This window comes from Asterias amurensis, chromosome 14 (genome assembly GCF_032118995.1).
Source record: "Asterias amurensis chromosome 14, ASM3211899v1".
NCBI classification, from domain to species: domain Eukaryota; kingdom Metazoa; phylum Echinodermata; class Asteroidea; order Forcipulatida; family Asteriidae; genus Asterias; species Asterias amurensis.
The window spans coordinates 9,634,517-9,777,315 of record NC_092661.1 but is presented as its reverse complement, the minus strand read 5'-3'; the positions used below and the strand labels follow the sequence as shown (position 1 = coordinate 9,777,315).

Genomic DNA, 142,799 nt, shown 5'->3' with positions numbered 1-142,799 from the left:
AAAAACCACGATGAAAACTCCGTCAATATTAAAGTACATAAATGTACACTACTAAATTTATGCACAACTTAAAGCAGAGATTTAATGAGTTATTACACGAGACATTGCCCTGTATGTTCAGCTGAAAGAAATGCGACTTGTTTATCTAAAGATTGCGTTAAACTGTTGTAGAAAGCTCACAAAAATGTTCCCTATTTGTTATAAAAATTCATTTGATTTGATTTAAAGCCATGATGCAATTATGTAACTTCTTTAATAACCAGGTTGAGAGATTTCAGAGTTGGCGTTGAAGGCGTTTCTCGACATGAATAATTCCGAGAATGGTGGATAGACTACATCCGACTCTATGGTTAAGTTAACTGATTATTAAAGTTCATTAGATCCTTCCCTGTTTTGGTCAACACAGGGCGCCTTGGCCACACAGACTTAGTCTTGGGACTTGCTGAACACATTGCTGTAAGCCACTCACTGGTTGGTGTTGATTAGAGGGCACTCACTGACTAAGTCTGCTGACACCTGTGGGCGGGGAACACTTGTGTGAGCATCAGGGGGGGCTTGCATTCACTGGGGTGCTTTTTTATTTTTTTTAAAAGGTCAAAGTTCAAAGGTCAAATTTAAATTTTAATATGAATATTCATGAACACATGTGAATAAATAACAAGAGACATGAACTCTGTTGTATACTTAGTCTTTATTTCAGACTCTGTTGCCCTCTATGTGGCACTGCCCTCTATGTCCTTACCCTCCCCATATATAAAGTCCCTAGCCCCCCCCCCCCCCCCCCCCCCCCGCATCTGCTTTCTATTTCAATACAAGTTGCAGCACTATTTTATATGTGAACTTAAAGGGAAGGTACTATTTTCAAGGAGTTTAAGTTGTCTAACAAACTTCATAGAAGTTGTAACAGTTTATTTGTCGCCTTTTTATACATCTCTTTTAGAGATAAAAAAAACAAGGTTTTTATTGCATTAAAATGCTCAAACAGTGACTTTTTGGTCAAAATTGTGCGACTCTTTGTTTAGACAACTTTTAGAAATAATAAAACACAAGTTTTTCTTGTGTTTAAATGCTTAAACAGCACCACAAATTTAGTTGAAATTGTTAGACAACTTTAAGAGATGAAAACGCAAGTTTTTCCTGCGTTTAACTGCTCAAACAGCATAACAAATTTGGTTGAAATTGTTAGACACCTTTTAGAGATGATAACGCAAGTTTTTCCTGCGTTTAAATGCTCAAACAGCACCACAAATTTGGTTGAAATTGTTAGACAACTTTTAGAGATGAAAACGCAAGTTTTTCCTGCGTTTAAATGCTTAAAAAGCATTACAATAATGATCAAATTGTAAGACACCTTTTTCAGGTGATAAACTTCACTCGTTTTGATTTTTCCAAGAAGTTCTTTTAAACTTTCAAAAGAAACGTGCCTCCTTGAACTTTCACCATTTTGTGAGAAAACACACATGCTGGTTTCATGTGTTACAATAAGATGTTTTCCAACAACTCATTGTAGTTTTAGCAGAGAATTGTTTCCATTTGTTAAGGTTATTGAACCGTATGACTTTTTGGTCGTAGTTTGATAACATTGTACCTTCCCTTGCACTCACCGTTCACATATTATACAAGAAGTGTTTCGGACCTTTATCACGCCATCTTGTTGGGCAAAGCAACTTGTTTTGGTAATTTGGTTAAAAAAACAGTTTCTATTGCATAATAACAAATGACGCTAAAACTTGGCACTTTTTTCTATGCTCAGGTGATCTTATTTGCAGTTTCATCATCTGAGTACAAATAGATGACACTGGTGAATGGTAAAACTCTCTTTCGAGTGTGTGTTGTTCCAATGGAACCTGTGTACTCAATGTTTCGGAGAGTATGCTGTGTCCATTGTACGGACACTGGTGATGCCTCGTAATTGAAACAACTATCTGACTGACATTGCTTCATTAATGATCTGATGTTGACCTTTCAGGTCATTGCTCTGGTGACTTGATTTGGCATTGTTTCATTGTCTGTACACACAGATTGAATGCTTCAATGATGCCTTCTGTTTAAAAACTAACTTATCTTTTTGACGTTGCTTTGCCCTTAAAAAAGAACCTTATTATGATATGGTATTGAACTTTTTGTTCAATGCTCAGCTGATCTGATGTAGCAATGTTTCATCATCTGTGCACAATTACATTACACTGTTCGAATGTGCCTTGTGTTTGAAATAACAACTTGGCCTCAGGACAGTCAACTTTAACAACGGCAAGAACAGTCCCTACAATCATGCAAGGGGCAATGCTGCTCTGTCCATCAAGTAATTTGTAATTATAGAAATGGCTAATCATTTTGATCGGCCATGGTTGCAAGTTTTGAGCGCAATGCTATCAAATGGCTTTCTTTGTTGACTGAAAAAAAAAAAGCAATACTAAAAACAAGATGGCGTTTGCGTGATAAAGGTCCAGTGCTGCAAAAAGATTGAAATAGAAAGCAGATGCTTCCCAACACATAACAGACAACAAAATAAACACAACAACAGATTCTGTTTTATTATTGCATAAACACTATGTACACTGGCACATCATATTCCTTAGCACTACAGGTACACACACCACCATTGGTTCCTTAATGACTATAGAACTGAAAAGTGAGTTGATTTTTTCAAGATGTACTAATGCTATACTCAAGTCTTGGTACCAGACTGATCTGCATCAGTTCTGTTTCAAATATAGAGGTTTTTTTATTGCAATACAAATCATTACATTGACATAAACATTTTTTTTCCCTCTCACAAAGTGTTTTCTACAAATAACCAATAGGAAGTGTGTGCACCGTGTATTGATAAAATTCCCATATTTAGGAAAAAGTTGTCAGCTCACTTAACTCAATGCTTGATACACGACAGCAGGAGGAGGGAGTATTAGAGCAAAGTATAATTGCAGTCAATGCAGGTTTGCAGTATTTGCATTATTTTTAAAATAACAGAAATCAGATTTGTGTTGATTCTGTAATATTTCAATCAGATGCTTCTTGAGAATAATTCTCTTTAGGTTAGAGCGATCAATATCAGTGCTTTACGATAGATGCTGTAAGCAGTTAGCTAAGCACAAGTCTTGCTTGGGGTTTGACTCTGGTTCAGTGTTTTGGGTGTGTAATAAAAAACACCATGACACTTTGCCATTCTTTGCTAAGCTTTTGCACTGTCAGTGTTCATTGCACCATTGTAGCGCTTTGCACTCAAACGCTAACTATTGCGTTGTGCGTGGGATGAATTCACAAACTCAAGTTCTCGACTGCTTGTGATTTTACACAAGTTTTTATGCTATCTTGATATTTATAAACAGCACTACACTGCTAGTGATTTATGCATGACTTTTAGAATTCAAGCATAAATTGCAGTGCTCTGTCCGAGGTTCACGCTTAGGATTCAAGAATATACTACAGTATTCTGTCTGAAGTTCATGGTGATCCATGACATCTAGCGACTCACATTATTTAGTTGCTCTATTACCCGACTGCATCTGTATAAAATCTAAATGTTGACCAGTTTGTATAGATTAACAGTAGGAATATGATGTGCCAGTGTACATTTCCATAATATACAAATACTTATATTCAATTCAATATACCATAGTTCAATATTCAATCACCAACTACTATTCATAGAACATGATAGATAAAAATATATACATCAAAATTCCCTTCATACATTATTTAAAGCCAAAGCACAGCATCCTTGTCAGACTAATCGATGTAAAGTATTAACCATGACCAACAATGAGGTGGTGAACCGACAGTGTCAAACTTCATGTATTCTTGTCTTGAGTTGAGAAAGTACTCTTCAAGTTCAATGAAACACTTCAATCAGAAGGTACTGTTATATAATGAGATGACAAGTAGCTCCAAATGATTGGTTGGAATAATGAGCCAACATGAATGTCAAATTTTGATCATTCCTAAATATCTGTCGAACCAATGAGGGTTTCTACAATCTACATTCAATTTTATAGATCATGATACTGCATTGTGTTTTTCTCTAAGTTTAAAGACTAGTTTAGTAGGGGCACTTGCAAACTCATTGGAGTTTTCTGGGCATGTAGTGTACCTGACTCAAGTTCTGATGGGACTGATTTAGTTTGAGTCTGATTTTGGCACAGGTGTCTTTAAGCAAAACACTCATCGATAACGTTTCATCCTTTGGATTGGATGTAAGGTCGTAGGCTCCATGTGATGTAAACTAAGGAACCAAATACACTTTATCATTCAGAGAAGGGATTTGCCCCAGTGTTTCTGGCAAGGTTGACAGCAGACTGTACTGCACCACCTTAAATCTTAACAAGGTGCTATATTAATGGGTCTCATGAATCAAACTAAGCTCTTAATACCTGAAGTGATTTGAGACGCCTTTCTGAGGTAGTAAAAGAACTACATTTATAAGACCTGTGTATTCTATCTGTTTTCCAAAAATTAATTGGATGCTGTGCTTTGACTTTGTAACCAGGCACATGGAGAAAATGTTTGAAGCCTTTTCCACCAAATTACCCAAATGCTTGTCTTGTAATTATGAGTTCAAAAAGAGGAATAACGATTGTAGTTGTTGAGATGCATTTTCCTGGCTCTATACACACGGAGACACATTCTGCAATGTCTGTTTGGCCAGAACAGACATTACAAAAATATTGTGGTAAATTTCAATGGAGTTGCTGCAATTTGTTTCAAACAGTGATTACTTTCAATTCATTTCCAAAAGGTTTTCAAGTGTCAAATTGCTGTTCCAAGTTTGCTGAATCTCAGCATTTGTTTGAACAACAAGTTTAGCATGTTTAGGCATAACTTAGAAAAATATTCCACTCTCAGCTTGATTCAAAAAGTAAATACACATTTCTAGCTGGTAAAGGCCTTTTCTACCATGTGCCTGGTTTTTAAGCTTATAACCTTATAATCTTTCCACTACCATAGATTTGCTCTTCCATTATAACACACAGCATAACCTGTTCCCATTGCCTTGTTGTGATTTACTGAGGAGGCTGTTGCAGACCTCACTGAAGATCCAGACAAATGAGATGAGACATCAATCATCAAGAATTGTTCCATCCACAACTGAACCATCTCCTCTACACCAAAAGCTCACTGCAAGCAAAATGTAATAAATGCATTAGATTTTCAAGATTATGAAGTCTTTGAAAGACAGGGTACAGGATTACGGCGAGACTTTTGTTTGGTTCAACATTTGACCTCAATCTTAGCTGATAACTCTTTGTGAACTGGAGTTTGCTCATTTGAAAAGTTATTCCAACAAGTTTAACATTTATTATTGTTTTTACTGAGCAACTATCAGGCATTTGCCAAGTTTTGGCTGTTTTACAATGTATTAGACTTGATGAAAACAAAGGATCAAATTCCTTAAATATGAGACTGAGGTGTTTTTCAAAGTTGGATTCATTATCATTACTTTCAAATTGTTCACTCAGCAATCGGACAAGCGTGATGCATACTACATCCATAAACAATATCTTGGTTCTGAATATCTAAACATCCTGTACCCTGCCTTGGCCCTATAGGGCGATTCAAATCCACCTTACCATGTAATTTCTAAACAATATGCATTTTCTGAAGTTAAGTTTCCAAATAGCATCAAGCATACAATGACCATATAACTCTAGACCTAATAAATGACCCAGTTGAGGCATGTAATCTTCTAAACCCTCCCACCTGAAGTACCAGGAGATTATATACAATAGGTTCATTTCAATTGATGTTCATTTCTGAGATCCAAACATTATCTTGAGCCCAAAGCTCCCTTGACAATAAAAATGAGTGTGTCTACTCAAATCAACTTTACATTATTATTATGTACTTTACTTCCAAATTGTTCATCCAGCAATCAGATAAGGCTGAAGTCAACCTATAGTACATGCATGACAATAATTTGGTTGTGTGTGAATATCTAGAAATCATGGTGTACCCTGTCTTGGTTGAATCAAATCCATCCATTTAAATTTAAAAATAATTCAAGCTTATCATTTGTTGGTTGCAGCAGTTCATTATAATTCATAAATCACCTTGCCTATGAGGTGGACTGGAATTGAGGATGGATGGCACTGTCTCGACAGTCAATGTACTCAACTAAGGTTCATTTATTGATGTTCATCTTTGTGACTTAAACATTATCTTGAGTTCAAAGCTCCATTTTGGCAAAAAATAGTGTGTTTTTTTCTAAGTAAACTTAACATGTACTTTACTTCAAAATTTTTCATTCAGCAATAAGACAAGTGTAAAGTCAACCTTGGACAGTATCTTGGTTGCTTGTGAATATCTAGAAATCATGTACACTGTCTTGGCTGAATCAAATCCATCCATTAATATTTTAAAATAGTTCAAGGGTATGATTTATTGGTTGCAGCAGTTCATTATGGTTCATAAATCACCTTGCCTATGAGGTGGTACCAGGAGACAATGGACTGGAATTGAGGACAGAAGGCACTGTCTGGACAGTTAATGTGCTCAACTTAGGTTCATTAATTGATGTTCATTTTGGTGATCCAAATATAATTAACCTGGACTTCAAACCTCATTTATGACAACCAAATTTTGAAAAAAACTTGAGAGACCTGAGACCAGAGAAGAGAACTAGGTTTTGATATAAAGAGATGAATGACACAGCGTGGAAAAGCACACTGTGTGATTTGGAAATGTAAGATTTGGAAATCCGATCCATGTCTTAATAAGGGTCCTTAAGAGATGAAAGACAAAATGGACATCATAAAACAAATGAATAGTAGTTTAACTTAGTCTCAGTATTGCTTATTTTTGTGATCCATAATGCTCAAAAAAAAAATGGAAGTTCTTCAACACCTGAGTGCAAGTTCATTGCAACTTTACTTTAAATGCCATTTTGTCCTAATTAGTATGCACATTTTTGGTCCCAAGATCTTATTTAAGCATACTGGGTTTTCTTCCTGGGTAGAGATGAAAGGCAAGATGTCCCAAAGTAACTGAAACTCTGAATTTCAACTTAGTTTCATTGTACATGTTCCTTGTTTGTGATCTATGCTTAATCCAAAGATGAAAGCTCTTCAATATGAAATTCACCTGAGTGCAATTTCATTTCAACTTGGCTCTCAATCCCATTATGTCCTAATTGGTATGCACATTATTGGTTCCAAGGTCCTTGAATTTGAGAAGTGGAAATCGCTCTACTTGAAAAGAGCGAGGAGAGAGGTCAAGAAGAAGGTGAAGATGGAACTGACAATCAAATTATCGTCCCAAGTTTTATCAATAAGAATCAAGTGGGAAAATAACAACCATGTTCTTCTTACCATCTGACACTAACGCACAATAAAGGTCAAAGTTCATTGATTTTGAGAAAAAGGAAAAGCTGTACTTGAAAAGAGCAAGGAAAGAAAAGGAAAAAGGGGAACAAGGAATTAGAAAGCCAAGTTCACCAGCCCAAATCGTTATCAATGAAAAACACAAGTGAATTCAAAAGAGATGTATTCTGTTTTGACATGTCGATGTTGGTAAAATAAAGAAAGTTCTCGAGTTTGCAGAGTCCTTGTAAATCAAAATCAAATGAGTGATAAATATATGTTCTTCTATGCCTCACATGTATGTCTAATTGGACATGTTAACTTTGGTGTATACAATTAGGTCAAAGTTCATAACATTTGAGAAGAGGAAAGTTCGAAGAGAGAGAAGAAGAAAAACCAAATTACTTGCAAAGAGATTGGAAATCCAACCAATGTTTGTTTGAGATTTCACAGTGGGTTATCAGCCTCAAGAAATAAAAAGCAAATAACTCCAAAGTGGGTGAAGAAATAAAAAATTGTTTTTGAAACTAAATTGCAACTATATATTAGCGCCAATGAACCTTTCTGCGACATATGGGAAAAAGTTGAATAGAATTCATGGGTGTGTTTGGTTTTTATGATCTGTTTTCTTGTACAAAACAATTTCTACTTTTAGAACAAAGTGCATGGATGAACGACATCTTGGATGAGCAACATTAAGAATAAGAATTGGACTGGACAGGGTATGGCAGCTGCATCAAGCTCAGCAGCAGATCGAGATGGAGCGTAGATCTGTCATGAAAAGGATAATGAAGATCATGATGCATTCAGTTTCCTTTTTGTATTCATTTTTGTTGTCACATACAATTTTCAGCAGAAGCAAACAATTTGAAAAATGTTAACAAAAAATCTACTACTGGATTAGTTCTGGACAAAAAAATAATCCTGATGGATTACTACAAAGAAATCTTTGGTTTACCCACGTTGCCAGGTTATTCAGTCTACCTGTAAATCCAAGTAATAATAACTTTAATGCTCATTTAAAAGGGAGTGCACATATATCGGTTGCTAATTTTATACTGGTAGTCCATTGGTGGTTTTTGGAAGGATTTTCAAATTGCCATTATTTTAAAAATGCTTTTAAAACATCTTTTGAATAAAAATAAAAACAGTTGAACACAAAATATAAAATAAAAAATACTTAAATTTGATTTGAACACATGTCTTTTCCCTTTTTAATGAAAAACAAATGAAAACTTGCATAACAAATTTTCAAATGTTTAAAATCCTACTAAAATTTAGAGTACATCTTTACAAATACAGCTATCCTAGCCACATGCATTAGTTAATATTACAATAGTTACATGTAGTTGGAATCAGCAGATGGAATGAAATGCTTGCTGTCTGGTATGAGAAGCTGAGTGCAGTGAGTTCATCTTCATTCCACTCTATTGATAATAGTTCTCTTGTTGCTGAATGTGATTCCATTCCTTGACACCAGTGTTTGCAATCAGTCGTTTTGAAGTGTCTCCAGTGGTTATTGACAACAGTTAGTTGATGTTGAATGTGATTCCTTGAAATCAACAAACTGTATTCAATCATTTTGAAGGGTCTCCAGTGGTTATTGATAACAGGTTAGTTGATGTTGAATGTGATTCCATTCCTTGGCATCATCAAACTATATTCAATCATTTTGAAGGCTCTCCAGTGGTTATTGATAACAGGTTAGTTGATGTTGATGAATGTGATTCCATTCCTTGAAATCATCAAACTGTATTAAATCATTTTGATGGGTCTCCAGTGGTTATTGACAACAGTCAAGTTGATGTTGAATGTGATTCCATTCCTTGAAATCATCAAACTGTATTCAATCATTTTGAAGCAGTGGTTATCGATAACAGGTTAGTTGATGTTGTTGAATGTGATTCCATTCCTTGAAATCAATAAACTGTATTCAATCATTTTGAATGGTCTTTAGTGGTTATCGATAACAGGTTAGTTAATGTTGTTGAAAGTGATTCCATTCCTTGAAATCAATCAACTGTATTCAATCATTTTGAAGGGTCTCCAGTGGTTATCGATAACAGGTTAGTTGATGTTGTTGAATGTGATTCCATTCCTTGAAATCAATCAACTGTACTCAATCATTTTGAAGGGTCTCCAGTGGTTATTGATTACAGGTTAGTTGATGTTGAATGTGATTCCATTCCTTGAAATCATCAAACTGTATTCAATCATTTTGAAGGGTCTCCAGTGGTTATTGATAACAGGTTAGTTGACGTTGAATGTGATTCCATTCCTTGGCATCATCAAACTGTATTCAATAACAGGCTAGTTGATGTTCAATTTGATTCCATTCCTTTAAATCAGAGTGTCTGCATTGGGAGCAGGATTGATGAACAGGTCGTAAGGATCTTGATGTCATCAATACACTATTAGCAATGGATACATTAATCCTCCATTGGTTTCAAGCGTCTTGTAATGACTGGGTCCTGGGTGTCAGTATGTCCTCAATACTGTAACACTCTATGTTGGAAGTCTTCTCTGGGTTTGTCAATCTCTTCCTTTAGTTAAACCGAACAATTCTTCCTCAGAACCTCACTTGTTCTGAAGGCAATGTTCGCTTTCTCATTTGAATGCATATCTCTTGGGGTAGTTGAAGCAGACAGTGGTAACTTTGTTCTAGGTCTTCATGTCTCTGAATATCTCATTTGAAGGATGGTCCATTATACATCATTCCAAAAGCTAAATGTTTTCTCTGCTCAGTTCTTATTGTTGTTACCGCAAACGACCCGTAACCCCGGGTAGGGCCCAACCAGGTGGAACCACCGAGGGAAAGTGGACCTGTAACATTGCGTGGGCAGGAGTGTCAATCCTGAAGTAGCTCCTGCTACCCGCTACCCTTACAAAGTCCCTAAAGCAGCATGTGACCAGGATAGCACTAAAATAATGGTTTAAGAATCAGCTGTGGGTTTCACTGTTCATTCACACAAATTATCTTTTTCATCTCAGTTGATTGTTGGAACTACAGAGTAGGTGATTAAATTTAAGTGTTTACAATAATTTGTTTTTCTCCTTTGTAGTTCTAACAACTGAAAAGATGCTAAGAATGTTAACCCCACAGCTGCTCATAAACAAATTATTTGAAAAAATTAAATTAATTTTTTTTTACATTGACTGCTGTTATCAAGAGAACTCATATGGTTTTACTAATGTATGATACTTTGTTTAACTTGCAAGATTTGTTCTTGCCCCATAAAAAAATTGTTTTTGTTTTACTTTTAAATTTGATTCATAATTATTACTATTTAGCATTTCATGGCATGTACTGTAAGGTGGAAACTTCTTCAAAATACCATTTCATATTATTTTGTTCACATACATGGATTGAACTAGTACCTGACCTCCCCCGCCCTACCCCGCCCCACCATAGGACAAATTTGACATTGTGTGCAATAAGTCTTCTTAAAAGTCTTCACTGAAACTACTCTTTCAACCTTCATTTTCCAAGAAACTTTTAATGTTCTTTATGGATCTTTAAGAAACAATCTTTCACAGATCCACTCTAATGATACCAGGAACAGACAAAAGCCAGTTCTGACAGAGTTATTAATTTATTATTTTAGTTGGAGAGAAGTGATCATGGCAATGGTAAATATGACTTTGTGCTCAAGGCATCCTTTCATGTCGATTACAGCAGTCAGGATTTGAACTCACTACTCTTACGGCCATCGCCATAAGAATCCAAGTCCAGTCCGAACCATTTTCAATAATGATCTCCTTTTTGATGTTTTCTAATTGCAGTCATAAGTCGGACTCACTAATCTCACGACCACCGTCGCAAGAATCTAAGTCCAGTTATTGACAGCTCTTAATATCTTACTTTAGTCAACTCACTCTTACTGGGTTTTGTTTCTGTTCCCTTATGATTTTAACTATTTCACATGATTCAAAGGAGCACTCTGACCTTTAAGAAAGTTGCCTCAAAATAAAAGTCCATTTTATACCATGCCATTTGTTGAGTGATGGTACATGACTATTTACAATCAATGAGTCACAACCCTGTTAAAGAAATAATATACTCTGTTCATGATTGATATATACTGCAAATACACATCAGGTACATTGAAGATTCTTAAGCTGCTTATTGCACATCTACAAACGTTTCAGCTCATGACAATTTATGGTTTCTATATCTCTTGAAAAAACTTCTCAATAGTAAAACTCATTTCATAACTGCAGTAAAAAATGGTCCTTTGAACCAAACCACAGCTGATCAAACTCAACACTGAATCGTTTGTAGAGTAGTCGGAAACTAAAACGTTATTTTTTCAATCGTTGTACATTTTCCCCCATACACAATACTGAACATGCCATGAAGAAGCATTAAACGGAAAACATACACTTTTGGTTAATATATGTTAAATTGTTATAGAACATGACTGAGATCAAGGTTGATGTATTTCACAATCATCAATAAAGTTCACCATTCTACTTATCCTAAACATTGAAGTTGACTCCAACTCCAACTTTTAGAATAATTTATTTGATTGCAGTGATCTGATGTTTATTTGAACATGTCTATGACCACTAGGTCAATAAAGAAGCACTGACAGAAGCATTGTGTAATGATTGATACTACTATAAAATATCAAAATTGTAATAGAACATGATTGATGCATTTGATGCATTTAGCAATCATGGAGAATGTTCACCATTCTGTTTATCCTAAACATTGAAGTTGACTCCAACTCCAACTTTTAGAATAATTCACTTGATTGCATTAAAACATGTCTATTTTACCATAAAGAAGCACTGACATGAAGATGTGTTATACTTAATATTGCAACCTATGGTGGTCTCACTTCAACAACTTTAATTTAATTAACCTTTCAAGACTTAAGTTAACCAAAAGTGTAGTTTTCTTTTAGCAAATATTAAGAAGGTCATCTTATTTGTGTTTTATTTGCACAGTTTGATGAACAAGTTGTGAAGAAATAAATACAGGAATATTTCCCAGAGGAGATGAAGAAAATACAGCCTGAGCAACACAGTAAACTAATGATCTATGTCATTATTTTATACTGTACATGGGAAATGAAGAGGAATAATATAACACAAAGCTCATCTATTAATTTCAATTTACTACATTAATTGGTTCGGCTTCGTCCGAAGACAATACTATTTCATTTTAGTCTAAATTGATTCTATTTTGTATGGACATTCAGGAATATTCATCGTTCATTTATTCAAATTTTAAGTTTTTTGGTAAACTTATTCATCTCAAATAAAAGAGTGAATGTTTTTAGTGTTTTTTCCTTAACTTTTCAATTTGCAGTCTGGTTTCAGACTTATTATTCTCACGATCCTCACCACAAGAATTCAAGTCCAATCTGACTTCTGAGTTTGGTTCAAACATAATGTACATACCTAGAGAACAGGCTTTTGTCCCATCCACCCGACCCCACCCCAAAAACTTAACAAAATTAAAGGGATGGTAAATCTTTGGATTGTGCTTACTCCAATCCTCTAATTTTTGTAAAAATAAATCCTACACGTAAACAGGTAAGCCAAATGAGTGTTTTTACATACTTTTTGTACATATTTTTTAATTCCAGTTCCTTTTTCTTGCCAAAAAGTGAAAAGGACCAGTGAAACATTTTTCAGTTTTTCAAACAGCATTTCATTCCATAATATTTGGACGATGTTTTTCTCTTTGATGATCTCCTAAACATTACCAAGCCTTTAATTATCTCACAATGAATTCAAAATCAATACAGGAACACAGCTAGACTGAATAACCACGGATTGATCAGGGCCCAATTTCATAAAGCCTGTAAGTACAAAAACAATTGCTTAACATGTAATTGCTTGCTTGTTAACAACAGAATTACCAACCAATTTTTCATTTGTTGCACATTGCTTGCTACTGGTATTCAGCTGTTGTTTGCTTATCCTGAAAATCATGTGGAAATTTGGTTGGTAATCCTGTTTTTATCAAGGAAGAAATTTCATGCTAAGCAATGTTTTTGTGCTTACAGGCTTTATGAAATTGGGCCCAGACAACAAGATGTTTACACAATGAGAGTGTACATGTGAGAAATAATTATGAAGAAACAAATCCGTCTGCCGAATAATTGTTTTTGTCACTGATGGGGATAGAACAGAGGCAACTCTGCAGCAAATTGTAATATAAGTCTTAGTCTAAGAGCAAGATCTAAATCTTGTCCAAAATCCATGAAAGAAACTCAAAGTCAAACTGACACTACTTAGAAACTCCAGACAACTCAGTTTGAATCGTGGAATCAATTGTTTAATAAAAAAAGGGAAATAAGATCTGGGGTTTGCACATATTTTTGCAAACATCTTGTAATTTTGTAGATAATTTTTTAAGATGAAGAAAGTTTTATGTACGCTAGAGTACCACTTTTAATATATATTATTTACAGGCATAGTTTTGAATTAATTGTCTTATGTTTGTTTTTTGCTGTAAACCTTTTTTTGGCGACAAAAAGCCACAAATCACAAACAACTATAGTTATGTCAACTCTAAGTATGGGTGGTTATGAGGTGGAAATTATACATGATGTTGGAATGTGTTGCTAATTTTTAGACAATGAATCATAATTTAGTTAAGCAGAGAATTTCAGTTGGTGTTGTGAGTTAAATGAAGAGCAGTGCCTGAACATTCTACCACATTTATAAGGAAGAAAGTATTGAAACAAAGGAGCTGTTGGTGGTTGAATGAAGAGTAGTGCCTCAACATTCTAACTGAGTTATAAGGAAGAAAGTATAGAAACAAAGGAGCTGTTTGAGGTTGAATGAAGAGTAGTGCCTCAACATTCTATCAGATTTATAAGAAAGAAAGTATAGAAACAAAGGAGCTGTTTGAGGTTGTTTGAAGAGTAGTGCCTCAACATTCTATCAGATTTTTACGAAGGAAAGCTAGAAACAAAGGAGCTGTTGTAGGTTGAAGGTAAGAGTTTTAACCAAAGCACTGTCATTGCCATGGTAACAACTGGAATCAACCATCCATGAGTGGAAAGTAATCAGTATTTTGGCAATTAGTGTTGAAATTGCGTGCACACTAGTGCTGGGCGAATAGTGAAATTTTGTTATTCGGATACCGCTGGCCAACAATCCGAAATTAACCGGATATTTGAATAGTTTTTTCGCCGCTAGAGGGCGCTATAAAAAAAAATATTTAAAAAAATATTTTTTTTTTTCGCTAGAGGGCGCTGTTCGTTTGTGAATGAGATCTTCTGGGCGGATTGATATTAGTTTTAGACAGTGTCACTCGGTTCATTCATAAAAATGACCGGATCTAATTGCTTTTTCTTTTGATCGTGGATGACTCTACGTGAAGGAAAACTTTTGTAATCTTTGAACAAATTACGTCAGAAATGTCATTGTTTTAACTCTTCACGGAGGTGAGCATAGTTAAATACTTAATTTATGCTGTATTATGCTGTCTTAATAGAAGTTTCATTAGGATTCAGACAAAACATTCATGTCAGTTGTCGCCCGACGTCCGCGGATATTCGGATATTAAAGAATATCCGGTTACTTGGTTGTAATTACAAAACTATCCGGTTTATAAATAGCTATTCGCGCCCTATGCGGATATCTGGTTAAGAAAAAAAAGGCATTCGTGGTTACGGATAGGAAAACCTATTCGCCATTAACCGGATATTCGAATAATTCGCCCAGGCATAGTGCACACCAAAAAAGACAAAATGCAAACTGGTAAATCTAGTGCTAATTAGAACCATTACAGGTTTGGTTCCTCAACTTGCTTGACATCAATCAATTTCTTAAAGAATGTTCAATACTTTTTATAGTACTTTGGATGGCTTCGCCACCTCGTAAAAATACTGATGTTCCCACTTGACAAATTCATTCTGACAAAGTTCCACAGATGAGATTAATCCAACTGAAGGTTCTAACAGAAGGTGTTAATGTGAAATAATTGTATCGAATAGGGAGGAGAGTGCCAAAACCTAATAACCATTATGAGCTTCATTTAGTTTATGTCCTTGTCATTTAGTTTATAACATTGCTCATTTAATGTTTGACATAATTTGGACCAAGAAGACCAAGTTGTAATTGTACTTCTTGTGAAGTAGAATCAATGAATGAGAGAAAACCAAGACCTAATAACAGATAAAAATGAGCTTCATTTAGTTTATCATAGTTCATGACCTTGCTCATAAATGTTTGACATTTGGACCACGAAGACCATGGTGTAATTATACTTCTTGTAAGGTAGAATAAATAGATGAAAGACAGAGACTGCCACGACCAAATAGCCAATAAGACTTCTATAAGAGCTCCATTTGTCAGTCTACAATGTACGTATGTCTCATGACATATTAATGTTTGTACCAAAGAAGACCATGGTGTAATTATACTTCTTGTAAGGTAGATCAAATAGATGAAAGACAGAGACTGCAAAGACAAAATAACCAATAAGACTATAAGACTGTCAGTCTACAATGTATATCTCATGACATATTAATGTTTGGACCAAAGAAGACCATGGTGTAACTATACTTCTTGCAAGGTAGAATATAAATCGATTAAAGAGAGCTAGAGCCAATGAGCTTCATTTTCCAGTGTACATGTCTCATGACCTTGCTCATAAATGTTTGACATGTTTTGACCAAGACCAAGGCATAATTATACTTCTTGTAAAGTAGAACAGTTAGATGAAAAAGAGGATGCCAAGACCTACTATTAACCAATGAGCTTCTTTTTCCACTGTATGTCTCATGACCTTGCTCATAAATGTTTGACAAATTTGGACCAAGAAGTCAGAGGTGTCATACTTCTTGTTAAGTAGAATTAACAAATGAACGAGAAAAAATGATAATTAGACCTTATAGCAGAGCTGCTGACACTTGCAATTGGAAACTAATTAGAATTACATTCAACATAACAGGGAACACATTTCATAATAAGGGGGACTTCATAATGAGGGGGACTTGTAATGAGGGGGACAAAGTTAATTTTGACGATGAGTTTCATTTGTCAGTCTAAGACTGGAGAAAGACATGGCGTATAAATGTAGGAAAATACTGTTGTTGATCAGTATAATTCACTTAAATTATGTTCGGAACATAAACTGTGAGAACAAAATGTGAACCCATCCTTAATTCAAGTAGTACCTCAAGATACTAATCAAGTTACCTACTAATGTTATTAGAATGCTACATGTACATAAAAGTTCTGTTCTTGTGATGAACTGTGATTGTTGGGGTGAAACAAATTAATTTGCATTACCAACCTCAACTTGGGTCACCTACACTGTGATAATGGAAGTTTGTTATTCTTTTTACAAGCATAACAACAGTTGATGTGGTTAATGTTACTCTTGAACTGAACCAAGTAAAACTCCATCAAAACATATTATTTAAACATGATTATTTCCTCTATCAGACTACATCTTAAACTCACCCCTTACTGAGATGGCAGAAAGCTGGCTGTAAGGTATAAACAGGTTATTGGACAACAATTGTACAAACATTATAATATGGAGCAAATCTTCTTCCCTCCATTCAAAGAGTGGACACAACATCACTACATCGCACTGTTTGCTTATCTTTTGTAACCTAACTGTTACACTTATATTTTGGGAAGAAAATTGCTCTCAGGTCCTCTGATTCTAATATAAAAAAAATGCAACCTCGACAAAGTTTCTTGGTTTCAGAGCAAGTCTTGTCAGTGTTAAACCTGTCTATGTAGTTTACTATGGATGGAATAACTTGTATTTTACTCGCTGGCAAAGATCTTTGGAAACTTGACAGCTCTCAATAATTTCATCAAACACCAACGCAGGCTTGTATCTTTGCTTTTGAAAGGACAAGGGCACCAAGGCATTTTCTCCTTGGTAAAGGGCACTCTATGCTGAAATTGTTCATTTCTACTGTAGCATTTCAAGGGCACCAAGGCAATGACCAGGGGGCAAGGAGGCAATTGATGTTGCCTCAGTGAAGTATCGGGCCTGCCAACGTTCATAAACCTGAGCTTGAATTTTTTATTGGAAAAGGAGATTTTTCATTTGAAAATCCTGTTGACATTAACGAATGACATTCCTTCATGGTTAAAGATCGGTTCATTTGGTATTTTATGGATAGTGTTTCCATTGGTACGTCCATCAGAGGTACTGTTTTAAAACCACAAATGCACATTAGATTCTTAACTCACCTGTTAAGATTCATGTTGAAGATTGATGTCATATTAGGAGAGTCTTTGGTGACATTTACACAGTACGACTTTCATCTGGATGAAAGCTCAGGTAACACTTGGTGATGTCTCAGATCCAACAGGACAATTAGAATGGTGAGGCCAGTGTGACATCCATGTGTGGTGAAGTTGCCATCTCACACTCTCTGATATAGGCTCGTCGAGATCACTGCAAGCGAATGAAATGGATAATGATTAAAGACACCGGACACTATTGGTAATTGTCAAAGACCAGTTTTCTCACTTGGTGTATCTCAACATAATTATGCACAAAATAACAAACCTGTGAAAATTTGAACTCAATTGGCATGGTTGTCGAAGTTATGAGATAATAAAGGAAGACAAAAAAAAACTTGTCACCAAAGTTTTGTACTTTCAGATGCTTGACTTCGAGACCTCAAATTCTAATTCTGAGGTCTCGAAATCAAATTTGTGGAAACTTACTTCTTTCTCGAAAACTATGTTACTTCAGAGGGCTAGGGAGTCGTTTCCCCCAATGTTTTATACTATCAACCTCTCCCAATTACTTGACACCAAGTAAGGTTTTATGGTAATAATTATTTTGAGTAATTACCAAAAGTGTCCATACACTGCCTTTAAGAAATAAATGAGATCTTCCGAGGAAGCTAATCTAATGGGAGAAATTGTGACTGGATTTTGAAGTAATCAAAAACATTTTATGTGACAAGCTAGACTCATCAGTAGTCCTTGATAAGGTTTATCGCGATTAGCAAAATATCAAGAGAGGGCGCTGTTGAACCCACACAATAGTATAGGCGTTGCGTGCGCGAGTCGTAGAAACTGCATAGAAACCGCCCCATATTCCTTCCCACAATGCATTGCGTTTCTGAATCGCGATAAACCTTATTGAATGACAAAGAAATCAACAATATTTAAAAGGGGAGTACAGCACCCCAATTGGTGACTTGGTACGTATTCAACTGAGTCTACTTTAGCCCCACTTGTGTAGCCTTGGCCACACATGCAAGTGGGGCCAACACCGCCAAGTCTACTTTGGCACTATCCATCGAAATCGAATCCCCCAAGAACTTTCCAAGTTGTGTAGCTCCTCCCTCCCCATATAATTAATATAAACCAAAGAAAAAGATCAACACTGACGGAAACCTTTAGGCCTAAAGCATGCTAAGCCCGACCATTGTTCATAATTACTATAGGCTTCCGTTTATTATATTGTTTATAAAATGAGTACGGGGCTAGGTGTTTACCACGTAAGGCTACATGTATGCCGCATGTGCCATTTATCCACACAAAAAAGCAAAGCCTCCAGGGGAAGGTGCAACAAATGTTGAAATTATTTGGCTTTTGAAGCCAACTTACCGGGAAAACTGAGCTTAGGTTTGGGTAGGACACTAGGTTTAATTTCCACGGGTTTCCAGGTCGTATGGGTCAGATTAATGTGACTTTTGTGTCAAAATATTTCCTCCTTACCTTTTGGTTGAACTGCAAAATCGCCATTTTGTATCCCGAAAGGGCGTGTTTTGTGACGACACATCTGAGCTGTCAGTCATTTCTGCTATTTGCATATCTTGACACAAAATAATACCGTCTGCATGTAGATTTATTGAAAATGATCTCATTTCCCGTTATCCTTATAATTTTAAAAGGTGTCGCCTTGATGAATATTGGAAATTCACAGTAGTTTTCATATGTGTAGTTTTAAAGTTTGACAAATTTTCATATTTTGGTGAAGAAGTATGGGGCGCCGTCTGTCAACTATTGTTTGACATGTTTTTACCATGGTTTATAGCAATTAGATAAAAACCATAGAAAGTGTTGCCAAATCTTTTTTTTATGGTTTACATACCAGTAGTATTTGTTGTGTGTAAGTTTATGGTTTACAAACCATGAACATGCAATAAACATTACAAATCATAGTTCATAAACCATGAAAATTTACGCATCTTAAAAACATGGTTTATAAACCGTGGTATTGTTTACTTTCGTTATTCTCTTGCAAATTTGACAGCCATTGAGCCAAAATTTTTACAGGTATGTTATGCATACATTTTTGAACACAGAATACTGGCCTTTGACAATACCAGACGTGTCCAGAGCCTAAGAAGCAGGCGTCATTGAGCAGACTACAAACTCGTGCCACAAAAACAATCACCTTTGAACTCTGTGCATGAATACTCGGCGGGCAAACAACTCCCGTTTAAAAATAGAACAGGGCGCGTGGTAAATGAAACGCTCATTAGTATGCAGCTAGTAGTAGAGATGTAGGGTAAAAATGCACTGTCTGGCACGAATATTGTTTCAACAAGTGTAGTTGGGGGCATAGTGACTATAAGCAAAGACGATCTATTAGGCCTCACCTTTTAAACAGTTCAAGGGGACATTAAACAACAAACGAGTCATCAGATGCAAAACAAACGAATAGGTCTACACTTGCTCAGTTGTAACTGTTGGGTCATTAGTTATTGCTTTGAGACAACTAGATTTTTTTTAAATTAAGCATGTCTGACACGTAGGCCTATATGAACTTTCTGGTTTGAAGGAACGAACTCTGAATATCAAGTTCTCGTTTCGGGTCTGATCCAGAAGAGTTTTATCCAACCAATGTAGTTGATTATTTCAAGTTTGAGGTGACATGGTTAAAATCGAGGCCATTTCGAACTTTTCACAATTTAATAGTGTTGTAACAGAGCATCAAGTCTGCTAAAAGCCCCGTTCAAATTGGCGAGTATCACTATCACATGAATAATTGAGTAAATGTCTGACGGTTTAGGGTCGGGTGGTTTGGGGTGGTGTATGCAGTGAGTAATAAATGGGTGGGTGGTTTAGGGCGGTTAGTGGGTAAAAATGGTCGGGTGGTTTAGGGCGGCACAGTGAGTAGTATAATGGTCGGGTGGTTTAGGGCGGCACAGTGAGTAGTATAATGGTCGGGTGGTTTAGGGCGGCGTAGCGAGTAAAAATGGTTGGGTGGTTTAGGGTGGCACAGTGAGTAAAATGGTTGGGTGGTTTTTGACCAGTGCAGTGACCATAGGGCATTTTAGATACCATAAATATACATCATGATTATCATTTTCACCACCTGAGACAATAACGGCCACATGTGGCTTGAATATATTGGGCTAAACGATCGACTTTTAAAAATCATAAAATCAGGAAACCAAGAGAAATCAGATCTTTTTCAGACTTTTTGTCTTCATAACTGTCTTGTGAAAGTTGCCCGGAGTAAACAAACTTTTACAGTCAACAAATTCTGTGTTGAGTTTTGTTGTTGGATGCGTACATTTAAATAATTGAACAGAAGTTTTCAATATTTTAAGAAGTTTTCATAGATTAGCAGATTTCCAAGAAATAGGCAATTCTTGTCATCATAGAAATGAAAGACTTGGCTAGTGTCTTGACCTAAGCCTATAATAATGTTTGAAATGATGCAGTGAATCTGTAAATCTGTAAGACAGCAACATCCTAATGCCCTGCTCTTGGCCTTGGTGCCCTTCAAAACCTTCTTATAAACTCTCCAATGAAATACCCTTTACAAAATGAAAATAGCCTTGCCCTTACAATAAAATGCCAGGCCTGTCCCTAACAATAGTGGGTGGAATTTGGCCGGCAGAGAATAACAAATTTCTCTCAGAGAGTTTTGTTTAGTAAACTTTCAACTGTAAACAAATTCCATTGAGATATATGACTAACATTTTAGAAGAAATTACATTACCTAAACACTTCATTAAATAAATTGACAAAACTTACATATTTTTTTTTAAATCTCATCAAGTAATTTATTCACAAGGACTTTAAAATATTACTTTACAATTATTCAAGTAAATAATCAGACAGGCGAAATGTGGTTCTTTTATACATTGAAAACATGGTCAGTCCAATTAGGGAGGAATGGAAAGTAAAACCAGGGGCTGGTTTCACAACGATAGTCTTAATAAGGACTAGTCCTATGAGTTAAAGGCAGTGGACACTTTTGGTAATTACTCAAAATAATTTTTAGCATAAAAACTTACTTGGTAACGATTACTGGATAGATGTCGATAGTATAAAACATTGTGAGAAACAAATCTCTCTGAAGTAACGTAATTTTCGAGAAAGAAGTAATTTTCCACGAATTTGATTTTGAGACCTCAGATTTAAAATTTGAGTTCTCAAAATCAAACATCTGAAGCACACAACTTCTTGTGACAAGGGTATTTTTTTCTTTCATTGTTATTTCGCAACTTCGACAACCGATTGAGCTCAAATTTTCACAGGTTTGTTATTTAAAATGTATATGTTGAGATACACCAAGTGAAAAGACTGGTCTTTGACAACTACCAATAGTGTCCAGTGTCTTCAACTCTTTGAGCAGTCCACCCCAGGTGGGAACTCCTGGTAACCTCAATGACTTATAAGGTTTTCCAGGTTTGTCCCACTCAAGCTTGGTCCCACTGGTTTAACCTAGAGTTGACACGAGTTACCGTGTGTGTTGTTAGGTTCTGGTGCATTAGTAAGAAGAAAAAATGGCGAGGAGAGATCACTGGGCAGGTGGCTGATGGATTTGTGTGTATCTTTATGATTACAACCTTGCTCATAAAATGAAGATTTGCTGTACTTTATTGAAACTTCATTTCTTTGTAAAATTTAAATATAAACTTAATTCACACACTTGGCAATAAAATTGAAATTAAACACGTTGCTATATAAAATAAGAAATGCCAATTTTAATTTATACAGAAACAGTAAGATCTTGGTGGCAAAAGTACCAAAAGGGCATTAAAATACTGATAAGACTGGTACCTAGACTTCATTTATTAGCACATAAAGCACTGAATACATACATCCAGACTATGAATTCTGATAATCACAAATAATGCACGATAAACCACTTTTACAAACCACTTTTCACTTTTGTGAAAAGCTCAATTAAATAACAATTAATTCAGGTAGAACAAAGAACAATTAATCATCACAGTGGGATTTGAACCTCCAATGCCGTGGTCATGCCCAGTTCTACCAACTGAGCATGTCTAGCTCTAATAATGGAGGTCTTCCTATTTTGTAAAAATATTTGTTTCGGGGGAGGGGGGAGGGGGCAGTCAAAAGCCATACAACCTGTAACTGCCAAGTAGGCAGGGATTACACCCACGTTGATGGTCCTAGCTGGGAAGCAGCAGTTGAAGATTACTCAAAGGGATATATTTTTTGTTTAAAATATCAAGTCATAAACCACAAGGGAAACTGACTGGAAATATTTACCTACTCAATTTCCCTTGGGGTTTATTACTTGGAATTATGATAACTGTTAAGCAAATAATGTTACACAGGATGAACAGAGGCAATGTTGTAGCAAAGGACTCATTCTGCTACCATAGCTATTAATTTAAATAAATCAGCAGCTGCAAGGTACTTAGATTTTCCTTTGTTTTACACCCTGTCAAGAAAGGTTCGAGGATCGCCCTCGTTGTCCAATATCAAGTAGCTCCGGTGGGTTGATTTTCAAGTAATGACTTTGGGCTGAATACAACTGTTCTGTCGTCCCATCCACAATCAGCAAGCTGAAAAATGCATAAAACACAACAGTTGCATACTCATCAACAAACACTTGAAGACCAGTATTCTCAGTATTCTCACTTGATGTATCCCAACATATGCATAAAATAACAAATCTGTGAACATTTTGACTCAATTGATCCTCAAAGTTGCAAGAAGTAATGAAAGGGGAAAAAACACCCTTGTTGCACTATTTTGTGTGTTTCAGATGCATAATAAAAGACTTCAGGCCTGAAGACTTTTAATATTTGAGTGAGAAATTACCTCTTATCAAAACCTATGTTACTTCAGAAGGCGCCATTTCTCACAATGTTTTATATTATCAACATCTCTCCATTGCTTGTTAACAAGTAAGTTTTATGCAAACAATATTTTGAGTAATTACCAATAGTGTCCCCTGCCTAAAAAGCAACATCATCTGACTAAAAAAATTCAAAGAAAACATTCTAAAAAGATTTTTTTCTGTATAAATCGGGTCTCCCAATTTCAAACTAGAGCAAGCAAATTTATAGTCAAAGCCATCTCTCTTTTAAGTTTTTTTAGAACTTGGTGTAAATGTCTGTCAACTTCTTCCTGAAAATACTAACCTGGCCTGGTATGTGGAGATTGAAATCTAAGCCACAGACGAACTCTGTATGATGTTCGATGGTTTCTAGTGGTGTGGTTTGCTGAGCAAAGTCCCAGGTCCGCACCGTGAAGTCATATGAACAGGAAGCAAGAACAGTTTTCTTGTGCGGAGAACACTGTCCAAAAAAGAAAATGTCAAAAACTGTTAGACTGACATGACTAAGGTCTATATGATTTTAGCCATTGCATGGTGAGGTATCAATATATATTTGGTTTGCGGTAACACCATGTGTGTATCTACTTGCCAGGTAGAGTTTGTTCTTAGAGAATCTCTCAGACTTCTCAGTTCTGAAAAGAACTGTCCTGCTTTGTAACTACTACCCGGGCGGAAGGTATAGAAAATTGGCTGGGACTGCTACTTTAGCTTATAGGATTGTAATTAACTGTACTACTGAATTGGTCTCAACGTTTCGACTAGCTTGCTCTAGTCATCGTCAGGAGACTGCAATTATGTAATTTGATAATGACACAAGTATTCTGCTCAAAGTCTGAATGCCAAGTTCAAACAAACTAAGCATAACAAATTGATTTTAAAAGCAAGCAGACATTGGGAATTGTCAAAAACCATTATCAACACTTAACAAATAAATACTATGAAAGTGATATTTTAACCCTTACAGTAGTAATCGGAGTCACACAAAAATAAATGAAAAAAACGTCTGATTTTTTCTCTGTTTTCATTGTGGATAAATCAAATCACTTTGTATTTACCCTGAAAAAGATGTGTAAGAAGTACCGTATACTAATTCTTTAAAGTCCTGCAGGGAAAAAAGAATCCCCAGGCATACTACTTAGATGGGATTCGAGCCCACAACTTCCATATAGCATTCTTGTCTTAACCACTGGACCAACCGAGCCTTAACCAGGGTCCAGTTTTATAAAGCTGTTAAGCAGAAACAACTGCTTAGCAAATGCCTTTGCAATAGTGTAAACTTTTGTGATTGCTGAGCAAGTTTTTATGTTTACAGGCTTTAAGCAGGGCCCAATTTCATGGCACTGTTTTTCAAAACAATTCTGCACTTATGGCGGTCTGTATACTCGCTAATTTCTATGGGCAGCTGCTGGGTTTAAAAACAAAACTTGGTTGGGTCCAGAGGCCAGCTGGCTGTGCTTTCTATTTTTCTTTTCTGGAAAGCAGTTACGGCCCGCGTCTGTCGTGCAGGCTCATGGGGGACGGAGCTTCGCTGGCCTCCACTACGAAGGCCTCTAACACCATACTTTGGTGTGCTCCAGGAAGACTGTCTCTGCACGAATTCCAGGCCGTGTCCTAGGCCCTCAACTTAGGCGAGTTGCTGACAGTGCTTATACACATCAGTATTAGGAAAAAAACGTCTTACCTTTACTCTCCGTATTGCATGTGTATGTCCACCAAGCTGAAAGAGTGGAGCTTTGGGATTCCTCAGATCTAAGCCTCTAATCTTACTATCCACTGATCCAATGAGAAGTAGATTCTGTAGACAAATTAAGACATATTTTCAAATAACTTTTACCCCAGAACTGTTTTTGAGTGTTTTTTTTTCCTAAACAATGACAGCACTACAGATGGAAACATTTCTCTAAAAAATAATAATGACATATTTTAAAGCGCCAGTATCCACAAAAGTGCTCATGGCACTTGCTTCAATAAAAGAGTTCCCTCCAGCTGTGCAAAGATCAAGAAAAAATTAAAACAATCCCATGTCTTTTTTTTATACTTGTTGTTTCTATTATATATTTTTTAAGTTTGTGATTTTTATCATCGATGCAGACTGGAAGGCAATTTCCATGTTTTTAACGTGATGTTTGTAATAAGTTGAATTGAATTGAATGTCTATGGCATGTCAATGAGATTTTTATGAAAAAATTAGTCTTCAGGGTTGTTTTGAAAATGTCTATTGTCTGGGTGGATGGCTCTGAGAGCTAGTTATATACTAGTATGCACATATTGACTGGCAATGAGGTAACTAGTGTACGTCTATTCCCCCGGGGGACTTTGAGTGACTAGAAGAGCGACCCATTTCTCGAGGCCGAAGGCCGAGGGAAACAGGCCCCTCTTCTGGTCACTCAGAGGCCCGAGGAGGAATAGACGTACACTAGTTACCGAATTATACCAGTCAAAATGTGTTTTATAACACACCTTGTTCTTAAATGTGAAATAAGAACAGAAATCTGGAAAATAAAGGAAGTTTTGTAGTTGCTGTTCACGGTTCAAGTCAAGAGAGGGCGCTGTAACCAGGCACTATTTTCAAAGGCTAGTGCCCGCCCGGGTACTATTCCCGCAAAACACACACGCGCAATCACGCGCGCGCGAGTATATTAGTTTATCCCATGTGACCCGTGTTTCAGCCAACCAGAATACAGAACAAGCAAGAGGTGTGTTATAATTATTATTATCTTCAAGTACGCGCTAATCCTCCAATCAGATTGGCAGAATGGAGTGGTGATAAAAACCTATATTGCACCCTTAATATCACTGCCATGCGTATTGTGTGTTCTATGTCACGCGCCAAGTTTGCTTGAAAATAAATACGTTATCACACACGCACTCGTGGAAATACGGAAAATATAGCATGTCTGCGTCCCATATCCAGCTCGGCGGCAGAAGCGCTATATTTTTCCGTATTCCACTTGCGCTTGTGTGACAACTTATAATATATTATTAGTAATGTATACCTGGTCATATTTACACCAGTCACATGTGATGATCTCACAGTTGGCTGCTGGGATAACCATTCTTGCTGCGTCTGGCTTCCTCATGTCCCATAATCGCACGGTGTGATCCCCTGAAGGAGGAGAAAAACAATTTCCAAATAAAATGGTATGCCTTTCTAGTTGAGTCTTGAAAGAAGCCAGTCTGATATGTTAAAGGCACTGGAAACTATTGGTAATTACTCAAAATAGTTACTAGCATAAAAACTAACTTGGTAACGAGCAATGGAGTGTTGTTGATAGTACAGTAGGCCTATAAAACATTGTGAGGAATGACTCCCTCTGAAGTAACAAAGTTTTTGAGAAATAGGTGATTTCCAGTGTCCAGGTCATGGGCCACAGTGTCCAAGGCCAAGGCTACAGTTTCCGAGACCAAGGCCAACCAGATTATATCATATAAATATATATATATAACATTTTTAAAGCCCTGCCATTTTGTCAAAACCAAAATGGCGGACCATGTAAGTTCACAAAGTAAAAAGAAACCACACATTTTCAAGGCATATTTCAGACGAGCCAACGCATTAAGATCGACAGTAGTTCAGACAACTTGTCAGTTTGACAACTTGACATTCTCACAACTTGACGGGTCAGACAACTCGTCCAGTCAGACAACTCGCCAGCTTGACAATTCCTCAGTGAGACAACTCAACAAAGTGCCATGACAAGTAGAGGGCGAATAACTTATCTTCATTAAGTAGGATTTGAAACTTTGCATGGTGAAAATACGATATGGAAAGGTTTTACTGACAATGTGACAATTTTCACACAAATTTCATTTAGCATGAACTTCAAATAAGTATTTTGTTGGCCTTCTCTTGGGCAGAATAGTTCATGACCTGGAGAATTGCACTTAGACTCCTCTTGCTAAATCCCAATGCCCCCAACGCCAGGCGGTTAGTGGCTTTATTTCCTGATTGACATGTTATAATAACTCCTATAAAACTGGAATGTTGGATGTGGTCCTTTTGGTTGGTAAGCAGCTAACTCAACTTTCTCGATGTTACAATGTCATCTGTCTGTTATCTTAAACACCGATTCCATCTACACATTTAACTCAACTTTGGTTGCATAAGGTTTTACACACAATACCTGAGACTGAAGCAAAGCATCCAGGTACGTAGGGAGACCACTTGGCGCTGTAGACTATGTGTTGGTGTCCGTTAAATGTCGCTAAAGATTGGTGGTGATTTGGATCCCACTGCGGTAAGAGCAGATTATCATAATCACTTTGATTTCAGACTTTCCTCACAAAATGTAAGGTACTTTGAAGCAATCCACTTTAAATAATTCATTGTTTCGTCACCCTAACTGTATAGATAGACATATCACAAGATCAAAGAAGAATGAGAGGGGACCAGATTCTCTATAACTTGATGCCTCTTTGACAGTGTTATACGAACATTACGCCTTTAAAGCAGTGTTCCTATTGGACTTAAAGTAACTTGACTTTTCTGTAGAATGACAACATTAAATTCAATTGGGATGCACGGTAAACTGACCTCCCTGTCAACTTACCGTGACCGTGAGGTAAAACTTACAGGGTGAAAGAGGTTGCGCAGCCATGGTAACTTAACATTAATGGGAGCAACTCCACGCTGTAAACCTACAGTGACCATGCTGTAAAACTCTCCAGGTGGGATTGCCCAGCAGAACTACCGGTACACTAAAGTCAGTCACAGTAACATTCCATGTGGCAGCGAACGAAAAAGTGCAATGGGAACACTGCTCTTAAACACATAATGGATCAACCAAAGGGCTAATTAAACCCACTTCCAGGGGTTATGATCGAGCAGTGCGCTCTGGGGACAAAACGGCAAAGCAAGATTGTACACACTGCAAACGAGCTTGAATGTATAACCAAACCAAGGTTGGTAATTCCAAAAGGAGAGGTTAAGCCCGATTCATACTTCATGCAAAGCAAATTTTTTCTAAGTCACAGGGCTGTTTTCGCAACGATTGTTTCGCAGGACTTGGACTGTGAGAATTATTCGTTGTGAATTTGTGACATCAAAAACTAGCTTCGCATTCACAATCCCAGGAAGTACGAACCGGGTTTTAGGGTTACTTGTGTAGTTCACTTACCAGTTTGATTGTTTTATCCCACGAAGCTGAAACCACAAGATTTTCGTCTCTTGTCTGACTCCAATCTACACCATTAACCTGAAATGGCAAACAAAATACACGCTCCAATTTGAATCACTTGTAATTTGGCTGGTAACCTTATTTTCTAAGTAAGTAAAATCGTTTCCTAAAGTTGTGACTTTTTACATTAAAGGCACTGGACACTATTCGTAATTACTCAAAATAATTTTTAGCATGAAAAGTTACTTGGTCAAATAAATTAGCAATGGAGAGCTGTTGATAGTAAAAAACATAGTGAGAAATGGCTTCCTCTGAAGTAATGTAGTTTTTGAGGAAGAGGTAGGGACTTTATCAGGCATGAAGCTTTTTATTATGCATCTGAAAGGACACACATGCGCAACAAGCTGTTTTTTCTTTCATCATTTTCTTGCAACTTCGGTGACTAGTTTCACAGGTTTGTTGTTTTATGCAGATGTTGGAATTCATACACCAAATGAGAATACTGGTCTTTGACAAAAGACCGATCCTTTAGGCTCCGCCCACGGCGCACGTGTGAGCATGAATACGTGAGCCTCTCCAATGCTATTCTGCACAACTCTGTCGCGCACGCCAAGCATACCGCACGCATGTCGCCGGACTTTATTTTGTCTGACTTCTGGTGGCGCAATGGGTTGTGATTGGTCAATCCACACAATGGGGCGGAGCTTAAAGGCAGTGGACACTATTGGTAATTACTCAAAATAATTATTATCATAAAACCTTTCTTGATTATGAGTAATGGGGAGAGGTTAATAGTATTAAACATTGTGAGAAACAGCTCCCACTTAAGTGACGTAGTTTTCGATGAAGAAGTAATTTTCCACGAATTTGATTTCGAGACCTCAGATTTAGCATTTGAGGTCACGAAATCAAGCATCTGAAAGCACACAACTTCATGTGACCATGGTGTAACCAGGGTGTTTTTTTCTTTCATTAATATCTCGCAACTTCAACGACTGATTGAGCTCAAATTTCCACAGGTTTGTTATTTTATGCAAATGTAGAGATACACCGAGTGTGAAGACTAGTCTCTGACAATTACCAATAGTGTCCAGTGTCTTTAATGGATTGGTCTATTACAAAATGTGTCCAGTGTCTTTTTTAAGCAAACAGCAAGAGCCAGAGTGCACCAGAGACCAAAGAAGTATTTATTTACGTCTTCTTCTGGTAACCACCTAGGCTGTACAGTGTCTTCAACTTCAATCTTACCTCTTTGGTATGTTCCTTAAATGCTTTAACTGGACCCTGCATTAGAAGAGAAACAAGATTCACAGATGAAATCATAATAAATGTAAAATTTGCATCGGGATATAGAATATTAACTTTGGTTTTTACCCATACACCGATGTGTGTTAGCACTGTATAATCTACTTTCCCGAGTCCTGTGAAAAAAACAAATTCACAGGCATATTACTCGGGTAGGATTCGAACCCACCACTCTTGCAATTCTTGCAAACCAACTGCCTCTAGCTACGGGGGCAATCTCGATGGTCTAGTTGGTAAGACACTGCTCTAGACATTGCAAGAGTCGTGGGTTCGAATCCCACCCGAGTAATATGCCTGTGATTTATTTTTTAAGAGGACTCAGGAAAGTACTGAGCATTCAGTGCTTACACACATCGGTGTATGAACCGAAATAAATGAAATCATGTTGAGACAAGCATATTGTGTTTCTGTTTTGGCTGCATGCAAAACAAAAACCAAACACAACTGAAGACTGAAATCAGATTCTAATGTAAACTCTGTTGTCTCGTAAAACTCAAACAGTCACAAATTCGTTTAAATTCTAATCAGGGTTCTGTTTGACTTTGTAGGACGAGGTACTGTAGGCTGAAATAATTTTTTTACACATTATAGGTTTTCTCGGTCAATTTCGGCAAATGAGCAGCCAATTTAGCCACCAAGCTATTCTATTTCCCGCAAAATCGAATGCTACTAAAAAGGGTCTTTCGATTTTGTTTCATGATTAGTCAAATGCAATGTGGCGTCATTCGATTTAACAAAATAATCATTCAATTTAACAATAATTTATCAAAGCAGCATTTAAATTCGCAGACGCTTCTTGAGGCGTGTGTGTTACGAAAAAGAATGACGATACGCTAAATTGAACTGAGTGCTAAAGGAATTTGACTCAACTCAAAACGAAATTGAATGGTCGAATTCTTAATTTGAAACGCAGTTACAACTGGAGAGGCAAAACAGCTTTAATTTGAATGCATGAAAATGAAATTGACCGCTCAATTACCGAGAAAACCTATAATAAGAGGATAGGTATGTTGCAAAAGGCGGGGCTGGTGGAAACCGAGGATCTTGAAAATAATCTTTAAGATCTAAGGCTACAGGACGTGGCCCGACCCAAGGAGTTACTGGCACAAAAGAAATTGTAATCTTTCTTTTGCATGCTGTGATAAGATCGAATAATAATAACAACTAGTTCTTATATAGCGCATTTCACAATGGTATCTTAATGTGCTTTACATTAATGCCCTGGGGAGGGTTTCACAAAGAGTTAAGACTAGTCTTACCTCGAGTTAGGATGAGTTAGCCTTAAGTTTTTAATATCTCCTAGGACTAGTCCGAAATTAGGACTAGTCCCAACTCTTTGTGAAATCAACCCCTGGTCATTGGGCCAATAACATTCCTTTAGTCTTTCTCAGCGCCCTGGGGAGTATTACAGCTCCGAGCTGTCGTGGCACTCCAGTGAGGGTTTGGTTGTAAAGAACCGAATCCATCAGAATCATACCAAACTAGATAGGTTTGATTTTTGTTGCGGAAATACAAGAGAGAATGCCAACCTGTGCCTGTGTTGTGTCCCATATCTGGATAGATCCATCCCCACTGCCACATAAAATGACATTCTTGTTAGACTCTGACCAGGCTAGGTCAAATAGACCTTCACTCCATTCGTAACTGCATACACAAAAAAAACATCACATTATACATTGTACACTAGAAGATATGTGTACTGAAGCCTAGAACTCAGTTTTTTTCTAAATTAAGAGTGCACCTGTAATGCAGGCCCCGCACTGTCCCGAACTTGACACCAGATGGATACACGATAATAATAATACGCACATTTATATTGCGCAGTGACCTATATAAATATACTCTACTGCGCATTACAAGGAATACAACAGAGAAAATATGAAAAAAACAAATACACAAACAGAGCAAGAATGAATTAAATGAGTGAAGTAAACAAATGGGTTTTTAACTTAGATTTAAATAAATTAAGTGAAGAAGACTGTCTAATGCAAGGTGGGAGATTGTTCCCAAGATTTGGAGCGGCGTATACAAATGCCCGATCACCTAATGTAGGCCTAGATTTCCTCGATAGGTGAGACAACAATGTGTGGTCTTGCGAATAAAGGAAATGTTCAAATTCTGCTAAGATCATAAAAATATTGGGCCATTCGTGAGGGCATCTCAAAGACACTGGACACACTTGGTAATTGTCAAAGACCAGTCTTCTCAGTTGGTGTATCTCAATATATGCACAAAATAACAAACCTGAGAAAAATTGAACTCAATTGGTTGTCAAGTTGCAAGATAAAAATGCAAGAAAAAACACCCATGTCACACGAAGTTTGTACTTTCAGATGCTTGATTTTAAATCTACTGAGATATTACTTCTTTCTCAAAAACTAGTTACTTCAGAGGGGGCCGTTTCTCACAATGTTTTATACTATCAACAGCTCTCCATTGCTCATTACCATGTAAGGTTTTATGCTAACAATTATTTTGAGTAAATTACCAATAGTGTCCAGTGCCTTTAAGCAATCGTATGACCGCTGGTGGAGTTTCTAAGGCTCATACAAGCAACTTAGTGAGCATTGGCAAAATCTACGGCATGCCGAAAAATTTCTGAAGGACATTGCGAAGCTTCATTTTCGTGTTGAATTCCTGTAATTTGCCCTCTGCAAGGCCATCGTGAGGGTATCTTGTCCACGCAGGAAGAATAATCCCTATAGGAAGACTCAATTTTAGGGTTGCCTTCAAGTGCAGTTTGGTTGCCATCGTGTAACCTTCTGTAGACATCCTACTTTTACTTCGGCTGTTGATTGGCCGTTGACCACGTTCGAGGCCATCTTCATGCAAAATTCCATAAATTTTGTATGGCCATCTATATATGGTGTCAACTTTGGGACAGCTAGACACTGCTAAAGGAAATTCAAATTAGCATAGGACCAACTCAAGGGCACCAAGGCAACTATCAAAATAGCAAATAAGTAGGCCCTAATGTCAATATTGTCAACTCAACTTATCATGAATCTTAAAGGGACACGTTGCCTTGGATCAGATGAGTTGGCAGTATAAAAAGCATTTGTAACCTAGAAATTTGCCTAGAAATTGCGTGGTTTTCCTTTTGCTTTGCGAACTAACTCGGTCAGCTATTTATGGGAGTCAAAAATTTGTCTCCCATATTAAACGGCCGACCGTGTTAGCCGACGAGGTAAAAGGAAAACCACGCAGTTTCGAGGCATTTGTGTGGATCATTGTATTTTACTTTCAAAACATCTTTCAAACCATATGCATTTTATAGCCAACGGTTACAAACGCTTTTCAAAGACCAACTCGACTGATCAAAGGCAACGTGTTCCTTCATGTTTTGTGAAATTGAGCCCTAAAATATAAGATAACATACCTGTTTAACAGTACAGCACCGGCTGGTAAAACATCAATAACAAACAAGCTTCCTTTACCTGTACAGATTGAGGAAAACAAAAAGAAAAGAATGCGTGTTAATTAAAGGACTGGAAAGGTATACTTTGGTAATAAATGACCATAACAAACCTACTTGGTAAGGGTGCTTTTTATTAAGAAGCACTTCAGCTGTTGTTAATATTTCGAGAAACAAATTGTGCGACAGATGCCTTATAAAAGGCTTCAGGCCTATTCAAGGCAGTGGACACTATTGGTAATTACTCAAAATAATTATTAGCATAAAACCTAACTTGGTAACGAGTAATGGGGAGAGGTTGATAGTATAAAACATTGTGAGAAACGGCTCCCTCTGAAGTGACGTAGTTTTCGAGAAAGAAGTAATTTTCCACCAATTTGATTTTGAGACCTCAAGTTTAGAACTTGAGGTCTCAAAATCAACCATCTAAACGCACACAACTTCATGTGACAAGGGTGTTTTTTCTTTCATTATTATCTCGCAACTTCGACGACTAATTGAGCTAAAATTTTCACAGGTTTGTTATTTCATGCATATGTTGAGATACACCAAGTGAGAAGACTGGTCTTTGACACATACCAATAGTGTCCACTGTCTTTAATAACTAAATAGGTGAGAAATTACCTCTTTCTAAAAAACTCTGTCACTTCAGAGGCAGCCTTTCTCACAATGTTATGTATTATCAACAGCTCTTCATTGCTTGTTACTAATAATTATTTTGAGTAATACGGATAGTGTCTAGTGCATTAAGGTGTGATGCACATGCACAACAATGAAGTATTTTTATGTACTACTTTGAAACCAACTTCAGCTGGAATTGCAAGGCATTTTTAAAACGGTCATCACAAAATTAGAAGAACCTCTTTTCCAGCGTCTTGAAATATCGTTGGTCATAGATGTAGAGGCCAATTAAATAAAAAAATTGGTTTTTTATTGTTATTATTATTTATTAAAATAATCAAAACCTGATCAAATTGGCCTGTCTGTCTGTCATAGGATACAAAGCAGTGAACGGTGTTCAGACAACTTTTCCGTTGAAAAACTTGACCGTTCAGACAACTCGACGGATGAGACAGCTCATCCGTTTAGACAACTCGACGGACATTTTTTTTCAACAGTCAGACAACTAGACTTAGGACCAAGACAAGTCAACAGATGGACAAGTTGACAGATGGCCGTGACGGGGGCCTCAGCACGGGGCGCGCACAGGGCCGGTAAGCGGGGGAGAGGGTAAGGGGGGGGGGGGGAAGGTAAGGGTTATGGTTAGGGGTACGGTTAGGATTTACACAGGAAATTTGTGTAAACATGTCATTAATGGAGAACAACAGTTCAACCGTTGACTTGTTTTGGCCATTCTTCGAGTTGTCTCAAAGTGGAGTTGTATTAACCGCTGAGTCTTAAACGGTCGAGTTGTCCGACAAAAGAGTTGTCTGACTTCCAATGCAGTGTGTCCAAAAACTGACCTGCAATTCCAAAATGCTGAGATGCCGCTACGGCCAATCTTTGCGGGAGGTATGGGGAGAACTGTACTGCATATCCCTGACGTCCAGGAGACCGAAAAGCGACTGGTGGCCTGAACATATTACTTGATCAAACAGCTGTGTCTTCAAGACTTCAATGGTAAATGATGGGAAGGATCAATTCAAAGGCATCCATTCTGGTTCTGGGGATAAAAATACTTGTTTTACATTATTTCAGTTTAAAAACACATCTATAGGATTTTAATAACATTATTAGTATTAGAACGAATCATCGTAAAGCAGCAGAATGATACTCCTAACTAACTACAGGTTCATTCCGCTATTTCCGCTATTATCTGGAGATGATAGCGCATGAACCTCATAATTCTAGAGTAGGGTAGGGTAGACCCAGTAACTGGGGCGCTGTACTCCTTCTTTCAAAATTTGGTCATATCGGTCGTACGCCAATAATGACAAAATTTTGTAAAAAAAAAAGAGTACAGCGCCCCTGGTTCCTCGGTCTAGCTAGGTAGTATAGGGTGCACATTTAATAAATAAGGTAAAACTGACACTGTTTAGTACATCATGACATGTACTAGTCATGATAGTCCATATAGTTACGATAACATAACCCTCCTGCCGACAGCCGGAGGGTTATTACGTTTTCGCAACTACATGAACTAGACATGTACGTGTGAGCTATTTCTACCTCCATGACTGAGTGCAACAACATTTGTTTGTGTGATAGGCAACAACATCTTGATCTTGTTGGTTGATGTAATTAATAATAATATTGAGCAGCTCATTTTAAAGGAGTAAACTATTAATTTATAGAGCACGTCATTCAAGAATCAATCATAATCAACAATCATTAATTTATGTTTAAACATCACTGACACTGCTGTTCATTTTAATTAATAATAATTAGATTAGTTTTATATTTATAATTAGTTTAGAATAGATAGACAAGGAAGAAGAAGATTGGTAAAATGGTAGGCCTCCTACAGCATTTTACTACGTATGTCATGCTGTGTCCTGCCCTGTTCTATTTACAAACCATATTTCGTTGTTTTGACGAGCAACAGATAAAGACAGATCATTTTCTACCTTCATGGAGTATGGACAGATTACCCAAGATCGTGGTTGACTGATGAAGTTACCCACTTCTTATGCTTACAAAACAAAACAAGAACACATCGGCAGTTCGTTGACCTTTGACCTAAAAACAAACACACGTGCCCGATCAGTTTGAACCCGATTGAGAATTGTGTGTACTAAACTTGTCAAGTCCTTCTTCGTCTAAAATTTAAATTTAGTTCTTTTGAATCTTTAAAAGATTCTTATTTGTCAATTAAACTATACGTAGAGCAGTTTGTTTTACTTCACTACATCCAGTATGGTTAACTTAAATTTTATCTTGAGATAAATAGACACATATGGGGGAAAATTCTATAACAAAACATCACTGGACATTATTTGCCAGTCTAAATTGGTACGTGTCTTTCTGACTACATGCTGTCCAAGTAAAAAAAAAGTGATTAATTTGTGTAAGTTACCCAGACGGCCACCAACCGGTTTTCTGTATATACAGTTTTAGTGAGGCACCTGGCTATCTCAGTCCAAGATGGCGCGTTTGTTGTCTTTCGTTGCATTTAGCGTGTGCAGTTTTCTCTTCGTGTTGGCTTTTTCTTTGCCGTCCGGAGCTGAAGAGGCCTGCTACAGCTACGGAGGGGGGCATGTTTATCCTGGAGAGGGACTGAGGTCCTCCGAGCATGCTGTTCACTGGAGTAAAGCGCAAAGTATGGAACGTAACGCAAACATAATTTTGGAAAGAAAGGGTGGGCGTGGCTATAGGTTTTAGCCCCGTACGTGTGGTTGAAAAAGTGGGAGGGGTATTTTAATTGGTTTTCAGATGATATTGGCTTTTGGAGTTCAATACAACAGTTCTCTTTTAATTAGAGCAAATAAATGCTACATTTGATCCTATCTTATGTGAAATATTTGAAAAAACATTGTGTTTTTACAATTCATGGACTCTTTTGGGGTTGGAATTGGATGGATTGGCATGGACGGAGGATGATTGAACTTGATTGAACATGTTATGTTGAATTGAAGTTGGAGGTAGAATGATTGTAGACCGCTGCATTTTTGACCACATCAGCATGATGAGGGCACTTTCTACAGGGAGTTTTCTGGCATCACAATTGTCTTATTTTGTCTGACAATGACATACAGAGTTTTTATAAATCGAATAGTATATATGTAACAAATGGAAACGAAAACACGTGTTTGTTTTATTATATACAAACCTTACCCTTGTCAATTGAACAAGATGGCGCAATCAGCCATAAAATTTCGTATTAGTATGTGGGAGACTTAATCAAATCATTGAGAATCTTTCAGCTGGCTAGCTTTTCAAGTATGATTGAATTTACAGTTGAAATGATTGTACCCACTTCAGTTCAGTTGTCATTATCCACTTGACAAGCTTGTTGATGCTCTTTATCCTTGGTGGCCTTGCTCTATGTTGTTGAATCTAGTGCCATCTGTTCATTGTGGAATGTGGTTAACACTCTTTAATGCTTGCACAGTTGGAAAAGTGTCCGTGTGGCGCCACCACTTTTTCATTCGATATGAAATTATATAGTATCTAATTTACCTCAATGAGATATTCCTTTTTGTAAAAATGAGTGAAAAAGTGGTGGAGCCATATGGAAAGTTTTCCACACAGTTTTAACCATTGTTTAGATCAGGCATTGATGTATGGAACACTGACTATAAATAGTTATTACTAAATGGAAATTGACTCCTGAAAATTGAGCAGTTGAATTTGAATAGGTGGGTTAATGCAATAGATGCAGAAACTGCGAATAGAGGCCCCATAAAAATGTGTTGCATCAGCAGGTTTATTTAAGACGTGATCACTTTATTAAATAATTTGAAACTAAACAGTATTGAAATTCCGTCGAAAAACCTGCTGATTTGGGAAAAAAGTGTAAATCTTTGTGAGGAAGACACTTATTTCGCAAAAAAAGTTGAAAAGTTGGTGATTTTACCATGCCTCGTGTACAAAACATTGCGCTGCAGCCACAGGCATTGTGCAACACTTGGGCACTTTGAATGGGCTAAAGCATACAGGATCATGTGTACCCCGATAATCATAATCTAACAATTTGGAAGTTGAGTTACTATGAGGTGTGAGGATAGATCCAAGTCGTCTCTCAAAGGGATCAATGGTTAATTATTGTTTATTATTTTTTCTCTCTCTCTGTAACTTTCCATGCAGTTTCCAAACCAGCCCCTAACTTTGAGGGGACCGCGGTGGTCAATGGAGAATTTAAAGAGTTGAAGTTGTCGGACTACAAAGGAAGATATCTTGTGCTTGTCTTCTATCCTCTAGACTTGTAAGAACCCATTCCTTGAATTCCACTTCCGCCTACTAATACCTTTAAAAGCATACTTACCTCAGTCATGAGTAGATGTCTTGATATTGCCTTGATTTTCCTGTAATGCAAATTGTACAATTTGGAATAAAGCTGTTATATTGTACATGTTTATGTTTATTTCATATCATTCCTGTAGTTATGTTGATGTTTTGAGTTAACAAAAATTAACAAAGAAAAATAATAAGATTTTGCAGAAATTTTTTCTAATTATTTTTTATTACATTTTTCCTTCCAGTACTTTTGTCTGCCCTACAGAAATCATTGCCTTCAGTGACCGAGTCAGCGAGTTCAACAAAATCAACACCGATGTGGTTGCAGTTTCTGTCGATTCTCAGTTCACCCATTTGGCATGGTATGTTTGCTCCTATACTACTCCGAACGGGGTTCACTTATTGTACCTAGATTTGAGTTTGTTTCCCCCAACAAGGATACTAATAATAATAATAGTAATAACAAGTTCTTACAAAGCGCATTTCACAAAAACTGTCTCAATGTGCTTTAATACATTAGTGCCCGGGTCGGCCTAGGTCCATTCCCTGTGCGTTCAACAGCTTTGACGTCGTATGCGGGGCTCACCCAGGTCAGCCCAAAGTACCCTACAATGTACTTGTGGAGTAGGTCGCCCTTAAATCAGCGAATCTGTGAGCAGTTAGTTTTTTATTATTCCGAGTCAGGTACTTTCGTATCACTGTGAGCTTATAAATTTATTTTTTGTGAATCCACCAACAGTTTCAAACATAATGCACACAAAAAAAGTAGTTTTGGTTGGCTGTCGCAAGATGCCTTGGCGTCAATGCCGGGGGAAGTTGGCGATCGATTAGCTCATGTCAGCGGCTCACTTGGATGAGCACATCGGGGTGGACCCGGGGAAGCTAATCGAACGCACCCAGTATTTTATTGTTTTTTCTCATCATTTTGTTTGTTTGTTTGTTTGTTTGTTTGTTTGTTTGTTTGTTTGAAATAGGATGAATACTCCACGGAAGAAAGGCGGCCTTGGACCAATGTCAATCCCTCTTCTATCTGATCTAACACACCAGATCTCTAAGGATTATGGGGTTCTATTGGAGGATTTGGGGCACACTCTCAGGTAATCCCGCTCATGCATAATGTTTTTAGTTTTTAAAATAGGGTTGGAGATTTGTCACCATAATGCTGATTTGTAAAAAAAATAAATGCAAATGTATATATATAGAAAGTTACAAGAAAAGTCACATGTGAAAGTGTCAGCTGAATACAGTGTTAAATGTGGAGAAAACATCAAAAATATGTTGCAGTTTTTTATTAAAAATAATTAATTACGATCTTTTCGTGAATCCTTGAACAGTTTCAGGAGTAATATTTTCACAAGAACGTTGAATTAGTCCATGAATATCAAAGTGACAGCTCGTACCAACCACATCTCCTGATGCAGTGTTCATGAATGGAGACCAACCCTAAAAAAAATTAAGATTCAAATGTTTTGGGTGAAAAAAATATCAAAACCATAATTAACCAAAATAGTTTCTACTGTGAATAGCTGCAGTGTTTCTTGCAAAGTAAGTTTTTATGACCATTGATTTTTTGAGTATTTATAACTGTAATTATAAATTTAACGTTCCAAACCTGGAAGAGCTGTGCTAAAGGCACTAACCACTTTTGGTAACTGCCAAAGACCAGTACTCCCACTTGGTGTATCCCGACATAGGCATAAAATATGTCTGTGAAAATTTGGAACCAGTTGGTCATCGAAGTTGCAATTGTGAACAATGAAAGAAAAAAACCCTTGTTGCACAGATTTGTGTGCTTTCAGATGCCTAAAAAAGGCATCAGGCCTGAAGACTTTTAATATTGAGTGTAAAATAACCTCTTTCTGAAAAAACTCACAATGTTTTATACTGTCAACAGCTCCCCATTGCTCATTACCAAGTAAGTTTTTATGCTGACAATAATTTTTATAATTACCAATAGTGTCCAGTGCCTTTAATCTTTGCTATTTATTTCATCTTCACCTTGTTATTTTTCATTTTCAGGGGCCTGTTCATAATTGACGGCAATGGTGTTCTACGTCAAATTACAATGAATGATTTACCGGTCGGCCGATCGGTTGATGAGACTTTGAGATTGGTGCAGGCTTTCCAGTATACAGACAAGAATGGTGAAGTGTGCCCAGCAGGTTGGAAGCCAGGCAGTGACACAGTAAGTGGAAATATTAGGTTGTCAGTAAAGATAAAAGATTATATGCATAATTTAATTCATTATGGGAAAGAAAAAAATCCAATACTGGATCGAATTAAAAGAGATTTTCCGAACTGAAAAAATCATCATTTAAACAACACAAGACAGCCTGACTTGCCCAGTCATAACAGATGTTAAATTTGCATCGGGATGTAGAATATTAATTTTGGTTTTTACCCATACACTGATGTGTGTGAGCCCTGTATACTCAGTACTTTTCCTAGTCCTGTGAAAAAATATCACGTAGGCATATTACTCGGGTGGGATTCGAACCCAAGACCCAACTTTGCCCAGTCGTGACTTTACTTTCGGAACGCTAAAATCTTGGGCCTGGCAGGGTCCAGTGTAAGATTTGATGTTATACACTTTTGATAGCCAGTTAATTTTATAACAAGTTGATAAACTTCTACTTTCTCTTCTTCTTTTTCCACCAGATTATTCCGCATCCAGAGGACAAACTGAAGTACTTTAGCAAACAGAAGGATAAATAAACCCCCTGTGGAATGGGAACGCCAGTTGTTCTGAATTAGACTTGCTACAAGTCTCTTTGCTTTGTCTACTGTCTCTGTCGCTTAGGATGGATTTTCACAATGAGTTAAGACTAGTCTTATCTCGAGTTAGGATGAGTTACTTGCCTCACTTAGGACTAACCTTAAGTTTGTAATATCTCCTAGGACTAATCCTAAGTTAGGACTAGTCCTAACTCTTTGTGAAATTTACCCCTAGTCTCATAGTGACTGATTTGATCAAACCTAACAACTTGAAATTTTGTTTTCCATTCAAAGTAATTGGAAATAAGGTACAAATAAAATTGTCATCAATATGCAAGGAAAAGTGAAACTTAGGTTCTGCATGTTTTTGTAACAAGTCTAGTTTATAATTTGTCAATTTTTTTTGAAAAAATTGTGTGTTGGTTACCTTGAAATGAAAATATGGGGACAAAAGTTTTCTTTTTAACATTTTAAAGCCAAATATGGGGGGGGGGGTTCTGCTCATAGTGTGCATTTTGTGTAGGTACTTGATGGTAAGGTCATATTTTGGTAATAATGACCCTAAAAGAAATGTGTCATTTCAATCAGGAAGCTTACTTGCCAAAAAGATTTTAATTGTGATTGGCATCATGCAAAAATTTTTCATCTGGAATGCTCCTATTGATCACAAATAAATAAAAGTATGGCAACAATTTTATAAAGGCAAGTCTTGGAGATTTAAAATTATGTGGGGTCGGTCCTTTTGTGAAAGGTGCAGATGCAGTTTAGTGCCTATCACTTCGCTCAACATCAACGACTCAAAAATATGTTGCTGTTTTAGGGTGGTTTTCTTTATTTATACAGATAACTGTATTCGGCTGAAACTTTCACAGGTTATTGTCTCAACAAATTGGCTTAATAAGTCAGTATTACGCAGACAAAAACAAATGCATTATTAGTCGGGTACTCATGTGTTGTCACAATTTAATGTTTACATTCATTTTTGGTGTTTCTTTTGTTTGATTGGGTTTTTCTTCTTTCCCCAACACAAGAGGAAAACATGTTCTGAACTTGCATACAAGCACTGGGAAAAATAAGCATAGAACAAACATGCTTAGCAGACACACTATACCAGCCTTCATGTGAACATGATTAGTTCTTGTGACTGTTACCTGACTACATCTCGCCAAGCTCATTAATTTTTTGAGCAATATTTTCTACTTAAAGGCACTGAACACCTTTGGTAATTGTTTGTGACCAGTATTCTAACTTGGTGTATCTCAACATATACGCATAAAATACATGTAACAAACCTGTGAAAATTTGTATGCGATTAGTCGGCAAAGTTGCAAGAGAATAATGGAAGAAAAAACACCCGTCGCACAAGTTGTGTGCTTTAAGTTGCCTTTAATTCAAGACCTCGGCTGAGGTCTCTTGTTCAACTCAAATATTTCAGTTAGAAATTACCTCTTTCAGAGGGAGCCATTTCTCACAATGTTGTATACCTGTTACTATCAACAGCTCTCCATTGCTTGTTACCAAGTACGTTTTTGTGCTAACAATTATTTTGAGTAATTACCAATGGTGTCCACTGCCTATAAGAGCACTATGCATAGTCCTGGTGGGAAATTTTGCCTGGTAATTTGTTGCCTTGGTATTTTAGAACAATTAGTGCACTAATTGTTTTGTGCAGTTTCTTACCTTTGTAAAAGGCTTGTTTTAGTACCGTTCTTGTCATGCTTGTGAGTGATTTAGATGGGGATTTTGTGCTCAATAAAACACTTGTATTTCAATCTTTATAATTTGTGTGATTGAGTTTAATACCATCTTTGTACATTTTGTAGTTCGTCCCGAGCTGGACTATTATTTAAGGTTTGATAGATGTTGAATTTGCATCCGGGATAAATATTAATTTGGTTTTACCCTTACACTGATGTGTGTTAATACTTTCCTGACTTATGTGAACAAAATCACAGGCATAATACTTGGCTGGGATTCAAACCCACGACCTTTGCAATTCTAGAGCAGTGTCTTATCAATTAGACCACAAAGATTGCTTGTTAGCTAGAAGCAGTCCAAATCCTAACACAATTAGGAAACACACTTTACAATAATTATTCAAATCATAATATCGCATTTTTTTATTTTGTTTTTATTTGTAGTTTGGCATAATATAAATGGTAATACATAATATCAGATAAATCTTTAAATTACGAAGCACAATCAGTCTGATAACGATGTTAAGGCTTTAAGTTTAGTCAGCATAACTATACAAGAAGAAACCACTTGAAGTGTAGGGGGAGGCTGCCTAATTTGATTTGATCAAGTCTCTCCATCAATTATTTACACTAAAATATACCTGCATTAAGACAAGAAAATCTTTGTAATCACCGGGCAAGCTTGGAAGTCTAGCAGTTTATACAACTGCCCTAAAATGTGAAAAGTCATTGGTTCCGTTTACCATCACCAGGGCCCAATTTCATTGTTCTGCTTACCGACGAATTCTGCGCTTACGATCACCGTTCTCAGCGCAAAATGTCTGTGCTAGCTGTACGGTAAGCGAAGAATGCCTACATTTAGTAATGTGGAGTATGCACACGCACAAATATGCCCAACTTAAGCGCAGAATTCCCTGCTTCAGCAAGTGCTGATTCTTTGCTTACGAACGTATGTGTGCTTTGGAGCTAGAAGCAATGACTTACCAACATAATAGCTTGTGTTAAGCTCAACAAATTTGCAGAAGCGGCAAAAATGTGTCCAGCTAAATAGATCTGGATAGTTCATTGTTCATTTGACTAACTTCCACTTAAAGGCATTGTGAGAAACGGTTCCCTCTGAAGAAACATAGTTTTCGAGTAAGAAGTAATTTTCCACAAATTTGAATTTGAGACCTCAGATTTAGAATTTGAGGTCTCGAAATCAACCATCTAAATGCACACAACTTCGTGTAACAAGGGTGTTTTTTCTTTCATTATTATCTCACAACTTTGACGACCAATTGAGCTCAAATTTTCACAGGTTTGTTATTTTATGCATATGTTGAGATACACCAAGTGAGAAGACTTGTCTTTGACAATTACCAACAGTGTCCAGTGTCTATAAAACATAAGGGTCAAATAAAAGTATCCGACCAAATTTACATTTTTGCACAAAACAAAGTATTTCTCTGTTTCAACTTAATTGTGAAATCTGGCATAAGGGCAAGTACTTGTACATGATTGGAAGTGGAAGAGTACATTCATCCAAAACTCTTAGTTTTTCAAGTAACATGTACAAAATGTCATAAAGAGGGACAATTTAATGTTGTTACAATTCATATTGTTTTGTACAGGAAGGTTCTTTACATTGCTATCATAGAGCTATATAAATTGACTAGAGCGCTACCACCCCGTTATACACGCACTTAGGTTTTGAAGCCGTGTGGGAGCATCCATGTTTATGTACAAACCAATACAAAAGCTTGAAATTTTGTACGGGAAATGACGGCTATTTGCATGATAGTGCATTTGTTCTTTTCTATGTGTCATCGAACCAAAAAATGCAGCAAATGTGAACGCACAATCTGCTGATGAGCGTACAAAACTGCGAGCGCCATGTGCGTCATGTTTAAAAGGCGCGTATACTTTTTTTAGTACGTCAATCAAGTCGAACTTACGGTTTTCGTAACGCGGACGTGCGCTAATGGGCTGTCGCGTACGAAAGCGCACATGCCGAATTCAAAAAAATCGCGGCAATGTGTGTTTTCTTAAAATTAAAATCGTGACTATCGTTCCGTAGTCACGCAACAAATCAAACATGTCTACGCTCAGGGTAGCTTCAAAACGCGGAGCAAGTTAGCGCTCTAGTCAATATATATAGTTCTATGATTGCTATACAATTCTAACAGAGATTTATGTTTCTTGATATAATTTTTCCTTCACTTTCTTCTGCAAGCAGCGACTTGCTGTCATCATTTATGTGAAGTATTTTAGGCCTCATGTTTATGGAAGGAAGGGTATGCTTTTGGTAATTACTTTACGAATTAAAGGCAGTGGACACTATTGGTAATTACTCAAAATAATTATCAGCATAAAACCTCACTTGGTAACAAGTAATGGGAGAGGTTGATAATATAAAACATTGTGAGAACCGGCTCCCTCTGAGGTAACATAGTTTTCGAGTAAGAAGTAATTTTCCACGAATTTGATTTTGAGACCTCAAGTTTAGATTTGAGGTCTCGAAATCAAGCATCTGAAAGCACACAACTTCGTGTGACAAGGGTGTTTTTTATTTCATTCATATCTCGCAACCTTGATGACCAATTGAGCTCAAATTTTCACAGGTTTGTTATTTTATGCATATATGTTTAGATACACTAAGTGAGAAGACTGGTCTTTGACAATTACCAATAGTGTCCACTGTCTTTAAGGAGAGCGGTTGATATTATAAACACATTGTTTAGAAACAACACCCATTGAAGTAATGCAGTTTTAAAGAACCAAAATTCACACCCAAATTTAAATCTGAGAAAGGCTTCAGTCATGTTTACAGTAAGGTTTTTTTTCTTTCATTATTTTTGTGCAACTTCGGTGGTCAATTGAGCCAATGACAGCTAATCATCATCATCATCATCCTTCGTCCTTGGACGGAAAAGTAGAAGCAGCTTTGATGAAATGGTGCTGGTTGCTTATTCCCTCATGAGTTGTTGAGTCTCATTTAGATTGAGATTTGTGTCTCACAGGGGTGAGAGTCATTATTAACAAAAAAAATTGAAACTTGGATACAAATTCAAAGGTAAGTTGAAATGATGCCATTTCTACTTTTTGGTAACTCCTGTGGTTATAGATTCCAATGAGCTTTTGGAAACAGTATCCAAAGCACTATTAAAGTAGACCAATGAGCAGGATTTCTTCATTTGTGTAAAAAAATATTGTCTGATTTTGTTCACCATGCCGACATAAAAAGTCTGAATTCAGCCAAAACTCTGAACAATCTCATCCCTGGTCTCAGGTGATGGTGTCAGTGTAGCTCATTTTCCTTCTGCAGCAATTTGGATGTCCGCCAGGAGGATTCCAAAAGATCAGGTGCGATATTGGTTGATCAGCTGTACGCCAACAGTGACCGACCAACTGTAGACATCTCTGCATTATGGTCTCGGATAGTGGTGGTAGATTGCCATATACTTCCCTGCTTGTAATATGGTCCCGCTAGTTGATGTTTAGAATTCTACTGGAGTCTATTTTGTCACTCTAAATTATAAACACCTAACCCTCCTAGATGTGGAAGTTCATCGGATGCACACAAAAAAAACCTCAACGTAAAAAATACCTCTGGTTGCTGTGATTGGCCTATTATACCAACCTCAAAATACACATTTCGCTACATTTGGCACACATCTGAATTAATATACATAAGCATAGCCCTCCGATTGTATATCTAGTAATGCATGTGATCATAGTCGTGTAATGACCAGCTTTTATATAATTCTTAATCGATGGCGGTAACTGCTTTGAGATCAAAGACCGAAAGACTGCTTAATACACAAATTCACAACTACAGGGCAGAATGAATCTCGCATTTAAGTCCTGTCCCAAGTTGTGGCTGCGGCTGGAGCTCAATCATCATGTGAACATGCGATGAAGCATATGATGCCCATGACAACCCCCATAGAAACAGCCGCAGCCGTAGCCACCGATTCACTGCTGCTGAAGCCAAAAGCCAGCCACAGCCGAGCATGATCACTTCATCAGAAAAGGTCACAGCCGATAGCCACTAACACATTATATGTCTGAGGCAAGAGTCCCACAGTAAATTTACAATACATTACACCGCGACCTACTGCCACGCTGACAACAACACAGTCGGCAACATCAGAGCCTGGGCCCAATGTCATGAAGTTGCTTGAGCACAAAAAACTAGCTAAGCACAACTAAATTATACTAAGGAGAATAAGGTTACCAGCCAAACTTCCATCTTTGAGTACAACTTGTGACTGGTATCCTGCTCATTTCTGCTAAGCAGAAAATTGTTTAACAATATTTTCTGCGTTAGCAGCTCTATGAAAGTGGGCCCAATATCTGCTTTACTTATCCCTAGGCATTTCGCAGCACTCGCATTTGTCGAGTGCCGGGTGGTTCAGCAGTGTACAAGCGGAGCAGCTCCACTTTTGTGCCTCTTCGGGGTCCAAGACCGTCGGGGTGTAAGGTGGGGAGAGAGGCGAGGTACCTGAAGCACACAAAGCAAATACAGGAAATAATAAATCTCAATGGTGGGATAGAGAAATGGTACTAAGGCACTGGACATGTTTGGTAATTGTCAAAGACAAGTATTCTCACTTGGTGTATCCCAACAATGCATAAAATAACAAACTTGCAAACATTTTGGCTCAATTAGTCATCGAATGTGAAAAGTAAAAAAGAAAAAGAAACACCCTTGTTGCATTACTTTGCGTGCTTTCAGATGCCTAATAAAAGGCTTCAGCATACAATCAACAGCTCTCCATTGCGCGTTATCAAGCATTTGTCGTTGAGTAATTACCAATAGTGTCCAGTGCCTTTTAACTGTATTAACACACAGGGACATTGACTCCCGAAATAGGCCTTGGATAGCACTAAGCCAACGAATGTGAAATGTTCCCGCTCAGTCTATTATTTCTAATCTGGTAATATGGTCTGAACAGTGATGTGATAGACTGTTTAGAAAAAAACTGAACTGCAAGTACAACGCTTGAAAGCTTAGGTGTGTGGAACCTTGCGTGCCCATAGCCTGCTTACATACATTTATATGTATCTTTGGTTTTAAAAGCCATCTGCAGTATTGGGCATTCAATAATATTGGTAAAATGGTCTGATCAGGGATGTGATAGACTGTTGAGAACAAAACTGAACTGCGAGCACAACGCTTGAATGCTTAGCAGCTTAGGTATGCGGAAGCTTGCGTGCCCATAGCCTGCTTACATACATTTATATGTATCTTTGGTTTTAAAAGCCATCTGCAGTATTGGGCATTCAATAATATTGGTAAAATGGTCTGATCAGGGATGTGATAGACTGTTGAGAACAAAACTGAACTGCGAGCACAACGCTTGAATGCTTAGCAGCTTAGATATGCGGAAGCTTGCGTGCCCATAGCCTGCTTACATACTTTTACATGTATCTTTGGTTTTAAAAGCTATCTGCAGTATTGGGCATTCAATAATATTGTTTTTAGCTTCACGTTTTAATGAATTTGATCTTAGATATAAAAAATAAAAGATATATAAATTACTTTTATTTATTTATTTATAAAAACAAATGGAAAGGGGAGGGAGATAAACAAGAAAACGGATTTCTGGTTACACAAGGAGAAATCACATCCCTGTCTGATACATGTGTGGTTATGTACACGGGGTTAACAAGTGTACAGTTCTAGGTTAAAGCCATTATCACAACTTCCACATAAAGTAACAAACCTGTGACAATTTAGGCTCAATCGGTCATCAGAGTCGGAAGAAAATAACTGGAAAACCCACTCTTGTTTTCACGCGTTTCGCCGTGTCATGACATGCGTTTAAAATAAATCCGTAATTCTCGCTACTGTTTTCTCAAAAAGTAAAGCGTTTCATGGACTAATATTTCAAGAGCAGTCTTTCACCATTACCTTCTGTAAACCCTGTACATTATTTGTAAATCTGTGAACTTTTTGTTTGTTTCTGTACCGAAAGTGTATAATGGCTTTCAGTGTTACCTCTATCATGGTTATAAAATGTCTGACTTACTCTCAGGGAATGAGTTGGTTGGCGACATCGGTGGAATTGGACCTGGTGCTCCAGTGGATCCCATATTGCCATAGAAACTATTGGCTTGGGCCAGATCCATCAAACCTGCAAATCACAAAAGATATTAAGGAAATTATTACAGTGAGGCTTTTGCTACATATAATAATAATAATATCATAGATGTTAAATTTGCATCGGGGATAAAGAATATTAATTTTGGTCTTTACCCATAATATCAATAATTTGGGGGCTAATCGTCCTTACTCGCAGCTAAGAGCTGAATTGCGAAGGACGCGGCTACAACGTGTTCGAGAAGCAGGCATGCAAGGGCGCATTCAGCTGCCAGCCACATCAACCCATTATGACCACGGAGCACAGCCAAGATCGAAAGTGTTTGATTTTTTCCTGAGGGAGGAAAACCGGATAGTGTGGAAAACCCTCGTGGCACAGCAGAGCACCAACGCACAACTCAACTCACATATGGCCCCAACCGGGAATCGAACCAGGGTCACCTTGGTGAGAGGCGAGCGCTTTTACTATACTATACTATACTACAAAGGCATTTATAAAGCGCTCTTACAAAAAAAGGTATCACAGTGCTTTACACAGAAAGAAAGAAAAACCAAGATAAACATACAACAAAATTAAGAGTCATTTAAATAGGTTTTGAGAGCTTTTCTGAAGGCTGCTAATGAAGATGAATGGCGTATATTGTAGGGTAGTGGGTTCCACAAAGTAGGCCCTGCAGCAGAGAAACCCCGGTCACCAGATGAAGTGCGAGAATGGGGGATGATCAGAACTCTGTTATCTTTGGCAGATCGCAGTCCTTCTCTAGTTGGAACATACGGATTAATGAGTTCTTTGAGATAAAGCGGAGCATCTGTGTCGGTGATACATTTAAAAACAATTGTGAGAAGTTTGAACTGGATGCGTTTTGAAATACAGAGCCAATGAAGTTCACGGATAAGTGGAGAGACGTGGTCATATTTCTTGGCCTGGAAAATGAGCTTTGCAGCCCGGTTTTGTAGACGTTGAAGCCGTTTAGTGTCTTTGGAGGAGAGACCCGCAAGCAGAGAGTTGGCGTAGTCGATCCTTGATGTGACAATTGCTCTTACTGCGTCCTGGCAGGCAGATTGAGTGAGGAAAGATCTTATGCGAGACAAATTGCGAAGGTGAACATTGACAGCACTGGATATAGAAGAAACCTGGTTTGACATGCGCATTGATTGGTCGAATACAACACCGAGGTTCTTAGTTGTTGAAGCCGGAAGAATTACTTCAGAGCCAACCTTAAGTGTCACAGAAGATAGTAAGTCCGTGAAACAGGGACTCGCAGCAATGAAGAACTCTGTTTTAGTTTCATTTAACTGAAGCATGTTATTTGCCATCCACTTCTTTATGATCAGAATACAGTTGGAAAGGGAAGACAGGGCATCATTAACTTCACATTGATTACGAGGGTCAAACGAAATGTACAATTGCGTGTCATCTGCATAAAAGTGAAACATAACATTTTTGTAGCACTTGATTATATTTGCAACAGGATAAGTGTACAAAGAAAAGGATTGGGGGCCAATTACAGAGCCTTTTACGCACAAGCCAAATGTGCATGCTACTCCTCAATCATAATGTAAACTGAAATTTGTATATTTTAAATTTGGTTGTAACATTTCCCAAGGGTTATGGGGTATGTTTCTTTTTTGAATAAAACAAGAAATCAAATCAAATCAATTATTACTATTGAGTACCTTGGCTTTTATGGAGATCTATTTCTCGATTCATACACTCAATGTCAATCTGAAGCTGTCTCTTCTGCTCCCGTAATCGGCCGATTTCCTCAGGCTACCATAAAATGGGACAAAAGTGGTATATTTAAAGGCAGTGGAAACTATTGGTAATTACTCAAAACAATTATTATAGCATAAAACCTTACTTGGTAACGAGCAACGGAGAGCTGTTGATACATGTACATGTAGTATAAAACATTGTGAGAAACGGCTCCCTCTGAAGTAACGTAGTTTTCGAGAAAAAAACAATTTTCCACGAATTTGATTTCAAGACCTCAAACTCCTCGGTAACCTGCGGAAACGCCTTCGCAAGCGATTCTTTTCTTACGGTAAGCAGAGCCATGAAATTTGGCCCTGGTCATTAACGTTAAGCCATCACTAAATCAGGCCTTGGTGTGGAGTAACATACTGACATAGGAGAAGATGAAAGGATTGAGACACCACACTAGCACAAGAAGTCTGTGAGGGTTAGCGCCTTTTCAAAATGTCGGAACGGTAGCAAATTCTAGATGGTTCCAATTTTTTTTAGACACACTCTCAAGAACATTGGCCTTTCCTGTCTATGAATAAAAATCCAGGCTTGGTGAAATACCTTAGGATATGGTGATCTGTGGTTGAGTTTGTTTCCCACCTCCCTCTCCATTTGAGCCGTCAGGATTTTCATTTCGTTGAGATTGCGTCTCTCTTCCTCTAACTCCTTGCAGAGCCGTTCAAAGCGCGCTTTCTGGTGCATCAATAAAGCTGTAAATAGATTTGATTTTAACTTTTATTAACATTGACAAACTTATATAGGATTTAAAGCATTGCATGGTGAGGTATCATCAATATATATTTGGTTTGCGGTCACACCATTTGTGTTGTGTATCTACTTGCCAGGTAGGGTTTGTTCCTAGAGGACTGTCTTTCTTTATTCTACAAATGCGGAGTAGATTGACAAACTTCTTGATCAGAAGGTTAAATTACAGAGTCATAACACCAGTCTAAATAGGTATGACATATAAAATATTCAAAAAGCACACCTCAATATCAAAAAATAAATAATAAACAGAGGAGTCATAAATTATGTAAATGACCTGTTTTGCATCTGAATATTATCCCAACCGCTATAAACTGTTTTGCGGCTGAACAAAGAAAAATTTACTAAAGAGCGGAATTTGAACCAACGACCTCCGGATTAATGTGACAGCGTTTTACCATCTAGCCCTACATGTATGTTTGCAGTCTCCCTGTTTTGTCAAAACCATCAGAGGTCGATTTCACAAAGAGTTAGGACTAGTCCTAGGAGATACAATTAAGCTTAGGCGATATCGATTTATTTTATTCACGATATATCGCCGACAATATATCGCGATATTCGATATAATTGCGATTAATGAAATTTGACATCATCAGTCTTCAAACTCCAAGTGAAAGTTGTAGAAGAGACAGTCATAGCTTAAGAGAGGTGTTCTAATGACCTATTCTTCTGGTTTTACTCCAAACCTATGGGGTGCAAGATGTCAGGATCGATTATCGTGATATATCGCGATATATCGATATTTCGATTAAAACCAAATCCATCCGATATCGAAATCGTTTCCAAATTAATATCGCGATATTCGATAATATCGTGATATCGCCAAAGCTTAGATACAATGTATACAAAACGTGTGGCTAGTCCTAAGATAGGACGAGTAACTTGTCCTAACTTGAGACAAGACTAGTCTAACTCTTTGTGAAATCCACCCCTGGGATGCCAGTCAGAAGCCATACAACCATAAGCTGCTGTATGGGAAGCAGCAGCCAGGGGATCACCATTTCAAAGGGTTCACACTTTTTTATTTCTGCTAGGCCTAAACAAGGTGTTTTACAATCTACAAGCGATGATTTTGGTGTGTTTTTTATTTTGTAAACAACTTTTGGTCTAAAGGCTCACACTGTAATTATTCAGTCACATCTACAAGGTGTGTAGTAAAAATGACAATGGTCAGGATTGTGTAATGTACGTACACTGTATCTTAAAGAAAAATTGGTATGCACTGTAAGCATAAAAATGGTTTCTACATATTACATCATAATAATAGTTAAAGTGTCTTTGTTTATGAGGAAAGTTTAATGACAAAAAATTGATGAGGCTTACATTCTGTGTACGATTTCTCAACCTCTTCCTTAGAAAGCGATCTCCCGGGTTCAGGAGGCAAATGATTTCTGTTCTTTTTCACCCTTGATTTCCTCCTTGCATCTTGAAGATTTGGATCCACTATCGAGTGACTTGGTCCTTCGGGAGGATCTTGGAGCAGAGGTGAAGCGTCTTCCTCCAAGGAAGTTGAAATGGATGACTTCTTCGATGTCCTGGGAGAGTCTCTGCTGACTGAAATTGTGGTACTGTCGTTGGCCTTGTTGTATGTTGCCACAGGGGCAGGACTGCGGCTGCCCTTCGCGGGGCGAGTTGCGGGGCTGGAGGGTTTAAGTGGGTCAAGCTGGTAGGAGGTGGCAATCTGAGTTGTTGCGTGTAACTCCACTGGTTGAATATGAGTCAGAGTCCGGTGGCCACTGGGCGACAAATGCCACCCAGTGGAACTATCTGCAGCATTTGGGCGTGGCTCAAATGGGTAGTCATGTGGACTTACAATTGGTTGAAAACCATTGGTGTTCCGTTTGTGGGGGTTGTTTTGCATAGGACTGACATCGCCTTCAGGTGGTCTGGAAACCTCAGATGGGCTCTCAGTCCTTTGTGTCGGTTCCTTTATATCGACCGTGACCAATGATAAATGTTTTGGCTCCTTGTAAAAACTCAAAGAGTTTTGTGCAGATGATGTCGGTGTTTCCCCGTCTGGGAATCCAGTGTCTAATGAAGCCCAGCTAGTGAAACTAGACTTGGGTGTCTCATCTTGGTCGACATCAACTACAAGTTGACCACTCATACCCTGTGAGTCTGCTCTTGTTCGCTCATCAAGGGCAGGTGAATGGGTCATAGACACCTCTATAACATTGTTGTTAGTTCCCGATATAGTGGTTGTGTGCACCATGTGTGGCTGTTGATCGCTACTAACAAAGTCACCATACATGTACATAGCACTGGTCTGTTCAAGATCTTCAATACTCCGACTCATGTTGCCATCATTCTAGAAATTAAAAAAAAAAGTGTTGTTTTTCAATCAGTAGGGCCTACACTTGAATCAGAAACCAGTTTATTCGAGACATGGGAGGAAAGAAAACCTCTGTTTGTAATTTTAACCCACGCAGTCAGGTAGGGACTGAAAACCCAGAGGAGAGGTGAATGGCAAGTGGGACAAAAACCACTGAGCCAACTTGACTGTCCATACATGTACTACTCTATTAACACTTACAGATTGTACATGTACAACCATGGTACAACGTAGGTGGGTTCCACGTACTCCTAGAACTATGAGGTTCCTCTGTCTTCTCCACAAAACTCATAGTTCTAGCTAGTACGTAAAATACAGAAGGTTCCATGTACACAACAGATTGAATAATTTTGTGGAACATGTCAATGTCATTTCACCGAGTTGCCATAAAAAACATATAAATTTCACTTCCACCGAGGGGGGCAAGTACCACAGTTCAGACTGTAAAGTTTTTAAGAATGGTAGGGGTATAAATGTAGCCTGTAATAGTACGTACACATGTACATGCAGGGGTCGAAATTAAGTGTAGCCCTGATTAGATTTTGGTAGCCCGAAAGACACATTATGTCTCGCGTCACGGCTCAAACTTTACAATACACCAATAACATAGTTCTTTATTGTTTGTGATGATGATTTTTGCATTATTTTTCCACTAGCCCGTCGGGCTATCAAGCTGGAAAAATGAGTAGCCCGGCTGTAAATCTGGTAGTCCCGGGCTAGCGGGCTAGTGGCAATTTCGACCCCTGACATGTAGTAGTTAAATAGCTAACTAAAGCCCCTGAAAATAACAACAGCAAGTTAGCAACAAACGTCAAGACAATTATTATAAAACTTAGTTCTATCATGGAGGAAGTCTTCCTCCAAGGTTCAATTTATAATTCTTACTGAAAAAAGGTCTCACATAAATTCACAACATGTCATAAATAATAAAAACTAAATACAACTTTATAACAAACAATTTATTTGGATTGATTGTACTCCTAGAACTATGACGAGGTTCGTTCCGCTATCGTCTCTTTGTCATTTGTGAAGACGAGAGCGGAACCAACCATATTTATAGTTCTAGGACTCAGGAGTAGATCGAATTTTTGATTGTATTGTTTGGGTTGTTTTTAGTTGCGATAATCGTAACCCTCCTCCCGACGGCCGCCCAGGCCGGAGGGTTACGAGACGCGTTCGAGCGTAAACGGTTGATCTGGTCCAACACGTACAATTTGGACAGCTAGTCACCAGATTTGCCCCATTTTTACCACTTTTAAAAATCATGACACAAATTCTGAGGGTACTACCTTAATCCGCAATGTCTAATGCAGCCTGCCATAATACTCAAAACACCATTGAGGAAATATTTCGAAGAAAAATGGACAAAAACTTACCAGAATCGGAGCGAATTCACAGGTTCAAATGTCGAACCTGCGTGGGGCGGAGCTTCGGCTGTATGTGTGGGATGTGTGGTTCAAAAGGTCGTGGCAGTGCGTGGGGTGCGTTGTGTAGCCCGGCAAACTGTGCACATAAATGTGCGGTCCGAGGCTATTCCTGCTTGCGGACTCACATCACTACACGGGCGGACGGGATGTTATACTTATCAGCAACAACACAGTACACGTGTATGTACATTTACATGGTGTACAGTACTGTGGTGCATATCATGTACATGTACAGTGCATTGACCTATTTTATATACGGGCCCTGATGACATGTCTTTTGATTTCCTTTTTTTTTTCATCTGTATTTTCATCAATTATTTATTCGTTTGTCCAGTTCCATTTGTAATCTTTTTGGATTTTATATAGTGTCTTTTTTTATTTAAGAAAGTGTTGTGAATACACCATGAACAGACCGATTGCGATACCAATGTTTACGTATGATCACGTGACCTACAGTACCCAAAGAAAAGGAGAGATACACAGCAAAGCAGTGGAGGATGGGAAGACTCGTACCAATGGACAAGAAATCGGCCGTATATAACTTTGTCTAGCTAAAAACGAAACCCTTTTTGTGAAGTTGAATGTTGTAACATAAATTTAAATCACACTTGCTGTTCTATATTTCCAGTATTCTATTAAAAAATAGGTTTCTTTTGAGATTATAAACTACGTGAGCTACTGATGTTTGAGCAAGCTCACGCGCCGTAGATTTTGCGCTGTGCACGGCTGAAGTCGGGCTGTGCCGTGAGCGAAGTTGTCCGACTCTAGATGAAAGCTATCCCTTCTAAAAAAAAAAAAAAATGAGGATTAAAATAAAGGGATTGGCAGCTTTTTCGGGAGAGGAATTTTATTGAAAGTATTGGCAGCAAATTCTTTACAATAAGGGTAACACTTGACACCGTGTGAACATTCTCGTGGAATTTCCTAGTTTGGTGGAAAAATGTGTTTACCCATCACTGTTCAGCCACCGCGGTAAGGTCGCATGTTACAAAGCCCTGAATATTCTTCAGTGATTTTAAGAAATTACACTTTCTTACAGGTCACGTGACGTTGCGCGCAATTGGTCTATATTATTGGTTCACTATTTATAATTTAGGCCTATTTTGTAAAGCGCCTTGAGCACAGGGGACTGTGCGCGAAATAAGTGTCCTACCAGTATTAATTATCTTCGTTGTACAACTAACAATAAGCGGGCGGAATTGTTTTTACACCACGGCCAGGGTTTTGGACAACATCGCGTATCCTGTTTTGCGACAAAAATACATTATCCGTAAGGCCGGTCGCACATTCCCTATTGGAAGATCATTTCAAAAACTAAGGAGGGAAGGAAAGCCAGAATTCCATATATTTATTCAACGGTGTTATGCACACATTAATATTATTTTTTTAAAGGATAGTAGGGGTCAAGGGATACTGTTTTTTTAACTTGTCATATGCCGCTTCCATTTTAATTTTCGGTAACCATGCTGCAGTGACTGGAACAATAGCTGTGATTTCGTTTTGCTACATACTTGCTTGCATATCATTGCATGTAAATTTAGTTGTTTATAGTGGCTCCAAACTGATTAAAACAACCTTAGGTTGGTAGACGTTTAACGATATTTTAAATGCCCTAAATAAACAGAGCTTCTACAACGCACTCGATCACAACCCCAATACATGTACCTGGGATGGTCAAACGAAATCACTCAAGAAAAAAATAAGCTTGTCGGAGATCAAGCACAGACTTTAAAAATGTCATAAATATACACAGATAAGTTTAAAATACAAGATTGTATAATACAATTGTTTTAGCGGGTCATTTTCATATCTATAGACATAGAGCGAGGAAGCTTTTTTAAAAGTAAAGCGAGCACAGAAACTTAGAGGTCCTTATTTCGAAACCATGGCGTCGGCTTACGGTTCTTGCCGCAAGTTTACTATTCCTTATTTATTCTTCCGATGTACTTTTTACATTGTATTATTATTACTCACGTGCTCACGGCGCTTTACATTTACAAAAGTAGGCCTCGATTAGAAATAAACAAACAGGCAGTTCACAACACTTTCTTTAAAAAATATTATATAAAAAAGGGGCACTATATAAATTACAAAAAGAACAAATTGAACTGGACAAACGAAGCAGAAATATTAATGAAAATACAAATGATAAAAACAATTATGAAATCGAAAGGCATGTAGGTCACGTGATCATACGTAAACATTGGTATCGCAATCGGTCTGTTCATGGTGTATTCACAACACTTTCTTAAATAAAAAAAGACACTATATAAAATCCAAAAAGATTACAAATGGAACTGGACAAACGAATAAATAATTGATGAAAATACAGATGAAAAAAAAAAGGAAATCAAAAGACATGTCATCAGGGCCCGTATATAAAATAGGACAATGCACTGTACATGTACATGATATGCACCACAGTACTGTACACCATGTAAATGTACATACACGTGAACTGTGTTGTTGCTGATAAGTATAACATCCCGTCCGCCCGTGTAGTGATGTGAGTCCGCAAGCGGGAATAGCCTCGGACCGCACATTTATGTGCACAGTTTGCCGGGCTACACAACGCACCCCACGCACTGCCACGACCTTTTGAACCACACATCCCACACATACAGCCGAAGCTCCGCCCCACGCAGGTTCGACATTTGAACCTGTGAATTCGCTCCGATTCTGGTAAGTTTTTGTCCATTTTTCTTCGAAATATTTCCTCAATGGTGTTTTGAGTATTATGGCAGGCTGCATTAGACATTGCGGATTAAGGTAGTACCCTCAGAATTTGTGTCATGATTTTTAAAAGTGGTAAAAATGGGGCAAATCTGGTGACTAGCTGTCCAAATTGTACGTGTTGGACCAGATCAACCGTTTACGCTCGAACGAGTCTCGTAACCCTCCGGCCTGGGCGGCCGTCGGGAGGAGGGTTACGATTATCGCAACTAGGTTGTTTTGACATGTTTGAATTGTTGTGTAGATGGCCCAGCTACATTTGTATTTCTGCTAGCTTAAAATTAAAACAAAAACTTATATTTAAATTTAATATTGTATTTATAATATTTAATAAGTTATTAACAATCAGTTGTGTTTGATTAACTAACCAATAATCAATCAATCAATCGAAATTCTTTTGAAATATAACCAAACCGTGGGATGTCTCAAGGGGCAATTCACACTCAATACACCCACACACTACAGCACATCCAGTTTCTTTACGTACCTTCTGCAAGATACCGGAAACGACATCCACGGGAATTTCAGGGAATCTCCGTTGGAGCACCGTCAGGCTATCGGCCTTCTCATCCCCCATAATGAAGATCGACCCTTTGCTACCTTGTCCAGCGATGGCCATAACTCACTTACACACATTTACACACTCACAAGTATGCCTGACATAGTTTCTGACAATTGTAAACTATTTTATGTACCACATTAGTTTAGTTTAGTTTAGTTTAGCTGCACGTAAAACCCCGACCCGTCGACATGTCATGTCACGAATGTGCGATAAATTCATTAGCTCAGTGCACAATGGTGCCCGATTATGAAGCAATACTCAATGGGAATTCCCTACATACCCAAATCGAGAATCGCTGGTATCATGCAGTGGCCGTCCCGATTTGTTGTTGAAGACTAAGCAAACGTAGAGGGCGCCAGACAGCTCCAATGGTCTAAACTATTATGGATGGAGGGGGGCCAGGAATCAAGGAACCACAAAATAATTAATGCCCCGCCCTCCCACAAAAACACAGACAGACAGACAGACAGACAGACAGACAGACAGACAGACAGACAGACAGACAGACAGACAGACAGACAGACAGACAGACAGACAGACAGACAGACAGACAGACAGACAGACAGACAGACAGACAGACAGACAGACAGACAGACCCTGAATTGGACCCTTTAATTGATTGGAAACACTTTTCGCGTGTGTTTTCACAAAAACATTGTTTCAATTACATGGCCGCCTGGGGAGGCAATTGGGTTCTTCCCAGCTATGGTTCTCGGCCGGCAGACGGACCGTGCGTGTTGGATTGGAAATATTTACGGAACTATTTCCGTAAATTAAAGTTTTCCATAATATTTCTACACTACAGTCTATGGAGGTGGTACAGGCACGGTCAGGCAATGTCACCATTGCATTTTGAACCTGCTGTTGTTGGAGAAGGCATGCAAAACTGTGAATTGAACGGAATTACATTTAATTGTATTGTTCTGAAGCATTTCTCCGCCCAATTTGCAAATAATTTCACTGAAATATTTACAAAAAGTTCTCATGTCGCTCTTCATCATCGCATTAGGCTACGGCTAGCCTACGGCGGGATCGCCGCATGCAGAGCACGCGTTGACGTCCCTAGCAATATCCTTAGCAACAGTCGTAGCCATAGCCGTAGCCGCCACAGTATTGAAATTACTGGAGAAATTTTACAAACAAACGTTTGTTTACTGAAAAATCGTAAAAAAAGAAAATGGCCGACGAAAAGGGAAAAACGGGAGTCTGAGAGATCATTTTTGTGTTGGTAGTTTTTCCCTTCACAGACTATTTTTGTAACGGATTGTGTTGATATTCAAGAATCATGGAACCACAAAACATTTCTGAATCTGAAGATTCCGGGGAAAAGATTCTGGTGAAAACAGAACCTCAGGAAGACATGAAGGTAACTGAGTGAGTGAGTGACTGACAGTGACACTGTGACAGTGTGAGTTAGTTGCGATAACGCAACCCTCCTGTAGCCGGAGGGTTACGAAGCAAACGCAATGTGTGCAGGGCGAAATGGTTAAAAACGTACAATTTCGACAGCTAGTCAGCAGATTTGCTCCATTTTTACCATTTTTAAAAATCATGACACAAATTCTAGAAACACGAACTTGATCTTCAATGTCTAATTATTATTTTAGTATAAATATCTTAACGACTGAAGATTTTTTTTGCATTGCATTATCGTAGCGTCATACGTTATCGACTCTCATATGTTTTTGGTCCCAAACTTTGATTCCCGTTTACCGCGAAATTGTGCAAGCTGCACCGGTGACAGAAGCTATGCAGTTTACAGGCCTGATACTTCACGGAGGCAACGGAGGCGATTGCCTCCGTTGCCCCTTGCCATTGCCTTTGGTGCCCTTAAAATGCACAAGTAGAAATTTACAATATCCTCATAGGGTGCCCTTTGCTAAAGAGAAAATGCCTTGGTGCCCTTGCCATTTCAAAAACGAAGCATACAGCCCTGAGTTTACTCACGGTCTGTATTTTCATCAGTCTTAATCATGCTGAGAACAAAGTTTCTGTCGTTGGTTATGCTCAAACATTTATAAAATGGTTGATTTTTGGTACTTATCACTAGTGCATTATTATGCCAACATTCAAGTGAGTCAAAGAAACGTCATCCAACCTCGAAAGTTCAAAACAAAATTACTATCTGCTAGATTGAGTTTCATTCTGCTTTAGTCACTAGATGGATCACGTGAGGTGGTTACTATTTGGGATTCTATGGTGCGCAAATGTGGGGAAAATATTAAAATATTTTAAGTGAAAATTACAACAATTTTTTTTATTTATTTACTGCATAACTGTTATAAATTCCGATAAGCGTAATAAATATTAAGTCTACATTTAAGGGAAAATATCATAGATTGGTTTCTTATCTCCTGAAACCAAACATTACTGGTCTGAAATGGGGGAAAACAGATTGTTATGAAGTGTGAGTGCATCAAGGGGGGGTGGGGTGTTTTACTTTCATGCCTGATGATATCTCTGGATTCTAATATAGTAGCCATAATGCCTTAGGACAAAAATGTAATTAAATTTGTTAAGTACTAATTGAATAATATTTTTGATTTACTTTGCACGCCATACTAGCTTCTGAATATTCAATAAAATACCAACCAATGAAAGGTGTGAAAACATATGACATTGCTCCAATGTCGTGCATGCACAAGCACTGTTAATGGCGGACTGTCTCTCGCAAGGTAAAACCAAAACTTTAAAAATTTCAACACACCATGAAGTGAAAGTGTTATTATTAAAAAAATGGATAGATGATTTGAAAAAAAAAAATTTAGTTTTTGATTGTGAACAATTTTCCTGTTATCCTACTGAAAACACATGACACCAGGATATGTTCTTGCTGTACAGGTGTATTTTAATTTCAGTGAATAGATTAAAAATCAAATCAAATCTCAAAATAAACTGGTAGTCATGCTTTTGCTAATCCTAATGCCAATTCGCTGGACTCCCTTTGCGCCCTACGTTTTCATAGTCTAAGACTATGTTAGACTTAGGCCTGGCCCTGCGCTAACATAACATAGTATCAGGAGGTAAAATTATTTTTCAACTAGAAGCCCAACATTTTTTGCAGAGATTTCTCCCCCAGTTGTCATTAACTATGTGCAATTGTGGAAAACATAAATATGGAAATGTGCAACACGGTTTTTGTTTATTTTAGGAAAAATAATGGATAGGGACAATCACTCTGTGTATTGATTAATCTATGGGTTTGTTTGATTACGGCGTGTCATGTCTTAGCGGTAAAGAGCTCTGGATTCAAAATCTAGCATTTCTGATCAGCAGAATGGGGGTCTGAGTCCCAGTCGTGGCACCTGTATCCCTAAGCAAGGCACTTAACCATGATGCTTTGTCCTTCGGATGGGACGTAAAGCTGTTGGTCCCGTGTGTTGTGTAACGCAGGTAAAAGAACCCAGTGCACTTTGCGAAAAGAGAAGGGGTTCGCCCCGGTGTTCCTGGTTTGATTGTCAGCATAATAGGAGTAGGTCTCGTAATTCAAACGTAGTCCTACATACCTTGCATGAAAATGTTAGAGTGCCCTGAACACCACTGAGTGATGGATATGCACGCGTAATAAGAAGTCACTGTTATTATAGTATATTTATAATTTAAGACTGTATCCATTTTCCTCACTGCACAGGACTATGCAGAAGACACAATGAATGAGCTGCTTGCTATCTACGGATATGAGAAAGTGGATGAAGGGATGACAAGAGAGCTGCACTTAAATCATTTCAAGGAAGATGAAGCCCAGGAGAGAGAAACAAAACGTAATCCAACTTTGCATCAGTAAAAAAAGTTGAAGTGTACAATTTCACGTCCTAACTTAGGGCTATTGTCTTTAAAGGCACTGTTTGGTAATTGTCAAAGACCAGTGTTCTCACTTGAAAAAATTTGGGCTCAATTGGTCATTGAAGTTGCGAGAAAATTATGAAAGAAAAAACACACTTGTTGGACGAATCTGTGTGCTTTCAGATAGGAATTTCTTTTAATATTTTAGTATTGTATTGTATTGTATTATGTTTTATTCCAAACTGGAACACACCCCATAACCCTGGGGAGGGTAACAATAAAATAAAAACAAAATACAGAGAGAGTGAGAAATTACCTCTTTCTCAAAAACTTTGTTACTTCAGAGGGAGTTGTTTCCCACATTGTTTAATACTATCAACAGCTCTCCAATGCTTGTTACCAAGTCAGTTTTTTAAGTTAGTATTTGTTTTGAGTAATTACCAAACATGGACATGTACCTTCCCTTTAAAGCCAGTGGACACTATCGGTAAATGTCAAAGACCAGTCTTCTCACTTGCTGTTTCTCAACATATGCATAAAATAACAAACCTGTGAAAATTTTAGCTTGATTGGTCGTCGGATTTGCACGATAACTATGAAAGAAAAAACACCCTTGTCACACGAAGTTGTGTGCTTTCAGATGCTTGATTTCGAGACCTCAAATTCTAAACTTGAGGTCTCGAAATCAAATTCGTGGAAAATTACTTCTTTCTTGAAAACTACTCCACTTCAGAGGGAGCTGTTTCTCACAATGTTTTATACTACCAACCTCTCCCCATTACTTGTTACCAAGTAAGGTTTTATGCTAATAATTATTTTGAGTAATTACCAATAGTATCCGCTGCCTTTAAAACAAAAGTTTGTATGTTTTGATGTACAAGGGATCTTGTTTCCCCTGTTCCCAAATTGTTCATACTTCGCTGTGCTCATACGTAAGGTTTACTACGCCAGGGGAACAGTAAATGACCGGGTTTTTTTTTCTTTGGTAATGGTGCCCTGAGATTTTTTGTGGATATGTGTGCTTTATCAAACTTTGTTGTTATAATTATTATTGTTATTATTATTATTCTTATTATTATTATTATGACACATCGGACAGAGGATATGCTGTTTGAGAATATTAGTAATATTAATTTTGTTAAAACAAACCCTAATCGTGATCGTTCTCTTCTGTATTTTGTAGCGGAGACCCCCGATGATGTCATCAGTATCAAGCAAGAGGCGGACGACGGCTTAAATGACATTAAGCCTCCCCCTGGGTGTAGTAACAACCAGTACAGTGGACCCAACTCACCCACTTTGGACGACCATAGTAACAACTCTGGCACGGCTGTAAGCACATCCTGGGAATGCAGTGACGGAGGTAAATATATTGAAACATGTACCAGAGACATCAGCAACATTCACTGTCTGGACCACAGTTCAAACTCAAATTAAAGGCACTGCCGTCGATTTCACAAAACTCTTCCTAACTTCAGACTAATCGTAGGACTTAGGACGAGTCCCAACCTGCGCTGTAGCATGCAGACCTTAAGCTTAATCCTTAGTAAGGACGAGTTACTCATCCTAACTCGAGATAAGACGAGTCCTAACTCTTTGTGAAATCGACGGCTGGACACCTTTGGTAATTGTCAAACAATTGTCATACATTATGCATAAAATAACAAATCTGTGAAAATTTTGACTCAATTGGTCATCGAAGTTGCAAGAGAATAATAAAGGAAAAAACCCTTGTTAGCCTGCAAACATTTCTTTGCTAATAGGTGCCTAATAAAAGGCTTTGAACAGAATGAAGTATTTTAATATTTGAGTGAGAAATTACCTCTTTCTCAAAAAGTATGTTACTTCATAGAGAGCCGTTTATCACTTACCAAGTAAGTTTTTGTGCTACAAATTATTTTGAATAAATAACCAATAATGTCCAGTGCCTTTAAGAAACGTCTGTATACTGTAAGTATGTAATTAACATACCTGTTTTGATGCCATTTTCTGTAGAGAGTCTAATACTTTTGTAATGTCTTTTCTATAGCAAGTTCATTACACAAAGAACATGTTTTTGTCGTTGTCAAAAGTAATTTCATACCAGATATGTCCACAACTAAATTTTATAATTTGTTTGATATTTCTTCCCTGCTTTGCAGAGAATCCAGCATCAGAATTTGAGATTGTTTGCGCATGGTGTCAACATTTTGGGTTTAAACGTTACACGCTCAACACTGCCACTGAATCCAAAGCTTTCTGTAGCGAGAAATGCTTTGCCGCCTGTCGCAGGGCCTACTTCAAACGGAGTAAAATGTGCTACTGGTGTCGCCACATTCGCCACACAAAAGAGTACATCGATTTTCAAGACGGGGAGCGAAAGCTCCAGTTCTGCAGCGAGAAGTGTCTGAACCAGTACAAGATGGACGCCTTCTGTCATGAGACTCATGTGTTGGGGTCTTCGTCCATGGAGTCCAGCTCTGGGGCTGACCCAGGCGGTAGTGAGCAGGGTGGTGCGGCGGCAGGGAACAGCTCAGATGAGATTGAGAGAGGAGCTGAAGGAGGTGAAGGGAATATGATGCTGAGTGTGGCAGTAGACAGCAGTCCACAATCACACTCTCTCGGAAATGGACTTCAACCTGCTGCTGCAGGATCGGAGAAGCAGCTGCCCATGGCTTTTATCCAAACTACCAAATCAAAACAGCATTCTAACCGAACTATAGTAGGGGTGCAACATGTCGCTATAGCTCCAAAGGTTACGTCAGCCAGTCCACGCCAGAAAGGTGGCACTCTGACAGCAACCTCACCAAATGCTTTTTCCAGCAGGGTGTCCCCGTCCAACCCCCCATCAGGGCAGGTGTATGGACTACAAACTATTCTTCAGCCAGGGGTTGGAAATTCACAACTTGTTGCCCGCCCACCGGTAGTGGTCAGGGGCACGCACTGGCCTCCGGTGGTGAGACAAGTTCCAGGGTACGCCGTTCCGCGCCAGCAGCACCCAGTGTCCCAGGTACCACAACTTGGCCTTCCAGTCACCTCGCCCTCATATGTTAAGCCCTCAGCTTCAACAACTTCATCATCAGTATTTCCTCAGAAACTCCCTGACCTGAACTCATATGAAAGCTCTCAGCCCCCAAGAGCTAGCTCGAGTCACCTTCTGCCACCTGTAACAGTTATGGTACCTCAACCCATTTTTATTCCTGTACCTTTTCCCATACCTATACCGATACCAGTGCCAGTAGACAAATTTCATGCCATGAGAGCCGCAATGGCTGCTGGTAGACGTAGCCCAAATAAGGCAAACTCAAGCACGTGCACCTCTTCAGGCTCTGAAGAAAATACAGCAAGCAGTTCATCAACTCAAACTCCAGGGGTTATGTCCAGCAGCCTAGACTTTAGTAAATATCCTCATACACTATTTCATGAATCGTTACTGCATAAACAAGCTGAACCCAATCTGCTGAGCACTACCACGGGGAGTAAACATTTCCAAGGACTTTTGCAACAAGGGGATTCAATGAACTACGCCAGGACAAATGAACCATCCAGCTATACCGACAGACGACATAAGGCCTGGCAGCCCTTATTTAAGTACAAGACGCTGCAGCGTAGTGCCAGCATGGACCTAAGCCTCGCCAGGCCGCCAGAAGAATCCACTTCCAAATCAGTTCACAGAGTCCCCAGGATGGAGAGAGATCCGGACTGCCACAGTCAAAGCAGCAACAACATCAGTACCCACCGAGAAAGCAGCTTGAGATCCGATGAGCATACACATCTCAGCGGCGAGTCTTCCGCCAAGGTACGTGAAGCCCTGCGCTGCCACTTAACGAAACGCCTCTCACAGTCAGCTCTGAACCTCACGGAGGTCGGGAGAGCTCCAAGCCTCCAGGATGATCTGCGCCGCTGCCAAAGCCTGAGCAGGCTTCGGTACACGGAGCCAAATCACATGGATAAGCTTCCGGAGTTGACCGATGGTTACTCCTCGCCCAGCTACTGTTCCTCCACCTCCTCCAACACTCAGAGAAGCTGTAGGAATCAGGCCGGGAAAGAGGAAGGGTATGAGGACGAGCAGCCTTCTCCTCAAAGAGGCGAGTCGCATGCTCTGGTCATTGATTCTGAGGACGAAGACTCAAAGGAACCGGAGAGCAAACGGCAGTGTTTAAATCATATCTGATTAAACGCAGCCTTTGGGTAACAAAATGTAGGAAGTTTATTACAGCACCACAGATTTAATTCCAGTAACTACAAGGTTTCTGACCAGGGCCCGATTTCATAGAGCTGATTAAGCACAAAATTCTGCTTAAAGCAAAATAATCCATACTAAATTGTTATGCTAAGTAAACAATAGCTCAATACCAGTCACAAGCAATGTGTATATGTGTATATGTGTAAAATAAGCAACCTATTTTCGTGCTTAGCCAAATTTTTTGCTTAAGCAGCTCTTTGAAATTGGCCCCTGGTATGCTAGTTATAAAGCCCACCTCTTACCCTGTTCTGCCTATCTTGCCTATTGCCACGTTCACATCCTTGTTTTTAAACTACCCCTGGTTGAAGCTTACAAGTGATATTGAAAATCTTGCTTTTATTCAAAGGAACCAAGTGCATTTTAATTTTATTACTTTATCCCATCTTCAGTGGCAGCTTGTACAGTAGTAGACATTTTATTATTTAAAGGATGAAAGGACCTTTGGTAGAAATCTTAAACCCCAACTACCCCAAATTTTCCAAATCTGTGTTTTCTTTCTCAGATTAGTGTTGATTTGGATGAGTTTTAATGTGTAGTAATGCACACAGCCATACTTACCATGCTGGCCATGGGGCCAAGCATGCCTGCCGTCGATTTCACAAAGAGTTAGGACTCGTCTTATCTCGAGTTAGGACGAGTTACTCGTCCTAACTTAGGATTAATCTTAAGGTCTGCGTGTTACAGTGCAGGGTTGGGACTCGTCCTAAGTCATAAGAGTAATTCTAAGTTAGGAAGAGTTTTGTGAAATTGACGGCCGAAACCTAACAAAGTCAACAATGATTTATTTGCAAAGTGCTGAACATTCCCAATGGGTGTGGGGAATGGTCCCGTCCAAAACGCTGAGCGTTGGTTTTGAGTTCGTGAATTTGACCTTTATTTTAAAACAAGTGTGAACCAAGACTGATCAGGAAGACCAGCCTGTGAATGTGTGTGTCTTTAAAGTATTGAAAATGTGTCAATCAACAATAAAAAGTATTCAGTTGCTTTTTTTTTGTTTTCATTGACGATATTGTTAAGTAGTTTTTTGTTTTTTTTAAACAATATATCAAAAACTACATCACCAAATAACAAGTCAAAGACTAAAGGAATTTGGTTTACAAAATCTGTAAACAAAAGAACAATCCTGCGTAAATGGAGGGGCTGTTGCTTCGTAACAAAAATTTCCTTTGCAGAAAAATGCACTCAATTGCAGAATTTCATTTTCTAAAATCCCCAACTACCATTTTCAAAATGTGGTTTTAAAACGTAACCTTGCCTTGCACGTAACCCTACAGAGTGATGAATCTACTGTCTGTGCTGGTCATGAATTTCATCTTCGAGAGGGCAAGGCTATTTTCAATTTGGAAACCTTTTGAAGGGGCGCCAAGGCCTTGCACGTAACTTGCACTCTAGACATAAAATCTCTAAGGCAGCCATCAAGCTGTGCTTTTAAACTCAGTGCTATTACAATAATATTTTTAAAGTCTAATAATAACATTGAAGACTTATATAGCGCATATATCTACCAAACAAGGTACTCAAGGCGCTGAGTAATATAAAAACTTAGTGAAATTACAATGTGTGTTAAAATTCAGTGAAAAACTTAAACAACAGAACTTAAAGGCAGTGGACACTATTGGTAATTACTCAAAATAATTATTAGCATAAAACTTTACTTGGTAATGAGTAATAGGGAGAGGTTGATGGTATAAAACATTGTGAGAAACGGCTCCCTCTGAAGTGACATAGTTTTTGAGAAAGAAGTATTTTTCCACGATTTTGATTTTGAGACCTCAAGTTTAGAATTTGAGGTCATGAAATCAACCATCTAAAAGCACACAACTTCGTGTGACAAGAGTGTTGTTTCTTTCATTATTATCTTGCAACTTCGACGACCGATTGAGCTCAAATTTTCACAGGTTTGTTATTTTATGTATATGTTGAGAACACCTAGAGAGAAGACTGGTCTTTGACAATTACCAATAGTGTCTACTGTCTTTAAGTAAAGTATATCCACCTCGTTTGGTGTGTCTATCATTGCCTCTCTGGAAGTGGCAACAAATTGTGTTGGGAAATAATTTTGCTAGTTTAATTAATTTGAGATGAAAATTTTTTGGATAAATTCTGTTCACACATCTAAATATGTGCACGACTTGGGGTGAGGGTGATGATTTCACAAAGAGCTAAGATTGATCTTAACTGCAAACCAATCGTAGTTATGTGTGATGACACAATACAAATCACTATGGTGATACTGACAATTTGTCTTACGATGGATTGTATTGCTTTGTGAAACTGAGCCCAGGTAAGGCATAGCCAAATTGGATGCCAGAAACACTGGGCGAACCCCAAGTTTATCAGCGATAAGTGTACTGGGTTCTTTTAATAATTCATAATTGTGCTTACCGCTGAATTCTGTGCTTAGGGCTTATGGGATTATATGCTTTAAAGGGCACAAGAATTGGCCCCTGTGTGTTTAAATGAAGTAATTTAAATATGATTATAAGTGACCTGAAAGGTTTTGTTTGAAATGAAGAGAAATCTAATTCTGAAATATGTGATCAAGGAACACCCAAAACAGAAAGGAAATTAATTTGAAGTTTAAATTATTTCTATTTATTAAAGATATCAGGTAAAAAAATCTAAATATTGAAATAATCATATCGTTTATGCATTAGTAGGTCATCCCTTTGTATGTTGTGAAACTCAAGTTGAGTTAACCGGGCATTCATTCATCAGTTAATTTCGCTGGACTTGTTTCTTAATTGTGTAAAAATTTACAAACACAAGTCTCAAAACTGGTGCTTTCCTTTCTTGTTTGGGCAAAGTTTGCTTATGATATTGCACTTCTTAACTCCCCCCCCCCCCCCTCTCACATTTCTCAGATTAGTGTGTGCACAATGTCACTCTATTAATAGTGCGACATTATTTGTTTGTACAAAATCAATACTCACTGTTGGAGATAATGTTATTTCTACCAATTGTTAGCATTTATGTTATACCTACTTAAGGAAACCAAAGTTGCACCACACTTTGTGGATAGTTCCCATGTGACTTCGTCTCGCAACAAGTTAAGTCCACCAGCTTTCCGGGCAATGCCTATACATACACATATTTACATCTTTTCACAACTGCGTTTTATGACCAAATACTGCATGCCACACACTGGAGTTTGATGCAATTTCTTACATCTGGTTGTGTGTTAGCTCTTAGCCAAAAGAGCAGGTGTGGATTTCACAAAGAGTTAAGACTAGTCTTATCGTAACTTAGCACTAGCCTTCATTTTTTGTTAAATATCTCCTAGGACTAAGCTGGGAGTAGTCCTACATGTAAGTCATTGTGAAAATCGACCCCTGGGCCCAATTTCATGGCTCTGCTTACCGCCTAATTCTTTGCTTACGATCACCATTCTTCGCTTGCCCTCGCTGTGTAAGCATAGATTGTCTAGTAACGTGGAGTCTGCCTCGAACAAGCCAAAATTTCCTGCTAACCCGTGAAACACGCTTGATGAAAGTGCAGAATTCCCTGCTTTGGTTAGCGCCAATTCTTTGCTTTAGTAAGCAGAGCCATGTGCATGTACTCCTATATTGTCCACCATACCTCAAAAAGGCTAATGTTTTTGTGACTACAGAATTAAGTAAGACACATACATCATGGCCTTGGGCTCTTTCTCAGCAGAATTGTTTTCTTTAATTGGGTGTAGATGGGGTAAGAATGTGTTATTACAGCTTGTGTTTCTGGGTTAAGCTGGGCTAAGGGTGTGTCTGGGCTTTGTCTTGAGCTGTCAACTGAAAGTATCTACACTTTCTCATTGTGCTATGACCAAAAACCAAAGATAAATAAATACCGTAAATTAGTTTCATTTTTTATTAACAACCCTTTAACATAAATATTTATGAGTACATGCGCAAGCCAAGTGTCTACTTTGACCATTTGTTTTTATTACTTGGAACTCTTTTGTTTTTTTACAGTCTTGAAAAAAAAAAACCTAGAGACACTTTTGATTTGATGTGCAATATTATGATACTGTTTTGAAACTTGTGTACAGTCCAACGATTTTTAATGAAAATTGTAACCGATAATAGTAAAACACAACCAGTCAGTTTCCCCTTTGTTCATAATAAAATTGTGATTTTTTTTTGCAGTCACACACAAACGTCAAGAACATAATCATTATGTTCATGTATGTATTCACCACTTGGAAATTTCATCACTGATTTTTTAGTAATAGTATGTTGGCGAGAACAAACAAATTGTACACGTACATCATCATGAATGGAAGAGAGCATTCTTATTTTGTTTCCCCTTTCGAGGATAGCAAAATATCAAGGGAGGGTGCTGTTGAACCATAAAAAGATATAAGCCATGTGTGCGCACGTCGTGCATGACAACATACACCGCGGTAGCAAATGCCCCATCTGCTTACCCATAACGCATTGGGGTTCTGAATCGCGATAAACCTTATAGCCCTCTTTGAACTGGGCTAGGGCTTCAAGCTCTGTTAGATAATAAGAAAGAGTGCGCTTTCATTACAGTGCCTGAAACAGGAAAGCGAAGCAGTTGCAAAAAGGGCCAATGTTGCCATTATAGAGGCTTGAAGGGAGAGTAGTCGGGCCCCTATTCTTGGTATATCGGTATTCATGATGTCTTATGTAGATAGTAGACACAATGACCACGGGGTATCGTTTTGTATCTTGTTCATGAGGTTTCTAAATATTGTTAACTGTGCTGAATTGTTTAAAATGTATTTAACTTTCATATACTTCATGAATGCATTTTTATTTTTCCAAAATATTATTTAACTTTTTATTATGGTAAACAAAAAGTTGAAGAGATAGAATTAAGTCAAACTCATTTGTTCTAAAACAAGATAGTCCCAGAACTTTAAATATATGCACAGGACTTGCACAGTAAGGATACTGGGCCATATGCCATACCGCTAGGCACTGGACACTTTAAGCTTAAAAACTTACTTGATAACAAGCAAAGGATAGCTGTTGACATGGTTGATGGTATAAAACATTGTGAGAAACGACTCTCTTTGAATCTGAAAAATACTTCAGGCCTGAAGCTTTTTTCATGAAACAAGGGTGTTTTTTCTTTCATTATTTTCTTGCAACTTCGATGACCAGTTGAGCCCAAATTTTCACAGATTTGTTATTTTATTTGTATGCATACAATATTGAGATACTCCAAGTGAGAATACTGGTCTTTGACAATTACAAAGGTTTCCAGTGCCTTTAAAACCCAAGATCAAGGCAAAATAATACAAATAAAAATTATCTCATGCCTTACTGCAAATGTAATTAAGAAATCTGATAGAGCTCTTTGTTGTTCAGTTTGACTATTTATTTGTAGCTAATTAGGATTTGAAACTTTGCATGGTGGAAATACAATATGGAAAGGTTTGCGGTAACACCATGTAATAACTATCTCTAATGAGTTGGGGTGGTTCTGAAAAGATCCGCTGGTTTAACTCGACGCTTCGATCAGTATGCTCTGATCGTCTTCTGGAGAAAGCGGAAGACGATCAGAGCATACTGATCGAAACGAAGAGTTCAACCAACGGTTCTTTTCAGAACCACCCCAACTCATTAGAGATAGTTATTACATGGTGTTACCGCAAACCTTTCCATATTTGTAGCTATTGTGTGTCTCTGTAGCCTACTTGTCAACATGAAACTGCTGTACATTATCAGTATTGGCTTTCAATGTAGTTTCTGAAAATCATATTTTTGATAGAAGATTATTAATGTTTGTTAAATGTGTTAAAATGTCAAGTACAAAAAAAAGGCACATTGTAGATTTCATTGTACAGATAGCTGTATATTTTGAAGAAAGAATATTCAATATTATGAGTATTGTTTAGAAGAAACCAAAGTTCTAAGACTTTTTTTTTTAAAGAATTGTGGCTACTTTAAATTACATGTTTTAAAATTCATGCCATGGTACAGCATCCATCAAATTGTCGATCACCTACAAACATACATTGAATGAATATTGTGTGATTTCATTCGAATGTATTCTCAGGCATGATATTCTTCTTACCTAAATCTGATTTTTCTGATGTTTTCGCCGTCAGAAAAGTCAGCAAATTAAATTGTTGTTTAATTTCCTGAAACGTTTATAAAAGCTAGCTTGCACTAGATGTATGTATGTCAACCTTTGTACTCGGTAACACACTCTCCTTTCTTGTTTTTCAAAGGCCCCAATCATGCCTGTATCTTGTGACTTTTTTGTTTTTTTTACTTTTGAAATTGTTTTATGGAACAATCATAATTTACCTGCCCAGCAACAACCACATAACATGTTATTAGTTCGAGTATAAAATCAGTTCAAAATGATCACACGGTTTGTCAGAGATATGCCATGTGCTCGCCATTCCACCAGCTAATTATTATACAAGTTTTTAGCCTTGACTGGTTCAAAGGTTACATAGGGACTTCAACAAGATAAATGTAGCTTGATTTTAACAAATGTCTGTGGCGTTTTTGCTTGCACTGTAGAGCTGCTTAATCACAAAATGTAGTTAAGCACAATCAAATGTTGCAAGGTTACCAGCCAAACTACAATGCCACATGTACAATTTGTGGATGTTACCCTGCTCATTTCTGCTTAGCAGAAAATTGTTAAGAGATAGTTTTTGCTTAACCAGCTCCATGAGATTAGGTCCTGGCATTATTTATTGCTTTGGATTTGTCCTGATAAATGGATTTTCTTAAAACTTCCTTTGAGCCTTCAAATTTTCTTGAGAGATGAAGCAATGACCAAAGGGAGGAAGAAATAGTCCATGTTGTGACCAATCCTGTACTGTTGTTTTTCTATTGATGCACAAAGTCTAGCTTGTTAGTAAACCTCCTAAATTTGCAAACATTCTTGTCCCAGAAAGGAGGGACCCAACTCAAAAGCCACTTTCATCCAATCTCATCTGTGCAACACAACTGACATTTCAATTGTTTTATAATAATATGTCATGAATGTGATGTGATCAAAATTAATGCACACATTTTTTGTCCTATTAGGGATATTTTTTCCATTGTCTGAAGCTGAAGTCTTCATCGACTTCTTTGCTCAAGATTTTCTGAAAAATCTCAAAAACGCTACCACTTTTTTAAAATGTTAATTTTCACATCTAGTTTTATTTTATACTATTTATGTATGATTACAACAATCAAAATGGTTCCCAAACCAAAGGGTATACTTTACCTGTAAAAAGTGTATGTGATGTTTGTATTCTATAAGATGCTTTGCCGACTAAATAATTCAGATTCAGACAGTATTCTAAAAACTTGTTAAATTTATGCCACCATTTCATAAAGCTGCTTAGCAGAAAGACTGATTAACAAAATTCTTTGCCCAGCATTGAATGATGTGGGAACCAGTGGCAACAGTGTAAACTTTTTGAAATTGGACTGGTTAACTGTTTCAACTAGGCAACATTTTTGTTTGTTCTCAGCAAGTTGTGCTTATTACAAATTTGGGATGAGAACTAAACTTTACATGGTTCTGTTTCAAAACCTAGTCCAGTCCAAAGATACCCCAGGTCAAAATTCCAGTTGAACCTAGTTAACTGGGGTCAACTGGTTCAACTGGATAGTGATCAAACTCGTCCATTTTCCATATTAAACTAACTGGTTTTAACTGTGTTTAACCAGTTTATCAACTGGTTTCAACTAGTTCCAGTTAAACCCAGTTTAACTAGGTTCAACTGGAATTTCGACCTGGGACAATTCTTAAAACTTGGGACTGAACTGGAATAACTAAAAAGTATACAAACAAAAACAAACGGCTGGGTTATACAGAGATGCTGTTAAACACTTGATTATTACTGCACTAGATCTTGCTACACATACATGATTGATGCTGTGATCTGAGGTACATTGTATGGACTTACTATTATACTATTATTTTGTTGCAGTAAATGTTGCCAATGCACAATAAAGCTTACTGTTGATGAAAACAATCGGGTTGTATTTTTGTCAAAGTGGTGTACTTGGGTGTTTGTATTAAGTGTATGACTCAAGGTTGGCCCAGTTCCTTTTTCTGCCTTTGCACCTCTCTGTGGACCCATGGAGTTTATTGCTCCATGGTGGACCCTAGTTCGCATCTCAACTCAGACCTTAGGATGTGGATTGGGATTCAAGCTCATATTTGAATGTGTGTGTTTTGGGGATTTTTCCCCTTCCACATCTAAAAATTAAAATTTTTCATCATCGTATCATATCCTCTTATTGGCGCTAATATTGCTGTTAATATGATAATAAATAAATTACAATAAAAAACTAGTGGTAATTATTACATATAGGAATGGAAATCTTATTAATCAGCACAAAATAAGATTTGGCTTTATTATATTTTGTGACAATGAAGAATATTTTGACATAGGGCCCCTATAGGAAGACTTTTCCACCCCAGGAATAACTCATTTATTTTTAAGAACCGGCCTCCCCCTCCTCCCCTGCGGAAAAACCTACAAAGACGCATTCTGTCCCTTACACATCTTACATGTCATACCCACGGAGACCACCTAAGGAGAGCCTCATCAAAGGAGACTACCCCAGTGGGGTTGAACATGGGAGGATTACCACAGGAATATACCCAAGGCAGTGTGTGGTACACTTTTGTTCAAGCTATTTAAAGGCCATTTGAAGACATCGTTACTTCTCTGGCTATTGTTTTCGTTAGATTGATTTTTAGTGCAATATTTTGCCAATAATAAAAAGTTTACAAAGCTTTTTATCCTTCATATACTTTATTTATTGTGAAAATTGTGTGGAAATACAAAATGTATTAACCATCGCCCTCTTGTGAAAAAAAGAAAAGTTCGCGTGGAAATAGTAAACAGTGCCCTCTTGTGGTTCATATCTTTACAATACCTCGATCTCGACATCTACACTTTCGCTCGTCCCCTATTTCAACTATGTAGATTGTACTGTACAACGAGTCTATAAACGAAAAGTGCACGAGGTTGTTGCACGCATCCACACTACACACGTCTCTTGAGTGGAGAAAGGACCTCAGAAAATCAGTAAATGAAAATGACTTTAAAATAACAAGTTGGTATTTTTTCCCGTAAATAATGAAATTTAAAGTAACTTTGTAGTGTCAGGAAAAGGTAAGGATTATTTTGCAGTCATTTTGATTGTCCATTCTGACGAAAATTATTGAAAAATGACGCAGTATTTACCACCAAATTTGTTGGCGTTGTTTGCCCCACGCGACCCGTTGCGGTTCATGCCGCCGAACGACAAACTACGGCACGAGAAAAAAGACGATGGCTACATGGGAATGTCGGAGTATGTTCGTCTGTTTGAGGTGAGTTGAAGGGTAGTTTAACAGTACAAAAGTGCAAGTTTTTCTGCCACCACTCTTTCACTCTTGATTTACAAATGGAATTTTAATCATATTCTCAATTGAGTAAATTATATTTTCAGTTTTTTAAATTTAATTTTATTCACTGCTGGAAAAATGCGGACTCCTTCAGTTGGTGCAGTTCCACTGGTTACTGGCTCATCTCATTTGGAGCTAATCTTTTGAGCCATTTGTGAATATAGGAGCCATCATTTTTTGCTCAAACTGAGCCGTTTTTCCCCATTATGTTTTTTTATTTATTATATTATATGAAAAAGGGGTCACGGTGGCAAGAAAAAAAAGGAACAGTGGAAAGTTTTGTTATTCGTTTACAAAATGAGAAGTCAGTGGTTGAATTAAAGGAGTAAATGATGTTTGTTTTTATTTAAACGTTTTTCAGCATTTTTAGGAAGTTGACTTTTTCTCCTCAACTGATTCAAACACGTTTTTGTCAGCCAATGTCAGCGACTGACTGACAATGATTTAAAAGGAAATTTAAATGTATTAAAGGTGAATGAACGCTTTAGTTACATCATCAGCAAAAAAGGATGTCAGACAACTCGTCCGTCGGACAACTCGACCGTTCGGACAACTCGATCGTTCAGACAACTCGATCGTTCAGACAACTCGACGGTTCAGACAACTCGCCTTTGAGACAACTCAACAGATGCCCAAGAGAAGTCGACGGTTGAACAGTCGACTTCCATTACTGACATGTTTACACGAATTTCCTGTAAATCCTAACCTAACCGAAACCCTAACCCTTAACTTAACCCTATCCCTCCCCCTTTTCCCGGCCCTGTGCGCGCCCATGCTGAGGCCCCCGTCACGGCCATCCGTCGACTTGTCTTGGTCCTAAGTTGAGTTGTCTGACAGTTGAAAAAAAAAGTCAGTTGAGCTGTTGTCCGAACGGCCGAGTTGTCCAATGGACGAGTTGTCTGAACATCGCAAAAATGGGTCCTACTACTTGCCATCAACTCACTTAATGCCATCAACTCGCCGTCAACTCCTCCAATACATTTAAAATCCACGAAATACAGTGATGATTTCGAGGAAGTACCCATACGAGGAACGAGTACTCGCAAATCACTCGAAGCAACTCGTTTACCACACTCGAGTTTTGCGTGCGTGGAGCGAGCGAGTGCGAGCGAGGAACGGGGGAGTTCGAGGGAGATTCAAGGGCTATCATTTTGTCCCATAGATTCCACTCTTGCGAGGAGCGTTCATGCGTAAAATCTGACCTCGGATTCAGCGTAGTTGCCTGACTGGGAACTCAGAACGTCCGCTCAGCCAGCACATAATAAAAAGGCTGGAATGATAAGGAATCTCTATCAATACAGGGAGCAGTGGCGGCGTACAAAGCAAAAATGTTGAAGTATTGTTATACTTTGTATCAAGTTACAACATAGTATAACAATTTTGTATCTTTTGCGATTGTAGCTACAAGTGCGGCACATCTAAGGGAATTTTGATGCCTGGAGTGGCTGACTTTGGTAGCATCACGTTTTTTTATTTTTTTTATCCATGGCAATTATTTAAATGGTTTTGAGGTCCAGCTGTTATCATGTCCCACAGTCCATATTTTTTAAAGAGCAAAATCAGCGCCATGGTGACGACCGGTAAACATCACGATGTGGTAAACGTTTTGAAAGGAACATTTTGAGTAAAATAAATATTACAGGGGTATATCCTTAATAATTTGTATTCACTGTATATCAGACTAATAATAAAAGAGGGAAGCGAATTCGAAAAAGAACATTTTTTTTTAAATATAAGTTCAGAATGTCTGACCTTACCTCTGGTATATTTTTGCCGTTGTTGGACACATTCAGTAAACAACTTTTTTATTATTATTAAGAATATCGGTATTTTAATATTGGCCGGCATTCGATCCTTTTGTTATATTTTTGCCGTTGTGTGATAAATGCATTTAAAAGACCTTTTTTCTTTTTATTACAGAAAAGTCCGTATTCGTCTTTTAATAATGCCGGAATTTGAGTATTGGTGAACATTTGTAAACAAGTTAGCTGAATCATCCAAACAAGCCTGATCTCTCAACATTTGCCAAACAATGGCGGACCTACGCCTCACTAAACATCTCCTCATGTGTGCATTGTCTGCGATGCTCCTTGCTGGGTCTGACATTGTAAAAGAGGACACAAGCAGAAAGGTTTTAAGACACTTCCAGGCACTGGTTGCCAGCGTTCTGTTAATGCCTCTCTGCTTTCAAATACCAAATAAAGTACTTACAACAACGCAGTTCTGATGATCAAAAAAGAAAAAAAATCCCGATAGGGAAACTTCTTCAATTGTTAACTGCGTTTATCCCTAAATGGCAAAAATACAACCAGAGGAGGTCGGACATTTTTAACTTGTAAAAACAAATGTTCCCCAATACTCAAATGCCGGCATTCTTATGACGAAATACGGATTTTTTTTTAAACAAAACAAAAGTTTTGAACTGCAGTTTATCCCAAAACGGCAAAAATATAACATTCGAATGCCAGCATTGTTAACAGACGGAAAACGGACATTTTTTGTAATAATAAAAAAGTTTTGAACTGCATTTATCCCACAACGGCAGGGGAGTTCAACTTCCCCAGTGTTAAAAAAATGATCCCAATACTCGAATGCCGACATTATTAACAGACGGAATCCGAATAAACAGACAGGTTTTTTTTTGTAAATAAAAAAGGTTTTGAACTGTATTTATCCCACGACGGCAAAATATATAGAGGGAAGATCAACTTGTTAAAAAATGTTCCCCAAAACTCGAATGCCGGCTGGCATTATTAAAAGACTGAATACATCACACAATGGGAAAAAATAAAACAGAGGGGAGGTCAACTTGTTAAATATAATGCCGACATTATTAAAATACAGAATATAGGGACAATTTGTAAATAAAAAAGAGCTCCTTTCCCCTCCCAGGTGTATTTTTTCTTCCCATTTACGCTCAGTCGATTAATATTTTCCCTGTTCTTTAATATTTCCTCGTCCATGTTCATTTCCCCGTCCCATGTTTTATTTGTTCTTCCCATGTTTTTCTCAGTCGATTAATATCCCCATGCCTCCCCACCCCAAGGGTTATTTCCCCTTCCCAGTTTTTTGTTTTCCCATCCTGGGTTGTTTCAATCTATTTATCTACCCAAAATACACCAAAATGCCCCATGCAACAACTCCTGAGTGACATCAAAGGGAAAAAAAAAAAAAAAAAATCCCCTTAGATGTGCCGCAATTATACTGGGGTTCTTATACAACATGTTACATTTGTTGTAACTTGATACAAAGTATAACAACACTTCGACATTTTTTGCTTTGTACGCAGCCTGCCCACATTTTTTGACCACACTTATTGCTGAGACTCTGCTGGTTGGGATGGTGCAATACTAGGGGAGAAAAAAAACTGGGTATAGTAGGAATTAACCTGGGAGACGGAAGGGAGGGGGAATATTACGGGGGGGGGGGGGAGAACAAAAACGGGAAGGGGAAGTAAACCTTGGACGGGAATAAACCTAGGACGGGGAAATAAACCTAGGACGGAAATAAACCTAGGACGGGAATAAACCTGGCGGGGGAATAAACCCGGGACGGGGAGATGCTTAGGGAGAAAAAAAAAAACAGGAGAGGGAAATAAACCTAATGGACGGGAAATAAACCTGGGACGGGAAAATGCTTGGGGAGAAAAAAAAAACGGGAAGGGAAAATAAACCATAGGACGGGGAATAAACCTGGGACGGGGAAATGAACCTGGTACTGTGAAATAAACATAGGACGGGAATAAACTTGGAGACGGGGAAATATACCTGGGACGGGGAAATATTAAGGGACAAAGAAAACAGGGGAAACAACCCAGGACGGCGAAATAATTATTACGGGACGAGAAAAAAAAACTGGAAGTGGAAATAAACCTGGGACGGGGAGATGCTTAGGGAGAAAAAAAAGGAAAGGGAAATAAACCTAGGACGGGAATAAACCTAGGACGGGAAATAAACCTAGGACGGGAAATAAACCTAGGACGTGAAAATAAACCTAGGGCGGGAATAAACCCGAGACGGGAAATAAAACTAGGACGGGAAATAAATCTAGGACGGGAAATAAACCTAGGACGGGAAATAAACCTAGGACGGGAAATAAACCTAGGAGAGGGAATAAACCTAGGACGGGAAATAAACCTAGGACGGGAATAAACCTAGGACGGGAAATAAACCTAGGACGGGAATAAACCCGAGACGGGAAATAAACCCGGGACATGGAAATATTAAGGGACAGAAAAAAGGGAAAACAAACCAGGACGGCGAAATAATTATTACGGGACCGAGAAAAAAACCGAAGTGGAAATAAACTGGGTCGGGGAAATAAACTTGGTACGGGGAAATGCTAAGGGATAAAAAAAAGGAAGGGAAATAAACCTAGGAAGGGAATAAACCTGGGACGGGAATAAACCCGGGACGGAAAATAAACCCAGGACGAGAATAAACCTGGGACGGGAAATAAACCTGGGACGGGGCATAAACCTAGGATGGGAAATAAACCTGTTCTGTCAATATGGAAATGTAATACATTCGTTTTTGTAACAAAGATGTGTTACACATTTCAAAACCCTTTCTGTGTAGGCCCCCCAGAGAAGCTGTATGGCACCGTCTTCAATTGGGTGTTATTTTTCAATCAGAGATCAACGTTTGTCTTTACGGGTCAGTGATCCTCGAAGACTCCTCGAAACCCCTCGCTTCCCAGTAGTTTCTACAGCTACGTGGATCGTGTGGCTTGCGTGCGTTTGCGTGCGAGGGATTTGACTTTTCGAGGGGTAAAATTTGCCCTCCTTAAAACTCGATAAAACTCGACCTCGCTCGTCTCGCTCGAATGTTTTTGGGGTACTGCCTCGAGATCACCACTGTAGGTATAGTTCAACTGTATTACTGTAAAGAGTTAACTGACTCCTTTATTAAAGGATTCGGGTACTTTTTAAAAATGTCCACAGATTTACAATAAACTTACAGGGTTTGAAGATAATGATAGTGGAAAGCTTCCCTTCAAATATTACTAACTGAGGTTGTGTAGTTTTTGAGAAATAGTAAAACAAGTCACAAAATAATTTTCATCTCAGGAAGACGAAAATTATTTTAGCATGTAAAATTCCATTAACCAGTTATGATATTATACCAAAACCATAGCATAACTGGTTTTAAATACATTTTTACATGCTAAAACTGAGACGAAAATTGATTGTTTGACTCATTTCCCAAAAACTACAGCACCTCAGTAAGTAAAATTTCAAAGAAAGCTTTCTACTATCATAATCTTCAAACTGTAAGTTTAATGTAAATCTGTGGACATTGTGTTTTGTGTTACGAAAAATTACATAGACCCTTTAAAGAGAATGTTCATACTTTTTATGTTACATTTCGGTTATAAAAATGTGAGTTTTTTGCTTGTGAACAAAATTATCTCTAATTAGTGAAGCCGTTGGCTGCCATCTTGCTTTTTCACAGAGCTTGTACAACAGAAGGCGCTTTCTTGCATTTGGAATAGTCTTGGCCCAAGACGTCAATGATCGATATCAATATTGAATTATGTACTGTGCTTAGTTTGAATTGATCACGGACGTCTTGGGTCAAAGCTAATGACACAAGCGAGTTGACGGCAAATAGTTGGATCGGCAAAACTAGTTTTCTACAATAAAGCATTTGAATAGGAGTGCACACAAACATGGTGGCGCTTGTTTTATAGAGTTGTGACATACCCCAAATGTATTCAACTTACTGACAGTATCAGTAAGCTTGATTCTAAGTTGTGAATGTGAACACCTGTTCTAATTTTTACGGAGTCTGAATTTTACTCACGATTGCGCAGGATCCAAAAGACACACCTCCTCCAACCCGTGTGGAAACTAAAGAGGAGAAGAAGGACAGAAAAAGAAAAGAGAAGGAAGAAGCTCACAGAGCAAAGGCAGAAGCCGCAATCACAGACTGTAAGTTGGAATTAAAAAAATAAGACATTAAGGTTCATATTTGTCACGTTTTTTTATCCAATCACACTTGGGCTTATTCACTGATGATATCTCTTTTAGGTTTAAAAAAGGAGAGACTCCACGTATAAGCAGTTTTACTTGTTCTTTTGTCTGCTTCATTAACAAGTATGTTAAAAAAAATAACTGGATTTTATGAAGGGCCTTTAAAGGATCCGAAATGATGTGAACAACAAAACAGAAATAAAAACTTAATGGGTTTCAAGGAGTTTCTCAAACTGTTCAAGATATGATGAAGCATTCCGGATAGGTATAAAATTCTAGGTTAGTCAAAGATCATATCCAATTTTTTAGCATATTTCAATTTGAAACAGATACAGAGAAATAATTCTTTGAAAAAATGACTTTCATTGGAAAAATTAGGCCATGCAACTTAAACATTGATCAAGTGACGCATACATGAATGCTTTCCTGGTGATTTCACAGGGTTGAGTGGCTAATATTCTACTCTGTAGTAAACGCTAGGTACAGAAACACCTTGATGCTTCTTGTTCTTACGTACATGTATTTAAATACAGCTCGTGTGGTTCAAAGAAAGAAGTAACAAGAACACTTACATGTAACACCCGTGTCAGTCAGGCGCGCCAGAGTTGCGGCGAACCAAAAAGATTAGGATCGACTTTATGTAGACCCAAAACAATATTGGTTTCAGACAGGCAAACTTAACAGAACAAGTACAGGCTGATATTTCACGGGGGCAACAAAGGCGATTGCCTCTGTTTCCCCTGGTCATTGCCTTGGTGCCCTTGAAATGCTCTAGTACAAATTTGCAATTTCCTCATAGGGTGCCCTTTACCAAGACGAAAATGCCTTGGTGCCCTTGCCCTTTCAAAAATGAAGCATACAGCCCTGCAAGTAGGTTTGGCTCATAACAAGAACAGCATCTGAAACCAAGGCACTCCAGAAAAATTCTGAACGACTGCAACAGTTGATCTTTCAATACTTACGTGTCAGTAGCATTGGAGTATAGGACATCCTTAGTAACACTCTTAGCAACAGTCGTAGCCTTAGCCAGCAATTCCTGATTCAATGTTTTCTTTGTTTATACAGGGGAGCCTGCAGCAGCCACTATCGGAGACCCATTCAAGACGCTTTTCATCGCGAGGGTTGTAAGTATTTTAGGCATACAAAAAAAGAAATCTTGATTTTTTTTTTAAACAAACCTGTCCACACTTTTTAAGACCTATATGGCTCCAAGTATGAATAATGTTTAATAAATTATATTATATATTTGGTTTGCGGTAACACCATGTGTGTATCTACTTGCCAGGTAGAGTTTGTCTTTCTTTATTCTACTACCGCGGATATTATATTTATCGGTTGTTCGTGAGACTTCTCAGTTCTGAGTCCTGTTTTTTAACTACTACCCGGGCGAAAGGTATAGAAAATTGGCTGGGACTACTGCTGATTGTTTCGGTGTATATCTTTGGTTATTAAAGTCCTACTATGCATTTTGGGACATTATAAATAAGAGTTATCTTGATGATTTTTGTGAATGTGATCTCAAGGCCCCCCCCTCCAAAAAAAAAACCTTTTGTTTGCGTGTGTTGTCTGCTCTAATAGGCATGTATGGGCTCGAAACTCGCATGTATCAATAGGATACGCTATCTTGTGCATGGGGAGACACTGCTATGATGATTGATGTACCATGTGTTGCAGAGACTGCGCCTTTCTTTGCTTCAGTGCCCCGTTCATGTTAAGTTCCTAATGCTCTCATACAATGTAGAGTGTTATATTTCTCAAGTGACCTCGTCTGTTTTTCAAGACTACAATCCCAGGCTGTGGGTTAGAACTTTGTTTGCCTGGCAGTTGCTCAGTTGTTAAATTTTATAACTTTTTCTTTCGTTCGCAGAACTACGACACATCAGAGTCTAAGCTTCGTCGTGAGTTTGAATCCTACGGACCTATCAAGATGGTATGTTGTTTTGGACATAAAGTTTTCCTTTCAATGTTAACCCTAGCAGTGCCCTGTAACAAAATATTCTGTAACAGTTACTATTTTTTTTAACAAATTGTAAATAAGAAGGCTAAAAACAATGGGTGCGGTCAAGGCACCCAAAGGTTAAACTTCACAACCTTTCTTTTGGTCTCAACCAGTCAACTTGAACTTTGCTGAGTTTTTCACTTTTGCTCAGTATAAGTCAAAGGTTCTCTCATCTCTTATCTATCCTGCTCTTTGATTGAGTTCTTATAGTACTGTCTTGGGAAGCTACATTTACTTGCAACCTTTAACTCAAGGGGTAACGAAAACAGGCCTGTAAAATCTCTGTTAATCTGACGAAATTCACTCAGAGAAATAATGTTTTGAAAAAATGTCTTTGGGTGAAAAAATTAGGCCATTATAAATAAAATTTAACTGAATGCTTTCCTGGTGATTTCACAGGGTTGAGTGGCTCATACTCTACTCTGTAGTAAACGCTAGGTACAGAAACACCTTGATGCTTCTTGTCGTTACCTACATGTATGTAAATACAGCTTGTGTGGCTTACAGAGAGAAGTAACAAGAACATTGTTTATCATTGATGTGAATCAATAATGAGTTTTTTTTTTGTTTTCAATGGCCCATTCACAGGCCTACAAAAGCTTACAATATCAATCCTGTCAACCTGCCGCTTAAGCCCGGTTCATACTTGCTGCGCATGCGAACGCGATACGAATCTTAACGCCACAAATTTGCAACAAATTATTGACTTGTACTCAACGTCTGCGAAAGAATCGCTGCAAAATTTGCTTCGCATTCGTGGGAAGTATGAACGGGGCTTACCATTTGGATTCTAGTTTTAGACATTTTTCCAATCAATGACTCTCACCCCCTGATTTGTCACCAGATCCACGTTGTTCATGACAAGAAAACTGGCAAGCCAAGAGGATACGCATTTATAGAGTATGAACACGAGAGAGACATGCACAGTAAGTACCAAATCCCCTCCCTCCAGTAAACAATGGTATCGTCCAGATAACTTGAATACAGCGAGTCTTGACCCTACTGTTATTGAATAGAACTAGAGGGCGCTTGTGGTATTAAACTCGAGCATGAATCCTTATGGGCTACTTCAATCTCACAAAGAGTAAGGACTAGTCCTGATCTCACAAAGAGTAAGGACTAGTCCAAACTTAGGAAGTGCATATGTGCAGACCGAGATTTGACATTGTTGCACCAAGCTTTTATGTGCGAGATGCAATGTTTTGGCAAAATCCAGAGACAAATGTTTTTCCACTGAAATGACAAAATGGAATTTTAACATGTGTTCGGACCCGTCTGTATGGGTTTGTTGCTAGTCACAAATTTCTTAAATTCTTTAAAAAAGATAGATGACTAGGGAGAGACCGCTAACAAAAGGGCTTGATAAGCTCAAATGGTAGTCCACCGGCATGTTAATCCAAAGGTCGCAAGTTCTAGTTCCTCTCTAGTAAATTCTTATATGTTTAATAATTATAATAATATTATCAAAGTCTTATATAGCGCACGTATCTACCAAACAAGGTACTCAAGATACTCAAGGCGCTGAGTGTATACAAACCCAAAAATTTGTTAGGGAATGATGTTAAACTCCTTTGGCAAGTTCTGTTTTCTCATCTTGAGAGGCATTAGCCTAGAACAGGCAGGAATGCTCCTTGCATTTGATTCCGTAGACTGTCACACAAATATTGAATTAATAATATTTCAGACTGGGTGTTGGTACGGGATTCGTAGATACATTTTGGATGCTCAATTTTATAGTCATTTAAACACTAATAAGGGTTGTTTTGAAACTGCAGTTTCAAGATAAATATAGGTCTTGAAACTGCTGTCTCCTATTTTTAAAAATTTTGTTCAGGGATTTTATTAACTAAAACAAGTTTTCAGTGCAAAAGTATCGGCTCAATTCCAGAATGAATCTCTAGTTAGGGAGGTTCTGTGCACACCAAAAAAGGGATATCTTTGCTCTATATGAAATACAACAAGCAATTTAAAAAAACGCGAATCGCAAAGAGTCTATTTCATTTAAAGACAGTGTTTCGTTTTAACTGACATACCAAAACTTAAGCTGGTACCTGTAAGAGTGTTCCTATGGTAAGCAGAGATAGGTTTGTATACGGTGTATCTGTAAATATTACCAATGACCTTTAGATGATCTTTGACATCCCTGTATGCTGGATCCACCACAGATTGGTGTAAACTTTGCAGACGCTGTTTTAGATATTGAGCTTAATGCTGGCCATAACCTTCACTGTCGTTGTCAGTGTTCCCCAGAATGAAGAACAATTCTGTAGACCCCTTGCACATGATGCAACAAGCGCAAACAGCGCCTTCACTGAGGTCAAAGAAGGAACTTTCATTGGCTGAGAGTTGTGCATGGCATGTACACGCTTGCACATTTGCGTTATTTGACTTCAGCAATGGATGCCAAAACGCAAGAGGTCTACTGACCAATGTGTAGCCAGAATCAGTCACTTCTCAGTTAGCATGAACATTTAGAACAACGAAAACATTGGCCATGATAAGTGATCGATGTGACATCGTGAATATGGATTTGGTCCTATAGATTTTTGTTCTCTTTTTTTTTTTTCTAATCTTTTTGGAAAGCAAGTAAACCCAGTTTTAAGTTCTGACAGGAAGTGCCTGGTTTTGGCATTAAAGGTACTGGACTCTAATTGGTAATTACTCAAAACAATTGTTAGCATAACATACTTGTTTGGTAACAAGCAATGGAGAGCTGTTGATAGTTTCAAACTTTTTGAGAAAAGTCTCCCTCTGAAGTATTATAGTTTTTGAGAAAGAGGTAATTCCTCACTCAAATATTAAAAGACTTCAGGCCTGAAGCCTTTTATTATGCATCTGAAAGCACACAAATGTATGCATTATGGTGTTTTTTCTTTCATTATTCTCTTGCAACTTTGATGACCAATTGAGTTCAAAATTTTACCGATTTGTTATTTTATTTGTGTTGAAATACACCAAGTGAGAATATACTGGTCTTTGACAATTACCAAATGTGTGCGGTGCCTTCAAGCATCACATGTGACTATCACTCGTTTGCAAAAGAAACCCAAAAGAGTCTCGACTTGTACACAGCTCAAAGGGTAAAAACAAAATGTTCTGAATTAGTCCTTCCCATGAAATATGCTAACTATTTTCACACATGGCCACCGACACTATGGCAAGAATTGTGCACTAGGCTGAAGAAAAAATGTGTAAGTTTCATGCCACCTTCAACCCCCATACAAAAAGCAGGATGTCCCCTCATTTTGCCCAGCAGTAGTGCAGTTAGTGTGCACCTGCGATGATGTGCAATTTACAAAATATTTCATGGGAAGGGTCTTTTCATGCATTTGTGTCATGAGGGTTATAGGCCTTACACATGTACGGACAAGGAGTTTGGTATTTGTTTACCAAAGTTACTGTATTTAGGAGTAGTTCGTAATTTCTAGAAACTAAACTGTTATAGGGAATTACATGTATTTAAGGGTAACTCAAGTTACCCAACTGTAATCTAGCCTTATTGCCAATACCACACACTGACGTAACTGTATCTTTTTGTCACCCTTTCAATACAGCCACACATAGTGTGCTGCCCCCACTCAGTCAGTCGGCCTGGCATGACAAAGCCTCAGCCTTGCTGTCTCTAAGCCTAGTCATTAATCCTATTCATGGATTTTGGTTTGTATATGATATGGTAAGCGGTACACTGGCCTCCCCATATTCAACACACAGACATACCCAAAGGGCCAATGGGGAAGGGGTGGGTATAGAAGGGGGAAGGGAGTTTGCTTTTAACAACCATACAGTAAAAACTTTCTATCACAAAGTCACAAGACACCAAAATGTTAAACGTCTTAGAAGACATACTTACTGTACTGTAGAAGAGCAAACATTGAACTACAATTCTGAGTTTTTTTAACCCAATTTCTGCAGTGGAATCACAAATCCTTTTTTAATTTGTTTATATATAAATAAACCAAACAATAATGCATGCATTGATGAGACTTCTAAAGCATATCACAATAACAGACAGACATCAGAAATCATAAACAAAAGTAAGGAATTAAAAAGTAAGAAGTGCAGACCATACCAGGAGTCCAGCGGTAACTCTTTGTTTGATCCTGTAAAATAACAACTACAAACCACTAACATGTACATGGATTTGGCGTTTGTGGTAAAAAAAATACTGTGCCACTTTTTGTTGCCGTTTTCTCAACAAGTAGTCACTTTATTCAACTGAAACTTTCACTGGTGACTTTTATTGTATCTTTCTTGATAATTTGATTTTTGAATCAGCATTACATTGACCGGAAAAAACTAAAACAACAAGTAGTTGTCCCAATCATTTTATGTTTTAAGTCTTCGGCTAAGTAGCTCAAACGTTTTAAAAACTCTGTTAATTCTTGTGCCCAAACTGTTGGACCCCTGGTATGTGTCATGTTCCGGGTAAGTTACCCAGCGTCACAACCTCATACCTGGAATGTGTCAACCTTGTTCCCATCTTGATGGCTCGGCGTGTGATGTGTTTTGGCAAGACTTGGTAAGGTGCCAGGTAAATTCGTGTCTTTGGTTTTTTTTTATATTCAGAAATTGGTGTCAAGCTATGCATTTTGAATTTTGCTTTCAATTACGAAAAGAAACTGCACTTTTAAAACTAAAATAGAATTAGAAAAGTTTTACCAAAGAATGCACATTAACTTTTTTTTGAAGTCTTTTTTTTAATGTAAAATTGTTTAAAGATCTTAGTTCTGGACAAGACCTAATACATGTACTTTGTTACAAAACAATTTCTAATAATCATACCGATGACAGGCTGGTAAGGCCTGTGCTGTAAAACTCAGTTTTGTAAATTTTCCGGGTTGGTAAGCCCATGATTTGTTGAACATCTTGGAAGTACTTTACTGGAAAGATTTGACTGCATTTGTCTTTTCCTGTTTGGAGGTTTCGACGATGTCCCCTCTTTACGTAAGTGATTTGCTCTTAAGAACTAGAAGCATGTTTTGCCTATTTGATTGACTTACAAACACTGTTAGCTGATGTAAAGCGTACATGTAAGTGATTGTTGTCGTCGGGTTTGGTAAGCCCAAAGTTGATGGACCGCGCACAGCTGAAGTGGAACCTGGGTTCTTTTGAGTTTTGTAAGTTTTTGGTGGAGTCAACGATGCATATGGTGTTCAACAATAGTTGTAGGGAGCAGAGTAAGCAACCAACTTATTTTGTTTTGCTGTTCAGGGGAAGGGTGAGGGTCGGGGTAAGCTGGTTTTAAAGTCTGAAATGATGGTGGGTCGGTAAGCCCAACTTGGTGTCAACTGTCAACATGTCTGTAAAGAACTTCAAACACAGAGGAAAAGTGCAAGCCCGATTACAATATTGCGGTAATCAGGACTTAAGGTAATGAAGAAGTTATGGACGGGGAGTGTGAGTTCTTGAGTTTGTTGGCCGACTGTTTATTCATCTTTTTTTTTTCTTTTTTTTTTTACTTTTACTCTCGCGGAAACAGGTACTTGTATAGTGGTCTCTGTGTATTGGTTATTTTTTTTTTTCTTCAATTTTACGTTTTTCAGTGGTGTGATTTTCACTGGGTTTGGTAAGCCCAAACATTCTCTCTTGTAAAATATTCAACACGAGGGACAGAAAGTTGATTTTGGTGACAATAAGATATCTTCCGTCAAACCTTTTGTAAGTTTTAACGGTGAGTTTCTAACATGGATGCAGGTTGGTTATTGTGACCTGTAAGGTAGTCATTGTGGTAATGTTAGTTGTTAGTTATTCTGTGACAAAGCTTAGCTGGGGTGGTAAGCCCATTTGCGTAAAATATTACTATCTATGCCGGCAGCAGAAATGGTTAACAATAGTATTGGTAACATTTGTCCTTACATGTATAAGTTTTTGTGTATTTCTTGTATAGCTGGTAATCCCATTGTTCTTGCACATGAGTAGGTATGAAACTGTGCAAATGGGGGGGGGGGCCAATTTGATAAAGTCTGTTGGGCAAAAAAACAATTCTTAGAAAATTGCTTTGCTGAGCATGGTTTGTCTTTGCTGAGCATGGTTTGTCTTTGTTCAGCAATGTTTTGTGTGTAAAGGCTTTATGAAATTGGTCCCAGCTGGGTTGGGGATGTTCAGAAAACTTGATTATATATTGATCATTTATCATAACATGGAGAAATATGTGGTGAGTGATCTGTGTATGAGTAATAGCCTATTTTGGAAACTTTGGCTCTGGCTTGCCAGAGCCTAAGCTAGAGCTTCAGCCAGAGCCAATGCTGGAGCTTTGGTAATGAAAAGGTCCTGATGAAGGGGGAAGCTTGGTGAGAGCAGACATTGTCAATCCTTCAATGGAAAGGCTTCATCTACTGCCACCAAGGACCTCACTGCTCATCATCAAACTATTTAAAGCCCTTGTATCTGCAGTTTAATTTTTCCTGAGCGTTGGTTTAAAGTTTAAGATCCTTATTTTGAAATTTCAGACTTTTAAGAGTAAAAAGTATACTCCCAGGTTAAACCATGTGAAAAATGAGGAGTGTTGTCGCTCGATGTTTCTAACGGTACATGTATAGATGTTGTGACCTCTGACGTCACTTGAAAACCAAAACATGATTCGCGCGCATACCGCCGGGCAAAACCTTTGTGATTTGGCAGCCAGCTAGAAAGTACACACAATCTTACCATGACTACGCGTTTTTTTTGCCCGGCGAAACATGACGTGTACAGTGTTTTGGCAACAGAGGGCGGTTTAAATGTAAACTGAGAATTTATACACTCTTATATTTTCTATTGGATCGTCAACTAATTTAATCTTGGATTCCTAGACTTCTCAAACTGTTCTCCCATGTTTACAGATGTACGTAATGGATTAACTTAAATGGCTTTCCTCCATTGTAAAAAATAAAAAAAGCTTTAAAAATAACAGGGTAAAGTTGTAAGTATACATGTCGGTCAAACTTCAAGATGCGGAAAGCTTCTCTTCTCTCGTGTCACCAAGCTTGAGACATGATGTCATCAGAAGTGATATGACCTTTGACACACCTCGAATGACCTTCAACCCTTGCAGGTGATATTGTGATTTTGTTGTGACAGTAGTCTGCATGTTTCGGCATCGTTCGCGTCATGCTCTGACTTTTTAATTGTCTTTAATCCGTAGATGCCTACAAGTATGCTGACGGCAAGAAGATTGATGGGAGAAGAGTCTTGGTGGACGTTATGAGAGAGGGGACGGTTAAAGGATGGTTGCCACGGAGACTAGGTAAAGAAAACCAAATAAATCTTGGTTACAATTCCAAAGACTGCTTACCACGGTATTCTGCATTTACAGCGCCCTGTACAGCACGGTCAAATTTTCTGCCGAATTCTGCGATTGCAATCACTGTTCTCCACTTGCGGTGTAAGCGAAGAATGCTTAGTAACATGAAGTATGCACGCATACAAGCCAAGATTCACATGCCAAAATGTGAAACACATGCTTAACATAAGCGGAAATTTCCCTATGTCTTTGTGTGTTTGTCTTTATGATGCAACAGTTGCTCTGCGTAAATAAAACTTTTGCCATATTAAACCAAAAAAATATTATTTGAGCCAATCTTGATTAATTCCATTTTGATAGTTGTCAAAACACTATTCAAATAGAAGATGCCTGATTTTGAAGAAAGTTTTGAGAAATTACAAATTTTTCTTGATTGCATCACAAATGATGACCCAAAACATATGCTTAGACGATTGTCTGTGTTGTCTGACAATGATGAGTGTGTATTTTCTTTTATCGGTAGGTGGTGGATTGGGAGGAACTAGACGAGGTGGCCCTGAAAACAATGTCCGTCACTCTGGAAGGGAGGAACCTTCACAAGCAGCAGCTGCAAGGTGAGTCATTTGCATTAGCAGCGTTAACAGTGGTCCACTGGCCAAATGCCAGTTAAAGCAAAAATAATAGTTTTTTTATACAGGCCTGGAATTCTATCTTTGAAAGGGCAAGGCCATTCTCATTTTGCAAAGGGCACTTCCATTGGAAATCCTTAAAGTCTATGGGAAACTTTTGAAGGGGCACCAAGGCCAAGACCAGGGGCAACAGAGGTCATGACCTCTAAGGCCTGCGTGAAATTTGAGGCCTGCTTATATATTATGTAGCACTTTATAGCACAACGCACTTGCGTTTCAAAGCGCTCAGTGTATTGTCCTGCAAGGCAAGCTATGGGGGAGCTACATGTACGTTTTGAAGTAAGAGGCCCCTTCCTGTTACAGTACCATGTAATGGTTAACAAGGTGCTGCGGTGCAATATGCTGCCAATCAAACCAGGATCATTAAAGGAACACGTTGCCTTGGATCGGTCGAGTTGGTCTTTGAAAAGCGTTCAATAACCGTTTGTTATAAAATCGGTATGGTTAGAAAGATGTTGTAAAAGTAGAATACAATGATCTACACAAATATGCCTCGAAATTGCGTGGTTTTCGTGTTACCTCGTCGACAAACACGTTCGGCCATTTATGGGGGTCAAAAACTTGACTCCCATAAATGGCCGACCGTGTTAGTCCGCGACGTAAAATGAAAACCGTACAATGTTGAGTGCTACTTGTGTGGATCATTGTATTCTACTTTTAAAACATCTTTCTAACCATATGCATTTCATAACAAACGGTTTCAAACGCTTTTTATAGACCAACTCGTCCGATCCAAGGCAACGTGTTCCTTTAAGGCAGACCCCTTCTATGTTTGATAAGTGCACTGGGTTCTGTAATGTGCATTACACAACACACAGGGAACAATGGCTTAACGTCCCATCCAAAGGACAACACGTGAGCAGCAGTCAAAATTAACTGCACGAGGTCCGGCTGAAAAAATCTTAATAATCTATGTGACCCGCTCTGTGAAAATGAGTGAGATGTTGACAGTTTAAAACTTTCACTTATATGCGTGGCTGGAAAGAACACACCAGTAGCAGTTATTCGGTATAATGTCCAAGCTATGGGGTGTACCGCTTTGCTGAGTTACCCCCATTTGAAATTAGCCAGTATATCATTTTTTGTTAAAAACGAATTCCAAATAAAGTGATGTTTTAAACTACCATTTCGTGCAAAAGGATACAAATTAGACTATAAAAAGTATAATCACAAAATTGTTGTATTCATACCTTTGTTGCCTAAAAATAAGTGTTTTAAAGGTTTGCCAAGCAAATATAAATCTTAAAAAGTACATGAATGAAAAATAATATTTTCCACATTAAACTGTCCATTACTCAATAATATATTGGGCTACATCTGACTCTTTTTCACAGAGTTGGTCACATATTCAGTTCAAATTTAGACTATTCATATCCAAATTAATGGACTAGAGAAATGAAAGCTAACTAGTCCCGCTGGCTCAAGTTAATGGCAAACCCTGGTTATTATACATGTACATGTGTGTATAGTAAGTATACATGTGCGTATAGTAAGTATTATAAACGGAAAGAATTTGTGGGGCATTCAACTTCTTTTTTGCTCTTACAAATTTTTTTTTTAATTTTTTTTTTTTTTATATAGACCATTCTCATATCATCGCCAAAAAAATGTCACATGTCCCAGACACTTAGTTCTGCCTTTTCATCTGTGTGACTACTGGACCCCAATGCTTTTGTTTACAATAATGGGCTCGAGCTTCTAGATGGCGCTCGACATGATGATGATGACAAATCTCCGGGTCATATTCAACCCAAAATAAGTGCTTTTTTGTTTTGACTGTAAGTACAGGTACATGTACAACAGTTTCTGTAGCCTGCAGGTGAGTATTGTAGTTTTAACTATTTAAGCCTGCATGGTGAAGCTATAAGCTCAACTGACCAAAGCTTTGAATTGTCTTTAAACAGAGATGAAGAGGATCGAGACAAAGATCGACATGAACGGCCAGATCGCAGCAGGAGCCATGATCGAGACAGGGAGCGCCGCCGGGAGCGTGTCGATAGAGATAGAGACATGGACCGCGGTAGAAGGGATCGAGGAGACAGAGGGGATCGAGGAGATCGGGGCGACAGGGGAGATAGAGGTGATAGGGATCGGGATCGTGACAGAGAGCGCAGGGAGCGGGACCGTGATCGAGACCGTGATCGGGATCGAGATCGTGATCGCGACCGGGACCGTGATCGGGAAAGGCGCAGGCGGGAACGTGATCGAGAGCGAGAGGGTGAACGAGACGTTGAAAAAGAAGGCGTCGAAGCAGAAAATGATGACAAGGACCAGGACAAGGACCTCCAAGAAGCCATTGAGAGAGATCGCGACAGGGACCGCGGACGAGACCGTGACAAGGACCGTGACAAAGACCGTGACCGACGGAGGCGAGATCGCGACAGGGATCGTGACCGTGGTGATCGTGGTGACCGTGACCGAGACCGGGACAGACGTGACAGGGATCGCGGACGTGACCGTAAGCGAGAACGTGATCGTACCGATTATGGAGATGAGGAACCACCAGATGTCAAGGTTAAGATTGAAGGAGCTGAGGATGTTGGCCTGGTGTCGTATCCACCTGACGATGAAGAAGAGGTGCCTCAAGATGAGGAGGAGGTTAAAATCAAGAAGGAAAAGCTAGACTTAGGATACGGTGACGTTGAGCCTGCCAATGGTTACCAACAAGAGTAGATTTGCAATCATTTTAAACCTCAAGGAATTTCTGGACTAACCTTCATACAAACTTAAAAAGCTTAAAAGTGCTTTGTGCCGTAAGTTGTTCTTTTTAGTGGTTTATGTTTCCATTTTTAAAACTTGCTAGATGTCTTTTTTTTGTTTTTTAAATACAGGACCGAGAAACTTTTTTTATACAGTTCATGTGATGTTTTTCTTGTTGATTTTTTTTCTTCCCTGTGTGTTATGAGTCTAACATGTCTTTGATGTATGCTAGGAGGTGAGTTTTTGTATCAATAATTTGACCTCTGACATTGTTTGTTTACAAAATAGACCCCATTGCCAACAAATTGCTAGAGAAAATACGAGAGATCAATATCAATGTCATGGCTCTGTTACCATTAGGCCTAGTTATATAGTTGTTCTTTATTATGCAGTGCTTGAAAAATGAAAAAAAAATTCTGCAGAGCAACATTGTAAAAGGATCAAATGTAGTTTTTCTACACTTGTTCTATATTTATTTAGGCCCTGTAAACAAAACAACAACAAATTTAACATTGGTTTGTGTTACTTTATTATCTTACATGTAGCTATGTTTACAATACGCATTTCAAACGGAGACTTGGGTGTTACTTATACTTGGTGGCAGCAGACTTACATGGACCTTAATATCGCAAATACTTGATATGCACGCGCTAGACATGTTAGACGACAGAGAAGTTGAATGAAGTGCATGCTGGTCTAGCTAGCCATAAAGTTTGATCGCTAGCTAGACCAGCATGCACCTAATTTGACAGCTTGCACAATAGGTATTTGCGAAAAGGTCTGTAAATTCATCTTCTCTGCTTTTTGTGCTTTCACAGAACTTCTTATGATCTAAGCAGAAAATTGTCATTGTCTGCTTAGCAAACATTACAGGAAACCAGTCACAGACGGTGTTTATGATGGTAATCTTGTTATGGTAAGCAACATTTTGTGTGCTTAGCTCATTTTTGTGCTAAAGTAACTCCATAAACCTATTGTTCCAATGTCTCCCATAGAGTTTTCACTGACTAGTTTGATTAACTTAATACTTCATGAAGACTGGATGTTTGAATGAAACAAAACCTAGCAGCTGGGAGAAATGTCGGATTTGTCAAATGTAAGGAGTGAAAGTTTGGGAAGTAATCTCTGATGAGCTATGATGTTCCACGGAAAATCAAACACAGCCATTGTTGAACGTCTTGCTATTTGTTGAGGTTGGGTTAAGCATACATGAGAAACATGATATCAAATCATACTTATTAATGAAATAGTAGAATTATGCATACCTGTGAAATTTTGTAAATGCATTAATTTTGTTTAAAATAAATTGGAGCTTTAGGGAAGGGCTGACCTGTGAAAAATAAAGCGTCATTTAATGAAGATGTGCTTGCGTTAAATTGGTGAACGTTTTAGGAGTGTTGTTTGCTGTAGCACTGTTTAAATTTTCAAAGTTAAAAGAACCAAGTTTGCTAAACCAGTTTGACCAAAGGGTCGCAGGCTAATGAGGACTATTGGAATAACTGGTTTTGTCACAGAAACTGATACAAACCACAATGGAAACTGACTGGTTTTAAATGATTTTTGGGGTTGATCAAAGAAAAACTGACTAGAGTTTGGATTTGAACCAACAACCTATAGAAAATGTGGCATGTTTAATCCGGAGGCTGTTGTTTGAATCCCACTCAAGTAAATCTTTCTTTTTACATAAATTTCTAAATACAGTTACGGGACGGAAGTAGGATTTTCTACTCCCTGGACCAACATTAAGTACCAAGAGCGGTTGAAAATATTGGTTGAATCCGAGGAAGCGTGTAAAAAAAAAAAAAATCAAACTCAAAAAATATGAAAATTAATAACACGGATGGGGTTCGAACCCATGAGGACTTACGTCCATTAGAACTTAAGTCTAACGCCTTAACCACTCGGCCACCGTGTTCCATGCAAATGAGACGAGGTATGTCATTATGTATTATTGAATGTTCCACGTAAATTTTAATTTGAGGAAGACTTGGTGTTTTGAATAGAAGTATGCATTTTTAGTACACTTCTTTAACCAGATTTGTTGTACAAGACGACCATTGACGCATAAAATGACTTCCAAACAGGAGTTGCTTTTGAAACTTAAGAGGGCGCCCCACCATATGAACCAAATAATAAATGTTGCTGCGGAAACAAAACAATATCACGTGACTAATTGGTATTTTTATCGTGTATGGTTCCCTGACACGACGTCGTGCTAATTTACGCTGTGTTGCTCTACTGACTAAACTGGAAATTACACAGAAAAAGTCTATGGGACCGCTGTGTGGTAAGGATATTTTGTCTTACAAGTAAAATCTTCTTTTTCGTATTTCTTTTGAGATTAATTTGTGTGCAGTAAAGCTGATGATAGGTAATATTGTCAATGTTTACTGAAATCCAAAATAAATGTTAATTTTAGTGCAAAAATGGACTGAGCAGATTGTAAAAAAAATTACGATTTTAATTTTTTATTTTGTTTTCATTTTCAATTCAATTGTTTGAATTCTAGGCCTACACCATTTTATTTGCTGAATAAACGTTAGTTAATTTGGAAGCCATTCCCAGCCATCACACTCCATAACCCAGGGCTAACTTCACTAGTGCTGCTTTGGGGTAATCACATTTTCGTGCTTATTAAAAAGGCTAACTAAGCTAAAAATGTTCTTTAGTTAGATTTAGAAAAATGGCATTGTCATTGACAACTTGTTGGTCACGGGTCCTACTCTAAAAAGCCGACAACAAGTCCAGAGTGCCGACAACATGTCGACAACAAGTTTCAAATACCTTAAAAAAAGCAAATCAACCAAAGACTTGTTTGAAATATAGTGCTTTATAAGTTAAACAGAAATTATATAGGTGGATTTAGCGCTTACCAACAACAGAGGGCGGGCGTCATGTAAAGCTAAAGGAATTTACTACACTGTGTGCAAAGTTGAAAGTCTTTACATGACGCCCGCCCTCTATGGACCGTTCCGGCTTTCCACTAAGCTCCGCCCACCGCGCACGTGAGCAAGACACATGTACGAGTACTCCTAATGACATTCAGCATTCTGCATGATTCTGCCGCGCGTGCCAAATATACGACCACATCATTGCTGTGATTAGTCAAATGGGTGAACGCGCACAGTTTGATTGACAGGCCGGATCGGTCCATTGTGTTGCAAGTGCCAATCTACATTACCTGCATCGTAATAAGGTTTATCGCGAATAGCAAAATATCAAGAGAGGGTGCTGTTGAACCCACACAAAGGTATAAGCGTTGTGTGCGCGAGTCGTAGAAACTGCATACAATGCTTTGCGTTTCTGCATCGCGATAAATCTTATGGACTGGTCGAAACACAGTTTTTAAGCCAAGATGGCGTCTGACAGCTCTCTGTGTAAGTTTTTTTTCATGGTTAAATATTCAGACTTGTCTTGAGGTTTTGTCATAACTTGGGCCTATCTGTTTTTATTACAAAGCACACATAGTTCTAATAAGTCTTTGGTTTATTTGCTGTTTTTGAGGTATTTAGAACTTGTTGTTGGCGTGTTGTCGGCACTCTGGACTTGTTGTCGGCTTTTAGTAGGACCGGTTGGTCACCCTTGGGTCCATGGCTAGTTTGTTGGGATAACGTAACCTTCGTCCCGTCGGGAGGTGCGTTACGTTATTGCAACGAACGATGGCCTTAGATTAGACCCAGTAACTGGGGTGCTGTATTCCTTTTTTAGAAATTTTAACATTATCGGTCATGCTAGGTAAATACTCACCCACCAAATGACCAATCCAAGCGTACTAATTTAATTATTGTTGAAAAGAAAGAGATCGGATAATTCAAGTTAATGTTTAGTTAAATTTTATACAAGTTTTATATAATGAAAACAAAATCAATGTTGCTATAATGTATTACTTTATTAACAGAAGTTGCATTTCCAAGTCAAAGCAATCCCTTTATCCTTTATCAAATTCAGAAAGATCCTGGAAATATGTCAAGCACCTATGGCATGTTGTTAGTTTGCGATAACAGAAACCTCCTCGTGGCCGTCGAGAGGAAAGGAGGGTTATCGCAGCTAACAACAATGCCATTTCTTTGGTCGTGTACACAAATTATTTTGCTCAAAGTTCAATATCTTCAGTTGCAGATATTTGTAAAAGTTTTTTTTTCAAAGAAAGTTTTCTTTTGAAGAATGCAAATTTGTACACATGCTTGAGTTGAGTGGCCAAACAAGGCAGTCACTAGCACTAGCAGCAAGAGTTATTTATGCGACCAAGTGTTTTGGTAACGAGGATAAATTACGGTGTAATTTCAATGAACTAGTTAATGTCATAAGGGAATTATTATTCACCACTAATTCAACAGTGCATCATAAAGATGTTCAAAACAAAATAATTTTGTTAACCGCTCGCCTTTGGTTAAATTTGATTTATTGCCCACCACTGAAATTGGTCTCGCTGTAACCCTGCAATTGAACCTTGGTTTTTAAACATTCTAGGTATAGTACTGCATCTACAAGTATTGTTTAGTTCTTCTTATCTGGTTGACGTACTTTACATTAGCAATGGAGAGCTGTGACAAAACTTGAGTAGCAGGTGAGTTATAGAAGTTCAAAACTTTTGGTATTGCATGTAAAGTCTCACATAGTTTTATTCACATTGATCAGGAAGTTGTCACAGGGCATCCTGTATGCTTTGTTTTTGAAAGGGCAGGGGCACCAAGGCATTTTCTCCTCGGTAAAGGGCAACCTATGAGGAAATTGTACATTTTTACTGTAGCATTTCAAGGGCAGTAAGGCAATGAACAGAGGGCATGGAGGCAAATGCCTTTGTTGCCTTCGTGAGGTATCGGGCCTGTTGTCTTATTTTGTTAATCAATGTATTCAAGGTGTTAATTAGTTTGTTAGAATGGCCTTTGAACAAAACCTTTTTGTTGTGTTATAAAAATGTATCCTTCATTCGATTCATTTCAATTCAATTAATAAAACTTTAATCATCCTTTGCAGGCAATTACAATAGCAGACCAGCTCCATATAAAAATATTAAGAGAAATATACAATTATACAATAATTTAAAAATATAAAGATTACTTGACAAAATGACAAGGCAGATTATGTACAAATGGTTGAAACCATAGCAATTGCTGGAATGGCCTGCATGCTTAGTTTTTTTTTTTTGATAGGTCCTGCATGTTTAGTTTTTGAAAGGGCACCATTGAATTTTTCTCCTTGGTAAAGGGCAACCTATGCAGAAATTTTAAATTTCTATTAGGGAAATTCCAAGGGCACCAAGGCAACGACCCTGCGGGCATGGAGGCAATCGCCTTTGTTGCCTTCCTGAAGTATCAGGGGTGCGTTTTAGCGGCTGTAACCAATAATTGTTTCTGACGTCATAACCAAAACGGTAACCGAGCTTGCAACTCGGTTATCGTTCAGTCTGACCAGCAGAACCAACGACCAACAACCAAAACAGTTTTTGGTTGAGGTCGCCAAAACGCACTCCAGGCCTGCTTGTGTGATCAATCAACGCGGTCACCATGGTCACCAGCAGCTGTGTAAATGTAACGAAAAGTTCAAGATCAAAACATAATCATCTCAGGGTCATTCATTAAGCTTTAATTTTCAAAAATTGTCTCCACAGGTTTTTAAGGACTAATTTTGTTGTGTCTGTTTTTCTTTGTTTTGTTTTTGGTTTGACTGCGCCTTGAACACCCAGCAGGGTGGATATACTTGTGCGCACTACAAGTCTTATTATTATTACTATTTATTATTATTATGATTCACAGGTACTGTACCAGGGAGGAGAATTGTTAGGAAGCTGGCCATTGGGAGTCATCGTTTCAGTTTGGGTCGTCGGTGTGAGATTTCAATCTTTAATTCTCACCACAACGCTGTATATGAGAATCATCCTTGAGGATTCTGAACAAGATATTTACTGTGACTGTAAGTTTTCATTGAACAACATCTTGTTTGTAGACTGCCCTCTACATGTACTGGAATTCATAACCACCTCGTGTCGGTAGACGTTTTTATCGCAAACGTTTTCCTGACTGACTTACAAATGTAAAGGCCCCGCGCTGGACACGTTTGGTAATTTGTCATAGACCAGTATTTCACTTAGTGTATCCCAACATACATGTACACTCAGTGTATCATCATACACTCAGTGTACTACTCTAAAATAACAAATTTGTGAAAATTTGTACTAAAATGGTCATCAAAGTTGCAAGAGAATAGTAAAAATAATAAAACATCCTTGTTGCACAAATGTGTGTGCTTTTAGATGTCTATTAAAAGGCTTCAGGTCTGAAGTTTTTTAATATTTGAGTGAGAAAGTACCTCTTTCTCAAAAACAATGTTACTTAAGATGTTAGAGGGAGCTGTTTGCTCGTATCAAGTAACTTTTTGTTCTGACAATTATTTTGAGTAACTACCAATAGTGCCAGTACAGTGCCTTTTAATATCTCTCCAGTTACTAGGATGTACAGTACATGCAGATCAAATTGGTCACTAATTGCTATTTGAGTTTTGAGCACTCATCTATATAATGATATTCTTCTGTCCGTTATTTGTTTTCAGGAAGGGAATGTTCAGCCTGATGGCGAACTGTTTCCAGTGGATGAAAACAAGGCGAGAACCGCCAAAGTAAGTTGTCTTTAAAATATGATCAAATATGAACTACAATTTATGATCAAAAATATCTTTTTGCCCCTTTTCGAAATGATCGGATTTGGCTTTGGATTCAGATTTAGCTCAGTTGTTTTGACAAGTGCGCGTGCTTTGGGTGTATGCGCTCAGGGCTTCAGACAAGACAACGGAGCCTCAACAAGCCAAAGCCGTAGCCATGGTTTCGAAAAGGGCCTGAAGTAGTTAACACAAATGTAATTTTTGGAGCACGAAGAGGCGGAAAGCTGCGGCCTGAGCTCGCAACCAATGACTGTTTATTAATGATTAAATTATTTAGAATTGCTATTCGTAAGAACAGACTCCCAAAATGCATCCTACTTGAAACAGTAACTGGAAAAAATAGAGGGGGTAGGCCTCGGAAGAGGTGGGAAAATGACATTATCACGAACAGCACCTTCTACCCGGAACATCGAAGAGGCGCAAGATAGGCAAGAATGGAGAAAGAAAATTTATGGAGCCAACGTCCTGCAGGATACAGTGCAAGATTGATTGATTGATTGATTGATTGATTGATTGATTGATTCGAAAGTGAAACCTAGTTTCACTTGAAGCCAAGCTCACCAGAGGCTCGTGATTGTAGTGTCAGACCAGGGCACAATTTCATGGCTCTGCTTACCGCAGAATTCCACGCTTACGATCATGATTCCCCGCTTCTGTGCAAGCGCCAAATTTCTGCGCTAGCCTTGTAAGCGTAGAAAGCCTAGTAACTTTGAGTACGCATGCGCCAAAGCCAAGATTCTCTGCTTATGCCATGAAATTGGGCCCAGTAAACTTATGACAAAACCGCCGTTCTAGTGCTTTTGAATAGTGCTTTTGAATAATAACACCTCACATTATTTTTTATTGAAACTGAAGTTCAAATATCTTTCAATTCTGCTGATTGTTCAATGACATAAATGTTTTCTTAGTGCTTGTTCCAAAAACAGCTCAAATGTGAAGATAGTGGTCTTATTAAAGGAACACGATGCCTTGGATCGGTCGAGTTGGTCTTTGAAAAGCGTTTGTAACCGTTTTTTATAAAATGCATATGGGTAGAAAGATGTTGTAAAAGTGGAATACAATGATCCACACAAACATGCCTCGAAATTGCGTGGTTTTCCTTTTACCTTGTCGACTAACACGTCGGCCATTTATGGGGGTCAAAATTTTGACTCCCATAAATGGCCGACCATGTTAGTTCGCACAGTAGAAGGAAAACCACGCAATTTGGAGGCAAACTTGTGTGGATCATTGTATTCTACTTTTACAACATCTTTCCAATCATATGCATTTTATAAAAAACGGTTACAAACGCTTTTGTTTTGAACAACTCGTCCGATCCAAGGCAACGTGTTCCTTTAATTTTTGGTTTTTACCCATACACCGATGTTTGTTTGCACTGTATACTCAGTACTTTCACGAGTCCTGTGAAAAAATATCACAGGCATGTTTACTGGGGTGGGATTCAAACCCACGACCCTTGCAATTCTAGAGCAGTGTCTTACCAACTAGACTACCGAGATTGCCGGTAGGTAGAGGCAGTTCGAATCCTATGTTTTGGCAGTGGGTACCGCAATGATACATACAATGTTAAATTTGCATCGGAGATAAAGAATATTAATTTGGGGTTTTTACCCATACACCGATGTGTGTTATACTCGAGTCCTGTGAAAAAAATATCACAGGCATATTTACTCGGGTGTGATTCGAACCCACGACCCTTGCTATATGCCTGTGATATTTTTAACAGATAGTGTTCTTCTCATTTTTATTCTGCTCTTGTGACAGTCTCTGGGGTGGATTTCACAAGGAGTTAAGACCAGTTACTCGTCCTAACTTAGGACTAGCCTTGAACTGTTAAAAGTTCTTAATATCTCTAAGGACTAGACTCTTTGTGAAATCGACCCCAGGTCCAGTAAACATTTTGAGCTACAAGCCCTCTAGTCTTGTGGATTTTTCCCCCAAATCCTAACCCTGCTAAGCTGGATTGTTTTCTTTACTTACAGACAAGTAACCCTAGCCCTGATTGGTCTTGACAATGCAGGGAAGACAACAACCATCCTAGGCATTCAAGGAGGTAGGTGTGTATGAGATTGTTAAAGGCATTGGACACCTTTGGTAATTGTCAAAGACCAGTATTCTCACTTGGTGTATCCCAACAAATGCATAAAAAAACAAATCTGTGCAAAATGTTTCCCTTGCCCAGTTCAGTGAGTAACTGACTTACATTGAAGTTGTGCATACGTCTTTGTAACACGAAAACAGTCGCAACCTAAAAAGGTGTCCTTTTCTTTTCAGAATCACAAGATGACGTTGCTCCAACTGTTGGATTCGTCAGCACCAACTTCAAATTTGAGAAGTTTGACGTCACCGTTTTCGACTTGGGCGGTGGGAAGAAGATCCGTCCCATCTGGAAGAGCTACTATGCTGAGATCCATGGGGTGGTGTTCGTACTGGACGCCAGCGATGAGTCACGGCTTCGGGAGTGTCAGGACGTACTCCAAGAGGTCCTGAAGCAGGAACGAATCGCAGGGAAACGGATCCTCATGTAAGTGCTGCTGATATAATAATAATAATGATAATAATAAAGACTTGTAAATGCGCACATATCCGAAAACCAAATCCAAAACGAAAGAAAAAAGACAACAAAATGAGTCCTTGAAAACCTGTGACATAAGATAAGTTTTGAGGAGAGATTTGAATGTTGTGGTATAAAGGCAAGATCTAAGATTAAGTGGTAGAGAGTTCCAGATGTGTGGCACAGCTGAAGAAAAAGACCTGCCACCCCAGGAGTGTTCAATGAGTTATCAATCTTTGAGTATGTTCAAATCATGGTGGGTCCAGGCATGATACCTGTATCTGTTTCTGTATAGTTGAGCCGGCCAAAAAATGTCTAAAGACACATCACACCAGCTTATGCATATGTGTGGATGGGATGGCTTAAATTTATAAGATGTCTAATGAGTTGCTGGAAATCACACTACAGGGTAAGGCAGATACTTCTTGGAGGCAACGAAGGCGATGGCCTCCAAGCCCCCTGAAATGCTCCTGTAGAAATTTACCATTTCCTTGTAGGGTGCCCTTTTCTAAGGAGAAAATAACTTGGTGACCTTACCCTTTCAAAATAGATCATACATGCCTGACGGCGATTGCAATTGTGTCCTTCAACAAGATGCTTATTACTTCTCTGCACCCAGGAGTTGCATAGCTTTGTGCACAAAGCCTTCAGACCATCCTTTTACAGATTTTGTAATGTATTTTTTATTTCTTTTTATTTCTCTTTTGAACAGCCTTGCCAACAAGCAGGACAAAGAGGGCGCTCTTGACGAAATTGACATCTGCGATCAACTCAGTCTGGAGGACATGGTGACTGACAGTAAATGCCCATGCCGTGTGGTAAGACAAACCAACAGGGTTCAGTTGCAATTAGCTGCCAGTAAATGGATCTGTTGGGTCTTGCTTCGGAAATAAAACACGAAACAAGAGACCTTATGCACATGACACTGACATTATTTGAGTATACATGGTGACAGAAGTAATACAGGGAGCAAGTTCGTGGAAGGACCCATGGAATTCAGGATACTGCTCATTTCTGAAACGAACTGTCCTGTCCTGCTTTTAACTAATACCTGGGCAGAAGGTAGAAAATCGGCCGGGACTACTACTTTAGCTTTAAAGGCAGGGGACACTATTGGTAATTACTCAAAATAATTATTAGCATAAAACCTTTCTTGGTGACAAGTAATGGGGAGAGGTTGGTGGTATAAAACATTGTGAGAAACAGCTCCCTCTGAAGTGCCATAGTTTTGGAGAAAGAAGTAATTTTCCACGAATTTGATTTCGAGACCTCAAGTTTAGAACTTGAGGTCTCGAAATCAACCGTCTAAACGCACACAACTTCGTGTGACAAGGGTGTTTTCTTCTTTCATTATTATCTCGCAACTTTGATGACCGATTGAGCTCAAATTTTCACAGGTTTGTTATTTTATGCATATGTTGAGATACACCAACTGTGAAGGCTAGTCTTTGACAATTACCAATAGTGTCCACTACCTTTAAAACCATTGGACCCTTTCGGTAAACAGTGTTGTCCAAGGCCCACACTTTGTGTACCACAACTTCTATATCAAATAACAAACCTGTGAAAAGTTAGGCTCAATCGGTCATCGGAGTCGGGAGAAAACAACGAAAAATCCCACCCTTGTTTCCGCGCGTTTCGCCGTGTCATGACATGTGTTTAAAATAAATCCGTAATTCTCGTTAAGGAGAATTTATATTGTTTTGCTGTTTTCTCAAAAAGTAAAGCATTTCATGGAATAATATTTCAAGAGAAGTCTTTCACCATTGCCTTCTGTAAACCCTGTAAGTTATTTGTAAATCTGTGAACTTTTTATATTTTTTTTCTGAACCGAAAGGGTCAAATGGCTTTAATGGATCGAGGGGATTTCTTGTTATTAACTGCACTACCGCTGATTGTTTTTTTTATTGGTCTCAACGTTTCGACTAGCTTGCTCTTGTCATCATCAGGAGGCTATGTGTTTCTGATCAGCAGAGTGTGGGTTCGAATCCCCTGATGTAACACTTGTGTCCTCAAGCAAGACACTTAACCATTGCTTCGTCCTTGGATGTCCCTGGATGGGACATTAAGCCGCTGGTCCCATGTGTTATGTAATGCATGTAAAAGAACCCAGTGCACTTATCGAAAAGAGAAGGAGTTTGCCCCGGTGGTCCGATCGGCAGCAAATTGTGCCACAGCACCTTGTAAAGCATTACATGGTGCTATCAGAATTAGGTCTTATAATTCAAACGTAGTCCCACATCTGGCAGGAAATACTTTATGTTACAGCGCCAGGAGCGTCACTGGGTGACGGACATGTGCGCTATATAAGAAGCCACAATTACTATTATTAATGTAATATGATTATTCTTGTTATTGTCATTCACAGGAGACGTGCTCTGCTGTGAAGGGAATTGGGAAGAAGATGGATAAGTCTGTGAATGTAGGGCTGCAGTGGCTGCTTCAGGGCATCCTGAAGGACTGGCCTGTACTGACCGCCCGCGTCGCCAGAGAGCAGGCTGACCAGAAAGAAGCAGATGCTATCGAGAGGAAAGCCAAGACAGAAAGGATACGGAAGAGAAAAGAAGAAAGGTGAGATGTGGTTTTGATCTACAGCAGATGTTTAATTTCGTATTTTAGAAGGCAACGCCATTTTCATGTTGGAAAGGGTACTTCTTTTGGAAAATGTTAAAGTCTATGGGAAACTTTTTTATGACAGATTTGGAGGGTCAAATCTTCCAGTGGTTTGCGGTCATAGTGGGTATTTATCAAAGAATGCAGTTTTAGCTGCTACGGTCTGAAAGTTTAAAGGCACTGGACACTATTGGTAATCACTGTTAGCGTAAAAACTCACTTGTTAAAGATCAATGGAGAGCTGTTGATAGTATAAAACATTGTGTGAAATGGCTCCCTCTGAAGTAGTGTAGTTTTCGAGAAAGAAGTAATTTTCCACTAAAATATTTGAATTTGGTTTCAAGACCTCAGAATTTGATTATATAGTCTCGAAATCAAGCATCTGAAAGCACACAACTTCTTGTGACAAGGGTGTTTTTTCTTCCATTATTATCTCGCAACTTCGATGACCAGTTGAGTTCAAATTTTCACAGATTGGTTAATTTATGCATATGTTGAGATACACCAAGTGAAGACTGGTCTTTGACAATTACCAAAGGTGTCCAGGGGCCGATTACACAAAGAGCAAAGATTAATCTAATACACATCACTTTGGCAATACTGACAACTCATCTTACGATGAATCTTAGTGCTTTGTGAAATCAAGCCCAATGTCTTAAAAGAATGTGAACGTTCCTTGACCCAATTTCATGGCACTGGTTATTGCGGATTCTGGGCCTTATGGTCAATGGAATCATACTTTTTACAGGATGTTGTAAGCACAATATTCTTTTGTAAGCGGTGGCATGAATTTGGGCCCAGATTGCTGTAGGAGATGATTAGTAGATGAATATTCCGAGCTTTGAATGTTCTGTGGGTCTGTTTTTTTTAGAGAGCGTAAGGAGGCAGAAGAGAGGAAACGTCTTGGGATTGAGGAACCTCAGGAGGATGAAGATGAGGATGTTGTCATGGGAGATCCCTTTAAGGCTGTCGACAAGAAAACCCTCCAAAAGCAGGTAAAAATAAGGGGCCAATCACCATTATCTACATTTTTCACAAGAGCACAAACCGTACGCTGGGAGGGAGGGGTTAATGCCTGTCTGCCTAATTTTCTATAAAAAAACTTTAAAGCTGTCATTCCCTGGTATGTATAAATAAGTTGTCAAACTACATTTTAAGCCTGTAAATTGTTTGTGTCCTTGAGCAAGATACTTTACTATAATTGCTTCTCTTCACCCAGGGGTATAACTGGGTACCTGCGAGGGTAGAGGTTGGTATTGTGTATGAAAAAGCCTTTAGAGCACTACGGTTGCCCAGGTTGTATTCTCTCCAGGGAGCTGAGAAAGATTAAATGAATGTTATTGGCCCAACGACTTGGGCGCTTATGTAAAGCGCATTAAAGCCATTGGACCCTTTCGGTAAACAGTATTGTCCAAGGCCCACACTTCGTGTATCACAACTTCTATATAAAATAACAAACCTGTGAAAATTGAGGCTCAATCGGACGTCGGAGTCGGGAGAAAATAACGAAAACACCCACCCTTGTAACCGCACGTTTCGCCGTGTCATGACATGTGTTTAAAATAAATCTGTAATTCTCGATATCAAGAATTGATATTGTTTTACTGTTTTCTTAAAAAGTAAAGCATTTTATGGAACAATACTTCAAGAGAAGTCTTTTACCACTACCTTCTGTAAACCCTGTAAGTTAGTTGTTATTTTTTTTTATTTTTTTTTTAACCGAAAGGGTCCAATGGCTTTAAGACGGTTATTATGAAATGCACTGTGTAAGAACCTTTTTATTATTATTATATTTGTGTATTTCAACAGGCAGAGAAAAAGAAGAACACTAAAACAGGGGGGAAGAAGGGAGATATAGAGAATGTTGAGCCAGAGAAACTCAACAACAACCAATCGGCATCTTCAAGAGATATGGCAGCGGAGGAGAACAATGACACCAACTCTCAAGTATCCCAGAGTGCATCCGGGGAGAGAAACGCAGAGGCTGAAAAACGACTTCGGAGCGAAGAAACGGCGATCGGAGACGATGGGAACAAGAGAGGAGTACATGCAAGGGCTGAAACAGAAATACAAGCTGCTGGGTCTGACAACGCTGATATCGTCGTACCACAAGGTAAAACTGATATAAGAATAATTGTGAACAGCAAATATTATTTAAGGCAGTGGACACTATTGGTAATTACTCGAAATAATTATTAGCATAAAACCTTTCTTGGTGACAAGTAATGGGGAGAGGTTGATGGTATAAAACCTTGTGAGAAACAGCTCCCTCTGAAGTGCCATAGTTTTCGAGAAAGAAGTAATTTTCCACGAATTTGACTTCAAGACCTCAAGTTCAGAACTTGAGGTCTCGAAATCAACCATCTAAACGCACAGAACTTCGTGTGACAAGGGTGTTTTTTCTTTCATTATTATCTCGCAAGTTCGATGACCGATTGAACTTGCGAGATAAATTTTCACAGGTTTGTTATTTTATGCATATGTTGAGATACACAAACTGTGAAGGCTAGTCTTTTACAATTACCATTAGTGTCCACTGGCTTTAAAGTGAACTCAAATTTTCCATAAAACTGAGGATGTGGTCTGAACATCCATTTTAAAAGAAGTTTTGTCCAGCTTCATGTTATTTTGGTTTGTAAATATCGATCAATTAAAGTGGATGGAAATAAATGTTATATGAATATTTGTTTGTGGTGTTTAAAAAAGAAATTAAAAGTGACACTGTTTTAAAACCCTGGAAAAAATACAGTTAAATGGCAGTGGACACTATTGGTAATTGCTCAAAATAATTATTATCATAAAACCTTTCTTGATTACGAGTAATGAGGAGAGGTTGATAGTGTAAAAAATTGTGAGAAACAGCTCCCTCTGAAGGGAGGTAGTTTTCGAGAAAGAAGTAATTTTCCACGAATTTGATTTCGAGACCTCAGACTTAGAATTTGAGGTTTCAAAATCAAGCATCTGAAAGCACACAACTTCATGTGACAAGGGTGTCTTTTCTTTCATTATTATCTCGCAACTTCGACAACCAATTGGGCTCAAATTTTCACAGGTTTGTTATTTTGTGCATATGTTGAGATACACAAAGTGAGAAGACTGGTCTTTGACAATTACCAATAGTGTCCAGTGTCTTTAAAAGGTAATGTATAGACAGTACTGGTACACTAAACAAAACCAAATCAGTAAAAACAGTTACAGGCTATAACTAAAAAACCTGGAATCGCTTAAAATACAAACTTAGTGGTTTATTAAACATGTTTAGCAAAAATTTGTCTTGAGGCTGGCCATGAAACTTATTATGTTTTCCATACTGCTCAACTGGAAAATTATTTGCTAGTGTTTTTGTGTGTGTATTTTTTGTCCACAGAAAAGAAGAAGAAAAAGAAGAAGAAATTAAAGAAGAAGAACAAGTTGGCGCCTTTACCTCTGGACGGAGGTCCAGATGAGTTGGCCCCACCTCTAAGTGTACCGTCCTGGGCATCGACTATGAATCAACGCCCGCTGACTAGACCAATCCACCAGCCGACATTAGATCCCCTACCCGAGAGGATTAGTCCAAGGCTCGGCCCCATCGAGTCCAAATCATCATGTGAGTATGGATCATGTTAATAATAATAATAATAATAATAATAATAATAATAATAATAATAATGATAATAACAGATTATTATATAGCGCATTTCACAATAGCCGTATCAATCCGCTTTACATTAGTGCCCTTTTTAATGTTTCTCGCTCCCTTGGGAGTATACAACCTGGGCAACTGTTTATATCGCTTCAAAGGCTTTTTCACACACAATACCAACCTCTACTCTCGCAGGTATCCATTTATACCCCTGGGTGAACAGAAGAAATTATAGTAAAGAATCTTGCTCAAGGACACAAGTGTCACGACCGGGATTCGAACCCACACTCTGGTGACTTATCACCAGAACTTGATTTCGATGCTCTTAACCACTCGGCCATGACACTCTGCACTCTATATGGTGCTAAATAGGGCTTGAATTTAACACTGGACCCAGAGGCCAGAGGATTTTAGTGTCAGGCCAGGGTAAACTCACAATGGGACAAGCCCAGTGGTCTTATTCATTTTTGGTTTTTACCCATACACCGATGTGTGTTAGCACTGTATACTCAGTACTTTCCTAAGTCCTATAAAAAAAATATCACAGGCATGTTACTCGGGTGGGGTTTGAACCCAAGACCCTTGCAATTCTAGAGCAGTGTCTTACCAACTAGACTACCGAGGTTGCCCGGTAGCTAGAGGCAGTTTGAATCCTATGTTTTAGCAGCGGGTACCACAATGATTGTAATAGATGTTAAAGTGGTCTTGTTTTTTCATTTGTATAACACCTGTTTCAGACATGCGCTCCAGAGTCGCGCCGAACGAAATAGATTAGGATCGATTCTAGGTCAACCCAAATAAATTTTGGTTTCAGACAGGCTTTCATAACACAGCTTTTACATTACGTTCAGCTCATGACCAGATCAATGTCCGAAACCAAGTTGCTCCAGAGTCGTTCCAAACGACTGCAAAAGTCGATTTTTCAACTTCTAGCACGCCCAGTCGCTCCGAACTGTTTCAGACGTCAAAATTTTTAATGTACTCAATTCAGAATTCTAAACCCTTTTTTGTTTTCTTTCGAACAGTAAATGGTGACAAGTTAATTGGTATTCCGTCAACAAGGACCCAGCCAAATGTCGATCAAGATGACGACGTCATAACATGACGACCGCGAATGATTGAAGCTTCACCAAAGTCACTGCCAAAAAAAGAAACAAATCTCTGCTAATGATGAGAAAAAAAACACGGTATTTGTAAACTGCAACTTAAACCTTGTTATAGGCTCTGGACAAGTTTTGTAATTGTCAAAGACCAGTATTCTCACTTGGTGTATCCCAACATACATGTTATGCAATAAAAAACCTGCAAAAATTTGGGCTCAAATTGTGGCCAGAGAATAATAAAAGAAGTAAAAAACTTTTGTACAAATTACTTTGTGTTTTTTCAGATGCACAATAAACGACTTCGGGCTTGAAGTCTTTTATTGATTGAGTGAAAAATTTACCCCTTTCTCAAAAAATACATTACTTCAGAGGGAGACATTTCTCACACTTACAAAAACGACAAAAAATCTACAACATTTAAAAATATTATTTACCCTAAAACATTACAGTGATGAATTGCTTGCAATTTGGTTGAATGGTGTGTTGTACACCATGTGACATCACATTTCTACAAAAGAACCACAGAATATTGACTTCCTGCAGGCATGACTTTTAGTAAAAATCTTACATTTGACTGAGATTGTATTGTCTGATTTTCTATCAACTTTTGATATAAAGAAATGGTGGACATCTCAAACTCATTCAGCCGTTATTTTTTATAACTCTTGAATTTATGTGTCAATTGAGACATGTGTAAAATAATAAAATCCTAAAGTCACAGGGTTCGATTTCACAAAGAGTTGGGACTAGTTCTAGGAGTTATACACAACGTATGGCTAGTCCTAAGTTAGGATGAGTAACTCGTCCTAACTCAAGATAAGACTAGTCTTAACTCTTTGTGAAATCCACCCCAGGGCTCAATTCAACAAAGCACCAACATGCACAAGTTGTCAGCGTTGCCATAGTGATGTATATTGTGACAACACACTTTGCTTAGCAGTTGAGATTGATTCACACCTAAGATCAATCTTTGCACTTTGTGAAATCGAGCCTAGGGTAGTTAGTTTCAGTAAATGTATCTCCCCTGCCAGGAAGCAATTTTAATTGACATCCTCAACGAAATTCCTGATTATTTTTTAAAGATCCCCTTTTTTAAATCTATTTTATTAGCAGGGATGAGATTGTTAAAACTTTTGGCTGAATTCAGACTTTTTATGTCGACCTGGTGAAGAAAATCAGACAATATTTTTTTCCACACACAAAGAAATCCTGCTCATTGGTCTACTTCTCTAGTGCTTTGGATACTGTTTCCAAAAGCTCTATAACCCCAGGGTTTACCAAAAAGTACAAATGCCATCATTTCAACATACCTTTGAACTTGTATCCAAGTTTCAGACTGTTTCGTTAGTAATGACTCACACCCCTGATTTAGAAGAAGAAAAAAGTCACCATTGAAAAGCAGTGGGAATTTTGATGAACAGAACAAAAATTACTGCCAGTAAATATCCTGAGAAGGTCACTTTTTTTTGTAAACAAAGTCAATCAATGAAGTCAGTGCAATAATGTAGCTATACAAAGTTGTTGAATGAATTGTATTTTGGGTAAATGCAATTTGTGTTTTTACTTACCTTTTAGTTTCTTCAGTGCCTGAGGGAATGTTACAACAAGTTACTGTTTTTAAACCTGGGTTTTGTTTATCAGAGATAGTCCTAACTTGGGACTAGTCTTAGGACTAGTCTTTATGGTGAGGAAGGCAGCACTCGTCGTGTGAGACAAATCTTAGTGCTTAGCGAAATCAAGCCAAGTATGCTTTTGAAAACCTTTATTTGTTTTAACTATGCCCTTGAAACTTGAAGACTTTTTGTATCAGGATTGATCCATGTTGCTGTTTTTCCTGGGGTCGATTTTACAACGATAGTCCTTCTAAGGACTAGTCCTACTGTAGGACTCTTTAGGAGTTATTAAAAACTGAAGGCTAGTCCCAAGTTAGGATGAGTAACTCGACCTAAACTCGAGATAAGAATAGTCTTAACTCTTTGTGAAGTCCATCCCCGGTCAGCCTGATGTAACTTTTTATCAGATATTTGTGTTAACTCCCCGGAGCTCCTTGATCATTGGTGTCAATTGATCAGCCGCAGAGACAGCAAGAGTCGGTCGCGCCGATCTCCTGTGTCCACGTCCTACAGCCTCACGCCACATGTGGTCGATTTCGCAAGGCCGGCCAAGTTGTTGGGCCTGGGATGATCGAGGGCGGCCCCTAGGTCTCTCCCAGCCAGCCGAAGCTGGTGCTAGGCCTCCCCTGGAGTTGATGGCGATGCTTAGTGCTTTTTTAGCTGGGGTGTTGTCAGCTAGGCGAGCGACATGACCGAAGAAGGCAGAGCGGCGGCGTTGAATTAGTTGGTTGATGGGGGGCAGACATGTTCTTTGGGTGACCTCATTGTTGTTGATGAAGTGGAACCACTGGATACCGAGAAATGATGTGCCCATGGCTTTTATTAGCCTTGATTCAAGGCTGTTGGCGCAGTGTGCCATGGCGCGGCACGATTCGGAAACAACTGCAGTGCATAGACAGTGTTACGCGAGTACAGCGTGTACATTGTACAGCGAGATCAGTAAAGCAAAGTCACGAGTACGGTCGTTCTTTCAACCTCGTACGTGTGGCTCAAACAACATAAAAAACACTCTGCACAGTACACAGACAGGTACATGTACAATGCACACACTGATCCGGAGGGAGTTTGGAGGGGAAGCGTATTGTTATTGGACTTGTGGTTGAGTTATTAAATGTTTGCTGCAGTGACAGTGTACAATACTCTTGCACTGCTTCTGCATCCTGACTAGTCTTGTCCCAAGACAATAGTGCTGTATATTGGATAGTATACTGCGCTCAGTTGTAAGTCGCTAAGTTGTAAATCTTATGGTATGATTTACTGGCGAGCTTGAAGTCTAAACTACTCTGGCGAGCTACTGATAGTAGCGTGCAGTCAAGCTCTAGTCAAAGGAGGGCGCCCTTTAGCGATTTACAACTGAGCGCTTTACAATATCCAATATCGGGCAAAACCGTCTTGGGACAAGACTAACTCCTGACTAGTGCCCCACTTGCAGGCGCCAGTAGTTTCTCATGATAGCAGTATCCACAGAGTTGCATGTGAGAAGTTCCCCTAACATCGCGTCAAACATTTCCTGATATGTCTAAAAGTCTTGGTTTTTATTTGATTTGTATAACTTTTTTTCTGTAGTATTCAGTGATTTTATTTTATGTGATTATACATATTTATACACAAAATAAAAAGATGATTGTATTCAACATTAATTTTTTCCTGGATCAGTACATCTGTAAATATTTATTGTCAACAAAAATAAATTTATCCAGTAAAGAAAACATTTACTTTGTACATTGTGTTTATCAACTGTTTTGTCTTTCTAAGCTATCAATATCTTTATCCATTATTTAAAAACTTAAAGTGAAAGAAATCAAGGGACTATAGTGCAGTGCATCTAAAAAAAATATGTACATATATAATTAGCTATTGCTTACCAACCAAAAGGACCTATGGTACAAATGAAAACAAATAATGTTTATGGCCTGTTGCTTTAAACCCCAGCCGAGTCTTTCTCAAAGACTGATTATTTTCTCCAATCTAAAGAGATTTGTCTGAACCCAAGTTTAAAGAGCTGATAAAGCAGAAAACAATGCTATTAGCAAGAACAAGCAGGTACCAGTCACATTATATGGTATATGTAAACATTGTATATTGGCTGGTAACCTTATTCTGGTAAAGTGAACTTGTTGTGTGCTTATGCTTATTTTTATGCTACTTAGCTAATAAGTAGTCCTTTGGTGGATGCGTTGAGCTAGTCAGTAAGGAATTCCAATGGGACAAGCAAACTCTTCCTGCATAATGGGACAAGCAAACTCTTCCTGCATAAATTGGAAGCTGACATCCACATTATTTATGCTAATTTGAGGGGCGGGGCTAGCATGCACATCGACGCTAAAAATCACAAAAAACTTTAATACTGTGTTGGGGAGGGGGTGTTTTAAAACCTTTTTAAAGGATTTTTCTCTCTTTTTTAATTGTGGTCTTGCAAAAAGCTGAGCTACCAATGAAGGTACAAAGTTGTTGTAAATCCCCCGCCCAAAATCGAGTCCAACCCTATTTGACTTGTAGTCACAAATTTTCAACTAAAACAAGTCAATTTATATTACTGACAGTTGACCTGCTGCCTCACTAAAAACCAAAAACAAACAAGTTTTATTTTTAAGAGGTCAATTAAGACACAAACTTGAACATTTAATTGTTGAGCCATTGTATTTTTTTTTCCAAAATGTGCCCGGAGAGAAGGGTTTTACTGGTGCCCTGAGCAAAGCATCCAGGATTTGTAAATTATTAGTGTTCACTGATTGATCAGTTCTATTTTATTTCCCTTTTCATAAAGTTTTACTCTGAAAATTCGGGCAAAGGAGCCCGCCCTCAATACAATTAAGAATTTATAGGCCGTGTCCAAATTAGCGGCTACAGCTACAGCTACGGCTAGCTTTCTGTGTCATCATGCGTTCAAGTATAATTATAGGACGCCCGCTTAGCAACGCCCTTTGCAACAGTCGTAGCCAACAATTCTGAGTCGGGCTATTTTGCGTAACGGTCACCGACAGCGATCCGCACATGCGCAATTCTGCGCGCGTGGTATGAACCAAGATGGCGACTTTTGGTCACACAGAAGGTAAGACCTCTCTAACAAAATCTTATTTTTTAGGAGTTTTTCAAAACAAATATGACGATAATTTACAAATGTTTACTAATGTGGCTTATACTGATTCTTTTTTTAGTTTAAATAAAGTATGAACAATTCATTTAGAATAGAAAAAAAGTCTGGTTCGATTTGAGATTAGAAGTGGGTTAAAAAAAAATGGGGCTTCCTCCCGCGCCGTTACGTTTCCGTTTATTTAATACACGTGTTTGAGTCTTTTCCTGGCCCGTATCCCCCACAGTAATATGCTTTGTTGTGAATTTTCAATTTGACCATTTTGGGAGGCTGCTGCACTGGGGAGAGGGGGGGGGGGGGTTCCAATTTTTATTTTTTTATTTGTTGACTACTAATTAAGGGGGGCGGGGATGATGAGTTTGGTGTAAACATGGTGTTTACAATTTCTCTGCAGCCCCTCTTTACCCCTGCCCCTAATTTATATTTAATTTTTTAGTTTGGCACATCAATGCTGTATAACTTTCCGTATGGCGCCACCACTTTTTCATATTTACAAAAAAGGGATATCTCATTGAGGTAAATTAGATACTATTTTATTTCATATCGAATGAAAAAGTGGTATAATAACCAAACTTATGACAGTGTTAGGCCTACTAGTGTCTTAGAAGCTTGTGCAAATTGGTCCTACTTCTTGGGTATGAAATAAATTGTTGTTATTGAATGGTTATGTTTCTTGGTGATAGTAACTTGTAAAACACAGGAAATTCATGCCATTCTGATAATAAATACCACTTGCAAGGTGTCTTTTCTCTGCGTCCACATGCCAAAGTGAAAATTTTGTATTGCGTGCTCTTTTCATACATTCTTTATCATAATGATTATTCTGTTATATATCCTTATTTCATTTTAAATGCAGCTATCCTGATGAGCTTATTGGAGAGAAACCAACAATTTCTCATGGATGTCAAACTGGCCTGGCTTGTTGGATCTGAGATGAACAATAAGTACTCATGGATTTCACACTCGCCATGGCATGTTGAATCTGAGATGAACAATTACTCATTGATGTCACACTGGCCCACCTTGTTGGATCCGTGACCAACAATTACTCATGGGTGTCACAATGGCCTGGCTTGATGAATCTGACACAAACAGTTACTCATGGATGTCACACTGGCCTGGCATTGGGTCTGTGACCAACAATTACTCATGGGTGTCACAATGGCCTGGCTTGATGAATCTGACACAAAAAGTTACTCAGTCACACTGGCCAGGCTTGTGAGGCCTGAGACGATTGATTACTCATTGATGTCACACTAACCCGGGCGGTTTGATGAGTCTGAAATGAACAATTACTTATGGATGACACACTGGCCTGGCTTGTTACTAATCATGCCTGAGATGAACAGTTACTCATGGATGTCACACTGGCCTGGCTTGTTGAGTCTGAGAGGAACAATTACTCATGGATGTCACACTGGCCAGGCTTGATGAGTCTGAGAGGAACAATTACTCATGGGTGTCACACTGGCCTGGCTTGTTGTTACTAATCATGCCTGAGATGAACAGTTACTCATGGATGTCACACTGGCCTGGCTTGTTGGATCCTGAGACAAACAAATACTCATGGATGTCACACTGGCCCGGCTTGTTGGATCCTGAGACAAACAAATACTCATGGATGTCACACTGGCCTGGCTTGTTGGATCTGAGACCAACAAGTACTCATTGATGTCACACTGGCCGGTTTGTTGATTCTGAGACCAGTCTACTCATGGATATCACACTGGCCTGGCATTGGGTCTGAAACCAGCATTTACTCATCACACTCTGGCCTAGCCTGGCCTAGCCTGGCGATGAGCGATCAACGCAGTTGTGCTCTCATGCAAAGGACTTTAAGTCATCAAGTTTTATCTGAGCATTTTCTCTCGAAGAAAGACCTTCCGCCTGCTGTGATGCAATCTTCACTATGAATCTTAGCAGGTGAGTTAACATTCTTATGAGTATTTGTTGTTTTAGTTCATACGTATAACTGGCAATTCAGTCCCTAGTAAAATTGGAAACAACTCGTAACAGTTCAAAGGTCAACATTGTTTTTTCCTTTTATTATTTCTCTGAACAAAAGAAGTCATATCCTGACATTTTTTTTATTAATAAACCACTACCAATCATTGAAGGTTTCTTTAGGAAAGCTGATAGCTTCAGCTAACTTCAGGTGTTCATCACACTCAAATATTTTTTTCATTATTCTCTTGCAACTTCGGTGCCCAATTGAGTCAAAATTTTCACAGATTTCTGCATATATGTTGGGATACACCAAGCATGGAGGTAGAAATACCCACAATGTTTTATTTCTACCTCCATGCACCAAGCTTTGACAATTTCCCAACGATAATCACCTCCAGTGCCTTTAAGATTACTGTTTATTGGGGAAAAATCAACTTGTTACTTGGTCAGCCTTTTGGTCTGACCTTGTTTCAGGTCAGCCTTATCTGGTCAACACACAGTAGGGACAGACCAATGTTTACATTTGGCTAATTACCCCCATGAGACTGTGTTGTGGGGGAAGTGAGAAATGACATTCCAGATAATTATTCACCAATTAAAAGATTTCTTGGCTTGAATGGATAGCATTTCTTGAAATCAGTGTGAAATTCAGTGTGGTCACTCATTGGTCTGGGGACAATCAATGTGGTTTTCCCAGTATGTATCCTACAATCAGTGCCTTTTTTAAAACAAGTTGATACACCATTCAAAACCATTCAAGTGAAACCATTCAAGTGAATGGTTTTGAATGATATGATAACTGTGCACACAGTTGGTTCCCCAAGTGGTTTTGAATGGTGGTGCAGCTGGTACAGAATCTTATGAGGATTGTTTTTAGTGGTGCATCAAGGATCCCACTAAGTCAAGACTTTGAATGATACCAGGCGGTGTGGGGGTGACCAATCTGCCCATGGCTACGAGGTTATTACCATACACTATGTCATAGACACTTCAGGATTTGTTTAAAGGCTGAGGACACTATTGGTAATTACTCAAAATAATTATTATCATAATTCTTTCTTGATTACGAGTAATGGAGAGAGGTTGATAGTATAAAACCTTGTGAGAAACAGCTCCCTCTGAAGTGACAGTTTTCGAGAAAGAAGTAATTTTCCACAAATTTGATTTCAAGACCTCAGATTTAGAATTTGAGGTCTCAAAATCAAGCATCTGAAAGCACACAACTTCGTGTGACAAGGGTGTTTTTTTCTTTCATTATTATTTCGCAACTTCGACGATCGATTGAACTCAAAATTTTCACAGGTTTGTTATTTTATGCATATGTTGAGATACACCAACTGTGAAGAGTAGCCTTTGACAATTACCAATAGTGTCCACTGCCTTTAATAGCTTGCTGACCATCTGAAACCATTCGGCTATGGTAATGCACACAGGCACAGTGTATGCACAGCTCAAAACCATCTGAATGGTTTTGAGTGGTAGTACAGCTTATCATCAACCCTGCTCAAATGGTACTGCCAGCAGGTACAAAACCAATGGGGTTGTAAAAGTTAGTGAATTTTAAATGGTTTTGAATGGTGTATCTGTAGGAAGGTTAAAGCAATGGACACTATTGGTAATTGTCTAAGACCTGTCTTCTCACTTGGTGCACAAGTTTACGGCTTTCAGATGCTTGAATTTGAGGCCTCAGCTGGGAGGTCTTGAATTCAATTCAAATATCTTATTGAAAAATTACTTCCTTCTCTAAAACAACGTTACTTCAGAGGGAGCTGTTTCTCACAATGTTTTATACGTCAATAGCTCTCCATTGTTGGTTACCAAGTAAGTTTTTATGCTAACCTTTATTTTGAGTAATTACCAATAGTGTCCAGTGCTTTTAAATGTGGCTCATCACATAAACTACATTTGACTACCTCTAAGGCTAGTATCACTGTTAACTTCCTCAACAGATCTTAAAGATCTTAATCTATCTTGATCATAATAATTATGTTATCTGTTTCATTTGAATGCAGTGATCTTATTGAGCTAATCAGAGAGAGCAACTTCACCACTCATGGATGTCACGTATACTGGCTTCGCCATTGTCATCTCAATGGATCTGAGTCTTCATCAAATGTTATCTGAGCTTTCATCCCGAAGAAAGTCATTCTGATGTCATCAAAGACCGTCTTGATGTGACATCAATCTTCAATATGAATCTTAATAGGTGAGTAAACAACCTAATGAAACTCTGTGTTTAAAACCAATACCTCTGATGGACAAATACAAACTGAAACACATTCCTAAGATACGTGAAAGTACCAGTTGAACCGATCTTGAACAATGAAGGAATGTCATTCATTGGTGTCAACAGGATTTTCAAATGAAAGATTTCCCTTTTCAATGAAAGTTATATACAAGTTCAGGTCAGCCTAACGCATGTTTACAAACATTGTTGTTTGATGAAATAATTAAAAGCTGTTGAATTAACGAGATATTTTCCAGCGAATAGATTTTTTACACCCATAGTAAACCACACAGACAGGTTTAACCGTGACATGGAAATTGCTTTGAAACCAGGAACTTTGTTGAGTTGCAGTTTGAGTATTCAGAACTAGTGAAGAGTAATTTTCATTTCAAACTATATGTTTTCATATTTTCATTTCAAATTATATGTTACAAAAGATAAGCAAAAAGTGCGATGTAGTGATGTTGCGTCCACTCTTTGAAGAGAGTGAAGAAGATTTGTTCCATATTATATGTTTGTACAATTGTTGTCCATAATAACCTGTTTATACCTTCAGCCAGCTTTCTTCCATCTCAGTAAGGGGTGAGTTTAAGATGTAGTACATAGGTGTTTGGCAATATATATTATAACATTGAAGTTTCACTCAAATCATTCCAACATGTTGATCAGTTCGTGATAAAATATACAAGTTTTCAGGCTAATCCTAACCGAAGTTATTTCACAGAATATTATTGCGAGTCTGTGGGTTTTGGCATAATATTATTATTAGTATCAAGAAGTATTGGTTGACATGCTACAACCCCATCAACCATTATTGTGCTTGTAATAAACATCGCAAAAACTGCCATTATCACAGTGTAGGTGACCCAACTTGAGGTTGGCTAAATGATTTGAAACTGAATTTTAAACGAGTAGGCCCTACAAGATTTTTGTATCATTCTTGGTTTATTGAAAATCTATTAGGTTGCCCAAGGCAAAAAATCATGCAGATTTACTTGTAATGATGGTAGTCCAAATTAAGAATAACAAAATTTATAAAAAATAAGGTGGGTGTCACACGTTTGCTTCCACAAAATGTCAAACATAATGAATTTGTTTTAACTCTAGATCATGGTGTAAACTGGGATTGTAGAATCCCAGTTTACTTACACAAGGAAAATAATGATTTTCTAATGTGCCATGATGAGACTATATAAGCAATTTTAACAGTGTTGGATTTGTATATTGAGACACTGGTTGGATTGAGGATGGATTAACATTTTGTGCTCACGTTTCAACCATAATTAAAGTGATTAATACTGATCATCAACAATATTTCCAGACAGTCTAAGACACACAAATGAAACTCTCTTTATCCCTGATTCTGCAGAAAGTTGCTTGAAAATAAACTTATCTTTCCATGTTCTGATGGAACTAATTTAAAGGTCTCCTTGATTATGTAAACGTTTAAACATCTCCCTGATTGTTTAACAAGCGTTTGCAGTTCTGTTATAAGGTCTTGATATTCTGTATTTAGGGACTAATCATTCAACCTCCAACAGCTCCTTTGTTTCTTTACTTTCTGATCTTCCTTATTAATATGGTAGAATGTTGAGGCACTACTCTTCATTCAACCTCAAACAGCTCCTTTGTTTCTATACTTTCCTCCTTATAACTCAGTTAGAATATTGAGGCAAAGCTCTTCATTCAACCTCCAACAGCTCCTATGTTTCTATACTTTCTTTCTTATAAATCTATTAGAATGTTCAGGCACTACTCTTCATTCAACCTCCAACAGCTCCTTTGTTTCTATGCTTTCCTTAAAAATCTGTTGGAATGTTGAGGCACTACTCTTCATTAAACCTCAAACAGCTCCTTTGTTTCTATGCTTTCTGATCTTCCTTATTAATATGGTAGAATGTTGAGGCACTACTCTTCATTCAACCTCCAACAGCTCCTTTGTTTCTATACTTTATTCCTTATAAATCTATTAGAATGTCCAGGCACTACTCTTCATTCAACCTTCAACACCTCCTTTGTTTTTTATACTTTATTCCTTATAAATCTATTAGAATGTTGAGGCACTATTCTTCATTCAACCTCCAATAGCTCCTTTATTTCTAGACGTTATTCCTTTATATTGAGTGGAAATGTCTCATTAGAGTCCCACCTATCGGCAAGAGTAGGAAAGGCATGTACACTTGTATGGGCCGGCACAATCATCATCACAGAATTGTTAGTTGAAATGTGACAACTTGTTTACTTAGTATAGGACTCTACATTTTTATTCAAGCTTATCTCTTCCAAAAATTATGCAATTTGACAAGTACTTATATCGATATAGTTCATGATCCACATTTGTGCGATCCAGGCTTTACCAATGGCCTTGAAAGAGCCCCTGAACAACTCATTTTTGAATCGCCCTTTGTGACCAAATGATTGCTTGTGGGCACCTTTTTCACTTGATTTAGGAATATTTAGGCATTACTCATTCTAAAGTTCTTTGATCAATTTCAATAATTATTCAAAGTTTGTGCAGGTTGGCCTACTTATATCTTCGAAGCTTGTCATGCACACATCTGGGCCCTATTTCATAGAGATGCTAAGCACAAAAATTTGCTTAGCATGAAATTTCTTCCTTGATAAAAACAGGATTACCAACCAAATTTCCACATGATTTTCAGGATAAGCAAACAACAGCTGAATACCAGTAACAAACAATATGCAAAAAAATGGAAATTTGGTTGGTAATCCTGTTTTTATCAAGGAAGAAATTTCATGCTGGTGTCACGGAAACCCAACGCGCAATTACATGTACTATCACGTAATTTAATGCACACAGACACTTTTGTGCAACAGTCAAATATTGCGCAAAGTGATGGCGTCCTCTGTTGCCTAGTTCAATGATTCCAAGATTTTTTCACCAATTAACACACCCTGGATTGTCTGGATCTTTCAAAGTAGTGTCAGTGTTGATTTTCAGTTTCTGTCATGGATTTTGGACAAGATTTAGATCAACTTGCTTCTAGACTTATTCTAAAATTAGCTGCAGAGTTGTCTCTGTTCTATCCCCAGCAGTAGCAAACGTAATTTTGCATTGGGAAAACATTTTCTATTCATATTACGCACATGTACACTCTCGTTGTGTAAACATCTTGTTATCTGATTCGTGGTTATTCAGTCTAGCTGTGTTCCTGTATTGATTTTGAATTCATTGTGAGATAATTAAAGGCTTGGTAATGTTTAGGAGATTATCAAAAAGAAAAGCATGGTCCAAATATTAATGGAATGAAATACTGTTTGAAAAACTAAACTTTTTGTTTGAAACTGGTCCTTTCACTTTTCTGTCAAAAGAATGAAATTAAAAGTATACACAAAAAGTACATGTACAAAAACCCAATTTAAAACATTTATAATGACATGTGCCAAAGTCACTCATTTGACTGACCCATTAATAGGTAAAAACAAAATCTTGAAAAACTTTTTTAGAAATTAGTGGATTGAAATAAATACAATCCAAAGATTTACCATCCCTTTAATTTTGTTAAGTTTGATTGATATTCATAAAAGGCTGTTCAGAAGGTAATTATGTTAAAAATATTTGAATCAAAATTTAGAAGTCAGATTGGACTTGGATTCTCGTGGTGATGATCGTGAGAATAATGAGCCTGAAACCTGACCACAAAGAAATTAAAGAGTAAAGAAAAACACATAAAAAACATTCACTTCTCGAGATATTAGTAAGCCTAAAAACTTAAAGACACTGGACACTAGTAATTGTCAAAGACCAGTCTTCTCACTTGATGTATCTCAACATATGCACAAAATAACAAACCTGTGAAAATTTGAACTCAGTTGGTCGTTGAGGACCTCGGGACCTCAAAATCTAATTCTGAGGTCTCAAAATCAAATTCACGGAAAATTACTTCTTTCTCGAAAACTACGTCACCTCAGAGGGAGCCGTTTCTCATTAAGTTTTATACTTTAAACAGCTGTCCATTGCTTGTTACCAAGTAAGGTTTTATGCTTAAAATTATTTTGAGTAATTACCAATAGTGTCCACTGCCTTTAATCAAGATGAATTAGTAAGCCTAAAAACTTAAATAAATTTTTAAATAATATTAACTGATAAATAGTGAATATTCCTGAATGTCAACACATAACTAAATCAACTACTTCAAAACCAGATTAAAAAAAAAACAGTCTTCAAAGCAAAAAAAAAAAAAAAATGGAATTAATCGATGAGCTTTGTCTTATATTATTCTTCTTCATTTCCCATGTACAGTAAAAAATAATGACATAGATCATTAGTTTGCTGTGTTGCTCAAGCTGCACTTTCTTCATTCTCCTCATGGGAATTATACCTGTATTTGTGTATTTCTTTACAACTTGTTAATCAAACTGTGCAAATAAAACACAAATAAGATTGTGTGATGACATTCTAAATAATAATAAGCTAAATGAAAACTACACTTTTGGTTAAATTAAGTCTTGAAAGGTTAATTAAATTAAAGTTGTTGAAGTAAGGACACCATAATGTTGCAATATACAGTATAATACATGTTCACGTCAGTGCTTCTTTATTGAACTATTGGTCAAATAGACATGTTTTAATGCAATCAAGTGAATTATTCTAAAAGTTGGAGTTGGAATCAACTTCAATGTTTAGGAAAAACCGAATAGTGAACTTTATTCATGATTGCCAAATACATCAAATGCATCAATCATGTTCTATTAGAGTTTTGATATTATAGGTAGTGTATCAATCATGACACAATGCTTCTGTCAGTGCTTCTTTATTGACCTAATGGTCATAGACATGTTCAAATAAACATCAGATCACTGCAATCAAATAAATTATTCTAAAAGTTGGAGTTGGAGTCAACTTCAATGTTTAGGATAAGTAGAATGGTGAACTTAATTTGTGATTGCCTAATACATCAATATTGATCTCAGTCATGTTCTATAATAATTTAATATTAACCAAAAGTGTATATTTTTTTATGCTTCTTCATGGCATGTTCAGTATTGTGTGTGGGGGAAAATGTACAACGATTGAAAAAACTTAAGTTTTAGTTTCCAATTATTTTACAAATGATTCAGTGTTGAATTTGATCAGCTGTGGTTTGGTTTAAAGGACCATTTTTTACTGCAATTATGAAATGAGTTTCACTATTCAGAATTGTTATCAAAGAGACATAGAAACCATAGTTTGTCATGAGCTGAAACGTTTGTAGATGTGCAATAAGCAGCTTAAGAATCTTCAATATACCTGATGTGTATTTGCAGTATTTACATACATGTATCAATCATGAACAGAGTATTATTTCTGTAAAAGTTGTTGTAACTGTTAATTGTACATAGTCATGTACCATCACTCAACAAATGGCATGGTATAAAATGGACTTTGATTTTGAGGCAACTTTCGTCAGAGTGCTCCTTTGAATCATGAATGTGAAATAGTTAAAATCATAAGGGAACAGAAGAAACAGTAAGAGCGATGAGTTGACTAAAGTAAGATATTAAGAGCTGTCAATAACTGGACTTAGATTCTTGCGACGGTGGTCGTGAGATTAGTGAGTCCGACTCATGACTGCAAAAATAGACAACTTCAAAAAGGAGATCATTATTGAAAGTGGTTCGGACTGGACTTGGATTCTTATGGTGATGGCCGTAAGAGTAGTGAGTTCAAATCCTGACTGCTGTAATCGACATGAAAGGGTGCCTGAGCACAAAGTCACATTTACCATTGCCATGATCACTTCTCTCCAACTAAAATCATAAATTAATAACTCTGTCAGAACTGGATTGTGTCTGTTCCTGGTATCATTACAGTGGATCTGTGAAAGATTGTTTCTTAAAGATCCATAAAGAACATTAAAAGTTTCTTGGAAAATTGAAGGTTGAAAGAGTAGTTTCAGTGAAGACTGTTTAGAAGACTTATTGCACACAATGTCAAATTTGTCCTATGGTGGGGCAGGGCTGGGCGGGGGAAGTCAGGTACTAGTTCAATCCATGTATGTGAACAAATAATATGAAATGGTATTTTGAAATGTTTCAACTTTACAGTGCATGCCATGAAACACAAAAAGTAATAATTATGAATCAAATTTAAAAGAAATTAAAACAAAAACAATTTTTTTATGAGGCAAGAACAAATCTTGCAAGTTTAAAGCCATTATACACTTTCGGTACAGAAAAAAAAAAAAATCACAGATTTACAAATAACTTGCAGGGTTTACAGAAGGTAATAATGGTGAAAGACAACTCTTGAATTATTATTCCATGAAATGCTTTACTTTTTGAGAAAACATTAAAACAATATCAATTCTCGATAGCGAGAATTACGAATTTATTTTAAACACTTGTCATGACACGGCGAAACGTGTGGAAACAAGAGTGGGTTTTCCCGTTATTTTCTCCCGACTCCGATGACCGATTGAGCCTAAATTTTCACAGGTTTGTTTTTTTATATATAAGTTGTGATACACGAAGTGTGGGACTTGGACAATACTATTTACCGAAAGTGTATAATGGCTTAAACAAAATATCGTACATAAGTAAAACTTTTTCTGTAGTTCCAACAATCAACTGAGACTGAAATTTTTTATTATTTGTGTGAATGAACAGTGAAACCCACAGCTGATTCTTAAATCAATATTTTAGTGCTATCCTGGTCACATGCTACTTTAGGGTCTTTGTAAGGGTAGCGGGTAGCAGGAGCTACTTCAGGATTGACACTCCTGCCCACGCAATGTTACAGGTCCACTTTCCCTCAGTGGTTCCACCTGGTTGGGCCCTACCCGGGGTTAAGGGATGTTTGCGGTAACTAAAAACTGAGCAGAGAAAACATTTAGCTTTTGGAATGATGTAATGACAGACCATCCTTCAAATGAGACATTCAGAGACATGAAGACCTATAACAAAGTTACCACTGTCTGCTAGTCAACTAACCCCAGAGATATGCATTAAAGAGACAGTGAACATTGCCTGAAGAACAACTGAGATTCTGAGGAAGAATTCTTTGGTTTTACTGAAGGAAGAGATTGACAAACCCGGAGAAGACTTGCCAACATACAGTATAACAGTATAGAGGACATACATGTACTAACACCCAGGACCCAGTCATTACAAGACGCTTGAAACCAATGGAGGATGTATGTATCCATTGCTAATAGCATATTGATGGCATCAAGATCCTCACGACCTGTTCATCAATCCTGCCCCCAATGCAGACACTCTCAGAGGGAAAATAACATTACAAGTGGACACTCCTAAGAATGTAAGACTGCATTTTGAGGATGAGTTGGAGTCATATTGAACTGATACCTGGAGGCTGCATTAGAATCTGCAACAATATCAACAGAACATTATCAACCACAGGAGACTCAAACAAATGTTAATCACCAGTTTGATGATTCCAAGGAATGGAATCACATTCAACAACATCACTTGAACTGTTATTGATAGCCTCAGGAGAACCTTCAAATTGAATGACTGCAGTTTGATGACTCCAGGGAACTTGGAATCACATTCAATAACATCAATTAATGTTATCGCTTGAGACCCTTCAAAATGATTGAATACAGTTTGATGATTTCAAGGAATGGAATCACATTCAACAACATCAACTAACCTGTTATGATAACCACTGGAGACCCTTCAAAATGATTGAATACAGTTTGATGATTTCAAGGAATGGAATCACATTCAACAACATCAACTAACCTGTTATCAATAACCACCGGAGACCCTTCAAAATGGTTGAATACAGTTTGATGATTTCAAGGAATGGAATCACATTCAACATCAACTAACCTGTATTCAGTAACTACTGGAGACCCTTCAAAATGATTGAATACAGTTTGATGATTTCAAGGAATGGAATCACATTCAACATCAACTTGACTGTTATCAATAACCACTGGAGACCCTTCAAATGAAAGAATGCAAAGACTAATTTCAAGGAATGGAATGACATTCAGCACTATCAAGTGAACTATTATCGATAGAGTGGAATGAAGATGAACTTATTGCTCTCAGCTTCTCATCCCAGACAGCAGGCATTCAATCCATCTGCTGATTCCAACTACATAACTATTGTAATATTAACTAATGCATGTGGCTAGGATAGCTATTTATGTAATATGAACTGTAAACTTTCAAAGAAATTTAAACATTTAGAAATTGTTGGCGCACGTTTTCATTTGTTTTTCATTAAAGGCAGTGGACACTATTGGTAATTAGTTAAATTAATTATTAGCATAAAACCTTACTTGGTAAAGAGTATAATGAGGAGAGGTTGATAGTATATAAAACAGTGTGAGAAATGCCTCCCTCTGAAGTGACGTAGTTTTCGAAAAAGAAGTAATTTTCCATGAATTTGATTTCTAGACCTCCGAATTAGAATTTGAGGTCCCGAAATCAAGCATTTGAAAACACACAGTTTCGTGTGACAGGGTGTTTTTTCTTTCATAGTTATCTCGCAACTTTGACGACCAATTGAGCTCAAATTTTCACAGGTTTGTTATTTTATGTATATGTTGATATTCACCAAGCAAGAACACTGGTCTTTGACAATTACCAATAGTGTCCAGTGTCTTTAAAAGAGAAAGTACACGTGTACAAAGCAAAAATAAGTATTTTGTTATTTAAACAAAAAGAAAAACAAGATTTAAACATATACCAATTTGAAATTCCTTCCAAAACCACCACTGGACAATCAGTGTAGAATTAACAATGGATATTTACATCCTATGTTAAAGGTACATGTACATTCTCTTAAAATGAGCAGTAACCCTTTGGTGCACAGATTAGGGTTTTTTTAAAGCAAAAAAGTGCATGTTCAACCATGTTTAAAAAAAAAGAAATCAATAGCACCCCCTCTTGAACAACACACCAAACAAGCTTCTCACTAGCTCTTATTATCAAATAAGGGCGGTATATATTTTTTTAAAAGTAAATGACTGTTTATATAATGTCCAGTTTGACGCGCTTTTGGTGGTCGCTAGCGACCGCCTTGTGCACCAAAGGGTTAACATTCTTGTAGTATGGATTTACAGGTAGACTGAATAACATGGCAAAGGCACAACACAACGTGTGTAAACTAATGATGTTTTTGTCAGTAATCCTTTAGGAATTTTTTGATTTTTTTCCAGAATTATTTCAGCAACATAATATTTTAATAATTTTTTTTAATTGTTTGAAAAAGAAATCCTAAAAAGAACAAATTGAAAAAAAAAAGGAACTGAATTCATCCTGATCTTCATTGTCCTTTCATGACAGAACTAGAAGTCTATCCATGCATTTTTGCCTAACAAGTAGTAACCGTTCTGCATAAGAAATCATATCATTCAAACCAAACACACCCATGAATTATTTGTATCTATTCAATTGTTTTACCCTTGGTCACAAAAATCAGCGCTGCTAATTAGAATTTAGTTTAAAAAACTTCTTTCAATTCTTCACTCACTTTGGTGTTGTTTGCTTTTCACTTCTATTAAGGCTGAGTACCCACTCTGATATCTTAAACGAATCTTGGGTTGGATTCCCAATCTCTCGATTTCCGAAAGTCTACTCCGTGGTAGTTGAATATAAAGCAATACAAGTTATCAAAAGAACATAATATGTCTGGCAAGTAAATATCTATGGTTTTACCGCAAACCAAATACTCCAATCTCTTTGTCAGTAACTTGTTTTTTTTCTTCTTCCCTCTCTTCAAACTCTCCTCTTCTCAAATGTTATGACCTTTGACAACAACGATCGTAAGGTGAAGAAGAATTGTCACTCATTTGATTTTATTTATAAGGACTCGGCAAACTCGAGAACTGATTGTGTGGTTACCAATATTGACATGTCAAAATAGAAGTACATACACTTACAGTGTTCAAGAACTCGGATTTTAAACTCATCCATGTTTTTCCTTGATAAGAACTTTGGCTGATACTTCTATTTCCACTCCTTTCCTCCTCTTCTTGCTTTTCCTCTGTCCTCGCTCTTTTCAAGTACAGTTTTTTTCCTTTCTCTCAAACTCGGTGAACTTTGACCTTATTGTGTGACCAATAAGTCAAAACAGAAGTAGTATCAGGTGGTTTATTCCTTCCTATCCTTTATCTTTTCCTCTTTCCTCACTTTTTTCAAGTAGAGGTTTCCACTTCCACATTCAAGGACCTTGGGACCAATAATGTGCATACCAGTTAGGACATAGTGGGATTTAAAGTAAAGTTGCGCTAAGGTGAATTTTATAAAGTATTGAAGAACTTCTATGTTTTGATAAAGCATGGAGCACAAAAATGAGCTATACTGAAACTAAGTTGAACTTCTATTCAGTTTTTTTTTATGATCTTGCCTTTCATCTCCAAGGGGTTCCAAGTCTTTTTATTCATCTGCACCAAGCATCTGGATCTCTGTACCACTTGATCTTTGTCTTTGAACCACAAAATTCAAATCTATTCTCAAAACTTACCTTATGTCACCGGTTTTCAAGGACTCATTTTGTTGTGTCAGTTTGTTTTGGTTGTTTTTGATTCTACTGGCCATGAACACCTCACCCCGCAGGGTGGATATGTGTGCATTACAAGTCTTTATTATTTTTATAGGATGATAATCCACTACCCTTAATAAGACATGGATCGGATTTCCAAATCTTACATGAATCTCCTGCTTTTCTACACTGTGTCATTCATCTCTTGAAATCAAAACCTAGTTCTCTTCTGTGGTCTCAGGTCTATCAAGTTTTTTCAAAATTTGGTTGTCATTATAAATGAGGTTTCAAGTCCAGGTTATATTTGGATCACCAAAATGAATATCAATTGAAATGAACCTAAGTTGAGCACATTGACTGTCCAGACAGTGCCATCCATCCTCAATTCCAGTCCATTGTCTCTTGGTACCTCAGATGGGACGATTTATGAACCACAATGAACTGCTGCAACCAATAAATCATACCCTTGAATTAAATGGATGGATTTGATTCACCCAAGACGATTTCTAGATATTCACACGCAACCAGGATACTGTCTAAGTTGACTTTACTCTTGTCTGATTGCTGAATGAAAAATTTGGAAATCAAGTACATTTTAAGTGAATTAGAAAAAACACACACTAATTTTGCCAAAAGGAAGATAATGTTTAGGTCAAAAAGATGAACATCAAATGAAATAAACCTAAGTTGAGCAGATTGACTGTCGAGACAGTTCCATCCATCCTCAATTCCAGTCCATTGTTTCTTGGTCAGATGTGAGGGTTTAGAAGATTCCATGCCTCAATTGGGTCACTTATGAGGTCTAGAGTTATATCGCCATTGTATGCTTGATGCTATTTGGAAACTTTACTTCAGAATATATTAATTTATAACACATCTGTTGCTTTTTCTGTATTCTGATTGGCTGTAACACGGTCACGTAGGGTGAACTAATATAGGCTATAGTAATCGCGCGTGCGTGTTTTGCAGGAAAAGTACCAAAGCGGGCAATAGTCTTTGAATATAGTGCCCGGGGTAACAGCGCCCTCTCTTGACTTGAACCGTGAACAACAACTACAAAATTTCTTGTTCTGTTCTTATTTGACATTTAAGACCGAGCTGTGTTATAAAACACATATTGACTGGCATAATTCGGTAACTAGTGTACGTCTATTCCCCCTTCGGCCTCGGGAAATAGGTCGCTCTTCTGGTCACTCAAAGTCCCTCGTGGGAATAGACGTACACTAGTTACCTCGTTGTCAGTCAATATGTGTATAATAATTGTCAGGCAATTAACTATTTTGTTTTGCATTTATACCAAACCATTTGGTTGGTAAGTTGTTTGCAGTCAGTTAATTCTATTTTCTAATAGAATACCATAATATGACGAATTTGATTCACCCTATAGGGCCAAGGCAGGGTACAGGATGTTAAGATATTCACACAAAGAAACAATTTATGGATGTACTAGCATCACTCTTTCCTGATTGCTGAGTAAACAATTTGGAAGTAACGATTATGAATCCAACTTTGAAAAATACCTCATTCTCTATTTAAGGAAATTCAATTTTTCTTTTATTCATAAAGTGTCAAAACAACCAAAACCAGCCATCACCTGGCAATCGCTTGCCAATTGCTCAATAAAAACAGCTATGAATGTTAAACTTGCTCAAATTAGTTAAATTTTTTTTTTCAAGGAGCAAACTCTTGTTCAAGAAGATGTATCAGCTAAGATTGAGAACAAATGTTGAATCAAACAAAAGTCTCTCCGTAATCCTGTACCCTGTCTTTCAGAAACTTCACTATCTTGAAAATCTAATGCATTTATTACATTTTGTTTGCAGTGAGCTTTTGGTGTAGAGGAGATGGATGAGCTGTGGATGGAACAATTCTTGATGATTGATGTCTCATCTCATTTGTCTGGATCTTCAGTGAGGTCTGCAACAGCCTCCTCAGTAAATCACAACAAGGCAATGGGATCAATACATGGTATGCAGTGTGTTATAAGGAAGAGCATATCTCTATTATATGGTAGTGGAAAGGGTATGAGCTTAAAAACCAGGCACATGGTAGAAAAAGGGCCTTTACCAGCTAGAAGTGTGTATTATTTCAATTAAGCATAAAAGTATAATATTTTTCTGAGTTATGCCTAAACACGCTAAACTTGTTGTTCAAACAAATGCTGAGATTCAGCAAACTTGGAACAGCAGTTTGACTTGTTGAAAACCTTTTGGAAATGAATTGAAGGTTTGCCTTGATCAATGTTTGAAACAAATTGCAGCAACCCCATTGAAATTTACCACAGTCTTGTTGTAGTTTCTGTTCTGGCCAAACAGAAATTATATGCAGAAGGTATCTCCTAGAGGGCAACAAGTGTGTAGAGATACTTATAGGAAAAGGCATCTCAACAACTACAATAGTTATTCCTGTTTAATGAACTCATTATTACAAGGAATCAAGCATTTTGGTAATTTGGTGAAAAAAAGGCTTCAAACATTTTCTCCATGTGCCTGGTTACAAAGTCAAAGCACAGCATCCAATTAATTTTTGCAAAAATATAGATAAAATACTCAGTTCTTATATAGCTCTTTTACTGCCTCAGTAAGGCGTCTTAAATCACTTCAGGTATTAAGAGCTTATTTTGATTCATGAGACCCATTTATATAGCACGTTATTAACATATAAGGTGATGCAGCGTAGTCTGCTGTCAACCATGCCAGAAACACGGGGGCAAATCCCTTCTCTGAATGATAAAGTGTATTAATGGTTCCTTAGTTAACATCACATGGTATGACCTTGCATCCAATCAGAGTGAAACAGTTATCTTTGAGTGTTTTGCTCAAGGACACAGTGCCAATATTTGACTCAAACTAAATCACTCCCATCAGAACTTGAGTCAGGTAGACCAGATTACATGCCTAGCAGACTCCAATGAAATTGCAAGTGCCTGTACTAAACTAGTATTTAAACTTTGAGAAAAACACAACGCAGTATCATGATCTATAAAATTGAATGTAGAATGTCAAACCCTCATTGGTTCAACAGACATTAGGAATGATCAAAATTTGACATTCATGTTGGCTCATTATTCCAACCAATCATTTGGAGCTAACTTGTCGTCTTTTACAGCAGTACCTTCTGATTGAAGTGTTTCATTGAACTTGAAGAATACTTTCTCAACTCAAGACAACAATACATGAAGTTTGACACTGTTGGTTCACCGCCTCATTGAGGTTCATGGTGAATACTTTACATTTGATTAGTCTGACAAGGATGCTGTGCTTTGGCTTTAAATTAATAATAATGTATTAAGGGAATTTTGATGTATATATTTTTTTCTATCGTGTTCTATGGATATTAGTTTTAGTGATTGAATCTTGAATTGGATAAGATGACTTGAATATAAGTATTTGTAGATTATGGAAATGTACACTGGCACATCATATTCCTACTTTTAATCCAACTCTACATACTGGTCAAAATTTAGGTTTTATACAGATGCAGTCTGGTAATAGAGCAACTAAATAATGGGCGTCGCTAGACGTCATGGATCACCATGATCCTCGTTGTTGAATTCTAAGTGTCATGCATAAATGCTGCTGTTCATGAATCTCCAGAGAGCATTACAACTTGTGTAAAATCACAAGCAGAGAACTTGAGTTTGTGAATTCATCCCACGCACATCGCTACCGTTAGCGTTTGAGTGCAGAGTTCAATGGTGAAATGAACACTGACAAAGGGCTATCTGAGCAAAGTACAAAGTTCGTGACAAAGTGTCATGGTATTTTATTACATAACAGGAACATTGCCATAAAATCAAACCTCAACCAGAACTGGTACTGAGCTAATTGCTTACAAGCAGCTATCATAAAGTACTAATATTGATCACTCAAACCTAAAGAGTGAAGGAATACTCTTAAAAGGTATCTGATACGCTTCAGAATTGACACAACTCTGATTTCTGTGATTTTACAAATACCGCAAACCTGCATTGACTGCAATTGCACTCGATACCAATCTAATACTCACTCCTCCCGCTGTCATGTATAAAGCATCGAGCTAAGTTAGCGGACAACTTTATTCTATATAAAGGAGCTTTATCAATAACTGCACACACACTTCCCATTGGTCATTTGTAGACAACACTTTGTGAGAGGAAACAACCTTTTATACATATCAATGTAGTGATTTGTATTGCAATGGAAAAACTCTATATTTGAAACAGAATGATTGCAGATCAGTCTGGTACCAAAACTTGAATATAGGAGTACATCTTAAAATAATCAACTCACTTTTCAGTTATCAAATCTTTCAAGAACCAATGGTGGTGTGTGTACCTGTAAGGAATATGATGTGCCAGTATACAAAGTAATTAGGAATTAATAAAAAAGACTCTCTATTGTTGTTTATTTTGTTGTCTGTTATGTGTTGGGAAGCATCTGCTTTCTATTTCAATCTTGTTGCAGCACTGGACCTTTATCACGCAAACGCGATCTTGTTTTTATTGCCTTTTTTTTCTTCTCTCAGCCAACAAAACATGGGCTGGAAATAACAGTTTAGCCATTTACTTACTTGATTTGCATGAAGGAATGAGGAATGTTATATGATAGCATTGAAATACAGCGATATTGCTATCAAAACTTGCAATTGTGGCCAATCAAACTTGTCAAATACAAGGCACAGTTGAAAAGTGCAATCAGTTTGTACACAGATGATGAAACAATGCCACATCAGATCACCTGAGCATTGAACAAAAAGTTCAATATCATATCATAATAAGTTGTTTTTTAAGGGCAAAGCAACGTCAAAAAGACAAGTTAGTTTTTAAACAGAAGGCATCATTGAAGCATTCAATCTGTGTGCACAGACAATGAAACAATGCCAAATCAAGTCACCAGAGCAATGACCTGAAAGTTCAACATCAGATCATTAATGAAGCAATGTCAATCAGACAGTTTTGTTTCAATTACGAGGCATCACCAGTGTCCTTACAATGGACACAGCAAACTGTCTGAAATGTTGAGTCAACCGGTTCCATCAAAACCACAAATACTCAATAGAGAGATTTTTACCACTTGGTGATCTCGCAAGAACCCTTACTTATCACCAGTGTCATCTGTTTGTACTTAGACGATGAAACCACAAATTGGTCTCACTTGAGCAAGAAACAAATGCCAAGTTTTAGCATCACTTATAAGTACGCAATAAAAACTTTTTTTTACAAAAACAAGTTGCTTTGCCCAACAAGATGGCGTGATAAAGGTCTGAAACACTTCTGGTATATGTGGATGGTGAGTGCAAGGGAAGGTACAATTATGGACACAATTTATTTAGGTTCAACCTAAAAGGTCACAAGGTTCAATAACTTAAAACTGCAAAGAGTTGTTGGACAACATCTTTTTGTAACACATGAAAACCAGCATGTGTGTTTTCTTGCAAAATTGTGACATTTACGTTCGATTTAAACAGCGAACAAGTTCCGTGAAAAAAATACAAAAAGTTGTGTATTCCATCACTGAAATAGTTGTCTAACAGTTTCACTGAATTTTTGTATGCTGTTTGAGTATTTTAATGCAAGAAAAACTTGTGTTTTTCATGTAAAAGTTGTAACAGTTTCAACCAAATTTGTTATGCTGTTCGAGCATTTCAACGCAACAAAAAGATGCGTTTTTCTTCTCTAAAAGAGTTGCACAATTTCTACCAAAACTCACACTCTTTGAGAATTTTTACGCCAAAAAACATGGCCGACAATTTCAACCAAATTGTTATGCTGTTTGAGCATTTCAACACAAGAAAAACTTGTGTTTTTCATCTCTAAAAGAGTTGCACAAAATTCACACTGTTTGAGCATTTATTAAAGAGATGTGTAAGTGGTCAGAAAGAAACTGTTATAACTTCTATGAAGTTTGTTAGACAATTAGTACCTTCCCTTTTAAGTCCACATAACCAAATAGTGCTGCATCTTGTATTGAAATAGAAAGCAGATGCATTATGGGGGCCTAGGGACTTTATATATGGGGAGGGTAAGGACATAGAGGGCAGTACCCACCACTTAGAGGGGCAGCAGAGTCTGAAATAAAGACTAAGTATACATACACAAGTGTTCTCATGTCTCTTGTTATTTATTCACATGTGTTCATGAATATTCATATTAAAATTTAAATTTGACCTTTGAACTTTGACCTTTAAAAAAAAAATTTAAAAAAGGAGTAGCACCCCAGTGAATGCAAGCCCCCCCTGATGCTCACACAAGTGTTCCCCGCCCACAGGTGTCAACAGACTATGTCAGAGAGTGCCCTCTTTCAACACCATTCAGTGACAGACTTAGCTCAGTGTTCAATTGTCCCCAATATATATTAGTCTGTGTGGCCAAAGCCCCATCTGTTGACCATAACAAGGGAAGGATCTAATGAACTCTTATAATTAATTAACTTAACACTGAGTCAGATGTACCTATCTCCAACTCCTGACATTACATATGGAAATAATACCCTCAATGTCTATTCTGAACTTACATTTGCATAATTTGCATCCTGGTTTTTGATCCTATCAAATGAAATATCAAACAAATGTACATTTTTTGCAAGTGTTCTTTAATAGTTTGCCATGTTAAGATTAAAGGTCACTTTTTGTTTTCAACCGCACCTATCACATTTTCTAACGCCACAAAGAAAACCATATCTATGCAATTACTTAGTGTGTTCCGTGTTTTTTTTTATTAAGTCAAATATCTATGTACAATTTGCTAAAACAAGTTGTGTACCAAACGTTCAAACGTTAAAAATATTGGTGTTTAAATGACGTTCGGGTAAGTTGTTGAGTTACTAATGCATTGGTCCAAGTTCATCAGCACAAACAGTGAATTGAATTAAGTGTGTGTAAATAAACAATGAGTTGACTCTGTTTAAAGTACTATTGCACATGAAGAGTTCTTTATGTTTCTAAAAGAAACTGGCAGAGGGTATTTAAACGCAATGACCCAACTATCCATTAATTGTGTCCAGAGAAAGACGGATAAGACCACGTAGTGTCAAGGATGTCAAAATCCAGTTCATAATAAATGAATTATTTATTTCAATTGGATAAATTTAGCTAGTTAATATTTTGATATTGCTTTTGAGAACTATAGGTCAGTGACGAGTACTTTCTAACGCTTTTGAAGTAAAGTTTCTAATTCCTTTGGTTGCCATTTCTACTTAAAGTTTAAACATTTCATCGAGTGTAAACATTTGAACAGCAGCAATTCATGCATCCTACTTTTTAGGCGTTTTGTTTTTAGGTTCCGAAGTCCAAGTGATTTAAATTTGATGAAATTAATGGTGTCCCTTTTAAACTATTTCACTGATTTCAGGCAGGCTATTTTTAGATTGTGTTCACCATTTTGACCTAAGTGGCGTTTGGTTAATTTTTAACTTGTAACTTCCCTACAACTTTTCTTTTCTCATTTTCAAGGGTGCCAAACTCTCGGGCTACTCAAAACAATGCAAGGTTCTCATGTATTTAAGAGTCCAAAGTACTTCACTAAACAAGTCCATAAACTGACATGTTCCCCTTATATGAATATCTTTGGTGAGAGTTTCCATTACTTCAGAAATGGTTCTAAACTTCAAACTTATTATCAACAGTTCATTTTCTTAGGTTTGGAAATGAGTTAAAACTCAATTTAACTAATAAAAGTCCAAAAACAGTGACGTATGTTATTGAAGAGTTTTCCTTCTGGATCATGAACAACTTGTACTCCAGTACTTTTTTTTATAAGACAATTTGTATTTTTCCTTGATCTTAGTGTAGACTAAATTTGATGTCTTCATAATCATTTGTGCATCTTGATCATTTAGTGACATAAACACTCATTCTCAGCATGCGGATATGCTGTATTGGGTTTTAGTTTTTTCTTTGGTTTCCTTGCACTGTTTTGAGTAGCATATTTTCTCTGTAACATGGTCCTGGGGTATCTGTTTGTGAGCACCATACTCAGTTTGTGGCTCAATTTTAGACAATGTGGTGGAAATTTATAATGACGGATCCATGGGAGGTCCCATCTTTTAGAGTTGGACCTCCCTTCTTTTTATTCCCCTACATTTTGCCGGAAAGCCCTGTCATGTCCAATTTGTTTTTTCCTATGTAACAATATTGTTCTTCGGTACAATTTGTTTATTTATTTATTTATTTATTTATTTTTTTTTTTTGGGGGGGGGGCAATAGGCCCTACACAGAATTTGTCACACAATCTTATAGTTGATCCTAAACCTGTATAAGTTTTTTATTTTCACAAACATGCATGATGCTATCCTTCTTGATTGGACTACAGTGTAACCAATTACTCAATTGGTCTTGTGTCGTATTTTGAAATTCCGTTTGGCTCATCTCAACGCTTTTACAGCGTCATGATGACTAACCAAGCTAAACTATCTATGACATAACACATGCTACCAAACGGGTGTTATGCTGAAATGTGCATCAAAACATTGTGGAAACATCACAATGACTACAAAAGATAGTAATTTTCAGTCTCATTTGGTGATTATATCTATGAGGTTTTGCGATGTCTTCGAGTTCACTACAACTTTAAATTTGTCAATCTTTGAATTTCTAATCTCACCAGTCTAAATGCGATTTGCATTTAAGACACAATCCTATGTGTGACAAACCCCAAGTCGCTCCCCCCCACCCCCCTTCATGACAGGACCTCCGGCCAATTTCACCTCCTCTTTTTTAAAATTATGGATCCGCCCCTTTTAAATCTGCCCCTCAGTATCAAGGGAAACTATGGTGCCTTTTAATGACACAGGGTTTGCCAGTCCTGCCTATTTTTGTCCATGGTAAAATTAATTGAAGTTTTTACAAATTCATGCACTGTACACTTTACTACACATCCTCAACAGATACCATGCACCTTTAAAGCTCACATGTAAACCTATAATAAGCAGGCCCTGGGAAATATTCAAAGACGATTTGTACTGCCGCCTCTATAACCAGTCAATTTGCTCTGAATGAAAACCTAGCTATTTATAGTTACTATTTCCTTGCATCTCAAGTTTTTACATAGTTTGTTCAATTACTTTGCATCCCATATGCTGTGCATTCTTGTCGATTAAAGATGTTATTAGCCCTACTCTACATTAACAAGGAGAGTTTAATTTAGAATGTTCATTTTTACATCTAAGTCATTAGAACTAAGTGTGTGTCTGAATTGAGAGCAGACAGATTTTAAACGAACTACTGACGGCTAAGATGTTTGTTGTTCCTCAATTAATCATTGATGACAGCAGTTTTATTTGACCTTTTAATAGAACTATTCCTGACTGCTATTTTAACTATACTTGAAAATCAAGAGCGGAAGGGCTCATTCTTATAACAGCATACATGTATATATACATGTAGCTCAATGTTGTTTGCCTTCTTTAGTCCATTTTTTTTAAAACATCTTAAATTACCTTAGATAAAACTAACAAGTATTTTTAGAAGTGTTTAGCACTAACTTTGTTTCTGCTGAGCAAACTGATTGGAACTAGAATACAGATGGCTATAGGGTGGTAACGTTTCTTCACTTCAGAGTTGATGAAGTGAATCCTTAAACAATTAACAGTGTAGGCTTTCCCAGGGCCTGCAAGAGTCTCATGCATACAACTGTTCCTTTTGAATTACATTTTGTACATCTTGTACAAGCTGAACAAGGCCTGCTCTTTATAGTGTAGCTTAACTTGCCTGATGTTAGGGTATACTGTCTGTAAAGGAAGCTATGCCTGCTGTAACCAGGGCCCAATTTCATAAAGCTCTTAAGCAGAAAATACTGCTTGACAAATGTCTTTGCTAAGCAAACATTGATTAATGCACCAATCAAAACAATATAAATGTAATCTAATTTTGGCTGTAATACTATTTCTGTTAAGCAATACTTTTTTGTGCTTAGCAATTTTGTGTGCTTACAGGCTTTATTAATTTGGGCCAAGATAGCTAAAATGCCCGAAGTTGTTTTGTATAACTAATTTGATGTCTGTTTTTGCAGCTTCTCCATTCATTTAGAAGTTTACTGTTGAAATATCTACCAAAGTTCTGGTTTTTTTTTTCTGAATTGGATCAGCAGTTACTATAGCAAGTTGTGATCAACAATTCATGTAGGCCCTACATCTCTACACCCTATCTTTTTGTCTACCCTAAAAAGACAACCACAGACTGATTGCGCACACTGTTATCATCCAGCATGGTATCTACACTCCTATGATGACTAGTACCTACTTGGTTTATTGGGCAACCTAAACAACGACTAAAAATGTCTGGCCTACATCTCTGTAATATTCAAATTCGTGAGTAGCAAGGCCTTAGTCCTAGAGCTAGTTGTATGCATGGACATTGGATAGGCTGTATACACCACTGGTTTAAAATAATAAGTAGTGACAGAGCTGGAATCCTATGGGTAATTACATCCAAGTATTTGGCTTAAATTACCACCTGTGAACTTACACTCGCAAAAGAGTGTGAGTTGAAATCAACATTTCCTTTCACCTCCAGTATTTTTCCAGCTCTTCTACAAGATTAATGCACTTGATCTACTTTTATCTTTCTACTGTACTGATTCAAATGAAATCATCCTTCAACATTGGTTTATGTTTGTGTGACTTCAGTTTCAAAAAAAGTATCACCTACAATATGAACTCGGTCACTAGCCAGCGATCCAGTTCAAGAAGTTGTGAATGTTAAACTCAATTCTATTTTAATCCAGATTTACTTTTACCGATTCTAGTCTGCACTGATCTGGTTCTTATTAAGTTTGAATGCATTCCTTGTGACTCAACAAAAGTTGTTTACTTGATCTTGTTGATATTAACTTAATACCAATGCATGGAATTTTCCAATGATTTTTCCCAGCTAAAGTATTTTTTCAAATAACTGTCGTAAAATTATCTCCTTATATCCTCTTTCAACATTTGATGATATGGTTTTCTACAATATTTCACTACTTAAATTAATAACCATTGGTGTATACAGCCTGAAAATACATGGAGCTTATTGATAGTCTTCAATCAAACACTATTGACCTATCGCCATTCATATTATGATAGCCAATAACAGCGCATTAAGCACATTGTATGATCAACCTCAGGGTGTTCTACAATACTGGGGGTGATAACCTATCTCATACATACAAGATGTATGTATGTATTCATGTACATACTTGATGTACAAAGAGTCTCATTTAGCACCCAGGGACAATAAGATGTACTTGCTCTACATGTAGACTGAACATGATGCTCGTTCATATGCAGTATGTGATCATGTTATTTGTGTGTTCATCTTAAACACAATGAGCAATTTTCCTCTTTTGCTTCTTAGTTTATGTAGACAACACATGATGAAACTCATACACATCCAATATAGGTTTCTTTATTCATGTACATTTGCCCAACATTCTCTGGATCGAAACAAGTACATCAGAAGCCAACTGTAGGCCTACATTCAATGCCTGATTTTGCATCTACCATTCCTGAAAGTGCTTGTTTAAACTTGTTATCACTTATTTGTCCTATATATAGCCGAGTTGAGAATCGCGATAGGTCAATGTTAATTACCTCGTTCGTTCCCATGGTAATCCATCTCACAGTATCTCACTATGACATGAAACTATTTGGATGGGGATTAAGAACATTGGGAGAAGTGATTGATTTTGCTGATCAATCACTTTACCAAAATAAGGCAGATGGTGTGTTTTTCAGGGGGGGGGGGGGACTAGATAAGTTTACTAGAAGTTGATGTAGAGTGTAAAACTGGTTTTGGCCCAACAGGGGCTAGTGGTATGTTGTTGGTCATACATTAATATATAAAATTTCCCAGCATGCAGGGACTATAGTGGTCGGTGCTGTTGCTTGCCAAACAGGGGCTAAGTAGTTAAACACACTATTGTTAGTTTTGTTCAACAGGGATCTAGTGGTAGGTTTTGTTGGTAGCCCAAGAGGTTTTGTTGTTAATTTTTCCCAGTAAGGGCTAGTTGCCCAAGAGGGGCTAGTTGCCCAAGAGACGCTAGTTGCAGACAGATTGTTAGTTTTGCCCAACAGGGGCTAGTACAGGGGCTAGTTGTAGGTCATTGGTTACCCAACAGGGCAAGAGGCCACTTGTAACCTGATCTTAACATCCATTTGCTGTTGGGACTGGTAGTGGATGTACAGTATATCTCTCTCTGGGTTCTGGCCTGGATTTCTTTAGTGGTGGAAAAATGTTTCCCTGGAAACCATTGTGAGATGGATCAGTTACAAGATTCCACTTGAGGTAGATCTAAAGGACTCAAAATCAAAGAAGTGCTCAAAACGAATGGCTTCGGATATACTTTTTACCGGTAAGGAAATTGCAAGTGCATTTTTTGAAAATTTGGAAAATGTGTAGTGGTCGGAAACGGAGGAAATTCTTCCGGTGGTGGTTTGGGAATCACCAGGTTCTCCGGCACTGACCACTGTGGGCAGAACCCTGTACTCTTCCCAGTAGGGGCAATTGGTGGATGTTGTTGGTAAAAAATGTATATCACTTTGGCCAACAAGGGACAGTGAGGGTAACATTGTCACGGGCAGTACTACATAAATGGAGGAGGGAGAGTAATTGGAACTAATAGTTCCACCTTATATCATGTTTGGTAGAGTGTACCCATTGTGGCTAATGAAGTATGTTTTTCCTCATTTGTGGTTCAATAGGTATACACTTCACCTATGAAGGGGCATTTAGGGGGATGGTAGTGGGTTCATACACTCCAAATGGATGGGATTAAAAATTATCCAAAGGATTGGAATTAGGAACCAATCAAGTTTACATTACAAATCTAATCTTTTAGATTTAAATTTTAAATCTTAAAATGGGTTGGTCCCT

General features: G+C 37.9%; 6 protein-coding genes and 1 non-coding gene across 9 annotated transcripts; 4 read left to right on the top strand and 3 right to left on the bottom strand.

Moving 5' to 3' along the window:
* Positions 1 to 21,251: 21,251 nt before the first annotated feature.
* Positions 21,252 to 35,807, bottom strand: LOC139947280 (uncharacterized). 2 transcript variants are annotated; one of them, XM_071945165.1, is made up of 11 exons: positions 35,665 to 35,807; positions 34,611 to 34,810; positions 33,112 to 33,169; positions 31,262 to 31,376; positions 29,676 to 29,711; positions 28,428 to 28,505; positions 27,435 to 27,543; positions 26,307 to 26,416; positions 24,992 to 25,105; positions 23,615 to 23,770; positions 21,252 to 23,032 (listed from the first exon to the last, which is right to left on the bottom strand). In XM_071945165.1, exons 2-11 carry the CDS (start codon positions 34,726 to 34,728, stop codon positions 22,949 to 22,951), a joined length of 978 nt encoding a protein of 325 aa, XP_071801266.1. In that variant the 5' UTR covers positions 34,729 to 34,810; positions 35,665 to 35,807; the 3' UTR covers positions 21,252 to 22,948. The 2 variants fall into 2 exon arrangements, with proteins under 2 accessions (XP_071801266.1, XP_071801267.1); XM_071945166.1 differs by having other exon boundaries at positions 35,715 to 35,802.
* Positions 35,808 to 36,203: 396 nt separating this feature from the next.
* Positions 36,204 to 41,834, top strand: LOC139947279 (peroxiredoxin-2-like). The gene is made up of 6 exons (XM_071945164.1): positions 36,204 to 36,406; positions 37,894 to 38,011; positions 38,289 to 38,405; positions 39,018 to 39,140; positions 40,063 to 40,228; positions 40,702 to 41,834. Exons 1-6 carry the CDS (start codon positions 36,232 to 36,234, stop codon positions 40,756 to 40,758), a joined length of 756 nt encoding a protein of 251 aa, XP_071801265.1. The 5' UTR covers positions 36,204 to 36,231; the 3' UTR covers positions 40,759 to 41,834.
* A 1,026-nt stretch (positions 41,835 to 42,860) lies between these two features.
* LOC139947278 (uncharacterized) lies at positions 42,861 to 58,336 on the bottom strand. The gene is made up of 6 exons (XM_071945163.1): positions 58,035 to 58,336; positions 52,379 to 53,363; positions 50,852 to 51,000; positions 50,221 to 50,314; positions 48,473 to 48,577; positions 42,861 to 46,941 (listed from the first exon to the last, which is right to left on the bottom strand). The coding sequence occupies exons 1-6, from the start codon at positions 58,164 to 58,166 to the stop codon at positions 46,799 to 46,801; spliced, it is 1,608 nt and encodes a 535-aa protein (XP_071801264.1). The 5' UTR covers positions 58,167 to 58,336; the 3' UTR covers positions 42,861 to 46,798.
* A 964-nt stretch (positions 58,337 to 59,300) lies between these two features.
* Positions 59,301 to 74,059, top strand: LOC139947276 (uncharacterized). Its single transcript, XM_071945162.1, has 4 exons — positions 59,301 to 59,475; positions 61,741 to 61,870; positions 63,076 to 63,255; positions 64,034 to 74,059. Exons 1-4 carry the CDS (start codon positions 59,395 to 59,397, stop codon positions 66,043 to 66,045), a joined length of 2,403 nt encoding a protein of 800 aa, XP_071801263.1. The 5' UTR covers positions 59,301 to 59,394; the 3' UTR covers positions 66,046 to 74,059.
* Positions 74,060 to 75,068: 1,009 nt separating this feature from the next.
* LOC139946978 (uncharacterized) lies at positions 75,069 to 95,429 on the top strand. The gene is made up of 8 exons (XM_071944777.1): positions 75,069 to 75,411; positions 81,301 to 81,418; positions 82,526 to 82,584; positions 83,328 to 83,390; positions 84,304 to 84,385; positions 90,583 to 90,684; positions 91,205 to 91,295; positions 93,275 to 95,429. The coding sequence occupies exons 1-8, from the start codon at positions 75,268 to 75,270 to the stop codon at positions 94,041 to 94,043; spliced, it is 1,428 nt and encodes a 475-aa protein (XP_071800878.1). The 5' UTR covers positions 75,069 to 75,267; the 3' UTR covers positions 94,044 to 95,429.
* A 473-nt stretch (positions 95,430 to 95,902) lies between these two features.
* On the bottom strand, positions 95,903 to 95,985 carry Trnal-uaa (transfer RNA leucine (anticodon UAA)). The gene has a single exon. It is a non-coding gene; the product is annotated as a tRNA-Leu (tRNA).
* A 334-nt stretch (positions 95,986 to 96,319) lies between these two features.
* On the top strand, positions 96,320 to 113,945 carry LOC139947224 (uncharacterized). Of its 2 annotated transcripts, none has more exons than XM_071945099.1 (12): positions 96,320 to 96,357; positions 98,541 to 98,637; positions 99,827 to 99,983; positions 100,620 to 100,685; positions 102,713 to 102,783; positions 103,005 to 103,254; positions 103,997 to 104,102; positions 105,653 to 105,855; positions 106,769 to 106,892; positions 107,707 to 108,010; positions 109,265 to 109,486; positions 110,548 to 113,945. In XM_071945099.1, the coding sequence occupies exons 4-12, from the start codon at positions 100,627 to 100,629 to the stop codon at positions 110,625 to 110,627; spliced, it is 1,419 nt and encodes a 472-aa protein (XP_071801200.1). In that variant the 5' UTR covers positions 96,320 to 96,357; positions 98,541 to 98,637; positions 99,827 to 99,983; positions 100,620 to 100,626; the 3' UTR covers positions 110,628 to 113,945. The 2 variants fall into 2 exon arrangements, with proteins under 2 accessions (XP_071801200.1, XP_071801201.1); XM_071945100.1 differs by lacking the exon at positions 96,320 to 96,357 and adding an exon at positions 96,596 to 96,683.
* The last annotated feature ends 28,854 nt before the right edge of the window (positions 113,946 to 142,799 follow it).

What these genes read in the sequence shown, in the direction of transcription:
- LOC139947279 (XM_071945164.1), top strand. Translation starts at nt 36,232, where the DNA reads ATGGCGCGTTTGTTGTCTTTCGTTGCATTTAGCGTGTGCAGTTTTCTC. An exon ending in TCACTGGAGTAAAGCGCAAA is followed by an intron (nt 36,407 to 37,893) that starts GTATGGAACGTA and finishes CTTTCCATGCAG; the next exon opens with TTTCCAAACCAGCCCCTAAC. An exon ending in GGAAGCCAGGCAGTGACACA is followed by an intron (nt 40,229 to 40,701) that starts GTAAGTGGAAAT and finishes TTTTTCCACCAG; the next exon opens with ATTATTCCGCATCCAGAGGA.
- LOC139947280 (XM_071945165.1), bottom strand. Translation starts at nt 34,728, where the DNA reads ATGTTCAGGCCACCAGTCGCTTTTCGGTCTCCTGGACGTCAGGGATAT. An exon ending in ATGCTTTGCTTCAGTCTCAG is followed by an intron (nt 26,417 to 27,434) that starts GTATTGTGTGTA and finishes CTCCTCCTTCAG; the next exon opens with GGGATCACACCGTGCGATTA. An exon ending in ATCTCCACATACCAGGCCAG is followed by an intron (nt 23,033 to 23,614) that starts GTTAGTATTTTC and finishes TGCATTTTTCAG; the next exon opens with CTTGCTGATTGTGGATGGGA.
- LOC139947276 (XM_071945162.1), top strand. Translation starts at nt 59,395, where the DNA reads ATGGAACCACAAAACATTTCTGAATCTGAAGATTCCGGGGAAAAGATT. An exon ending in AACCTCAGGAAGACATGAAG is followed by an intron (nt 59,476 to 61,740) that starts GTAACTGAGTGA and finishes CTCACTGCACAG; the next exon opens with GACTATGCAGAAGACACAAT. An exon ending in CTGGGAATGCAGTGACGGAG is followed by an intron (nt 63,256 to 64,033) that starts GTAAATATATTG and finishes CCTGCTTTGCAG; the next exon opens with AGAATCCAGCATCAGAATTT.
- LOC139946978 (XM_071944777.1), top strand. Translation starts at nt 75,268, where the DNA reads ATGACGCAGTATTTACCACCAAATTTGTTGGCGTTGTTTGCCCCACGC. An exon ending in AGAAGCCGCAATCACAGACT is followed by an intron (nt 81,419 to 82,525) that starts GTAAGTTGGAAT and finishes TTGTTTATACAG; the next exon opens with GGGAGCCTGCAGCAGCCACT. An exon ending in ATGGTTGCCACGGAGACTAG is followed by an intron (nt 90,685 to 91,204) that starts GTAAAGAAAACC and finishes TTTTATCGGTAG; the next exon opens with GTGGTGGATTGGGAGGAACT.
- LOC139947278 (XM_071945163.1), bottom strand. Translation starts at nt 58,166, where the DNA reads ATGGCCATCGCTGGACAAGGTAGCAAAGGGTCGATCTTCATTATGGGG. An exon ending in TTTCCGGTATCTTGCAGAAG is followed by an intron (nt 53,364 to 58,034) that starts GTACGTAAAGAA and finishes TTTAATTTCTAG; the next exon opens with AATGATGGCAACATGAGTCG. An exon ending in ACAGATCACCATATCCTAAG is followed by an intron (nt 50,315 to 50,851) that starts GTATTTCACCAA and finishes ATTTTATGGTAG; the next exon opens with CCTGAGGAAATCGGCCGATT.
- LOC139947224 (XM_071945099.1), top strand. Translation starts at nt 100,627, where the DNA reads ATGTTCAGCCTGATGGCGAACTGTTTCCAGTGGATGAAAACAAGGCGA. An exon ending in GTAAATGCCCATGCCGTGTG is followed by an intron (nt 104,103 to 105,652) that starts GTAAGACAAACC and finishes TGTCATTCACAG; the next exon opens with GAGACGTGCTCTGCTGTGAA. An exon ending in CATCGAGTCCAAATCATCAT is followed by an intron (nt 109,487 to 110,547) that starts GTGAGTATGGAT and finishes TCTTTCGAACAG; the next exon opens with TAAATGGTGACAAGTTAATT.